The sequence below is a fragment of the Spea bombifrons genome, chromosome 13 (genome assembly GCF_027358695.1).
Source record: "Spea bombifrons isolate aSpeBom1 chromosome 13, aSpeBom1.2.pri, whole genome shotgun sequence".
NCBI classification, from domain to species: Eukaryota; Metazoa; Chordata; class Amphibia; order Anura; family Pelobatidae; genus Spea; species Spea bombifrons.
Genome location: NC_071099.1, coordinates 20,682,499 through 20,789,998, shown reverse-complemented (window position 1 = coordinate 20,789,998; position 107,500 = coordinate 20,682,499). Strand labels below are relative to the sequence as shown.

The window sequence follows — 107,500 nt, the reverse complement described above, 5'->3', positions numbered from 1 at the left end:
GGACTTTAATTCCTCCGTCTCGCTGTTCTTCCGGTCCAGAATCTGAAAGAGACGCAAGGATAATTACCACCTGTGCTGGGAGGCTCCTCACAGCGTCTCACGTAATACATAGGTGGACAGAGCACAACTCCATATATCCCACGTGCCACGAAGCCGACTGCTCGGTACCGGGCAGAGACCCCATCGTCTGCGGAGCCCCCTTACCTTCTGCATATATCCCACGTGCCACGAAGCCGACTGCTCGGTACCGGGCAGAGACCCCATCGTCTGCGGAGCCCCCTTACCTTCTGCATATATCCCACGTGCCACGAAGCCGACTGCTCGGTACCGGGCAGAGACCCCATCGTCTGCGGAGCCCCCTTACCTTCTGCATATATCCCACGTGCCACGAAGCCGACTGCTCGGTACCGGGCAGAGACCCCATCGTCTGCGGAGCCCCCTTACCTTCTGCATATATCCCACGTGCCACGAAGCCGACTGCTCGGTACCGGGCAGAGACCCCATCGTCTGCGGAGCCCCCTTACCTTCTGCATATATCCCACGTGCCACGAAGCCGACTGCTCGGTACCGGGCAGAGACCCCATCGTCTGCGGAGCCCCCTTACCTTCTGCACATCCGCATCGTGCTTCTGCTGCATCCTCAGCTTCTCCTCGTGAAACCCGGCCTCCAACATCTTAATTCTCCTGTCAACCTATACAGAAATAACGGGGACACGAACCGCTCAGCCACGTAACGGGGCACAAACCGCTCAGCCACGTAACGGGGCACAAACCGCTCAGCCACGTAACGGGGACACAAACCGCTCAGCCACGTAACGGGGACACACAGCCACGTAACGGGGACACAAACCGCTCAGCCACGTAACGGGGCACAAACCGCTCAGCCACGTAACGGGGACACACACCCACGTAACGGGGACACAAACCGCTCAGCCACGTAACGGGGCACAAACCGCTCAACCACGTAAGGGGACACAAACCGCTCAGCCACGTAACGGAACACGAACCGCTCAGCCACATAATGGTACACGAACCGCTCAACCACGTAACGGGACACACAGCCACGTAACGGGGACATAAACCGCTCAACCACGTAACGGGGACACAAATCGCTCAGCCACGTAACGGGGCACAAACCGCTCAGCCACGTAACGGGGCACAAACCGCTCAGCCACGTAACGGGGCACAAACCGCTCAGCCACGTAACGGGGACACAAATCACTCAACCACGTAACGGGACACAAACCGCTCAGCCACGTAACGGGGCACAAACCGCTCAGCCACGTAACGGGGGGCACAAATCACTCAGCCACGTAACGGGGCACAAACCACTCAGCCACGTAACGGGGACACAAACCACTCAGCCACGTAACGGGGACACAAACCACTCAGCCACATAACGGGGACACAAATCACTCAGCCACGTAACGGGGACACAAATCACTCAGCCACGTAACGGGGGGGGCAAAAATCACTCAGCCACTTAACGGGGGGCACAAACCACTCAGCCACGTAACGGGGGGGCACAAACCACTCAGCCACGTAACGGGGGGGGCACAAACCACTCAGCCACCTAACGGGGGGGCACAAACCACTCAGCCACGTAACGGGACACAAATCACTCAGCCACGTAAAGGGACACAAACCACTCAGCCACGTAACGGGAACACAAATCACTCAGCCACGTAACGGGACACAAATCACTCAGCCACGTAACGGGGACATAAACCGCTCAGCCACGTAACGGGGACATAAACCGCTCAACCACGTAACGGGGACATAAACCGCTCAGCCACGTTACGGGGACACAAACCGCTCAGCCACGTAACGGGGACACACACAGCCACGTAACGGGACACAAATCACTCAGCCACGTAACGGGGGGGCACAAACCACTCAGCCACATAACGGGGGGGCACAAACCACTCAGCCACATAACGGGGGGGCACAAACCACTCAGCCACGTAATGGGGGGGCACAAACCACTCAGCCACGTAATGGGGGGGCACAAATCACTCAGCCACGTAACGGGGGCACAAATCACTCAGCCACGTAACGGGGGGCACAAATCACTCAGCCACGTAACGGGGCACAAACCACTCAGCCACGTAACGGGGCACAAACCACTCAGCCACGTAACGGGGCACAAACCACTCAGCCACGTAACGGGGCACAAACCACTCAGCCACGTAACGGGGACACAAACCACTCAGCCACGTAACGGGGACACAAACCACTCAGCCACGTAACGGGGGGGCACAAACCACTCAGCCACGTAACGGGGGGGCACAAACCACTCAGCCACGTAACGGGACACAAATCACTCAGCCACGTAACGGGACACAAATCACTCAGCCACGTAACGGGACACAAATCACTCAGCCACGTAACGGGACACAAATCACTCAGCCACGTAACGGGACACAAATCACTCAGCCACGTAACGGGGGCACAAACCGCTCAGCCACGTAACGGGGGCACAAACCGCTCAGCCACGTAACGGGGGCACAAACCGCTCAGCCACGTAACGGGGGCACAAACCGCTCAGCCACGTAACGGGGGCACAAACCGCTCAGCCACGTAACGGGGGGGCACAAACCACTCAGCCACGTAACGGGGGGGCACAAACCACTCAGCCACGTAACGGGGGGGCACAAACCACTCAGCCACGTAACGGGACACAAATCACTCAGCCACGTAACGGGACACAAATCACTCAGCCACGTAACGGGACACAAATCACTCAGCCACGTAACGGGACACAAATCACTCAGCCACGTAACGGGACACAAATCACTCAGCCACGTAAAGGGGACACAAACCACTCAGCCATGTAACGGGGCACAAACCACTCAGCCACGAAACGGGGGCACAAATCGCTCAGCCACGTAACGGTGCACAAATCGCTCAGCCACGTAACGGGACACAAATCGCTCAGCCACGTAACGGGACACAAATCACTCAGCCACGTAACGGGACACAAATCACTCAGCCACGTAGCGGGACACAAATCGCTCAGCCACGTAACGGGGGCACAAACCGCTCAGCCACGTAACGGGGGCACAAACCGCTCAGCCACGTAACGGGGGCACAAACCGCTCAGCCACGTAACGGGGGCACAAACCGCTCAGCCACGTAACGGGGGCACAAACCGCTCAGCCACGTAACGGGGGCACAAACCGCTCAGCCACGTAACGGGGGCACAAACCGCTCAGCCACGTAACGGGGGGGGCACAAACCACTCAGCCACGTAACGGGGGGGCACAAACCACTCAGCCACGTAACGGGACACAAACCACTCAGCCACGTAACGGGACACAAATCACTCAGCCACGTAACGGGACACAAATCACTCAGCCACGTAACGGGACACAAATCACTCAGCCACGTAACGGGACACAAATCACTCAGCCACGTAACGGGGACACAAATCACTCAGCCACGTAACGGGGACACAAACCACTCAGCCACGTAACGGGGGCACAAACCGCTCAGCCACGTAACGGGGACACAAACCGCTCAGCCACGTAACGGGGGGGCACAAACCACTCAGCCACGTAACGGGGGGGCACAAACCACTCAGCCACGTAACGGGGGCACAAACCGCTCAGCCACGTAACGGGGGGGGCACAAACCACTCAGCCACGTAACGGGACACAAATCACTCAGCCACGTAACGGGACACAAATCACTCAGCCACGTAACGGGACACAAATCACTCAGCCACGTAACGGGGACACAAATCACTCAGCCACGTAACGGGGACACAAACCACTCAGCCACGTAACGGGGCACAAACCGCTCAGCCACGTAACGGGGGCACAAACCGCTCAGCCACGTAACGGGGGGGCACAAACCACTCAGCCACGTAACGGGACACAAATCACTCAGCCACGTAACGGGACACAAATCACTCAGCCACGTAACGGGACACAAATCACTCAGCCACGTAAAGGGGACACAAACCACTCAGCCACATAACGGGGCACAAACCACTCAGCCATGTAACGGGGCACAAACCACTCAGCCATGTAACGGGGCACAAATCACTCAGCCACGTAAAGGGGACACAAACCACTCAGCCACGTAACGGGGGCACAAACCACTCAGCCACGTAACGGGGGCACAGCCGCTCAGGACACAAATCACGGGGGCACAAACCGCTCAGCCACGTAACAGGGACACAAATCACTCAGCCACGTAACGGGGCACAAATCACTTAATTAACGTGGGCAGCAAGTGTTTTCACGCTGCATTTAGTTGTAAAAGGTTACGCTCAGCACAGTTAGTGGAACAGTACCTTTAAAATCAGGTTGGCTGAGAACTCATTGAGGGGCCACTACAAACAAAGCGTGTGCCAGGCCTGAGCCCGGGGGCCGGTATCCTGAGCGCCACGGCTGAATGGACGTTCGTGGCATTCTGCCGCGCATAAATAATAATAATTCCTACGGCAGCTTCTTGTTTATGGCAAGCACTTTAGCCGAGTGACCTCGAGCCCGGTGTCGGCTAGTAACAGTATATCAGGTGCATTAAAGGGCCGGAGGCATTCTGTGCCGGTTATATGCACTCTGAGCCCAGAGGATGGCCCGGTACTCAGTGCTGTACGAGAGCGTCGCCCTCATCCCACGAGACATACCTCTTTTTTAAGTAAGAGTGGCAGCGCATGCTCATCGTGGAAACCGTCCATCTTCCCCAATCCAGACTTTGCAGAAAGCTGAAAAACAGGGAAAAACAAAGCTAGATCTAGGCCAGTAACCCCCCACCTCAGCCCCCCCCCCCGGGTGCGAGATGCTGTAACCCATCGAGAGCCGGAGGGCCACAGCTGCATTCAGAATGAAATAGGTTAATTCTTCATTATCAGTCATTTTACAGGCATCGGAAACGCAGCCGTTTCAGTAACGCGACAATGCGGTGAAATCACACAACACAAAAGCGAATGAATGAATGAATGAAAAGTCTGCTGCGTCCAACCCCATGGAGACCCGGTTAACGAGAACGCACCGGAGACCCGGTTAACGAGAACGCACCGGAGACCCGGTTAACGAGAACGCACCGGAGACCCGGTTAACGAGAACGCACCGGAGACCCGGTTAACGAGAACGCACCGGAGACCCGGTTAACGAGAACGCACCGGAGGCCCGGCTAACGAGAACGCACCGGAGACCCGGTTAACGAGAACGCACCGGAGAGCGCGGGATCGGCTTCTCTCGCAAATACCTCGGGCTTTCGATCTGTTAGGAAAGAGATTGGGAGACGTTACCATCGCCGCAGAGCACGGGCAGCCAACGCATGCCGCAGAGCATGGGAACCGGCAGCCGGCGCATGCCGCAGAGCACGAGAACGGGCAGCCAGCGCATGCCGCAGAGCACGGGAACGGGCAGCCGGCGCATGCCGCAGAGCACGGGAGCGGGCAGTTGGTGCATGCCGCGGAGCACGGGGAGTCGGTGCATGCCGCAGAGCACGGGAGCGGGCAGTCGGTGCATGCCGCGGAGCACGGGGAGTCAGTGCATGCCGCAGAGCACGGGAGCGGGCAGTCTGTGCATGCCGCAGAGCACGGGAGCGGGCAGCCGGCGCATGCCGCAGAGGACGGGAGCGGGCAGTCGGTGCATGCCGCGGAGCACGGGGAGTCGGTGCATGCCGCGGAGCACGGGGAGTCGGTGCATGCCGCGGAGCACGGGGAGTCAGTGCATGCCGCAGAGCACGGGAGCGGGCAGTCGGTGCATGCCGCAGAGCACGGGAGCGGGCAGTCGGTGCATGCCGCAGAGCACGGGAGCGGGCAGTCGGTGCATGCCGCAGAGCACGGGAGCGGGCAGTCGGTGCATGCCGCAGAGCACGGGAGCGGGCAGTCGGTGCATGCCGCAGAGCACGGGAGCGGGCAGTCGGTGCATGCCGCAGAGCACGGGGAGTCAGTATGAGACTGGCGAAGCATCTGCAGTCACAGGACACGTTTGGGGCATCGCCAGCTGCGCAGCGCGTTGGGTAGAGGGGCAGATCCTGCTACGGATGTATATCGCGACCTCGTGGTCATTGTGAGTGGCGCGGGGTTTGGGAGCCATAACGTTACGTGGAAACTGGAGTTAAAAATGGTTGAAACATGAATGTCATTTGGGCCCCCGCACAGCAACCTGCAGAAGATTACGTGTATTAAGCGCGTGACCCCCAGAGCCCCCCGCACAGCAACCTGCAGAAGATTACGTGTATTAAGCGCGTGACCCCCAGAGCCCCCCGCACAGCAACCTGCAGAAGATTACGTGTATTAAGCGCGTGACCCCCAGAGCCCCCCGCACAGCAACCTGCAGAAGATTACGTGTATTAAGCGCGTGACCCCCAGAGCCCCCCGCTAACGAGAATTATTCGTTTACATGAAATGCGTTCATACCGCGTTATAATCTATTCCCATACGACGGGCGTTTAGTAAGCTTCGTGGAAACGGCTCTGCGCACAGCATCGTCTCCAGAGCTCTGACCGTATGCCCTTCACAGCGGACGGAGACACAACAAGCAGCGAGAGCGCCAGACAAAGAGAGCGCTGAAAAGACGTCACAGAGACGCCATTCAAAGCCTGAGACCGAAGGGGCCAAACCAAAGCAGCCCACGCCGGACAGAGTCGCTCGCCGGGCGCCATCGCACCGAGCGCCGGCTCAGATGCCCTCTGGCCTTTGTCCCCTTATGGAGACGTCACAAAGACAAGGCCTGTGGTTATCTTAATGCAACTTTTAACCTCATGAATGCCAGAGGATTACTCTCTAAATGGCTGTTTGTGATTGGCTGCAGTTACAGACACAAAAAACAAGAGGAATGGGATTTAAAGGACATAAAGAAACCATAAAAGAAATGCTCGGGTGAGGTGAGGCGTTGGGCAGAGATTGGGGGGCAGCAGCAGATTAAACGGGGGGCTCTCTGCGCATGCCTACAGGATAAATACCCCCAGAACGCTGCTTGGCCGTCGTTATCCTCATTTCTATGGAATTCATCTCCAGCGAGAGAAACATCCGGTGTGGGGGTCCTGGGGAATCTCGTTACGCGTTACGCATACAAAGACTAAAAGTGAACCTAAAGGTTACAATCAGCTGCCACGGCCATTAAAGCGCCTGGAGTGTATCGGCCGTTACGGGGGCTTATAGGGAGCTGTGAATTTAACCCCTTGTGCCGGAGAACATTCAGTACACAGTTACGTACCCCCAAATTCCAGCTGTTCAGACGAGCTTCAAGTTCGCCGTTGTCCAAACTCGCTGTCGGCTTTTTAGGAGGGCTGCCCTAAAAGTGAAAGCCCGAAAATGACAGACACGGCGTGAAAACGAGACGTCTTAAAGACAAAAAGCCCAAGAATGTACGTTTCGGAACATTTTCGTGTGTTTTTACTGAATATATTACACGATATTCTCATTCCGCGACAGACCCCCACGATGAGCGCCCGCAGGGGACGGAGAACCTCCTGGGAAGATCAAAGTCATCTCTCCGTTCTCAGCAGCTTCCTGCTTCTTTTCTGCTTCTCTTTGTGGAGCTTCCGCCTCGTTTAAGGAGTTAACGTCCCCCGTAACCCGAATGACTCCGGAGGGGCAATACTTAACCCTTCACACAGGGTACAAACAAAACACCACACTTGTTATGGAGCTTAAGCCCAACCGGGTTTATTCTCCCGCCGATCCGTTATTCAGACAAACGCCCAACAATGGTTACCGTGTGCCGCGCGGCCGCATTCTCCTCGCCCGGGCATCGTTCTGAGCTCAGCGAGCGCAGCCTCTGCGTGAATCTAGAAAGAAAGGTGAAAGGTCACTGTACAATCCGGCCGCCCGGGGCCGCTATGGACCAATCGTTCATTTTACTGACACGCATTCAACGGCATTTTCAAATCTCCAACCCGCCACATTCTCACAGCGAGAGGATCCGCGCGGGTCAGGCCGCTGTACTGCGCTAGAGAATATGACGGCGCTATAGAACGCAATAACAACACTAACATTCGCAGGAAAGACCAAACCTTTGCCGTACGTTTTCGATTCACAGAACAATGTTTGATCCTGAATTTGGCCCTACGCCCCGGGGCCAGATGGGCCCCTCCCAGGGAGTCTGTTTGGCATCCCTCGGCCCCTCGATCTGCGATTGCGGAAATGCGTGTCATGGAAACATCTACTGTCACGAAGCGTGTTTGCGATTCATGTCATGCCAGGGGGTGAGATAAAGCGTGTGTATCTCCCACGTAAACACGGGGGCACGAGGCGCTTCCTCCAGAGCCGCGTCATTCTATGAGAATTTATCCAACAAACGTGTTTCCAAACGACTATCTCACAGCGATAAAGCGATTGTTTCATTCCTTTATATATAACCTTATTCTGCTATGAGTAGGAGGATGAGTCTAGTTCAGACCTATAAATCCCAGCCAGCCGGCCCAGCGCAGCCATGATCAGCATGGAAACAGGATTAGCATTCCGGGGGTATTTTCGGATAGATTTGTGTCGCAGAATTAATGTAGAATCCTTATCGGCGCTGCGGGCGCGGAGGAGAACGCTTTGAGGTTACACCGCGAACGCCTGCTGTCTGGAAAAGGATGAATGCTCTGCAGGTGAGGAAGATGCAAGACGTTCCTCCTGCCACGAGCGGACGCCCAGAATATGTGGTCAGACATTTACACCAAGCCCTCGCCAATATCAGGAACTAAAGGCCGATCCCCGTCACCAGAGACAGGAACGCATGCATCTAACCGAAAGAGGCCAAGAATAGAGACCAGACCCGGGAACAACGCTTAATCCGCTTCCCCAGCTTCACCTTTATCAAACCCATTGGCAACCAAGAGGGGTCCGGGTTACGGAAGAAGAGTTAGAGTAGTTCTATAGATCCGTAGAGGGGTTTATATAGATAATATGCAGGAGACCCCAGACAGAGGCCCAGCTAACGCCGATCCCCCAGCACGGAGCTGCATCCGCCGGCAGCGAGTACCAGTAACAACCCGCAGACTAACGTCTCCCCCCAGTGGCCAAACCCCACACTGCAAATATTAACCGCAAACTGCCACTTCCAAGCGCCAAGTTGGTACAGAATGTGTGTATATATGTGTATTATATATATGTGTATTATACATAATATAATTCGCTCACAGAAACAATCAGTGCATCTGATTCTAATCTGCCCCTTTTTCCAGCTGCTAGAATTGCTCGGAGTTTAATCAGTCGTTGGTCTCGTCTTAGATTCAGGAGCCGTATGTCAGGAGCTTGAGCCAAATGCAATCAGTGGATCGGGGTGCGACTTGGTCGAGGACCGGCCCTGTGCTCTGCTTTTTAAAGACGAGGTGGAAAGCGCAGCCTTACCTGGATGGAGAAGTTTCAAACACGGCCTCGGTCTTGAGAGGCGACCTCCACGACTCCCCTGACTCCTCTGATCGCCTGTCTTTGCCCTCCAGTTCTCCCAGGACCCAGTCAGGCGGCCCTTCAGAAACAGAGCTCTGAAAACGCGTGGAATTCGGCTCATCAAAATAAATGGACTGCAGAAGAAACAGAAATACCAAGTAATGCATTTATTATTATTATTACTATTATCTTTTATTTATATAGCGCCAACAATTTACGAAACGCTTAATACATGTCTGCTTCTCAGGGGAAACGACTTTACAGAGACCCCCGAAGTTGTATTCGTAACGAATGCCACCAATAAGAGGTTCCTGATATATAAACAGCAGGTCTGGCCACCAAGTGCGCCTGTCCACAGCCCACAATGTCTATCAGCCGCGTGACAGAACGCCTGCATGCATTCCATGACAGAGTGACAGGCAGGGCACTGTGGGCACGCGGAGCCACTCGTCGGCACGGTGGGTTTAACCACGCGCTTTCGCTAAGCTGATGGACGACGGTCCGCAATCCTGCCCTACAATACCAGCTGTACACCCGCCACACAACCGGCAGTCCCGAGACACAGCCGGAAACAGCGGGGTGGAGCGCGGGTATCTATACACCTACCATGTAAGTGGGCAAGGTTTTCAGGGGTCCTCCATCTGGCCTCTGGGTGAACGGCCCCTCCAACACGCCTCGTTTCAGCATGTGAAGCAGCAGCTTGGCGTAAAGGTTGCGATTCTTTCTGCCGGAGATTCCCGTCCCCGATCCTGAAGGATCACACAGCTTTCTGATCCACAAGGCGCATCTCTGTCGCTCTGATCACCGGATAACAGATTACAGGGAATTATTCAGACACGTGCAAAGTGACACGCAAAAAGAAACACACGGAAAAGAGACACGTAAAAACAGACACACAGAGAAACATGCAAAAAGAAACACACGCAAAAGAGACACGTAAAAACAGACACACAGAGAAACATGCAAAAAGAAACACACGCAAAAGAGACAGGCAAAAGGAGCAACTCATCACACGCAGCATCGCATGTATCCCTCTCGCCCGCTCACACGCCGAGCACAACCTCATTAAAAGGCACACGGAATGAGGGCCGGGCTGGCCCCCACGCAACGTGCAAAACGTCTCCCCAAAGCCCTCACCTGGTGTCTGCGGCAGCTTCAGAACGTACGGCTTCATGTCTACGAGGTAATGGTCGAACTCCGTGTCCAGTCTTTCCCAGGTATCTTCCGGAGTATCCATCGCGCTTCACAAGAGATCTACAGAACAACAAGCGTCAAAGAAACCAGGGGCCCCGGAACCGGACAGCTGTGACAGGGGCCCAGGGCCGAACACTCTGGCAGGGAAGGGGTTACAGAAAAGAGTAACGGGATGCAGGGGCTCTGGCAGGGAAGGGGTTACAGGAAAGAGTAACGGGGTGCAGGGGCTCTGGCGGGGAAGGGGTTACAGGAAGGAGCGCAGGGGGGTAAATATCCCGGTCCGTACCCGTTACTAGCAAACTGTGTTCAAACTCCCACCCTAGGAGATGACTCCGTGACGTACTTCCGCCAAACCGCCGGGCGGTTGCCATGGAGATGCATGTGACAGCTCCTGCCAGAGGCGAGCGGTGCGCCTGCGCCCCCTTCGGGTCTCCGGGGGTACTGCGGGTGAGTGTGCCTGCCGTGGCCGACGTCCTCTATTAAAGGGTTAACTTGGTGTCCTGCACCGAGTTTTAGCTGCCCTGGGGGGGCTATCCTTATTCCGGTGCAATAACTGAAAAGTGGTCTCACCACCAGAAAAACAATGGTGCATTCCTGACTGGAACCACTGGTTGCTATGGCAATAAAATCACTTTGTGCGCCAGAATCTCTTTTTACTCAGATTGTGTTCTTTGGACCTCATTTAACCAGAACATATTTCATTTTTATTGGGCCTTCGACCTCTATACATCAGCGACACAGGTGAGGAACGTGTGTTCTAGATAACGTGTTCTAGTGTGTTCCGTGTATATCTTATTAGGTAGAGTCACTGGGTGCTCCGTACCTTAGAACGTTGTCAGACTGAAGCGGTTACCAGAATGTGCAGGGAATGTCTGCTTATACACTCCTAACAAAATGGTGACATCATTCCCAGCTGATGATGTCACGCGATACACACAGACGGGTGGCTGCATAAAGCCGTTTACAGGTGAGGGGATGGGGGGTGGGGTAGCTGACAAATTTTAGGATATAAAATGCCAAATTCACGAATGAGGCGACCTGTGAGCCCGCAGGGTAAGCTTCCCGGTGGGCTCCATGCGGCTGGCTCTCCGGTGGACTCCATGCGGCTGGCTCTCCGGTGGACTCCGGCGCCCTTCTCCCTCACGCCCTCATATATGTATTTAACATGTTGGGCTGCGACGTGTAAAGCAGCCCCGGGTCTCAGGAAGATGATCTTTTCCTCTGATTCGCAGGGTTTTGGTCGCCGACCGACGTCCCGAGCTGTGACTATTAGGAGATCTCCAGAGACCGCCAAGTCCCGTGTGACTCCGCGAGGCTCGTCGTTCAGGTACCTTCAGCTATAAGAATGGATACGGTGTGTCGCTGTATCTCCCGCCGTGCACCTGGCCTCCTCTCCCTCATTGGCTGTATGTTTATTTTGTAACTAGTGCAGGACTCGGCAGCACACACAACACGCAAACAGCACACGCACACAACACGCAGACAAAAAACACTCACACAACACGCACAAACAACTCACACAACACACAGACAAACAGCACACACAATATGCACAAACACAACACACAAAAAACATCCTCTGTGATTCCTGCCTAATCATCGGCGCTCGTAACCCCCCAATACACAGACCCCCTGAGTCAGGGCGTCACCCTGCGCAGCTGAGGGGCACATGGGGGTATCTAACAGGGTTATACACTAGAGAGTGACCCTAAAGAGAACCCTGTCCTGGCAATGCAGTAAAGCCCAACACAGCAGATACCCCTTTACCCCTCAGCCTACAAATCCCCCGGGTCTCCCCTCATGCAGACCTACGCAGGAGCAGGCGGGTCCACTCAGAGTATTGGGAGACAGTCTTAGACAGTCACAGAACCCTTGGACAGTCACAGAACTTTCAGACAGTCACAGAACCCTTGGACAGTCACAGAACTTTCAGACAGTCACAGAACCCTTGGACAGCCAAGTCTTTATTTTACCATAATAACTTGGATTAAAGGTGATGAAGGCTCTCCGGGCTCTTAGCGCTAAGAAGCGCGTGCTTATAGCGGTGGCGTAGCGAGCGTGGCGTTAGCCGTGGCACATGGTGGCAGCTTATGCGGGGCCGTGGAAAAGAAAGAGAATAGTCCGGGATCTGTAGAAAGAAAAAAAGCCCTGAATCAGCTGGAAGGCAGATCCGTTCACCTTCCCTTCCGGGAGCTGTGATAATGGAGCCGCCAAATAATGGCCCATTAGCCGCTACTCGACGCAAACAAAAGTCCCGGCGAGATTTATTATTTATCACGTGGGCTTTATGGTGTCAGCGTCCATTACATAACCATGGAGGAGGGATCTCTACCCCTTTCCTTGCGATTGATCGGAATGAGACCCCTCGGAGCGCTGTGCTCAGGCATGGGGGGTGCTCGACGAGCCCACCTGTTGGGTCTGTGCCCCCACGTATCTACCCCCCACGAGTCCCCGATACATCAGCTTGTAATCCCACCAGCAGCCCTGTAACTGGTGTAAGACTCACAGGACTGTAACTACCCGACAGTAACAAGGGCTCTCTCCATAACCCCTCTATATATAGATTGCAAGCTCACTGTGCCGGTTCTTCTTTATGTTATTTTGTATTTCACTCCCCTCCTACTGTACCACGCTATGGTATCTGCTGGCGCTCTACAAGTAAATGTATGCACACAGAGCCCCCAGCCGCTGCCCACCTTTGTAGCAGGGGGGTACGGTGAAGTGTCCGTCCAGACACATGGAATCCCGCGAGTGGGCGCAATCCCCCTTATCGTCTTTGCAGAAATAGGTAACGATGTCGCCGTGCTGAATTAACTGGTCGGAAATCTTATCCACGCGGGTTTTCCTTCCATTGTACAGGACCGTGGCTTTCTTCGTGGTTACGTGGCAAGGAGCTGTAAGACAAGGATCCCGTTAACGGGCGCCCCTGGGCTGAGGCATCGCTCTGAACACTGATCGGCGGCCCCCCGCAGATCCAGAGCGAGGGGCGCAGCTGCCGGGCTGCCTTTATTTTATGGAAGTCTATGATTAAAGCCATCAGCCCCGGTGCCCAGGCAGCAGTCGCCCCAACACTGGGTCTGTTCTGTGATCTCAGCCCCTAGGAGAGCACATTGGACGGGGCTGGTGGGATCTCGCTGGAATAGGGGGGCAAATGGACCCCTGAATAACCCCCACATGGCTTTCCCGAGCCCTTGGACGGTATTTGACTAATATACCCATTCAGAGCGCCGTCTGCCCCCCGTCACCCGCGGGTTACCTCTGCAGCTCGGCTTTACTGTCCATTCCCCATTTTTATCGCAGAATGAGTTTTTCGGACCGTCCAAGACGTAGGTGGGCTTGCACCCGTAGGTGACGGCCTCCTGATAATCGTACAGCCTGGGAGGGGAGTAGGTCAGGAACCCGTGCTCGATTTCGGTCGGACGCCGGCATTTCACATCTGTGTAATATAACGCCATAATAATAATATTAATGATAATAATAATATTAATAATAGTTACATTACAGGTGTGAGGCAGCAGGCGGTGACATCATACCCCTGGGGGGGGTAAAATATGCGCATGCAGCCGTTTAAACCCCTCGTCCAGCCTTCCCGAGCCCAGTTGGTGGACCCTTCACCAGCGGAAGGTGATGGATTCAGACTGAGGTCTGTGAAGCCCTCCACAGGCCCAGACTTTCCATCAAGCGTGCGGGGCAAATACCCGGTGGGCCGCTGGCCAACAGTGCTCTATACTCAATCTGCCGGCCCCCCGGACAAATGTCCCTGTTTAGTTTGCCCAAAAACCCCAATGCCCCTCTCTCCTTCCCCGGTGCCGCTCTGTTCTAGAACGCGCGGAAGCGCTGCGGAATATGGTGGCGATATATAAAGCAATGATTAATAATAACGGGCTTTCGGCAGCATGTGAAACGCGTCCTGGGAAGCGGCCGGCGCACCCATCGTACCGCGACAGTCCGGCGTGCGGCTCCAGGTCCCGTTGGCCGTGCAGTAAGCGCTGGCGTTCCCAAACATGGCGTATTTGGGCAGGCAGCCATAGGTAACATTATCCAAATACTGCGACGTATTCCCTTCTCGAGGCGTATACAGGACGAGGCGGCCAAAATTAGGGACGGGGGGTGGGGGGCAGGTAATGGCTGCGAGAGAAAAAAACAGTTCAAATAAAGAAATCAAATTTAAAAAACCTCCAAATTCCTATGACAAATAACTAAGAAATCACCGATACCGCAACGCAAAGATTTACAGCCGGATCACCCCAATTACCCCAGCCGGATTACCCCAATTACCCCAGCCGGATTACCCCAATTACCCCAGCCGGATTACCCCAATTACCCCAGCCGGATTACCCCAATTACCCCAGCCGGATTACCCCAATTTCCCCAGCCGGATTACCCCAATTACCCCAGCCGGATTACCCCAATTACCCCAGCCGGATTACCCCAATCACTGCCCGGTAAATGAAATGTAAATCGCCCGCAATGTGAAGAGTCTTTCAAACGGAAAGAAAGTATAAGTAATAGGCGGCTGCACGTTCCGAGGATCTACGCACGTTTACACGCCGGCACCTCGGGGCTCCACGTTCCGCTCTCCGTACACCGGCTCTCATTGGCTCCATGCAGATTATACCTGAAAAAACCCAGGAACCGGCGTGAGACGACACACGGGGACAGGGGGGCCGGTGTCTGGACGGCGCTGCTTTATTTTGTGGCCAAAAGGGGATTTTTAAGGTAAAATGTATCGGATTGCACGATTATTATTGAGACAGAACTGGGCTGCGTTCCCCGGTAATCCGGTTATACGGCAGCGTCTAGGGCGCCAGCCTGGGTCTGCAACTCCCATTGTGCTCAGCCAACCCTGAAGAATCGCTGTTAATACATTCCTGGGATACAGCGAAACATCCACATTTTAATCCCATATTGTACGAAGGTGTTAACTCTTTGGCTGCCATGTGAATAGGGAGAAGCCGGGATGCGCCGCTCACTCACCCTTCATTGCATGCGAAGTGGATGTGGCTGCCGTAGCTCAGCTCTCTGTATCTCACCTGCCCCTTCGGCAGCACGCCGGGGTTCGGGCACTGCTTACCTGCATGGAAACCAAACCAGGTCTGCCATCAGCTTACTGACCAACGCAATCCGCAGGAATAAGCCCCCGGTTTCCATGGTGACTGCTCCACATTCACAACTTTACACCAGAATTGCCCCAGTATGTGTGCAGAAAAGAAGTTGTTACTTACGCTGGCATGTAATTGTTGCGTGTTCCCAGTTCCCGGCCATTAAACAAAGCGCCCTGTCTTTGCCGGAGACCTTTTCATATCCCGGAGAGCACGCGTACGAGACAGAGTCGCGGAATTCATAAAATATTTTCAAAGGTTTATAAACGGCAAAATCCACTTCCCGTGGCCTGGAACAGACTGGGTGCGAGAGGGTTAATCAGTCCGGAATGGATCCTTTTCTACATATTTCACCACACATCCATACACATACACTAAACATTTACACATACACACACACACACACTGACTCTAACACCATACATAAACATACACACACTCTAACACTATACACATACACATACACACTCTAACACTATACACATACACACTCTAACACTATACACATACATATACACACTATAACACTATACATATACACACTCTAACACTATACATATACACACACTCTAACACTATACACATACACATACACACACTCTAACACTATACACATACACACGCTAACACTATACACATACATATACACACTATAACACTATACATACACACACTCTAACACTATACATATACACACACTCTAACACTATACACATACATATACACACTCTAACACTATACACATACATATACACACTATAACACTATACACATACATATACACACTATAACACTATACACATCCATATACACACACTCTAACACTATACACATACATATACACACTATAACACTATACACATACATATACACACTATAACACTATACACATACATATACACACTCTAACACTATACACATACACACTCTAACACTATACACATACACACTCTAACACTATACACATACACACTCTAACACTATACACATACACACTCTAACACTATACACATACATATACCCACACTCTAACACTATACACATACACATACACACTCTAACACTATACACATACATATACACACTATAACACTATACACATACACACTCTAACACTATACACATACACACTCTAACACTATACACATACACATACACACGCTAACACTATACACATACACACTATAACACTATACACATACATATACACACTCTAACACTATACACATACATATACACACTATAACACTATACATATACATACTCTAACACTATACACATACACACGCTAACACTATACACATACACACACTAACACTATACACATACATATACACACACTCTAACACTATACACATACATATACACACTATAACACTATACATATACACACTCTAACACTATACACATACATATACACACACTCTAACACTATACACATACATATACACACTCTAACACTATACACATACACACGCTAACACTATACACATACACACTCTAACACTATACACATACACACTCTAACACTATACACATACATATACACACACTCTAACACTATACACATACACACTCTAACACTACACACATACATATACACACTATCCACATACACACGCTAACACTATACACATACATATACACACACTCTAACACTATACACACACACACTGACTCTAACACTATACACATACATATACACACTATAACACTATACATACACACACTCTAACACTATACATATACACACACTCTAACACTATACACATACACATACACACACTCTAACACTATACACATACATATACACTCTAACACTATACACATACATATACACACTATAACACTATACACATACACACTCTAACACTATACACATACACACTCTAACACTATACACATACATATACACACACTCTAACACTATACACATACACACTCTAACACTATACACATACATATACACACACTCTAACACTATACACATACACACTCTAACACTATACACATACATATACACACTATAACACTATACACATCCATATACACACACTCTAACACTATACACATACATATACACACTCTAACACTATACACATACACACTCTAACACTATACACATACATATACACACTATAACACTATACACATACACACTCTAACACTATACACATACATATACACACTATAACACTATACACATCCATATACACACACTCTAACACTATACACATACACATACACACTATAACACTATACACATACATATACACACTATAACACTATACACATACATATACACACTATAACACTATACACATCCATATACACACACTCTAACACTATACACATACACACTCTAACACTATACACATACATATACACACACTCTAACACTATACACATACACACTCTAACACTATACACATACATATACACACACTCTAACACTATACACATACATATACACACTATAACACTATACACATCCATATACACACACTCTAACACTATACACATACATATACACACACTCTAACACTATACACATACATATACACACTATAACACTATACACATACATATACACACTATAACACTATACATATACACACTCTAACACTATACACATACACACTCTAACACTATACACATACATATACACACACTCTAACACTATACACATACATATACACACTATAACACTATACACATACATATACACACTATAACACTATACATATACACACTCTAACACTATACACATACACACGCTAACACTATACACATACACACTCTAACACTATACACATACATATACACACACTCTAACACTATACACATACATATACACACTATAACACTATACATATACACACTCTAACACTATACACATACACACGCTAACACTATACACATACACACTCTAACACTATACACATACACACTCTAACACTATACACATACATATACACACACTCTAACACTATACACATACACACTCTAACACTACACACATACATATACACACTATCCACATACACACGCTAACACTATACACATACATATACACACACTCTAACACTATACACACACACACTGACTCTAACACTATACACATACATATACACACTATAACACTATACACATACACACTCTAACACTACACACATACATATACACTCTAACACTATACACATACATATACACACTATAACACTATACACATACACACTCTAACACTACACACATACATATACACTCTAACACTATACACATACATATACACACTATAACACTATACACATACACACTCTAACACTATACACATACACACTCTAACACTATACACATACATATACACACACTCTAACACTATACACATACACACTCTAACACTACACACATACATATACACACTATCCACATACACACGCTAACACTATACACATACATATACACACACTCTAACACTATACACATACACACTCTAACACTATACACATACATATACACACACTCTAACACTATACACATACACACTCTAACACTATACACATACATATACACACTATAACACTATACACATCCATATACACACACTCTAACACTATACACATACATATACACACTCTAACACTATACACATACACACTCTAACACTATACACATACATATACACACTATAACACTATACACATACACACTCTAACACTATACACATACATATACACACTATAACACTATACACATCCATATACACACACTCTAACACTATACACATACACATACACACTATAACACTATACACATACATATACACACTATAACACTATACACATACATATACACACTATAACACTATACACATCCATATACACACACTCTAACACTATACACATACACACTCTAACACTATACACATACATATACACACACTCTAACACTATACACATACACACTCTAACACTATACACATACATATACACACACTCTAACACTATACACATACATATACACACTATAACACTATACATATACACACTCTAACACTATACACATACATATACACACTATAACACTATACATATACATATACACACACTCTAACACTATACACATACACACTCTAACACTATACACATACATATACACACACTCTAACACTATACACATACACACTCTAACACTATACACATACATATACACACTATAACACTATACACATCCATATACACACACTCTAACACTATACACATACATATACACACTCTAACACTATACACATACACACTCTAACACTATACACATACATATACACACTATAACACTATACACATCCATATACACACACTCTAACACTATACACATACATATACACACACTCTAACACTATACACATACATATACACACTATAACACTATACATATACATATACACACACTCTAACACTATACACATACACACTCTAACACTATACACATACATATACACACACTCTAACACTATACACATACACACTCTAACACTATACACATACATATACACACTATAACACTATACACATCCATATACACACACACTCTAACACTATACACATACACACTCTAACACTATACACATACACACTCTAACACTATACACATACACACTCTAACACTATACACATACATATACACACACACTCTAACACTATACACATACACACTCTAACACTATACACATACATATACACACACACTCTAACACTATACACATACACACTCTAACACTATACACATACACACGCTAACACTATACACATACACACTCTAACACTACACACATACATATACACACACACTCTAACACTATACACATACACACTCTAACACTATACACATACACACTCTAACACTATACACATACACACGCTAACACTATACACATACATATACACACACACTCTAACACTATACACATACACACTCTAACACTATACACATACACATTCTAAAACCTGGTGGCTGGACAGGTGCATTGTGAATAATAGTAAATATCATATTATTTATTTATACAGCGAGTGAAGTCCGGCTGATATACGACCAGAATTATGTTCCAGGGAACCACAGACATGGGCTGTATCTATGATTGTGAGCTCTTTGGGACAGGTGTTAACGCGAACCTGTCGTTCCTTCCCTGACACTGTGAACACTTGGTTCAGGTAGCTGTGTCTGCCCGGTGCCGTGTCCGGTTTATAAAGGGGAATCTAGGCATCTAGTGAACCTACAGCGTGGACAATGGTGGCTTTAAGTTCATCTTCTGGACACCAACATATTCTCCACCTTATGTACAAATGTGGCCACGGGGGACGGCTGTTTATAAGGGACTTTCATACCCTTTCATACCCTCATACCTGTCACTGATGCATAACGGCCAAGGGGCACAAATATTGAATTTGGGGTGAGATGAATAATCAGTGTTGGAGGGTCTCAGACACTTACGTTTTTGTCCCGTAACACTGTTTAGCAGACACAGGCCACAGAGTAATCTGAGCAGCATCTTCCCGGGTATGCAGGACGGTGGCTGCGGCTTCTCCTTTATAACGTTTCATTTAAATATTAACCAACTGTCCTGATTGAGAGATTACATGGTGCCCGATGACCCTACACAGGGTGTCTGTGTTTGTGTAACACGGGTTACTGTTTAATGAGTTATTTAATTATTAATGTCAAACCGAAAAGGCAGACGAGAGATACCCCAGCCAAAGGGGCGACGCTAAAGGTTGGGGCTTTAATATTTGGGTGCAAATAAAGCATATTTAGGGAACTGAACCCGTCAGAAACCAATAATTAGAGGACGGATTTGTAAGATCTCAGAATCACTCACAGAAACCTAGAATTTGTCAGCAGAGAAAAGGTGTTTTCCGTCCCATCGTCACGGCTCCCGTTCGGTGAGATTTGTGACATCATCCCAAACACATGATGCGGTGAATTTGCGGTTCTGTAGGTACAGATGATGGTGATGATGTCACAGAATGTGGGGGCCGTCCGGGTGTCACACATCCCACTCAATTATATTCAGTTAGTGGCCCCCCTTTACACAGAAACAGGGCAGGCTGTCCGGCCGAATACTAACCGGATGAGCTATTAGTCCAAAACACTCTGTGAACTCCGACCACAAAGCAAATCGCTCCTCTGTGTTTGTGATTTAACCCTGTGAGGGCATTTAAACATGCGCAGGACAGACGTAGGGCACCTGGACCGGACAGACAGATGGGCCGGATGGGTCTCATCTGCTGTTAAATTCGGTGTTTGCGATCACGAAATGCTCCAGCCGTTTAATCCTTTCTGCCCCCCTCGGGGATACCTTTCTCTTCCTTTACCTCTTGTAGCCTGCCCCACCTGCCTGTTAGCCCCTGAGCTGAGAGCTTGACGTGCGGCACATAAATCCCCCCCTTGCGTGTGTTTCCCAGGCTTTCAGTGACTCATCTCCCGGGAAGCGAAGGGGTAATTAGCAGACCGCGGCCGGCCTTCCTTCCAGCTAATGCATTATTATTTATTGTTCTATACATTATAGACAGGCTCACCCCCCACCTCCAGCGGGACCCCAGAACACATACAGAGACCCCCTGAAAGGCTGCCACCCACAGGGTTTAACATAAGAGGGAGTGTGGAGGGCTCAGTAATGGCACCGGACCACGAACAGGGGCAAAAACAGCCTTTTCCATTTGCTCCTTTGTTTCGTCACTTCTGTCCCTTTATTATCTTTTCATTACGCGCCTCTTTTCCCATTTTATTTTTCATCTAGACAACCTCTTTGAGGGGTGATAGGGGCAGGATCTTGGGGCCACCGGTAGGGACTGGGCCCCTAAGCCCCTGTTTGTCTGGTGTTTACGCACAGGGTGCCTCAGGGTGTAAATATCGGGGGTACATTGATCTAAGGGGTATGGGGTTCCATGTTTGGATTTGGGGGCCCTTTCGGTCTGAGTGGTAAGAGGAAGGAAGCTCCTTTTGGTTTCTGTAAATAATATATTGCTGACGCACAAATCAGCGCTTGGCGGCCGCTTGCTTATACATTGTTTCCTTCGCTGCAAAACCTGCCGATTCTCTTACACCAGAATCAGGGTGCAGAGCTATGGGGAAGGTTTTGTATCCCGGATTTAAATTAAAAATGAAGAATGACTCTGCCGGGAGTTCCCAGAGGACATCTTCTCTTACTTGTTGTGTAAAGAAAATTACTTTAATAAATCATGCTCAGATATTTAGAGGAACAAGGGGATCTGCTTTATTACAGAGACACAGAACAGGAATCAGCATCCACCAGATGCATCACACTGTACGCCAGTAAACGTGGCACATTATGGGCTGCATAGAAACGATTGCAAGCTCCTGGGGCAAGGTCTGCCACGAAATAACTAGAACGCCTCATGTACACTCTGTGGACTTGCCCCCGGTGCTGGAAGAGTGTTACATATTAGCAAATTTTTATACCCTCCGCTAGGATAAATGGATGCTGCAGTGCCGCTCTCCGCCGCCAGATGTCGCCCCTCTCTATCGCTATATCTCTTCGCTAGGGCTGCACTGCCTCTGCCTGCCGCCAGGGACAGCCGCATCTCTATCGCTGGGTTGGCGCGCTGCAGTACCGCTCCCTGCCGCCAAGTGTCAGACCGCACCTTTTCGTTCTCTGGTGGCTGCAGTGCCGCTCTCTGCCGCCAGGGGCCACTCCCCGTCCCCGCGCAGAGGGCGGGTGTGGTGACGTCACGGGCGGAGTAGGGCAAGAGGCCGGGGCTCGGAGCTGTCAGTGAGTGTAGGGAGACCCGGGAGCCCAGGACCCGAGGAGCTGCCCCGATGGACCGGGACATGGCCGACGTCTTCCAGCACAACGACTCCACTTCGTCTCATGACGTGGCCAACCGCTTCGCCCGCAAAGGGGCTCTGAGGCAGAAGAACGTCCACGAGGTGAAGAACCACAAATTCATCGCCAGGTTCTTCAAGCAGCCGACATTCTGCAGCCACTGCACCGACTTCATCTGGTGAGAGGGGCAGGAGGACGCGGGCAACAGGTGCCGGTCCGCAAGATGCCCGAGTGTCTGCCACTGCGTGCAGCCCCCGTAATGTCACCATTTCCACCCCCCATGTCACCATTTCCACCCACCCCTAATGTCACCACTTCAACCCCCCTGTCTGCAACTTCGTTGCCGGTACCCCCTGCTTGGCACCCCACGGGGCACCGTAATGTCAGGCCCTGCGTACCCCCCCATCCTGTCAGGCCCTGCGTACCCCCCCATTCCTGTCAGGCCCTGCGTAGCCCCCCATTCCTGTCAGGCCCTGCGTAGCCCCCCATTCCTGTCAGGCCCTGCGTACCCCCCCATTCCTGTCAGGCCCTGTGTACCCCCCATATTCCTGTCAGACCGTGCGCGCACACCCCCATATTCCTGTCAGACCGTGCGCGCACCCCCCATATTCCTGTCAGACCGTGCGCGCACACCCCCATATTCCTGTCAGACCCTGCGCGCACCCCCCATATTCCTGTCAGACCGTGCGTGCACCCCCCATATTCCTGTCAGACCCTGCGCGCACCCCCCATATTCCTGTCAGACCCTGTGCGCACCCCCCATATTCCTGTCAGACCCTGCGCGCACCCCCCCCTATTCCTGTCAGACCCTGCGCGCACCCCCCCTATTCCTGTCAGACCCTGCGCGCACCCCCCATATTCCTGTCAGACCCTGCGTGCACCCCCCATATACCTGTCAGACCCTGCGTGCACCCCCCCATATTCCTGTCAGACCCTGCGTGCACCCCCCCAAATACCTGTCAGACCCTGTGCGCACCCCCCCATATTCCTGTCAGACCCTGCGCCCACCCACCGGCTGTCTTACCCGCACCCCCCCCGCTCCATGTAGCGTGTTCTGCCGGCACTGACACGGGTAGTGCTGTCACCGCCATACATCTCGGATTTTCCTGCAGTGGTAGGCGTGCTATCCCCTCCATGTACAGCAAATAGCATGTGAAATTCTGCTCACATGCATCCTTTACATGTATGTACCGTAAGCATAAGTACGGATCTTGTATGTTCCATTCTTAGTAGATATCCCTCGTGAGTCCTGACTGTATAATCTTGTTGTGTGAGCATGCGTGTACTTTGTGTGTGCAGGGGTTACTTGACCACCTCTTGGTATGTTGTGTGTCACGGGCATGCCCTGCCCTTTAGCTCTCTTGGTTTATAGGACACGGTTGTGTGTAATAATACTACCGGTACTACGCCTTTCCGTGTGTGGCTGAGGGTGCTGAGCCCCTGCAGTCGGCTGGGTTGCCCCCGGAGGGGGTAGTTTTTGCGGGTCAGCGCCCCCGTGCTTGCTCTGTCCCCTGGTGTATGAGGGAGATTCCCCGGGTTACCCGTGTGCCCGCGGCTCATTATCTCCACGTGTATTCCCTGTGTGTGTGTCACGCTGCGCTGTCATCGTGTGCTGTGGGACAGCGGACGGAGTGCAAGCTCTGCTGGTGAGGTTTGTACGCTGGGGCCTGAGCCAACGGGTGATGTACCTGCTGCGGGGTAACCCAGGGGGTTGGAGCCGGCAGGCGTCTGGGCCCCTCCGTCCAGACTGAGCAGGGGCCCGCGTTCCAGGGTGCTTTACACCCGTGAGTAGGTGAGCAGGAGCTCCTGTGAGGATGCTGTAATTCCCGCGGTGACTGCACGCAGAGCGTCACTGTTTCTATTCATTTGTGGAAATGGGTGGCCCGGGGCGGCTTTGTTAGGGGGAAAGTGGCGTATATTTTAACCACGGCAGTGAAGGGGTTAAACACAGTGGAGTTTTAGACCAGTGTTTTTTGAGCTGCACGCTTTATCCTGAAAGGAGGCTCTGCTCAGGTGGGTGCGCGGCGGGGGGCACGCGAAACGCGCTTCCAGATGGTAGAGAGGTCAGCGTTTCAGTAACTCGTACGGCGGGTGACACGGGAGCGGCTCGGCAGGCCTGGCAGGGAACGCGGCGGAATGCTTTTATGTGTGCTGTTTGGAGAGAGAAATGCTGGATGTTTGCATTTCATTTATAACAGAGCAGGAGGAGAGCCGGAGGGAGAGAGGAGAGCAGGGGTGAGAGCTGGAGAGCAGGGCGGGCGAGAGGAGACGGGCGTGGGATCCGTTTACTTCCTGCTCCTGGGAATCGAGTACACGCGGTGAGGCTGTTCCGTGGAATATCACTCTGTGTACTCTGAGGTGTCTCCCGACGCGTTCCCCGCACCCGTTCTCTACGTGGGAATAAACATTTCTGTCGTCCCGTGGCTTGGGTCTCGGTGGCGTCTCTGATTAGAACTGATTGCTCCACCTGTGCACATGTGAGGAGATCCTGACAGCCTGCACAGCTGGGGGCTAATGGATGAGTGGACATACCCACAGGGTAAATGGCCAAAGGATTACCCCAAGGACACCAACACTGCCCGGGGGGGGGGGTTACAAACACATCCTTTGCCACATGACGTGACAATAATGGGTTAGATTGTCCTCCCGTGTAACGTGTGGAATAACCGGTAATATTCCGTGTCCTTCCATTATCTCAGTGGTTGTAACCTGGAGCGCTGCCATGCTGTGGAGTGGACTCCTAGATTCCCTTTTGGGCGTGGGGAGGGGTAATAACGAGGTAAGCTGTGTTTTTGGGACCCCTCAACCCAGCTCTGGGGTCAGAGTTCGTGTGCAGGAGGAGCGTGTCCGTCTGTCGTGTGACACGTGAAGCAGGCGCCAGCCTTGACCAATCACACGTGGACGCCTGCTGGAACGGGCTTGTGATAGGAGTCAGGAAAGCCCCTGAAAGGTCGCTTGTGAAGGGCCACGCCGTGTCACATGTTTGCAGCGCAGCGATAGTGTCCCCTAATCGCCCACCTGTTATCAGCAGACGTCACTCATGATGTCATATTCGGCCACAACGGGTTTTTCCTTTTTTCGCTGTTTTTTTTTAATCACTTTGCTGTAAATGTGTCGTATTTTGTGTATTAACCCTTTCTTGTCTCTCTTGTCTGCAGGGGTTTCGGGAAGCAGGGATTCCAGTGCCAAGGTAAGACGATTTTACGTCTCAGTAACTGTCCTGCTGCCGGGGGTAGTATCTCTCTCACTCACCCCTGGACACCCCCTGTTCACCCCCTGGACACGCTCTTCTCCCATGCTGCACGTGTCCTGGGGCATTAATGGGGTTGACTGCTGCTGGTTTACCCTTTCACTACCAGCGGAGACTTTGCTCGTACACCCCTCGGCGTTGAAAGGGTTGGAGGGGACCTCTATCTGTAGCCCGTCTTCCCTCTGGCCGCAGGGCAGGTATCTGTTCAGCGCCACGGTGAATGAGCCGGTAGATGTGATTGGTGCGGCCGGGGGGTCTTCTACACATTGTTTTTCTTTCTGAGTTCGTATTCCCTCGTTTATTTGTAGCACGGGGGTCTTGCCTCTCGTGGGCGGGTGGAGATCGCTTTATATTCACAGGGATTTGGCTTTGGTGCTCCTGGCATTGAGATCCGTGAACCAGGAGATTAATCCTTAGGGCTGTTAAATCCTTTGACGTTGCGTTGCCCCCCCGCAGCCGCGGCGTGCTCGGCCCGTAGCGAGTGCCGTGTTGCCGACAGTTTAGCGTCGGTGAGCCCGGCAGGCGTCCTGCGGATGTAACCGGCGAGGAAGCTGGCGGAGGAGGACGAGGAGACGCAGCCGGGAGGGAGACGTTTTCTCCGGCTCTGGAAACGCTTAATCATGAGTAGGAGGATTGAAACCGGCTGCAGGTTTCCTCCAGACTGGAGACTCCGAAGCGCTGACTCAGGCAGAATCAGAAATACCCCAGCCTGCCCGCCGCGTTCCACCCAAACACCCTTGTGGGTTAAACCTGGGCACGGGCTTAAACAACCCGCGTAATGCGCCGGTATTCACTGTCAGCGAATATTACAACATAAACCAGGAAGACTGACAGGAAACGATACAACTAAACCGAGACCAAGTACACTGTGTGTGTTCCGCAGACCCCCAGGCAGTGGCTTTTGGTGGCTTGTGGGCTCTCGGTTGGTGTGTGTTGCTCTAACTCTCTTACTGGGTGACAGCTCCAGGCATCTACAACCCCAGATGCTTGAGAATTAAGGGTTTGCAAATGCATGTATAACCTTTAGAAGTGTGTGTGTATATATATATATATATATATATATATATATATAATCTGTATATACCCGTTGTACATCGCTGCAGAATGTAATGGTGCGACGTAAAGCATTAAATAATAATGTATGTAATTAGAAAGCGGCGGCTCGTTAGAATGAATAAGCGTATCGTACTCCCCGCAGCTGATCGATTAAAAAGCCGATTTTTGTGACGGGAGGCGCGTGAACCGCGTGGGGGGTGGGGTGAGCGGTTAGGGGACTTGGCGCTTTATGGGTTACAGAGACCGGACAGCGAAGCGCGGTTTTTCCGTCCCCTCACCCTGGAGCTTTTATTTAGGAATAATCTGTCGCTTTATAAATCCTGAGCAATTTAGCGAATGAATAATCGCCGGATAATGATGGCATTAATCATTCCTGGATGTCTGAGGTTACCGTGGTAACGAGGCACTCTCTTTGAAGATTTCTCTGGTATAGAGAATCTCATGGAGACGCGAAATCTCCTTACCCCTGCGTTGTATCGCCTGTCCCTCCACAAATACATAACGCCTGGAAACGTGCAGGTCTCTGCGGACGAGACCGCTGTATTCACGGTGTGTCTCATTGTACTGCACGGACGCTCTTCCTTTGCTCCGTCTGGTTTCATGGTGTCGTCCGGGCTTCGGATGATGAGTTTGTTGAAGCGGAGGGTTTAGCGGACGGAGCCCGTGCGTTCTCGGCGATCGCGCATGTTTGTGGTTGTCTGTGTTGAGCATGCGATGTGCTCTCGTTTTGCGTGTTGATAGAAAGTCTCCATCACTCAGCGCTGTCACATGCAATAAAAAGAACTTGCGCCTTTAAATGCCCTCGCCTCCGGTGCATGAACTTTGTCATACCGCAGCTTTAAATAGCTTGTGTGAGGCTGCCTGTTCCGTGTGTCGCACACGTGGCGTGTTCAGCGTGTTACGGCCGGCAGCCGCCTCTTTAGCGTGTTTGTGGCGACCTCCCCCTGTTTCAGCAGTGGCCGCATGGTCTGGCCGGGCAGGTAGAGGAGGAGAGCTGGTTTAACGTTTAACATGTATGTTGACGGGAGCCGGGATTCCGCTTGGCGTGGCTCCCATGGCAAGCGTCAGGCGAAGAGACGAGCTTCTGTTAACGAGACGGCTTTTTATTTAGTTTTTAATTAACAGGATACCCGCGTTTGTTTCCTCCGCTGTGTTTGACTCAAACAGTTCATTTTTATTTGTACTTACATTTTTAATTTTTTTTAGGAAGTTGAGACATTCCTGTGCGTGTTCTTTTGCGTGTTCTTTTGCGTGTTCTTTTGCGTGTTCCAATATGAAGAGGAACCTGAATAATTATTTTCTTTCTCCACGCCGCGCTGGTCGCCTGCGCTGCGCTCGTTGCGGATGGATAAAAAGGTCCACGGTGATGCGGCTCTGTCCGTTTAGCGGGTGGCCTGAGCACCGCCCCTCTGTCTGACCTCAGCTGCCACTCACAGCTGCCCTGCCCCTCTTTTTTAGTTTATATAGATGTATAGTTTAGCAGATCAGGGACCCCGTGTGGTGTACGCCGCCCGCCGCTCCTCTCATGTCGCGAGGCCAAAGGTTTCCCTTTCAACTTCCACCCATCAGCGGAACGATTCCATGAGAGTCTAAACGTGTGTGTGTGTGTGCGCGTGTGTGTGTACGTGTGTGATGAACACGTACCTTTTCAGGTAATATTTTACACGCGACTTGTTCATATAACTGGAGCTTGCTTTAGTATTTAGTGTGGCAGCTGTGGGGCTGTATTGGAACTGCTCAGAAAGCCGTGGCGTTGAGAAGCAGGGCTGTTGTTGAGTTTGCGTTGGTTCCCACTGGACGGGAAGTTTCACTTCTTGGCAGCGGCGCAAAATTCTGTGAATTCTGACCTTTCACGACTGTTTGGCTTTTATTTTCCGAGTCATGCGTCTCCGAGAGCAACAATGTTTCCACGTTAAACGTTCTTTTACTGAAGAGAACCTGATCCTGTGCATTACTGGGGGGTCCTGGAGACGCTGCCTGCGTAACCTCATCCAGGAACCGCTCATACTTCATGCCGAGGACGCAAAGGTCCGTCACGCGCTACCTACCTGTACCCGCCGAGGACGCAAAGGTCCGTCACGCGCTACCTACCTGTACCCGCCGAGGACGCAAAGGTCCGTCACGCGCTACCTACCTGTACCCGCCGAGGACGCAAAGGTCCGTCACGTGCTACCTACCTGTACCCGCCGAGGACGCAAAGGTCCGTCACGCGCTACCTACCTGTACCCGCCGAGGACGCAAAGGTCCGTCACGCGCTACCTACCTGTACCCGCCGAGGATGCAAAGGTCCGTCACGCGCTACCTACCTGTACCCGCCGAGGACCCCGAAGGTCCGTCACGCGCTACCTACCTGTACCCGCCGAGGACCCCGAAGTTCCGTCACGCGCTACCTACCTGTACCCGCCGAGGACCCCGAAGGTCCGTCACGCGCTACCTACCTGTACCCGCCGAGGACCCCGAAGGTCCGTCACGCGCTACCTACCTGTACCCGCCGAGGACGCAAAGGTCCGTCACGCGCTACCTACCTGTACCCGCCGAGGATGCAAAGGTCCGTCACGCGCTACCTACCTGTACCCGCCGAGGACCCCGAAGGTCCGTCACGCGCTACCTACCTGTACCCGCCGAGGACGCAAAGGTCCGTCACGCGCTACCTACCTGTACCCGCCGAGGACCCCGAAGGTCCGTCACGCGCTACCTACCTGTACCCGCCGAGGACGCAAAGGTCCGTCATGCGCTACCTACCTGTACCCGCCGAGGACCCCGAAGGTCCTGTACCTACCGAGGGCCCTGAAGGTCCATCACAAAAAATCCACTTTAACGTCACAAGCTGCGGGTTTCCTGCATTTCCGGTTGCGCAGGATCCACCGCGGGGCCCGCAGAGCAAGGAGCTCCAGATGTTATCATTTTTAGTTACGCTGGGAACACAATATTATGTTTTCTTCCCATGTTTTAAAACTATCCAGTTTCCCCTCCGGCTGGTAACCAGTGGAAGGAAGGGCCGAGTTATTTTTGGCAGATGGATGGAGAGATGTTAGCGCTTCCTGCGCCGTTTGATCGTTTTCCCTTTGGATTTAGATCATGTTTGATTTTTTTGTAACCCTTTACCGGGTGGCAGCAGTAACGGCGCTCGGTTGGATATGGCTGTTGCCCCGGTCCTGCCGTATCTGCCTGAAGCCCCCTCCACCTACCAGATGAGGACCCCTAGGCGGTTCTGACACGGAGGGCGCCCAACCTGTACCCAGCAGGTTCTAGCGCAGGAAGCGCATGCACCGAATAGAGTCTGCGCTTAGTGTGTCGAGAGCTGCCGGCCATGTTTTTGGGCTGTTTGGCTGCAATGTCTGTGAACTTGAAATACCCCAACAAGCAGCTTCTGGGCTGCTGGATTTGGGGATAAACCCGATACGTTGCGGCAGGGGCTCCCATCCGTGCTTGGCTAGGTTTGTGTTTCTGGATGATCTGTTGATGCGCGTAATTAGCTTACATTGTTCCCGCGGTCCGGTTCGGCTGGGCCCCGGCTCGCCCCGGTGCCTTATGGGATTGTAACGGGCGGTTGGGATGGACAGCGGCCTTTGTTTGGTTTCGGCTGCTGTGTGCGCAGCGGTTGCCTGCTGTTTGCCGGGATGACTCATTGCAGAGGGTTCGATGGGGTTTTGCATTCGTCGGAGGCCATCAGGAGAGTCTCTGGTGAGAAAAAGTTTAAGCTCACGCGACGCCAAGAAATTCCTTATCCAATCAAACGCAGTCGGTGACCGGGAATCTGTCACCATCGCACCGGCGATCGCATTTAATAAATCTCAGCCGCCAATATAGAAAGTGACGGCAGATAAGAACCGTTCGGCCCGTCCGGTCTGCCCGAGAAAACATGAGTGCGCCCGGCGGGTGACCGCAAAGCAGCCACAGGAACCCGACACGCAGTTTTTTATTAGGTGGTTTTAGCCCCACGAGCAGGTACCAGGACACGGCCCAGACAGGTCACGTGTCCCAGGTCCGAGAGCAAGCGTTCCGGCCTCTCCACGTCTCCTGGGAGCCGATCAATTAACCACGCTCTTTAACCCTTTCTTATCTGGGAGGGGCAGCACGGCTCCAATCGGGATACAAATGTGTAAAAGGAAGTTGCTGGGGCCGGCGTGGGCCGGTACCACGTGTGATAAGTTTGTTACGAGAGGCCACCCTCCTGTTTATCCGTAAATAAGCCCTTTCGCCCTGTTGGGTGTTTCTTCACTTTTAGGGTGTGGGGTTTGTTGGTTGGGGCGCCTGCTTCCGTGTCGCCTTCACGTGGAACATGTATGTTTTATATAACTTCACCCCTCCCGGGTTGTACCAATCCACAGCTAGTCCGCCCCAGAATCCCGCACGTTCTGTGCTTCTTGCCTCGTTAAGTGGGGCGTCCGCCTCGTTCCCCCTCCGTTTGTGAATAATCCTCTCCTTGTTGCTGGAGAATAGGCTGCTTTGTGCGGCCGTGGCGGGCGGCTCCGGATTCTCACTGCTTTTTCAGCAAAAAGTGGAATAAATGGCTTTTCTGTATACTTGTAAACAGAGGCAGGCGACAAAACTCTGCAAGAAAAGCAACGGCGGAAACAAAGAAGTATTGTGAGAACCCATCGGGGCGGCGCGGGTCTCGCTGGAACAAATCGCACCTATTCCTTCGCACCCTGTTCGATTCTTATTTTTCGATCAGATTCTTTTGTGGGACACCCGCCATGTTGGGGATCACTGCGTCGCACATGTACGAAAGTAACGCTCCATGGCTGATCTCTGCTTCGCAGTTTAGGACCCCGTTTAGGATCTATCACAAACCAGTTTGGTTTACTGCAGCTGGAGAGGGACAGTGCAGAGGGATTTATCATCAGGGCCAGAGTTTCCATACAACGGAGAATTCAAACACAGAAACTGTGTGAGGGGTGACTGACATGAGCCGTGGCGTGAAGGGTTAATGGAGCAAACCTGAGAATAAACCAGGCGATCTCTCCCTCCCTAATCTTTGAGGTGGGCAGAAGGGATTAAAGGTTGCCCCCGTTATCTCGTTCGGCATCTTCTCCGATACCCGCCTGACACCAAGTAGCCGTTTGTGGCGGTTACAGGAGAGATTAGGATTGGACTTGGATCCGGAGGCCAAATTCCTTCCTATGTTTATTGCTTTTAGCAGAGAAAAGTAAACGTGTCGCTGGGTTCCCGTCGAGCTGGTGGAACCGGTCTGAGTCACCCCGACGGTTTACGGGACGATGTGGGAAACGCCGCAATAAACGCGTGCCTTTTAATATGGGGAGACACGGATATATGGACGGGGAGACACGGAGATATATGGCCGGGGAGACGGGGGAATATACAGACGGGGAGACGGGGATATATACGGCCGGGGAGACGGGGATATATATATGGACGGGGAGAGGGGGGATATATATATGGACGGGGAGACGGGGATTTATACGGTGGGGAAAGGGGGGATATATATGGTCGGGGAGACGGGGATTATACGGACGGGGAGACGGGGATATATACGGCCGGGGAGACGGGGATATATACGGACGGGGAGAGGGGGGATATATTCGGACGGGGAGAGGGGGGATATATACGGACGGGGAGAGGGGGGATAGATACGGACGGGGAGAGGGGGATAGATACGGACGGGGAGAGGGGGGATATATATACGGACGGGGAGAGGGGGGATATATACGGACGGGGAGAGGGGGGATATATACGGCCGGGGAGAGGGGGGATATATACGGCCGGGGAGAGGGGGGATATATACGGCCGGGGAGAGGGGGGATATATACGGCCGGGGAGAGGGGGGATATATACGGACGGGGAGAGGGGGGATATATACGGATGGGGAGAGGGGGATATATACGGACGGGGAGAGGGGGATATATACGGACGGGGAGAGGGGGATAGATACGGACGGGGAGAGGGGGGATATATACGGACGGGGAGAGGGGGGATATATACGGACGGGGAGAGGGGGGATATATATACGGACGGGGAGAGGGGGATATATATACGGACGGGGAGAGGGGGGATATATGGATATATACGGACGGGGAGAGGGGGGATATATACGGACGGGGAGAGGGGGGATATATACGGACGGGGAGAGGGGGATATATACGGACGGGGAGAGGGGGGATATATGGACGGGGAGAGGGGGATATATACGGCTGGGGAGAGGGGGATATATACGGCTGGGGAGAGGGGGATATATACGGCTGGGGAGAGGGGGATATATACGGACGGGGAGAGGGGGATATATACGGCCAGGGAGAGGGGGGATATATACGGCCGGGGAGAGGGGGGATATATACGGCCGGGGAGAGGGGGGATATATACGGCCGGGGAGAGGGGGGATATATATACGGCCGGGGAGAGGGGGGATATATACGGACGGGGAGAGGGGGATATATACGGACGGGGAGGGGGGGATATATACGGACGGGGAGAGGGGGATATATACGGACGGGGAGAGGGGGATATATATGGCCGGGGAGAGGGGGGATATATACGGCCGGGGAGAGGGGGGATATATACGGCCGGGGAGAGGGGGGATATATACGGCCGGGGAGAGGGGGGATATATACGGCCGGGGAGAGGGGGGATATATACGGCCGGGGAGAGGGGGGATATATACGGACGGGGAGAGGGGGGATATACGGACGGGGAGAGGGGGATATATACGGACGGGGAGAGGGGGATATATACGGACGGGGAGAGGGGGGATATATACGGACGGGGAGAGGGGGATATATACGGACGGGGAGAGGGGGGATATATACGGACGGGGAGAGGGGGGATATATACGGACGGGGAGAGGGGGATAGATACGGACGGGGAGAGGGGGGATATATGGACGGGGAGAGGGGGATATATACGGCTGGGGAGAGGGGGATATATACGGCTGGGGAGAGGGGGATAGATACGGACGGGGAGAGGGGGATAGATACGGACGGGGAGAGGGGGATAGATACGGACGGGGAGAGGGGGATATATACGGACGGGGAGAGGGGGGATATATGGACGGGGAGAGGGGGATATATACGGCTGGGGAGAGGGGTATATATACGGCTGGGGAGAGGGGGATATATACGGACGGGGAGAGGGGATATATACGGACGGGGAGAGGGGGGATATATACGGACGGGGAGAGGGGGGATATATACGGACGGGGAGAGGGGGATATACGGACGGGGAGAGGGGGATATATACGGACGGGGAGAGGGGGATATATACGGACGGGGAGAGGGGGATATATACGGCCGGGGAGAGGGGGGATATATACGGCCGGGGAGAGGGGGGATATATACGGCCGGGGAGAGGGGGGATATATACGGCCGGGGAGAGGGGGGATATATACGGCCGGGGAGAGGGGGATATATACGGACGGGGAGAGGGGGATATATACGGACGGGAAGGGGGGGATATATACGGACGGGGAGGGGGGGATATATATACGGCCGGGGAGAGGGGGGATATATATACGGACGGGGAGAGGGGGGATATATACGGACGGGGAGAGGGGGATATATACGGACGGGGAGAGGGGGATATATACGGACGGGGAGGGGGGGATATATACGGACGGGGAGGGGGGGATATATACGGACGGGGAGGGGGGGATATATACGGACGGGGAGGGGGGGATATATACGGACGGGGAGAGGGGGATATATACGGACGGGGAGAGGGGGGATATATACGGCCGGGGAGAGGGGGATATACGGACGGGGAGGGGGGGATATATACGGACGGGGATGGTGAAAGGGGCAGATCAGCAGAAAGGGCCTGCTTTATGTTAAATGCAGTCGATCTTTGGGAAGTATTATAAGGTTTAACCCTTTAGGGAAGACGTGGAAATAAATCAGTCTCTGTTATTCTCGCCGCGTTGGGTTTGCGTGGACACCGGAGACGCCATTAATCTGCCGAGGGATTAGCACAAGCCGTTTGTCCTTTTTGTTTGTTCCCCTCCGGAGCCGTGGCTGTTAATGATGCCCTTTCTTATTTAATGAAGTTACTCGGCTCATTTAGCTCCATGCATCCTTGTCGTGTCCCCGCAGGACGCAGCCGCGAGGGTTTGTGGCATCTGGCGGGACTTGCCGGTCCTGCCGTGACATCCAGATGCTTTCGGGGGCCACGTGATTTGGTTGTACGGCTGACTTTCCGGCGGGTATAATCAGCGGATAAACAGAGGTCTGCGTTCTTAGTGGATAAAGTTTGCTTTGGAGCCGGGAGCGGAACTTGTTAGTGGGGAAGCCGCGGGGGTCTCGTACACAAACCCGAGAGCGCCCCCTGTCGTCTGTAACGGAGACGTTTCCGAGGATTTAGTGTGACGAGAAACGCTGAATATTCCGTATTTACTGTAAAGCAGCCGATGGGGGGGGGGCTGAAAGGACGCCACGGATGGTGGGGCTCGCTATAAGGTGAGAGGGTAAGTGTGAGACCCCCCTGCTTGGCACGCGTTTCTGGCACTGGGAAGGGTACGTTTTGGCGGCACCGATGCTGTAACGTGTTATATGATCCTGCTCCGGGTTCCTCTGCCGCTTTCTGTTCTCGCCGGAGTGATGGGAGAATGTCATCCGAGGTAATGGAGAGTTTAGTGGGATGATGTCATTCAGCCGCTCCCTGCCCCCTCCCGAGCCCTGCGCATGGGGCCGCTCGGACACAGCCCGATTTTATGGCACCGGATCAGATATGGAAGAGATCTGGATTTTAGAACCTACAGTGAAGGGCTTCAGTCTGGTGCCCGACGACAACGGCCACCGGTCTATCCATAAAGTGACCGACTCTGGCGCGTGCGGTTTGGGTCTGACGCCCCGAGGAGGTGGTCCCGATCGGCAGATAATGTAGAGTTTCATGTGCTCCCCGTGACGTGGCTCCGGTAAACAGTCATCCAGGAGCGACCTAAGATAAAAAAAAATAAAAAGTGCGCCTGACGCCTGTTTCTTCGCGGTGGTTATTAGGGCGCCCGTGACGTTTCTACCTCCTTTGTGCTGGTTTCAGGGCTGAGCGTTGGCGGTGTACGCGGCACTAATTATCGCCTATTCCTGGCACATCCAATGGCGGCCTGAATTCATTAAGATTTCGCCATTGTAGGGCTGGCTGTCCCACCCAACCGCCCCGGGCTTCATTTTTAGTCTCTCGGACTCGCCAACTCGCCCCGCAAATCACCGGCAGCGGCGAGCCGTGTTTTCACGCGATCCTGATGGTTTGGAAGTGTTTGCACGACACTACATACGTGATGATATATAGTGGGGAGGAGAGAACCCCCTCCATGGGGCTGCAGCTGCCCTTGGCATGTACCCTGCCGAGTCCTGGGGCCCCATGTGGAGCCCTTGGCTGTCCTGCGCATGTATTCTCCCTGGGTAGGAATTAATGTATCTGATCCCGTGTGTGCCAAGCGTATAACGGCATTAATGATATTAAGGATCGCTTTGCGGTGATTAAACGGATGCATAAAGCAAGCTATTAATCACGGAGATTGAAGACCATCTGTAGCGGCCGCCGGTGGGTTTGGCCAGAGCCGCGTCTGCCGGGGCCGATGTCTTTTTAGTAACACAGAACCGTTTGATCCCGGGCTGGACCTTCTATCATGTCCAAAAGTGGGCAAATAACTTGGCCACCGAACTGTCCCCGGCGGGGTTTGCTTACATTCAGAGGCTTTTAGAATGCAGGAAAGAAATAATTAATAATTCAGGTTGGCATTTGTGTACCTTCAGTAAAATGTAAACAGCGGTCCATGCGCGGGGTCTGGAGAGGATATTATAGCTTCTTCCAAACAGGGGCGTGCGGTCCAAACGATCGCGCTAAATCATACGTGTTCGGCCCCCATATCCAGCGTGTCGGCGGTCTGCGCGCTCCTTGTATCCGCTGTCAGCCCCCCAGCTGAGAATGGCCATAAGGGTCTTACCTGAGCCACGTGCTCTATCCGGTAGAAACCCGGCTCCGTGTGAATGAGCCGCAGGCCGCTCGTTGACTTCCGTATAAAACATGAGATCTGAGCGTCTCGTGTCGCCTCGCTTTACAGCAGTGACGGCTCGCTTTACAGCAGTGACGGCGCCTAAACACCCCCTTTAAATAGTTTCTTTTACAAAGGGCTTGGAAGTCCCTCCCGTGGCGGCTGACGAGTGCCACTTGGCCTCCTGGGTCGCTGCCGGTGCCGATCCTGCCACGATGGACCCAACAGCTGGAGTATTTGTGTGTTATTTTTTAATTTTTTCTCCCCTATACAGTTGGTGGGGCAGGAGGGCGCGGGGATTGCCCGAAAAACATTTGTTTTGGGGTTCGGTGATGCCTGCGCCCTGCGGCAGAGGGAGGCCAGCGGAATCCAATCTCACCCTGTTTATTGGGAAGGGAACGCCCGGCATTGGAGTAACGCGGGTAACGATGTATCAGAGGGGTTCTGGCCGTTCTTCGTTTACAAGAATCTCAGGAAACATTAAAACGATTAAAACGAGAGCAGTCCCGCCATCTGCACCGTGACCGCTGAAGGGTGACGAGAGAGCGCCGCTGTCGGATTCGGCTACGTTTTATATTGTGGGGGTGTGCGCGCAGGTGCGTGTGTCGTGTTATACAGCAGCAAGAGCCAAGAGTGTATCTGAAGAGAGCCTGCGCAGCTACATGTGGATACTCTGTATCGCTGTGCGCGGCTTCACAGGATAATTTACTCATGGCCGGGATCCAAAGAGCTCTGAATAATTCAGCGAACGCCGTGTGAAACATCATGTAAGTTCGGGAAATCATCCAGCCGCTCTCAGCCTGGGTCTGGCGCCAGCAGACACCTGAGCCGATGATCCCTTCGTGGAGAGGTCTCGCCGCTCGCTCCATCGCGGAGACGCGGGCGATGCTTACGCTACAGGGGCCGGCTCGCCCCATCGCGGAGACGCAGGCGATGCTTACGCTACAGGGGCCGGCTCGCTCCATCGCGGAGACGCAGGCGATGCTTACGCTACAGGGGCCGGCTCGCTCCATCGCGGAGACGCAGGCGATGCTTACGCTACAGGGGCCGGCTCGCCCCATCGCGGAGACGCAGGCGATGCTTACGCTACAGGGGCCGGCTCGCCCCATCGCGGAGACGCAGGCGATGCTTACGCTACAGCGGCCGGCTCGCTCCATCGCGGAGACGCAGGCGATGCTTACGCTACAGCGGCCGGCTTGCTCCATCGCGGAGACGCAGGCGATGCTTACGCTACAGGGGCCGGCTCGCCCCATCGCGGAGACGCAGGCGATGCTTACGCTACAGGGGCCGGCTCGCTCCATCGCGGAGACGCGGGCGATGCTTACGCTACAGGGGCCGGCTCGCTCCATCGCGGAGATGCAGGCGACGCTAACAATACATGGGCCGGATCGCTCCATCGCGGAGACGCGGGCGATGCTTACGCTACAGGGGCCGGCTCGCCCCATCGCGGAGATGCAGGCGACGCTTACAATACAGGGGCCGGCTCGCTCCATCGCGGAGATGCAGGCGACGCTTACAATACAGGGGCCGGCTCGCCCCATCGCAGAGACGCAGGCGATGCTTACCCTACAGGGGCCGGCTCGCTCCATCGCGGAGACGCAGGCGATGCTTACGCTACAGGGGCCGGCTCGCTCCATCGCGGAGACGCGGGCGATGCTTACCCTACAGGGGCCGGCTCGCTCCATCGCGGAGACGCGGGCGGCGCTTACGCTACAGGGGTCGGCTCGCTCCATCGCGGAGACGCAGGCGATGCTTACGCTACAGGGGCCGGCTCGCTCCATCGCGGAGACGCGGGCGATGCTTACGCTACAGGGGCCGGCTCGCTCCATCGCGGAGACGCGGGCGATGCTTACCCTACAGGGGCCGGCTCGCTCCATCGCGGAGACGCGGGCAGCGCTTGCATCACGTCGCGGAGACGCAGGCGATGCTTCCTCCGCTCCGTGGTATATGTCGGCGAGTGTAATGTGCTTATTAGTGTCAGTCACACGCCTGTCATACGGTTGTGGCTGGAGCGTGGCAGGTGCGCCCTTTTTCTCTCAGCAGGTGTGGGACAGACACTCGGTGGAGTGCGAGTGGAACCAGTCCGGCCTGTTTTCTGCTATTTCAGACACTCGCGCCTTCCTCGTATTCACGCTGCGACGTGTCGCTCGCCAGGGCTGCGTGGTGACTCGCTGCACTCGCTGCACTCGCTGTTGGGGTGCCGGGGCAGATGTATTGCTAGAAGAGGCATTTGATTTGCCCATCTGGTGATCCTTATCGTTAATCTCCGCGCTCCGTGATCGGCCGTTCTCTGCATTGCATAAAATCCCAGATTTTACTCATTTCTCATGTGGTGCGGGGGGGGGTCTCCCCCCCATACCTGAAAGTTAGCATTTTTTGTTATGAATGAACTTCCTCTTCGGGGCTGTTAATGGGAACGGCTCTTCTGGTAAACGTTCCGTATCCCGGAGAGAACAGAGTGATTTCTCGGCATGTGATTAGACGGTAAAGTGTTTGTTTCGGGGAGCGAAACGCGCTCAGGTTGGGGTCCGTTGGCAGCCTGGGGGGTATTTATTGATCTGTGCTGAGTTGCGGCCCCGTGGCCCCCCCTCCGTCCAGGAACCTTTTAAAACAATGTTTCCTGAAGTCTTTGTCGGGGAATTTCGCCGAATGACAAACGGTATCTGCTGATCACTGCGAGGAGATCCGTATCACGCTACTGATCCTCTTATTACATTAGCGTATCGATAAGGCACGGGTTTCATGTAAAGGCGATTATCCCGTCTGCCGTTCCGGCAGCTCGCCTACCATCGCCAAGGCAGTTATACCTCCTCCATGCAGGGGGGCATCTGGGGTTCAACAAGCCGGAGACTCGCGAGGTTGGGATCCGAGCGAGAGATCCTCGGCCGTAAATCACAGGTTTGGTTGAGAAAGGATTGTTGTGGTGGAGAAAATAAATCGTACCATTAATTCCTGACGTATCATTAGTGTCCGAAGCCCGGCCCGATTTCAGATCTTAATTATTGCTTCCCGCGGTCCGCCTGCAGCGAAAGCGCCTGAGCGCCACGCTCGCTCCCCCGGCTGGGACGCTCCGTCACGCTGCCGGCAGCACGAGGGGCGCGCAGCACGAGGGGCCGGGGAGCGCAGCACGAGGGGCACGTAGCGCGAGGGGCGCGCAGCACGAGGGGTGCGCAGCACGAGGGGCACGCAGCGCGAGGGGCCGGGGCGCGCAGCACGAGGGGCACGTAGCACGAGGGGCGCGCAGCGCGAGGGGCCGGGGAGCGCAGCACGAGGGGAGCGCAGCACGAGGGGCACGTAGCACGAGGGGCACGCAGCGCGAGGGGCCGGGTCGCGCTCATTTCTTACAGTTGGTGGTCGGTTGTCAAAAAAAAGAAAAAAATTGCAAACCTTTTTAGTTTTGTAAATAAAAAAAAAAAACCGTAAAAACAATCCCCTGGTTTTGGTTGGGGGTTGGAATGGCTAGAAAGGGCCTGTTTTGGGGTAAATAAGGCGTCCTGAGCCTCGGCCTGCCGGGGATTTCGTGGCTGGATGCCCGTGGTGGGGCTTAAGGATTAGAGGAGCGATTAAGGCGATTCTTTGCAGCTGAACCAAATGACGCTGGGATCCATTTAATTGATTATTTCCCGTTAATTAATTACAACTGAATCATTTAAGCCTTTAATGTGTTTTTCTGATCGTTAGATGTTTACAGAAAGATGACGGAACTGGTTTCTCCGCCGCCGCCGCCACCGCCGCCAAAGAGCTTGGAACGTTCTGTGTTCAGAAGTTTAACTGTTTGTGGGAAGAACAGCTACCGTTTCTTGGGCGGGTAAAAGCCCCCAGGCAATCAGCTGCTTGTTTCCTTCCTTTTTAGCGCAGATCTGTGGAGTGCAAGCTCACCTGGCACACTGCCTTCTGGTCCCTCCTGCCCTCGTACCCCCCCACTCTACCTGCTATTGTCTGGCATCTGCCCCTCTCTCTACTCCCATTGTCTTTCTTGTCTCCTGCTTTACCCACATTGGCTACCTTTTTGCCCCTCCTTTACCCGCCACTGTCGGCCCTCCGGCCCCTGGTTTGGTCTGTTCTCTGCATTTCCAAATAATGAGATTGTTGGTAATAAAAGCTTTTTCTGGCTTTAGAAAGATTAAATTTCCTGTCTTTCGTAACAATAGCAGAAAATGTGCAATAATAGCTTAAAACCCCTGTGCGTTGTGCCCCGTGCGGCTTTAAAGTGCTCCCCCGATTACCACCGTGAGTGCAGGAAGCTTTTCCGTGCATTAGTGCCACGGGCCTGCCTCACTAAGTGGTGTTTGCGCTCGTCGGTGTGATCAGGTCCCCGTGCAGGGAATCTGTTTGCTTTCTAGAGGGTTAAATATGCGTAACGCGCCCGAGGCACTGGCCCGGAACCGCTAAGCAGCGCTATCACGCGGTCCTGAGTCTTTGGATCAGCAGCCACCCGTGAAAGTGCGTGGCGGGGAAACTGCCGGCTGTGAGTACTGGGATTTGCTAACGTGGGCTGCCTGAGATGTTTGGGTTCTTGTGCCCGGCGGCGAGGACTGGGGCAGGACTGGCGCAGGGAGCGGCGGGTTCAATTTCCCGTCGCAGATGCTGCCAACCATTAACCGGCTGTACAGATCGGCTCATTGTTCCCGAGAAAAATCAATCGGTCAAACATTGCCTCTGCCTGGCTGCTGAAATATTTCTGTGTCAATAGAGAGTGCGTGGCCCCCAGGGTGGCCCCGTGGAATTTCACCGGTGACAAAATATCCACGCCTTATATTCTTACCCTTACATTCATTGTCACGCTGTACCCCTTACTGCCCCCTCTGCCCGCGTCTTGGGGTATTGCGTGCACTCGGCCCCTCGCTGCGTGTCCAGCCACCGCCTGGAACACAGAAGCAGGAAATGCGTGTCCTGTCGCTGGCGTGTCCTATCGCTGGCGTGTCGATAATCCCAGCACCCGGCCTAATTGGTCAATATTAGCTTTCTGACGGGATTCCAGGGAATAATAACGAGCCGCTGCGTCTGGCGGTTAGAGGTTCGGTGCAGACCGGGGGGCGCTCGGCTATTCTTATGTAACGGGAGCCCCCCCGATACGTTTCACTTTATTCATATCCTACAGGTTCTACCCGTTCACTAATAGTGTTTATGTAATAAAGGGCCATTCTGGGGCATTCCATTGGCGGGGGGCACACATTTCTGCCGCTTTATTTATTAATCGTGGGGGTTCTTCTTGCTCCTTATGGGAGGAAAATGGCCCTGGGGCCGGGTCACGGGGGAGGCTATGCCAGACACAGCGGTCGGCCGCCAGCCCCAGAGCGGACATATTGCTGAGCGAGCCTCTCTTCCGGAGAGCGTGGGCTGCGCGTTCCGGTAATGGAGCCTGCGCAGCTTCCTGTATTGATTTTCCCAATGCATGGATCGGGGAGATTGAAGCCGATTACGCTGATAATCTTTACGCCCCCCCTCCCCCCACAAGTTTAAATACAGCGGCCCGGCTCAGCGCGAATGTCACAGGGAGCAGTCTAATCGCATGTCTCTTTATACTGCATTCTTCTATTTCTGCGGCTGTCTCTGCTGAAAACTGCACGTTTTGGAGAGTAAAGGGTGTTAAAGGGACAATAAATGTTCAGCTGTCCGGCCCCCGGCCCCACGAGCCGATTGGGTTTTAAAGAGAGTTTTTTAAAGCTGGAGTTTTATCCTCTCCCTGGTGAGGCTAGAAAGTCTTTCCGAGGTAGCTGCTGGCGTTCGGTCTGTGCCGTGGGGTGCGGGAATTACCCCCGCAAAGAGGAATAAAACGCAGGGCAGGCCTTTCTCTACTCCCACCAGACGCCTCCAAGCATACTCAGCTTACTGCCCTGTCCCAAGGAGCTTACAGTCTAGTTGGGTAATGGGAGACCCTGTCCCAAGGAGCTTACAGTCTAGTTGGGTAATGGGAGACCCTGTCCCAAGGAGCTTACAGTCTAGTTGGGTAATGGGAGACCCTGTCCCAAGGAGCTTACAGTCTAGTTGGGTAATGGGAGACCCTGTCCCAAGGAGCTTGCAGTCTAGTTGGGTAATGGGAGACCCTGTCCCAAGGAGCTTACAGTCTAGTTGGGTAATGGGAGACCCTGTCCCAAGGAGCTTGCAGTCTAGTTGGGTAATGGGAGACCCTGTCCCAAGGAGCTTGCAGTCTAGTTGGGTAATGGGAGACCCTGTCCCAAGGAGCTTACAGTCTAGTTGGGTAATGGGAGACCCTGTCCCAAGGAGCTTGCAGTCTAGTTGGGTAATGGGAGACCCTGTCCCAAGGAGCTTACAGTCTAGTTGGGTAATGGGAGACCCTGTCCCCAGGAGCTTACAGTCTAGTTGGGTAATGGGAGACCCCGTCATTGGAAATGTAAAGAATGTTGCTGATGAGAAACATGAATCTGCATGGAGAGCTGGAGCTCCGAGGGCGCAGGCTGAGGAATTGGCAAAAGAGGGGGGATTAACTGCTTCTTGCCCAAGGAATTAGTGAGCGAGGGCTGCTCAGTGGCTCCTCCAGTTCTCCCAGTCCCAGTTTATCCCAGTCCCAGTTTATCCCAGTCCCAGCTGCCCTCACCTGTTTATCTGGTTTCTCCTGTAAGAAAAGTTGCCTCTGCTGTGAGGCGGCCCCGGGTGGCTTTCGGTGGCTCTGGGGTGCGATGTTCTGCAGCAGCCGAGGCCGTGTTAGTTGGGTCGGTCTCTGCGAGGCGATTTACGGTCATTTATGAATGAAATGTTTTTGGATTAACCCGGGCTGCCGATAATTGCTGTGAATGTTTAAATTCAGCGCTCTTCTACCTGGAGACGGCAGCGTTCGGGATCCATTAGCTCCTCCGCGTTTCACGGCTCAGGATCGCGGTGCGGGGGTCCGCAGGGTCACACGGTTTATTGGGCTCCAGGTCTGGGGGTTTATTTCCGTCACATCTTGTGAGTCGTCTGTTCCTGGCGTTTGATTAAGAGCTTCAGAAATGCCGATAAAAGGAACGCGGTCTGAATCGCCTTCGCCCCTCGCTTTTAAATGGAAATGATTCGCTTAGGAATCCCGTTAATGAACCTGCGCGGCTGACGGGGAGATGCGCGGCTGACGGGGAGACGCGCCGCATGGGGCAGCACTTTTGGGGTTTGGTTATGATAATGTGAGGACCTCCCCCCCGTTTTCAGCAGTAATTTTAATCTTTCGTCACCTGTTCGGCCCCGGCTGCCCTAATCCTGCGCGGTACAAACGAAGTGTCTCGCTGGGTACTTTGTATCTCATAAAGGAGCCCCGCAGGCCGGGTGTGATGGGGGATACAATTTGGGGAGGTTTCCAGTTATTTAACAGATTTTACATCCTGCTGACTGTTCCCAGTTGATTCGCTGCCATCGTGCTGCTCGATACCAATAAGTATGCGTGACGGGCAGAGAGCCCACGCGCCACCGCATGAACACGGCCCGGGGGTCATTTCCCCCCCGCCTCCCGCGTCTTCCGCTGTCTATTGATCGCCGCCGATCGTTTGTCACCATTTAACATCCATTATTCCCAGCAAACTGTATGCAAAGAGCCAGAGGAACGGAACGTATTCAAATCGCGCCCCGCACATCAGTCTCCTGCTCAAACACTAACCTGTCCAAACCGTGATTTGCATGGCTGTAAACACGTACCTGATAAATCGGATAAAAGCCTCGGCTGCTTCTCTGGAGCTTTGGATTAAGACATAAAGTGTGGCCCGGCCCGGTATTGGGGCATTATAAAGATAGGTTCTCCACAAAAGTGGGCCGTGAGTCTGTGGCCTTGGGGTAAGAGAGGATATGAAGTTTTATGTGCATACTACATACATACTACATACATACTACATACATACTACATCCATCAGTGGAATATTTGTCTATCGCCATGAGCACCGCTCCAAGGCTGAACAGGAAGTGAAGGGTGCGCCGTGAAACGGCTTCCCCCAGCCACCTGCTCAGGGTTATGAAGAAAGAGCATTTTGGTTTGGTCTTGTTACCATCACAACCATTGGAACACTCCTGTTGATTGCACCATGTCATTTGTTGCTATGGTAATAAGACCGCTTATCAAACCCAGTGCAGGATTTGGTCTTTATAAATAACCCTCCGCAGCTCACCCCAGGGCACTTCTGATGTTTTATTCAGCCTGATCATCAGAAATATAATTGGTGCGAATAATCTGCATCTGTTTCTGGGGCATTTCAGAGCGTTTTGTGTTTTGTTCGTATTCAGGAAGATTCTGCCGACAAAGAAACAATCCGTGCAGCTGCGGAGGAGACGAGCGCCGCTCCGAAAAGCCATTCGCCCCGACATTCCCTCCCTGCCCCTATTTACAAAAAGGCTAACCCTTTCAATGCTGGCAGTACGCTCAGCATAAGCCCAACCAATGAGGGCTCGCCATTGGGCAGTGTGTGTGGGGGGTCACAGGCACAGATCGGGGGTTTGGAGACCCCCACGCTCGGATTTCCCCCTCTTCCCGCTGCGTGACGGAGGTTCTCTGGCATCTGCCTCCCCAGGGCCGGCGCCTGCGTGTGTTGCTGCCGTTTGAATGCACTAATTACGGTGGCGGAGGCTTCCCTGCGCTCACAGAGAGGAGTACCGCGGCGGTAATCAGGATTATTTTTAATTATGGCCTCGCTAAACACAGGAAGACCTCATTAAGCTGCTCTTTGCAGTGATTACATTTCCCAAATTATCTGGGAAGCTATAGCTGCAGTGTATGCGTGTGCGTGTGCGTGCATGCGTGTGTATGTGCGTGTGTATGTATGTTACGATTGTTCCCTCTTGTGTGTTATCTGCCAGCATTTTTAGACACATGGTTATACATGGCTGCTGCGTGTGATGTCACTGTGATGTCACTGCGTGCGACATTCCCTGTAATCACTGCTCGCCGGTGATACTTTGTGTCCTCTTTGTATGAACGCTGATGGTCTTGTATGTAGAATCCGTGTGATTTGTGTTATTAGGCCTCCACATCCCGTGTCTGCGGCTTTTAGATATCGCTGTAGAGGGGGAGGAATAACGTCCTCGGTGAGACATTTTCTCGGTGTCTTTGCTGAGCCCACTAGTTACGCTAACTGTTTAAAGAGGTGAGCGGCGTCTCCATGACGCCGGGTGCCGCTGGGTACCGCCTGGTGCCGCCGGGTGCCGCCTGGTGCCGCCGGGTGCCCCACGCATCTCTGTGACGCTTCCAGCAGGCGCCGCATGCGCTTTACCATGGAAGTTTTTACACGCTTTTTACTAGGTTTCTGGGAGCACCGGCAGAATTACCAACGACTGCGTGCCGGAAATACCTGTCCGGCTGTTACGTTTTACACCACGCGGTATAAAGCGCCGTGGCCGCCGTCTCCCCCACGTCCGTTACACGTGGAAACGCTGGAAGCTGCGCCGCTTTTATGAATTCGAGTTCCTGGCTCTAAACTCCCGGAAGATGATGATTCACGACTGAATAGCGGCTTTACGCTGGTAGCATCTGTCACATATTGTAAGATGATGAATCCCGCGATACGGCGCGTGCGCTGCTTGGGGTTATTAGAAAGGGTAAATACTAATTATTGGGGTTATTTCTGGGTCCTTGGATTTGCTTTTTAACCCTTTTCAGCTGTGGCACGGTGGGTTACCTGAAGCATTGAGAGACGAGGCTATTAGCGGCGCGGCCCCTGCTTTCGGGGACGTTTGACGTTAATTCTCATTTTTTATTGGAATTACGTGAACTTTTTAAACGGTGCGGCTGCTGAATTAAAACTCGTCCTTGAAAGAGTTAATATTGTGTGGCTGCGCCGGTGCAGGTTCCGGGTCTGATTGGTCATTTTCCACAAACTCAGAAAAGAAAATCAGATTGCCGTGACCGCCAGCTGCCCCCGTCTGTGTGACTGCTGCCCCCCCATATATGAACATCAGCTGTGCCCCCCCCTATATGAACGTCAGCTGTGCCCCCCCCCCATACATGAACGTCAGCTGTGCCCCCCCTTATGAATGCCGGCTGCCCCCCTGTGTGTGATGCCCCCGTGGCCCTGCCTTTCTTCTGACGTCCTCTCGCTTTTCTCTTTGCAGTTTGCTGCTTCGTGGTTCACAAGAGGTGCCATGAATTTGTCACTTTCACCTGCCCCGGGGCAGACAAAGGGCCGGATACGGACGTAAGTAAAGAGTGTTACTGTGTGTTTGGGGTGTGGGGTACCAGCTCGGTGACGCCGTTGGGGTGGCTCGTGGCGCAGGGATGATTTGGTTCCCCCTCTGCCACTGATGAGACGATGAAGGAATCCCAAGCGTGGAGCAGCCCACGGCCGGCCGTATAGATTGAAGTGAAGGACACGGCCGTGCTGCGTGTGCGGTGTGAAAAGCGCGTGCCGCTGCCCGGGTCGTGTTAACGTGTTATCACGTGACTCGTGGCGCGACCACCGGTTGGTACGTTGAAAGCCGCGTCACTGAACTGATGTAACCAATGTGACGAGTGACACGTGTAGAGTGATTAGTGCCAGCAGAGAGCGCAAATCCACGAGGGAAGCCACGGGGTTAATGGCGATGCTTACAAAGAGATGCAATTATAAAACCTGCTGTTACGCGCTGCCTGTCTGTCTGTCTGCCGCCCGCCGTCTGTCTGTCTGCCGCCCGCCTGCCCGCCGTCTGTCTGTCTGCCGCCCGCCTGCCCGCCGTCTGTCTGCCGCCCGCCCGCCGTCTGTCTGTCTGCCGCCCGCCCGCTGTCTGTCTGTCTGCCGCCCGCCCGCTGTCTGTCTGTCTGCCGCCCGCCCGCTGTCTGTCTGTCTGCCGCCCGCCCGCTGTCTGTCTGTCTCGGGTATTGGGGTACCGCTGCGTGGTTTGGGGCTTGAAGGATTCTACTCCACGTTCTTTAACCCCTGGTTGGCCCTTTGGAGCGTGGCTCTGTTTTCTCCCGTGTTTTTTGCCGCTGCAGGAGATTGCGCTTTAGGGGGCCGCGCACGTTTTCTTAGTTAGACGCGAATCGGCTTTCTGAATATTTATTTAGTGATTTTGTTGGACGCAGCATTTTCCGGCCGTGTCTAGCGAGCATCGCCATGGAGACCGGCAGATAAGTGGATGAAGCTGCCAGCGATGTGCGTATTGCGAGCCGAGCGGTGGCTGCTTTATGATTGCGTTCGCAGAACCTGAATACGTGGATTGTGTTTAGTTTTTTGCGCGGTATTCCGGTATCCGCCGTGCGTGTCGGATATCTTGGTGCCCGCAGAATGCCCCTCGGCGCCCGGACTCCTGCCCTGGGGTCCCGTGCGCGGCGCCCTCTGCCATTGCATCGGACGAAGCGTTGTAAGTATGCGGAAGCTGATAGTGGCTCGCGTGCCTTTAGCGGCTTCCCGTGGGGTTATAGTGCTGCTGAGTATATTTAATTATCCCTGATGACAGAGACCCGGCCCTATCACCCCTTCCGCTGCGTCGGGGCAGTTTATCTAAAGTACCCCCCCCATGTATGTACTGAGGCGAGTAATAAACTTATGCGTGCAATCATTTCATGATCTCTGGCAGCAGCCGCTTCTCAGAGAGATTATTCTTTCTGATTCCCCCAAATTTGCCGGCTTTTTGTCTACACTCACCAGGTGCCCCCCCCCCGCACAGTGCGGGGAGGAATAAAATAATAAAACATGTAACCCTGTGATTGCTGCCCGGGGCTATCGGCGGCTCTCATTGCATTATAGAAATAAATTATTTATTTCCCATTGGCTGCGGAGATTCGTGGCTGCGTGTCCTGCCCGTGTCCTGCGCGTGTCCTGCGCGTGGGTTCCAAATAATCCAATTCAATGAATTATGAGAGTCGCCAAAAGCAAGATGCGATGGAGAAAAAGCAGACGTCTCCGCTGTTCCTGCGCTCCGTGCCCCCTGTTACTGGCACACGATTGGAGGGTCCAGGGGCCCCTGAGAGTAACACCGCTTAGCTGATGTACCCCAAGCAGGGAATGTGACCGCGTGGACATCGATGGCTCGCTGGCAGGAGGCGGCATTTCCTGGCTGACCGCGCCGGGATCAGGTAAACGGCCCGGCTTTAACGGCTGGCGTCTGCGTCGAAGGCTTCGGCAAGCTTCTCGCCTCTCGCCAAGTCTCTGCCTTCCTTTTTCTGGCCAGCATTGTAAGTGTTAATGGCTCCGGGATTTACCTCCTCGCTGGGCCATGAGATCGCTTACAGGAGGATTTGGGCTAATGACAGATAATCGGTGGGACGGGCCGCTCCGGGGCCTGCGGTCGTGTATAGCGGCGGCTTTATGGATGGTGAAAATCCCCCCGCAGGACACTAACTGGGTCACTCTCTCTGATGTCACACTTTCTGATCTTTCTCTCTGATGTCACACTCGGATGTCACACTTTCTGATCTTTCTCTCTGATGTCACACCCGGATGTCACGCTTTTTGATCTTTCTCTCTGATGTCACACCCGGATGTCACGCTTTTTGATCTTTCTCTCTGATGTCACACCCGGATGTCACGCTTTTTGATCTTTCTCTCTGATGTCACACTCGGATGTCACGCTTTCTGATCTCTCTCTCTGATGTCACACTTTCTCTGTGTGACGCTCTGTTGTCTCTCCCGCTCTCTCTATGTATCGCTCTCCTAGGACCCTCCGTCGTAGGTGACGATGTGTTTATTCTGTCACTCGCAGGGTTAACATGTCCTGCTCCCTGCGTCAGGCGCAGAATGAAGCAAATCTGATTAAATTCCATCTGTAAAGCGTCTTGCGTGGGACGCCACGGGCCGTGGTCAGAGCGGAGCCTGCGGCGCGGGGAACCTGTCTATTTTACAGGCTCCATACAACAAAAATGCCGGTCCTGTATAAAGCATCCCCCTGGCACCCTGCGGTTGCCATGGTAACCTCGTTCCACGGCCTCTCTCCCTCCACTGCTTGATCGAGAGCAAGACCCCCCGTCCCCCCCCCGTCCATCCTGGAAAATATAAACGTGAAAGCTGATTGTGCTGTCAGGATCTCCTGTGGCCACCGGAGCGTTGTTTTTAGTGACGGGGGGGGTCCTGTCTCTACGCGCAGGTTGAGTGGCCGGGGCGTTGCGTGGCGCTGGCCACGTCGGTTCGCGTGAATCCCGGTCGTTTCCTCGTTGTCCTATTCTGACCACAAACTGTTATGAAACGACCCCGGGGTGGCGGGGGAGATCGTGGAGCGAGAGAGCACTTATCCTAATGATATAAAAGGCATGGGGGGGAATAAGCTCCTGGAGAGCGCGATACCACGTGTGTCGTAATCCTCGTGGTGCCCAGTTAACCCTGCAGGGGCTGGTACGCTGTTCTCGCATGACTCGTTGAGTGAAGTGTGCAGGATTTTTCATGACACGAAGCCTTAGGCCGCTGCCCCCCCCTTACTGCCTCTTTTCCTCACTCATTGGACGGGCAGGAAGGCTTCCCCTCCTGATATAGGGGCGAGATGCGGGCGTAGCGACCGGTGGCGAGATGCGGGCGTAGCGACCGGTGGCGAGATGCGGGGAGTAGTGACCGCGCCGACGCTCTAATAACGTCTCGTGGACAGTGGCACTCGCTGCTCGGGCTATAAATAACAAGCTGCCCTCATCCCGTCATTAAAGGGGCAGCACCCGGCTGAATTGGTGATACGCAGGGCGCCCCCTGTCTGTGGCCGGAGCCAGTGTCTGACCAAACAGTGGCATGTGGCCCTTGGAGGGTCCCAGACACGAGTCGGGTGACGGTCCTGGTGAAGCGCGGCGTCAGGAGGAACTCCGGCCCTGCGCCAAAGAGCTCACAGTCTAGTGATATCGCGTGAGACTCTGCCCCGAGGGTCCTGTAATAAGTTATTACTTTCAATGCAACACGTGGCTGGGCGGAGGTGACCCCTGGTCGCGCCGTGCCCCTGCCGTGTGGCATAACGTGACGCCACGCCAGACACAGCAGCTGCCGCCAGCCGCGCACGCTGCCCGAGTCCTCACGCGCCTAGCGCTTCGCTTGAGTCGCCGGCCAGAGAGGTTTATGCTTGACTGGGCCGCGTTGGGTGCAGCCGGCGGCGTATATGTGGCATCATCCCGTGGCACTTCGTGTGGCCGGAGGCTGTTTGCGAAGCTCATCCTGGCAGCAGAGAGAGAGCAGCTGCTGCGTTAGAGACTTTCAGCCAATAATTGTCCCAAACAGCATTTTTTCAGCCCAAAGGAATGTGGGATGCGAGTCCCGCTGCGCTGCGGAGCTGCCGGGGGGGGGGGGATCCGTGGCTTCTCGCTGCGTTGGGAGCAGATGGAAGTCGTTATCCTCTGACTGTAACCTCCATAAATGCACCAGGAACACGGAGCGAGGCCACGGAAGCCGCCGTGTTTGCCTTATGGGAGGCGATGGCTTCGTGTACCCAAACAATCCTCATTCTCTGGTAATCCCGTGACCCGGGTCTTAATGATCCCAGAACGTTCCTTAGAACAAAGCATGTAATAGGTTCACGTTCTAGAGCAGCAGCCGGTACAGAGAAGCCACAGCCGCTGGCGCTCTAGGTTTGGGGCAGGGCAGTCGGCGCAGGACGAGAGCCTCCGTGGGCCCGCTCCGTGGCCGCAGCAGCCTGGGTCGGGGCCGTATAACTGTTTGCCGGCACTTGCGCTGTGTGTCAAGGATCCGACAGGTGCCGTGGCGCTGTACACTGCATTCAGAAGCGAAAGGTGCTTGCTGTGAAGTTGCCGATCTCGGAGCCATTAATTGCCCCATCTGTGTTTTACTGCCCCGGTTACCCTGCGTTATGTAACGGCTTTGGGTATGTTGGGTTGTGAAATAGTTTCCTGCAGCCACGCCGCTTCCTGGGGCCACGGGGCGGATTAAACTCTGTGTGGACTTCTCGTTATCGCCCCTTGAGGTTATTGACCAGTCCTGATGCTAACCCTTTCTCTCCCTGCTGCAGTGCCATGCCTTCCTGTACTGTGGGATGTAAAGGGTTAACCGTCCCAAGAGAGATGAAATGTGTCTCTGGGGCAGCTTCCCTGACCCCGCTAATTACCCCAATCGGGAGGAATCTTATCAAATGACATCACTGCGAGACGCTGGTGACACGGGCATCACGGGACACGTTACACGGGCCACGCGGGGGTTATTATTCATAGATTGCTTATAGCGCCATCGTCTTCTGTAGCGCTGTTCGGTGGGTAAAGAACAAACAGCTCATCGCAAAACCATTAGGACGGGAGGGGGAGCTCCTGGCCCCTCTGGCTGTGAAAGGGTTAACACCCCAGTGATATAAGGCACCAGCCCGTTTGGCGCAGTGAATACAGGGTCCGGGGCCGGCGCGTTACATCATAGCTAGGGTAAAAATAATTCCGTTATCCTCTGGCAGACATGGGGTTAAGACGTGGTGACCTTTTGGGAAGGGAGCGAGGGTCCGTCCGAGACCTGGACTCTTCCAGTGACACCCGTGTTTATTCTAAAGTCCTGACCTTTTTCCATTCTATTTTGAGACGGCGGGTGAGGGGCACAGCGCGAAACCCTTTATCTGCTGGTCTTGGGCCCTGGGGGTTTGGCGGGTCTGTCCACTGGCCACTGTCCACTTTGCGTGCGGATGTGTCTGTCCACGTGTCTGTCTGTCTTTGGGCAGTCACGCTGTGCGCCGACGTGGGGTCCCGACACTGGCCTCAGGGGCCGGGCCGCCGATAATGTTTATCGGTGCTGCAATTCCTTATGGTGTCTATTTAGAGCTGGCGTGTCTACTCCGGAGAGCGAGGCTGGTCTCCACTACCCACTCAACAAATACTGATAATGACAGATGGGGCAGTTTGGGCGGAAAGCTGCAGCTCTGCAGCTGCCGCCGTTATCTGACTGTCAGCCCTTTGGACCGGATGGCCCGTATGGCCAGTGGTAGCCATGTTACACCGAGTGTCTGGGAGGCGAAGGGTTATCGGCAGAAAGTATGTGTAAATGTTATTGTATGTTCTCGTGTGTTTGCTGCTCTGAAGGTGCGAGTCCAAATAAGACAAGATTTTGACTTTATAAGGAATCCCTCGGACGGCGGGGATTAAAAAGAGATAAATCTGCCACGTGCCGCGCAGCCACGTAACAAAAAGTCACAGATTTCAGGGATTTTTAACCTCTGCAGGGTCGGTGTGATTCCCGGGGGGCTCGACAGGTGAAAATCCCAAAATGTGTTTGGGGGTCCATAGATAAGATCTTTAGGACCCCGCGCCGTCCGCCCCAGCCACGGAAGGATTTAGGCCAATTAGCCCTGTTTCTGAGGTTTTCAGCCAAGTTTCCTGCGGTTCTGGGCTTTTCAAGCGTCTTCCTCTGTCTAAATCCCTCTAAAGTAAATAACCCGCTAGCAGGAGGTCTCTCTCTTAACCCCCGCCCCGCCCCGCAGGCCTCTGCCCCCCTGTACCCCCCCCTCCCGGTCCGCGCAGGTCTCTAAACCCCCCGCCCCGCAGGTACTGGACCCCCTCCTGGGCGGCCTGCGCGGATACCGGTCCCTCACAGGCGTGTGAATCTAGAACCCTTTGCAGGGGCCCGGTGTGGTGTGAGCTGTGGGAGCAGACGGGCCGGCGGTTCTAAGCCGATGTATGTTCTGTGCGTTCCGTGTTTCTTGTGTTTCCCATGTAAACTGACTGCCTCTCTTTCTGTGTTCTAGGATCCGAGGAGTAAACACAAATTTAAAATCCACACGTATGGCAGCCCCACGTTCTGTGACCACTGCGGGTCGCTGCTCTACGGGCTGATCCACCAGGGCATGAAGTGTGAAAGTGAGTAGCACACATTTCTGCTGAGAGCTTTTAATTCCGCTAGTGGTGGGGTCCGTGGCGAGATCTGTGGGGGGGCGTGGATTTAGTAGACGTTGGGTATGGGTGGGTCATGGCTTTATCTGGGGCCCGTTGGGCTCATGTACTAACGCTCGTCTCTCTGCCCCGCAGCATGCGACATGAACGTCCACAAGGTTTGCGTGGTGAACGTGCCGAGCCTGTGTGGCATGGATCACACAGAGAAGAGGGGGAGAATTTTACTGAAAGCCGAAGTCGATGAAGACAAGTTAAACGTCACAGGTGAGCCGGGGAGGGGGACACTGCGGCCACGGACGGTCCTCGAGAGTCCGGGGTAAATGTGCTAAAGACGTTCTGGGGCCTCGGCTTTGTGCAGTCACAGGGGGGGCCTGCCACAATCTGCCCCGCGGGCACAGAGAACAGCAGGCGGCACACGGGTCCTGACAAGTCACGACACCAGTAACCGTATAGATTTGCTGTTTGCGCACCACTGGCCGTGTGATGTGGCACACGTGGTAATCGCAGGCTGGTGGGAATGACTTCCTGTAAAGGCCACGGGATTACTGGACAGGGATCGCTGGCACGTGGACTCATCCAATCTGGGGATCTGAGCCTCATTTCCTTGTGAGACCTAGAACCAGCCTTCTGGTTTCCCTTCTGTCCGGCACGGCGTGGTGCGTCGATCTGATTTACCGGTAAGCGGGGGGTGTCGGGGGCAGGAAGAGGGGGTGGAGCCCCCGGGCTCACAGGTGTCGGGGGCAGGAAGAGGGGGTGGAGCCCCCGGGATCACCAAGCTACCTTTAGCGGTAATCCAGCCGTTACTGAGCCCGCGGCTGCACATGTGTATGGATACATTTGATTAACATGCTGATTCCCCCGGGGTGGGTTTCCCTCTGGGGTGGGTGTTTCTCGGGGGGTCGGTTTCGGCCGGGGGGGTGGCTCAGGGTGGGTTCTCCAGCTTTGGCAGATTGGTGTTTCCCGGTTGGGTCGGCACAGAGGCCGCCTGCTTCTGGGAGCATTAACCGTTAAGATAACCGTTAAGGTAACGGAAGAATAGGAGAGATAGAGCAGCAGCCGTCGGTAGGCTCTCACGGCCCCGCCACCGCTGTGAGTAAACCTTTTTAACCCTTTGCGGGTAGTGGGATGGGCAGTGTCTGCTGTGGCACCGGCAGGCGTGGGTAATGCGTGGTGTCAGAGCTCCCCCTGCTGGTAAATCTGTATGATGCGGGCACAGGGGCCCCACGCCGCGTTTCATTGTTGGTTTGTTGGGTTTTGGGCAGAATTTGTTCCAAAACACACAAATCCGGCTCTTTCCTGTGGCCGCGCACTCTGTGGCCGCGCACTCTGTGGCCGCGCACTCTGTCGCCGTGGTTATCTGCAGCAAATTGAAATGCGGCTTCGGTGGGACTTGCGAGCCGGTTCCACAGAGGATGTGCAGCCGGCACTTATAAGTGACAATGTATTTAACCATTTGAGTGCAAGCCGGGGCTGCCAGAGGAGGAATTATCCACAGTGATGGCGAAATGCGCCAGGTTCGGCTTTCTGCACGAATCCCATTTCAGTGATTGAAGAGCCAGTCGCGTTCTGCTGGCCGAGGCCCCGGCCGCGTAATAAACAGCATTGGTTAGAACGCGTTACTGGAGGCGCGTGGCCCGCTGATTTTGTTTGGCCCCCATTGGGTGGTAAAGTAGGCAGATGATGGGGGGTGAGGGGCGATGGCTGGGTGGAGCAGATGGCCCCTCTGTGTGTCCATCTATTGGTTAATGTAAGTGTCTGTCATTTCTAGTTCGGGAGGCGAGGAACCTCATCCCTATGGACCCCAATGGCCTGTCGGACCCTTACGTGAAGCTCAAACTTATTCCCGACCCCAAGAATGAAAGCAAGAAAAAAACCAAAACTATCCGCTCCTCCCTGAACCCCCACTGGAACGAGACCTTCACCTTGTGAGTAGCTCCAGGGTCATGTGACGGGGCAGTTTGGTTTCACTCATATAGACCCCCCCCCCCCCATTGCACATACATTCTGCTCCAAGGAGACTTGAAATTGGGGACCTATTCCCCCCCCTTCTCTGTGTCTCCTGGACCCACCCCGGGAGGACATTTCGTCACCCGCTCCCTTCTCTTGTTGCAGCAAATTGAAGCCGTCGGATAAAGACCGTCGGCTCTCCATAGAGATCTGGGACTGGGACCGGACGACCAGAAACGATTTCATGGGCTCCTTCTCGTTTGGGGTGTCCGAGCTGATGAAAATGCCAGCGTGTGGGTGGTGAGTATCTCGCTGGTGTCACTCGGTACCCGGGGGCCCGGCCCTTAAACATGTCGCTGTCTCTCAGTACCCGGGGGCCCCTAAACATGTCGATGTCACTCAGTACCCGGGGGCCCGGCTCTTAAACATGTCGCTGTCACTAAGTACCCGGGGGCCCTTAAACATGTCGCTCTCACTCAGTACCCGGGGGCCCTTAAACATGTCGCTGTCACTCAGTACCCGGGGCCCTAGGAGGGACCAGCCCTTAAGTATGTCGCTGACACTCAGTACCCGGGGCCCTAGGAGGGACCGGCCCTTAAACATGTCGCTGTCACTTGGTACCCGGGGCCCTAGGAGGGACCGGCCCTTAAACATGTCGCTGTCACTTGGTACCCGGGGCCCTAGGAGGGACCAGCCCTTAAACATGTCTCTGACACTCAGTACCCGGGGCCCTTAAACATGTCGCTGTCACTCAGTACCCGGGGCCCTTAAACATGTCGCTGTCACTCAGTACCCGGGGCCCTAGGAGGGACCAGCCCTTAAGTATGTCGCTGACACTCAGTACCCGGGGCCCTAGGAGGGACCGGCCCTTAAACATGTCGCTGTCACTTGGTACCCGGGGCCCTAGGAGGGACCGGCCCTTAAACATGTTGCTGTCACTCGGTACCTGGGGCCCTAGGAGGGACCGGCCCTTAAACATGTCGCTGTCACTCAGTACCCGGGGCCCTAGGAGGGACCAGCCCTTAAACATGTCGCTGACACTCAGTACCCGGGGCCCTAGGAGGGACCGGCCCTTAAACATGTTGCTGTCACTTGGTACCCGGGGCCCTAGGAGGGACCAGCCCTTAAACATGTCGCTGACACTCAGTACCCGGGGCCCTAGGAGGGACCGGCCCTTAAACATGTTGCTGTCACTTGGTACCCGGGGCCCTAGGAGGGACTGGCCCTTAAACATGTCATTAGTACCTGGGGGCCACAGATGATGAGAAAGTTCTGTAAATTCAGTTGCAAGGATGACTCCCAGAGATTAATAAAAACACATTTCATGCACATATACGTTACATAGACTTATCGGTGAGCTATACATGGTGCAGGGTGTACATTGGTTTCCATGGTGATTACTCCACTTTGCACGAGACTTGCTATTTATGCTTTGGGGGGGCCGGGCGCTCCCCAGTTCTTGTAATTTTTGATTGCAGGAAGCCCTGATCTCTCGCATTTTGTCTCAAGGTACAAATTACTGAATCAGGAGGAGGGCGAGTATTACAACGTCCCGATCCCGGAGGCCGACGACGACGGCAACGTGGAACTGCGGCAAAAATTTGAGGTGAGAATAAAGCCGGGGGGCTCCGGGACCAGCTCAGGTAATTCTTATCACGCTAATTCTTATCACGTAAACTGTTGGCGCTATATAAATAAAAGATAATGATGATAAATAATAATAATACAGTATCGGTGGCAGCTGATAACATGTGGGGGGGGGGGGCAGCGGGCTCTGACATCACAGATCTGTCCCTGCGGTTTCAGGATAAACGGCCGAGCCGAGATCAGGTGCGTCTGTAACCCGACGAAGTAAGACGTCTGCATGTCCTGCGATAACACGCGTGCTAAAGAGTGCGCATGCTAAGAGCGTGTGCTTCCTCATTGGTCGTGTTGGTTGTGCTGGGAGCGTGCGCTCTGTGATTGGTTGTGTCGGGGTGCGGTGCTGTGTATGCTGGGAGCGTGCACTCTGTGATTGGTTGTGTCGAGGTGCGGTGTATGCTGGGAGCGTGCGCTCTGTGATTGGTTGTGCTGGGAGCGTGCGCTCTGTGATTGGTTGTGCTGGGAGCGTGCGCTCTGTGATTGGTTGTGTCGGGGTGCGGTGCTGTGTATGCTGGGAGCGTGCACTCTGTGATTGGTTGTGTTGGGGTGCGGTGTATGCTGGGAACGTGAGCTCTGTGATTGGTTGTGTTGGGGTGCAGTGTATGCTGGGAGCGTGCGCTCTGTGATTGGTTGTGTTGGGGTGCGGTGTATGCTGGGAGCGTGCGCTCTGTGATTGGTTGTGCTGGGAGCGTGCGCTCTGTGATTGGTTGTGTCGGGGTGCGGTGCTGTGTATGCTGGGAGCGTGCACTCTGTGATTGGTTGTGTTGGGGTGCGGTGTATGCTGGGAACGTGAGCTCTGTGATTGGTTGTGTTGGGGTGCAGTGTATGCTGGGAGCGTGCGCTCTGTGATTGGTTGTGTTGGGGTGCGGTGTATGCTGGGAGCGTGCGCTCTGTGATTGGTTGTGCTGGGAGCGTGCGCTCTGTGATTGGTTGTGTCGGGGTGCGGTGCTGTGTATGCTGGGAGCGTGCACTCTGTGATTGGTTGTGTTGGGGTGCGGTGTATGCTGGGAACGTGAGCTCTGTGATTGGTTGTGTTGGGGTGCAGTGTATGCTGGGAGCGTGCGCTCTGTGATTGGTTGTGTTGGGGTGCGGTGTATGCTGGGAGCGTGCGCTCTGTGATGGGGTGTGGTGCTGTGTACGCTGGGAGCGTGCGCTGTGATTGGTTGTGTCGGGGTGCGGTGCTGTGTATGCTGGGAGCGTGCGCTCTGTGATTGGTTGTGTCGGGGTGCGGTGCTGTGTACGCAGGGAACGTGAGCTCTGTGATTGGTTGTGTCGGGGTGCGGTGCTGTGTATGCTGGGAGCGTGCGCTCTGTGATTGGTTGTGTTGGGGTGCGGTGCTGCGCATGCTGGGAGCGTGCGCAGTGATTGGTTGTGTTGAGGTGCGGTGCTGCGCATGCTGGGAGCGTGCGCCGTGATTGGTTGTGTCGGGGGGCGGTGCTGGGAGCGTGCGCTCTGTGATTGGTTGTGCTGGGAGCGTGCGCTCTGTGATTGGTTGTGTCGGGGTGCGGTGTATGCTGGGAACGTGAGCTCTGTGATTGGTAGTGCTGGGAGCGTGCGCTCTGTGATTGGTTGTGTCGCAGTGCGGTGTATGCTGGGAACGTGAGCTCTGTGATTGGTTGTGCTGGGAGCGTGCGCTCTGATTGGTTGTGTCGGGGTGCTGTGTATACTGGGAGCGTGCGCTCTGTGATTGGTTGTGTCGGGGTGCGGTGTATGCTGGGAGCGTGCGCTCTGTGATTGGTTGTGCTGGGAGCGTGCGCTCTGTGATTGGTTGTGTCGGGGTGCGGTGCTGTGTATGCTGGGAGCGTGCGCTCTGTGATTGGTTGTGTCGGGGTGCTGTGTATGCTGGGAGCGTGCGCTCTGTGATTGGTTGTGTCGGGGTGCTGTGTATGCTGGGAGCGTGCGCTCTGTGATTGGTTGTGTCGGGGTACGGTGCTGCGCATGCTGGGAGCGTGCGCTGTGATTGGTTGTGTTGGAATGCAATGTTGCGCTTTGTGACTATTATAACAATAAGCTTGTATTTATTGCACAGAATAACAAGATCCGCCGGTTGCCCCGAGTTACTGCCGGATTCAGGCCCAGTGGGGAAGGCGTGATGAGGGTTGAGGGCAGAAAGAGCTGCCGGCGCAGCCGCAGAGGGCCCGAAATGTGGAGCATCTGCTGGCTGCTATAATATATGCGGGGCGCTGATTGCTGCGGCTGCGCATGCCATTTGGCTCGCGGGATTCCTGTAATTATTTCTCCGTGAGGCGGCGCTCCGGCGATAAGTAACACTCGGTCCGGCGCGTCGCATCTTCTCAGCCTTTGTCTCATTTGCAAAAATAAGGTGTTGCCATGGCAATCCGCTTCATCGCTTATTAACTCCTCTCCCCATCCGGGGCCCCTGGATGAGGGCAACCGGGGCCCGCATAACTCTTGCATACGCTGGCGGTTCCCTGCGATATCGCGGCTGCATTACCCACCTGACAAGACCGCCGATTAACTCCTTATGCTGGAGCCTTTAGAGGTCTGTCAATTATTGCTGGAAGAAGTTAATGTGTTTTTGGGGCGACGCATGAACCTGACCCTGTTTTCACAATGCATGATGGGTAACAAATGTACAGGTGGGGGGGCCAAACATGGGAGATGCACAGGTTCCGGGGAGGGATAAGTTGACGCCGTCAGCGGGGAGGCCTGACCCGTTCACTCGTTGCAGAAAGCCAAACTGGGGCCGGCCGGCAACAAAGTGATCGGCCCGACGGACAAGCGCAGGTCCTACGTCCCGTCCAACAACATCGACAGCGTCAAGCTCACCGACTTCATCTTCCTCATGGTGCTGGGGAAAGGCAGCTTCGGGAAGGTGGGTGACATGCTTCGGGGGGGCTAAAGGACGCGGCGGGCCGCGCAGGCAGGGGTGTGACGCTGTTGATTGACAGGTGATGTTGGCGGAGAGGAAGGGGTCGGACGAGCTTTACGCCATCAAGATCCTGAAGAAGGACGTCGTTATCCAGGATGATGATGTGGAATGCACTATGGTGGAGAAGCGAGTGTTAGCTCTTCAGGAGAAGCCACCCTTCCTGACCCAGCTGCATTCCTGCTTCCAGACCGTGGTGAGTGACACAGATCAACCCCTGAGGATCCCACTGCCCCCTCCCCCAATTCCAGGGGCCGACACGGACCTGGGGGCCGCGTCTCATTCTTGCTGTCTTGTGGCAGGACCGGCTGTACTTCGTCATGGAATACGTGAACGGGGGAGACCTCATGTACCACATTCAGCACGTGGGGAAGTTCAAGGAGCCGCAGGCAGTGTAAGTGCCCCACCCCGGCATCTGTACACGTAACATGCGGTATACGACCTGTGCGCAGAAGCTTGCAATCTAATAAACATGCGCCGACACGCTCGTAATGTCTCCTCCGTCCCCTGCAGGTTTTACGCGGCAGAGATATCAGTCGGACTCTTTTTTCTGCACAAGAAAGGAATCGTTTACAGGTCAGTGTGTGGCGGCCCCTGGGCCGGCCCCGCTCAGCCAGAGAATGAGGCGGGTAGTTGGGGTGAGCGGCTCAGTGGGGGGGCCGAGGTTTCTGTCAGGGGTCCGCGTGCTCTTCTCATACAATGAGCCGGCTGTTCCTCTCCTGTGTGTTAATCTAGCGTGTACTGTTACCCAGCTGCCGCATGCACACACGCGTGTGCCGGAGTGTCGCATGGAGTGTTTTGTTAAGGGGTACATACAGTAAAGCGCGATTCTCGTCACCAACATGCGCGGCTTTCCTCCCACAGAGACCTGAAGCTGGACAATGTGATGCTGGACTCCGAGGGTCACATTAAGATCGCAGATTTCGGGATGTGTAAAGAGCACATGGTGGACGGGGTCACCACTCGCACGTTCTGCGGGACCCCCGACTACATCGCTCCAGAGGTGAGTGGCCGTGAGCCGGTTGCTGATTGGCCGGCGCTTATTCGATAGGAAAGAATGAATCAGACGAAGCCGCATGTAGTCGGCGTTTGCTCCAGTTATGTCAGCTTCTCGCTCCCAGCGGGTTCTGGGGAAGCGCTCGCCGCGTGTGCTCGCACCTGGGAGGGGTTTATACATCCAGCTCTCCATATGGCTAAATAAAGCCCCCAACCCCCCCCTTATCTGAGATAATTTGCCATTTACGGGCAGCCCGGGCAGTGGGTATAATGGGGGCGCGGCGGGTGCGACGTTTGGGGTGTGGAAAGTGAAATCAGCATTTACCGGGTCCGTTGCCGAGCAAAAGCCGAAAGCATAATCCTCTGCCGCTCGTATCTCCTCCCTCAGATCATCGCCTATCAGCCGTACGGGAAGTCAGTGGACTGGTGGGCCTACGGCGTGCTGCTCTACGAGATGCTGGCCGGACAGGTAAGATGTTAGAACATAATAACTAGAACTGCTGGCACCTAAATGGACCAATCAGGAGGGGCGTGGGACCACCCAACAGGTGCTCCGAACATTGACAAAAGCCACGTTTTTGGCTAAAGCCATGGACTCGCCTGCGGGGGAGTAAAAAACATTGATCACAGGAAGTGATCCGGGGGAAGCCGTTTCTCTGCGCACGCTTCACTTCCTGAAATATATTTATATTCTATGTCTATTTCGCGGGGGGCGTCTGGGTGAGAGGGGCAGTTAGTCTGCAGATGTGGCGCTAGTCAATAAACCCGTTACCCGCTGTGCTGCGCGCATGGCGGACCCCATTGGCCAATCGGCAGCTGCCAGTCATCTTGTACCATGTTCTTCCTCCTGCAGCCACCATTCGATGGAGAGGATGAAGATGAGCTCTTCCAGTCCATAATGGAGCACAATGTCTCGTACCCCAAATCTATGTCAAAGGAAGCCGTGTCCATCTGTAAAGGGGTGAGTGCGGAGCGGGGGGCAGCAGCGCAGTATCCCCCCATAAATAATGCGTCATCCCCTTCGACGACCGATGCACTTTCTCAGGGTCCCGCAGGGAGGGAAGGGATGGATTGTGAGCTTCACAGGGTGTTGCGGGAGCGTCCGGCGGGTTCTTTGCATGCGGCGTATTGATGATGTCATCAGGAAGCCTTTAGTGATGCGGCTTCGCTGTTAAGCTGTCCCCGCGTCCCCTCTAATCTGCGCTTCGCTTCCTGGTTTCTAGTTGATGACCAAGCATCCCGTCAAGCGCCTGGGCTGCGGGCCGGAGGGCGAGCGCGACATTCGAGAACATGCCTTCTTCAGGAGGATCGACTGGGAGAAGCTGGAGAACCGAGAGATCCAGCCGCCATTTAAACCAAAAGTGGTGAGTGCGCAAAAGGCTTGCAGACTGGGATGCGGATTCTCGCGCAGGCTTCCGGTCCGCACCGAGAACGACCTGCTCTGCGGGTTCGGGGGGAGCTCTGCAGGTTACCGGGTTGGGGGGGCGCTCTGCGGGCGAAGCTTCAGCCTCGAAACTTTTCTTCTCTCCCCTTCACAAGGATCGTTAATAGTCGGATTTCTCTGTAAATGAACCGGCTGCAGGGAGAGTGTAGTCATTGGGGGGCGCAGATCCTCGTCACAGGGGGTCATGGGAAGGTTTCCCATGGGGTTGTTACTTTCCTACTGAATGAAATTCATTCACACACCTGCTCCCGGCACGTCCTCCCCGATAATTACCGAGTGGACGTGTAAGTGAACGGAGGCAGCAGACGGGCGCAGCATGCGCAGCTCTGCGTTTCTCAGCTCCGTTTTCAGCCCCCGCAGTCCCGGAGATCAGCCTCTCGCCTTCCCCAACGTGTTACCGCACCTCGGCTTTATATAGTGCGCCAGATCTCAGCTTCCCCCAAACGCGGCAGGAAGCCGAGTCACGCGAGACGCGCTGACAGGAGGGCTTTATTTGTGCCGGGGCGTTCCTCACGCTTACCACCGGCAGCATTACGCTGACGAGAGACCTCAGACACACGTTACGTTTGGGGGGTTTGTTGAGCGACTCTCGGGAAGGACAGAGTGACTCGGCTCTCCGTTAATCAGCTAGTTGCTCGGTGTTATTAAAGGCGCGCGCGGCGGGTGTCCGGCCGGGAGCCGCGCATGCTGCATTTCAAATACTCCTATGAATACGGTAAAAGATTGTGTCGGAAAGAAGCCGGCACATACTCGGTTAATCACTTCCCCCCTCCCCCGATTAGCGCAGCGTTTCACCTAAACGTATATTCTCACATCGCGTGATCCTTGGTGATCGGTAATTGTTAACCCATAATTCCCTGCGGCGTGGATTGTTCGAAATCTCTTTGCTTTGAATAATAAAGCTTAGATAGAGGACCCGTGTGAGCCGGGCGCATGCCGCGCTCGTGCCGGCAGAGGACCCGTGTGAGCCGGGCGCATGCCGCGCTCGTGCCGGCAGAGGACCTGTGTGAGCCGGGCGCATGCCGCGCTCGTTCCGGCAGAGGACCCGTGTGAGCCGGGCGCAGGCCGCGCTCGTGCCGGCAGAGGACCCGTGTGACCCGGGCGCAGGCCGCGCTCGTGCCGGCAGAGGACCCGTGTGAGCCGGGCGCATGCATACATAGTTCACGGTCTGCTTCTCTCCGCAGTGTGGGAAAGGCGCAGAAAACTTCGACAAGTTCTTCACCAGAGGCCAACCCGTCCTAACACCGCCCGACCAGCTCGTCATCTCCAACATCGACCAGGCGGACTTCGAAGGTTTCTCCTACATCAACCAGCAGTTTGTTCACCCCAGCCTACAGAGCGTGCCGTGAGCGCGGACACCGGGGGATTTGCCAATAACCCTACAATTTTAAGGTCGCGACCTCCAGATAACCAGGGCCTGAAAATTCTAGGGTTACATAAATTTATAAATCTAATCAAATAAAAACTCGATTGTGTTACTGAAAGAACGTGTTGCGCGGGGACCATCATCCGGCCGTGGGCAGCGTCTGCCGCCGCCGATTCTCTCCGTGGAGAAACCACGTGCCACGGCAGGGAGAGGCAGCACAAGCCCTTCATAGATAGAGGACCCTTAAAGTGAAGGTTGAGAGACCCCCCCGCGCAGCGGCCGCTTTCTCCCCGTCTTCCTACGATTCCCGAGTACACTTTGGCCGCCCTTGCGTTGCCAGAACGGGTTACGGTATCGGTACTGAGTCTCGGCGCATGCTACGGGCGTCCACACACCGGCGGGTAGAGGTACTTGGTCCCTGGACGGTCCGCTTAGCGCTGTAGATACAGACGTTGGCGGGCGGGGGCTGTGGTCCCGCCGCGGTGGAATATTATATACGGATAGGGTGGTTCTACGTGCGCACGAAGGTACTATATATATATATGTATCCGGTGGGGGGGGGAGCATGATTGTCCCGCGATGCCTTTCTAGGATGAGCACAAAACGCTCATCTTATTTTTCTTTATTATTAACGGAACTTCGTTTTAAAAAATCGCTTTGCGACTTAAACCGAAGATTTCCGCCAAACATCGCCATTTCTCGGCAGTATAATTACCGTTTTGCATGTTTATCTACTGATTCTGTAATAATATGATTTGCCTCCATTAAGAGTATTACGGGGTGGGGGTCCCGCGGACCCCGGTGGGATGGGATATGTGGTGGGGGAGGGGGGACGCTCCGGGGCCGCGTTCCTGAATGTACGGATTTCTATTCTTTCACGCCGAGATCTGCTCTGGTTTCCTTTTTTTGCCGCGTTTCATGTTATTTAGTTAATGTCCCTCTTGCATGCGGAAGGCTGGTGCATGCCGTGAATGTCGCATGCGGCGCAGGCTGCGGCTTATCGTGCATGGTTACGGTTTCATGGAAACGCCGGATTATTTGCCATAAATACTAAACTGAAACCCCGAGTGTTTCCTGAAACATAAGAAGGCGCCGGCGAAGTTTGTGCCAAACATTTTTTTATGAAGCAGACGCGGCGTGGCCCCCGGTGACTGTCGTAAAGCTGGAATTGTGGGATGAGAGGGGCCGCGGTGCCAGTTATGCTGTAGGCTCCTGGCACACCAAGAGTTAAAGCACAAAAGATGTTCCCTCAGACCCCGCCAAACACTTAGAGAACGCAGTATTTACCCTGAAAGTGCCTATTTACCGCCAGAGCACATCGCCACGACGACCACGTGTATATTACCAAGAAATATGTATATATAGGGTTTGCTTAGCTGCATTCTTATCCGGGTTTAATGCCAGGCAGGAGAGGGTTAATGATGGCACAATTAACCTGTTCAGCACCAATTCTTGCGATTGGAGATACAGCAGGCGCACCTCTTACCAGTAATTCCTCCCCAAAATCCACAAACTATCCCATGTTAAACTTTCTGAATCCGGCATAGGCGCCGGTAGCGCAGCGTCCGCCGAGCTGCGTACAGAAAATGGAATACAGAGAGAACCTAGAACAATCCGCCAATCTGTCCCACGGACTCTAGAACCCGCGTACAGATGAATGGCCTAGATCACTATTCCTTATCAAAGCTTTGGCAGTTTAGCAGATAGGCGCAGCGGCCCCCGTATTGCGCATCCCGTGCAAGCCAACAGATGCTGCGTGTAACGTGACACGGGCCGCTAGTTGCCATGTCTGTATTTTTGTTAGGCGGTACGAGGCTCCGGTCGCTGTTAGACGGGCTGGTCCAGCGAAACGCAGAAAAACTTACCCTTAGCAACTGGCACCAAGAAATTCCCGGACAAGCCCCCCCATTGGCACACCTCCTATACCCCCCCCAATCACCCACAATTGGCATGCCTCCCCCTAACCCCCCCCATTGGCATGCCACTGCTGTAAATATTCAGCAAAGATTTGCCCAAAACACCTCCCTGCTCAATAAAGAATCCGGCGCGGACCCCCGGTCTGAGCCGTAACGTTACCCCTTAGAACTAAGGTTTCAGCCAAGACCAGTCCGTCCCGACAGCGAGCGGCTCCGATCCTCCATGGAAAGCGTGGAATTATTTACCTCCGCTCGCTCGCCGTCGCGTTCTGCGTCCAATACATTTATGTACCCAAGCGATGTCTTTTCAATAAATGTTTTTCTTGTTTAATGTGTAAAAGTCTTGGATTTGTCGCCGTGGGGGGGGGGGTGCCGCGCGGTAACAGTCTACGTGGAGGGAAGGGGGTCACAATCGGCGTCCGAGGGAGCGCTTCCCCCAACAGATCACCGACGCGCTCGCTGTATTCAGGAACAATTATTGGGAATCTGAGACGGAACAACGCAGGAGATCCTGAGGACTCCATGACTTGGCCCGCAATCCTTAAACCCGGAACCTGCCGGCAGGTCGGCCCCCGTCGGCCCGTCCTGCCTTTTCTCCTGCTGTAAAGACTGAAACCTTAATCAGGTCTCGTTTTAGATTCAGGAGCCGTATGTCTATCCCATGCATGTTTAATCCCCTCACTGTATTACCCTCTACCACCTCTGCTGGGAGACTGTTCCACTTATCTACCACAATACGAATGCCCCGGCCATCCCTCTTAATCATGGCCCCAGTTCCGAAAACCAACAAAATAGACCCGGAGTAAACGCGTCGGACCCCCGGGACACTCAGTCAAGAGCATTGGGGAGGCGCTGAGAGGCAGGGGCTGGGACAGGCGGTAGCTCGCCTCGCGGCGGACCGCCAGCTCGATCCCAAGATCCAACTACGAGCTTTTTAACTGCAGCAACCTTAATATACGCTATTGGAGCTGGAATTACCGCGGCCCCCCAAGCACCGGACTCGCTCTCCAAAGAATTGAAAGTTTACTCATTCCAATTACAGGGCCTGAAAGAGAGGAACTGAAATAATACCCCGCGAAGCCGCACCGAAGACCCCAACATACGGGGTGGGGGGAGACGCTCCCGGTGGGACACACCAAGGGGCAAGCGATCTAACCAAACTAGAGGGATGGGGGAGAGCGGCAGCCGCAGGTTAATGTTGATAAATATAAAATAACACATTTGGGATGTAAAGATCATCTGGCGGTGACAACGGAAGGGAGGATCGGGGGTAATTATTTCTGAGGGGAATGCCGGGGGCCGACCTGCCGGCATGTTCTGGATTTCTGTATAAATTCTGGGGTTTGGACATGTGGTGGTCCGCGGCAGGTAAAGGGTCCGTCTTGCAGACAAAACACGCCGGGCTCACACTGTGTCGCCTGCTGGAGCTGAAAATGAAACAGCCAGTATTTTAAGGGGCAGAAGATAAAGATTGGGGGGGCTGCTTTGTGGTTGCTATGGTAACAAAAAATCCTCTAGACAGAAACACAATGGATGTATCATCCCCTACCTGGTTTGAATCTGCCTCAGTGTGGAGGGCAAGTGCAGGTGAAAAGACCCCCTTTATCACACACAGGAGCCGGGGGCCCATAGGCTTAACTCTTCCAGTACCAAGCAGATGCACCCACAATACAGTCTACAGGGTTTATTCACCAACCCCGGATAATGTATAGGTCGTTAGTATTCACAGAATAATCTCCATGAGCACCGGCCCGGAGACCGTGAAGTGATGAAGCTCCCGGAAATCTCGCGCTCTGCAATCACTTGATTATGTTGTGACGATGGTGACAATGTCACCGATTTAACTCTTTCTCTACAGACAATGCTAAGTGGAACCACTTAATCCCAGGACCACCAGCAGCACATGGGGGGGCGGTGTATATAGGCAGTTAAAGGGGACGCTGTGGTATATCGTTGTGTAATAATATACTGGGGGGGTATGTTGGGGTACATGGGGGATAGGGTAGTATATTGGGGTGGATAGAATGGCTGACTCATTATCAGATGGTATTTGGGAGGAATTATGAAAACAAGTTGACTGTAGGGGTGGAGGCAGCTCCGGCACAGTGCGTGATGGGAGTGGAGGCAGCTCCGGCACAGTGTGTGATGGGAGTGGAGGCAGCTCCGGCACAGTGCGTGATGGGAGTGGAGGCAGCTCCGGCACAGTGCGTGATGGGAGTGGAGGCAGCTCCGGCACAGTGTGTGATGGGAGTGGAGGCAGCTCCGGCACAGTGTGTGATGGGAGTGGAGGCAGCTCCGGCACAGTGTGTGATGGGAGTGGAGGCAGCTCCGGCACAGTGTGTGATGGGAGTGGAGGCAGCTCCGGCACAGTGCGTGATGGGAGTGGAGGCAGCTCCGGCACAGTGCGTGATGGGAGTGGAGGCAGCTCCGGCACAGTGCGTGATGGGAGTGGAGGCAGCTCAGGCACAGTGCGTGATGGGAGTGGAGGCAGCTCAGGCACAGTGCGTGATGGGAGTGGAGGCAGCTCCGGCACAGTGCGTGATGGGAGTGGAGGCAGCTCCGGCACAGTGCGTGATGGGAGTGGAGGCAGCTCCGGCACAGTGCGTGATGGGAGTGGAGGCAGCTCAGGCACAGTGCGTGATGGGAGTGGAGGCAGCTCCGGCACAGTGCGTGATGGGAGTGGAGGCAGCTCAGGCACAGTGTGTGATGGGAGTGGAGGCAGCTCAGGCGCAGTGTGTGATGGGAGTGGAGGCAGCTCAGGCACAGTGCGTGATGGGAGTGGAGGCAGCTCCGGCACAGTGCGTGATGGGAGTGGAGGCAGCTCCGGCACAGTGCGTGATGGGAGTGGAGGCAGCTCAGGCACAGTGTGTGATGGGAGTGGAGGCAGCTCAGGCACAGTGTGTGATGGGAGTGGAGGCAGCTCAGGCGCAGTGTGTGATGGGAGTGGAGGCAGCTCCGGCACAGTGCGTGATGGGAGTGGAGGCAGCTCAGGCACAGTGCGTGATGGGAGTGGAGGCAGCTCCGGCACAGTGCGTGATGGGAGTGGAGGCAGCTCAGGCACAGTGTGTGATGGGAGTGGAGGCAGCTCAGGCACAGTGTGTGATGGGAGTGGAGGCAGCTCAGGCGCAGTGTGTGATGGGAGTGGAGGCAGCTCCGGCACAGTGCGTGATGGGAGTGGAGGCAGCTCAGGCACAGTGCGTGATGGGAGTGGAGGCAGCTCAGGCACAGTGCGTGATGGGAGTGGAGGCAGCTCAGGCACAGTGTGTGATGGGAGTGGAGGCAGATCTGGAGCAGAGTATCCAAATGCTAAAGAGGGAGTAGGGGGAATCAGATGATAGCATGATGAGTGTCAGCTCTTGTAACCAGATCCTTGCCAATTCCGCATAGTGTCTAAGCTGGGACTGCCACCCTTAAGTCCTCTTGAAAAAGGTTTATAAGTTCCTGGCACATACACCGCTGGGCACAGGGGGTACACTGTTTATTGTAAATGCCCTGAGCGGGGCTGTTCTGCGTGCAGCTCCAGCCCTCAGTGTGGGGTCTCTCGGCAGGCGGGGGAGGAGCTCGCTCTGTGTAATGTGCAGAGCTGGGAAGCCACACAGACCGCGCGCGAGAGAGAGAGCAGGACAGTCTCATGCCATAAGGATACGGCCCCCGACAGGACACAGCCAGGACCCTGCTCTTCCAGCTGCCCACCCTCCCATGCGCTGCTGCCGCCTGCTACTTCGGGGCAGTTGGTTCCTGGCAGAAAGAAAATCCAGGAAGTTTATCCAGAATATAACCCGGGAGACCTGCCTGTCCCACCTCACCCAGGTAAGCCCTTGTGTGCGGTCAATGCGCTCAGTCTGTATGAGGGGGTAAACGGCAAGCTCAGAGCGTATGAAGGGGTACACCACGCGTTCAGACCGTATGAGGGGGTACACCGCGCGCTCAATCTGTATGAGGGGGTACACCGCGCGTTCAGACCGTATGAGGGGGTACACCGCGTGCTCAGTCTGTATGAGGGGGGTACACAGGGCGCTCAGTCCGTATGAGGGGGTACACAGCGTGCTCAGTCTGTATGAGGGGGTACACCACGCGTTCAGACCGTATGAGGGGGTACACCGGGCGCTCAGTCTGTATGGGGGGGTACACCGCGCGCTCAATCTGTATGAGGGGGTACACCGCGCGTTCAGACCGTATGAGGGGGTACACCGCATGCTCAGTCTGTATGAGGGGGGTACACAGGACGCTCAGTCCGTATGAGGGGGTACACCGCACGCTCAGTCCGTATGAGGGGGTACACAGCGCGCTCAGTCCGTATGACGGGGTACACCGCACGCTCAGTCTGTATGAGGGGGTACACTGCGCGCTCAGTCTGTATGAGGGGGTACACCGCGCGCTCAGTCCGTATAAGGGGGTACACCGCGCGCTCAGTCTGTATGAGGGGGTACACAGCGCGCTCAGTCTGTATGAGGGGGTACACAGCGCGCTCAGTCTGTATGAGGGGGTACACCGCGCGCTCAGTCTGTATGAGGGGGTACACCGCGCGCTCAGTCTGTATGAGGGGGTACACCGCGCGCTCAGTCTGTATGAGGGGGTACACAGACTTTGCTGCAGGCAGTGTCACTTTAAATCCTATTCCCTAGTCACTCATTTCTCCTGCTCAAACCTTAATCAGTCGTTGGTCTCGTCTTAGATTCAGGAGCCGTATGTCTATCCCATGCATGTTTAATCCCCTCACTGTATTACCCTCTACCACTTCTGCTGGGAGGCTGTTCCACTTATCTACCACCCTCTCAGTTTTGTTAGCAAGACCGTGTAGCATATTCTGTAAATTATTTTTCTGAATTCATGGTCTCCGGTACCGGACTATAAGTGAAGGATTCTAAGTGAGGTCACCCAGATGATGTTAAAAGTGACATTAGTGCGTCTGCTTGGGCTCTCCTATAAGTCACTGGAGACGATGGAGCCTCCCGGGGCCTTTTCACGCGATGCGATTGCCAGAGCCGCACATTCTGCCTTCGCAGTTCTTTGTCCCAAACTCGTTATTTTCTCTGCACGCAGGTTCCTTACATCAGCGGTACCCGACTTCAAATATCAAGGGGGGAAACTTTCATTCAATGCCCAGAGCGGGTCCCACCATAATGTAATCCGCTAGGGGGGAGGGGAGAATGGAGAGGGGGAGAGATGGAGAGGGGGAGAGATGGAGAGGAGGAGAGATGGAGAGGGGCTTAAATCCTACAATCATAATGTTGCATTAATGCGAAGCACAGAAGATTATTGAGAATTAGAAACCTGCGCAGCTCTTCTATACAGATTACAGGGGCTGGCAGCGTGCGCAGATCTTCTATACAGATTACAGGGGCTGGCAGCGTGCGCAGCTCTTCTATACAGATTACAGGGGCTGGCAGCGTGCGCAGCTCTTCTATACAGATTACAGGGGCTGGGAGCGTGCGCAGCTCTTCTATACAGATTACAGGGGCTGGCAGCGTGCGCAGCTCTTCTATACAGATTACAGGGGCTGGCAGTGTGCGCAGCACTGCGTACCGTTTCTCTTTTCCCTGCTGAACAGTCCCCTTTGGTCACATGAACCCATTTCTGGCGAACGCCCAAAAGATCTTCATTTACGTAAAACTTGCTGCGGATCAATAACTGTAAAGCGGACAGGAATTGAACGTATCGGCGAGTCGCGCAGGACTACGCTGAGCAGGGACTGCACACCAAGTGCAGAGAGACAAAAACAGGAATTTAAATAGACACATGGCTGAATATAGAGAGGGGAACAGCCTCCCAGCAGAAGTGGTAGAGACTAATACCGAGTGGACGGGCCGAATGGGCCGGTTTTTCAGAAACATTTCCTTTGGATTTTAATAAAATGATGTCACCCGCTGAGCTCACAGCGATGCGTAGTAACGTAGTAGTCCATTATTTGCCTGGGGTTTTGTTTCCCCTGCCTGACCCCATCGTGCTCCCAGTTTACCCAGCACCGCGCCGCTGCCAATACGTGACGGTATTCCGTGTACTGCCCGTGATCACTGCTCCCCGACGCGTCTGAGACATGCAATGAAGTTTATTGAAGCATCACCCAACCTCTCTGCCATATGAACCGCGAAGACAGCGGACCTGAAAGCAGAACATATATGTTGGGAGAGCTGTGCGTGATCTTCCCGTGTCTCAGTCCGTGGGAATTCACAGATTTAGTCAGTGTACAGCGCTATATAAAACAATAAATAATAATAATCTCACAGCAGGCCGCTGATTCCCCATAAACTCGCCGGTCTGGGCCAGTCCTAACCATAACCGCGTGGGAACACCGGTAACTTCTGGCATCCGGCTCCACCAGCCCATAGAATCTGTCCGATGGGGCCGCTCCACGCCGTGCTATCAGTATCATTAAGCAATACCCGTCAGTCTACGTGCAACACAAACAAAATACACGATGCATGGAGATAATCCCGGCAGTAACGTGGACAGTAAACGTGTCTGACCAACAATAACGTGGCCGGTAGACATGGCTGACCAACAGTAACGTGGACATGCATCTGAACAACCCCCATTACACGTGGACCTCCCTGCGGACATTGCTTTGAGCGTGGGATGCTCTTTGTGGTCCAGGTCGCGTTGATGTAATAAGCCGGTATAGTCAATACCTGTCGGTTGCCTGCAGTTGCTGTGCGGTCTCATTTATTATAAGCACCAAATGTTCACCGTAACAGAGCAGAAGAAGCGGTGGCTCCACTTATCCCGGGATTTGGGGAGGGAAAGGACCTCGCTGTCTAATCGAACACACTTTTTGAGTACGTGAGCGGATTCGGGTGCCGCTCGCCGTCAGTAATCGCGCCCAGCCACCGACTGCAATCAGAGTTTGCAATCAGCCGTCGGGAGAGCCTCCTTCCTGCCGCAAGCACTTCACATTCAGACAGGCTTTTAAAACGCTTGGCTAACGTCGCGGGTCAGCGAGGACGCTACAGCGCTATTGACATTCAAAGGCGGCTCTAACACATCCGGTCTACATCCTCACAGAGGGTGCCCTGGATGCCCAAATGCATCTAAACCCTTTAAATCCAAGAAGGATGTGAAACCCACCGACTCTCTTAAAACATTGGGCTCTTCCCATAACAGTTGTGGCTCGGTCAGTATCACTTCCAGCCAATGAGAGGTGAGCTGCGATGGGGCCACTGGACCCTCATTCCTCCTGATCTTTGTTGTGTTGTGGGCACGTTTAACCCTCTAAACACCAGAGAGGCGCTCCGGCAGCTAGCTTCCCTCAGGGGTTTTTGCACAGTGCGGATGGATGGATGGAAGCCTATAATTTGCCCCTCTCTCCGGCACGGCGCTGTGTGTGGGAAAGGAGCTGTAATGTTACTCTTTGTCTGAATCCATTCCCTCCATTTCCCACCGATTATGGTGCATCCGCTAATAACTGGATCAATGTCTTTGAGTAGTATTAATGAGGGTATGTAATATGACGTGATATTAATGGGGGATGTGATTTTAGATGGTGTAATATTAATGAGGAGGACATAATATGAGAGGATGTAATAATAAGAGGGTGATGTATTATGGGATGGTGTAATATTACACCATCTATTATTATATCCCCTCATTAATATTAATGATGGGATGTAATATGGGATGGTGTAAGATTAATGGGGGGTGTAGTATGGGATGGTGTAAGATTAACGGGAAAATAATATTAAATGGTGTAATCGTAACAGGGACATAATAGATGGTGTAATATTAAGAGGAGGACGTAATATAAGATGGTGTAATATTAACAAGAAGGATGTAATATGGGATGGTGTAATATTAATGGGGGGTGCAATATTAGATGGTGTTATAGTAATGAGGATATAATATCCAATATTACATCCCCCATTAATATTACATACTTCATTAATATTATACCATCTGTTTTTATAACCCCTCATTATATTGCAATATTAGATGGTGTAATATTAATAAGGGGATGTAATATGAGATGGTGTATTATTAATGAGGGGATGTAATATTAGATGGTGTATTATTAATGAAGGGATGTGCTATTAAATGGTAAAATATTAATGGGGATGTAATATAAGATGGTGTATTATTAATGAGGGAATGTAATATGAGATGGTGTAATATTAATGGGGACGATGTAATATGGGATGGTGTATTAATGAGGGGATGTACTATTTGATAGTGTAATATTAATGAGGGGATGTAATATGGGATGGTATATTCTTAATGAGGGGATGTAATATGGGATGGTGTATTATTAATGAGGGGATGTAATATGAGATGGTGTATTAATGAGGGGGTGTAATATGAGATGGTGTATTAATGAGGGGATGTACTATTTGATAGTGTAATATTAATGAGGGGATGTAATATGGGATGGTATATTCTTTATGAGGGGATGTAATATGGAATAGTATATTATTAATGAGGGGATGTAATATGAGATGGCGTATTATTAATGAGGTGATGTAATATGAGATGGTATATTATTAATGAGAGGATGTAATATGAGATGGCGTATTATTAATGAGGTGATGTAATATGAGATGGTATATTATTAATGAGAGGATGTAATATGAGATGGCGTATTATTAATGAGGAGGTAATATGAGAGGATGTCATAATAATGGGATGTGATATTAGATGGTGTAATATTAATGAGGGAATGTAATATGAGATGGTGTATTATTAATGAGGGGATGTAATATGAGATGGTGTATTAATGAGGGGATGTACTATTTGATAGTGTAATATTAATGAGGGGATGTAATATGGGATGTTCTAATTTACGCGAATAAAGCGGCAAAGCTTTACCCGTCCAGCGCGGCATTACGGTGATATATTTGCGGTTCCCGTTAAGGATTTTTCCTGCTGAATTGAGCTTCGTGTCTCCCAGTAAGTTGTGACGCTTTTAGGTGATTTTATCGCAGCCGAGCTCTGTCTTGTGCCCCCTCAGGTCTTCTCCTGCTCCATCTCGGATCTGATGCTCTGCGGGATGGGGGCCTGCAGCAGACGAGCCCTGACCCTCCTCAGCAGCGTGTTTGCCGTGTGCAGCCTGGGGCTGCTGGGCATTGCAGTCAGCACAGACTACTGGCTGTACCTGGAAGAGGGCAACATCCTCCCCCAAAACCAGACCATGGACGTCACCATGTCCCTGCACTCCGGCCTGTGGAGAGTCTGCTTCCTGGCAGGTAACAGAGACGGGAGGGAAGCCGGTGATATTGGGTCTTATGCCATAGCAGCGCTACAGCAAGGGACCGTGGGTAACTGTATGCCGATAGAGGGGTTTATAGTACCGCTACAGCAAAGGACTCTGGGTAATACGTTTCTTTACTGTGGGGATTCGATCTATATAACAGACACGGCGAGATTACGTCGATCTATATAACAGACACGGCGAGATTACGTCGATCTATATAACAGACACGGCGAGATTACGTCGATCTATATAACAGACACGGCGAGATTACGTCGATCTATATAACAGACACGGCGAGATTACGTCGATCTATATAACAGACACGGCGAGATTACGTCGATCTATATAACAGACACGGCGAGATTACGTCGATCTGTATAACAGACACGGCGAGATTACGTCGATCTGTATAATAGACACGGCGAGATTACGTCGATCTATATAACAGACACGGCGAGATTACGTCGATCTATATAACAGACACGGCGAGATTACGTCGATCTGTATAATAGACACGGCGAGATTACGTCGATCTGTATAATAGACACGGCGAGATTACGTCGATCTGTATAATAGACACGGCGAGATTATGTCGATCTATACAACAGACACGGCGAGATTACGTCGATCTATATAACAGACACGGCGAGATTACGTCGATCTATATAACAGACACGGCGAGATTACGTCGATCTATATAACAGACACGGCGAGATTACGTCGATCTGTATAACAGACACGGCGAGATTACGTCGATCTGTATAACAGACACGGCGAGATTACGTCGATCTATATAACAGACACGGCGAGATTACGTCGATCTATTTAACAGACACGGCGAGATTACGTCGATCTATATAACAGACACGGCGAGATTACGTCGATCTATTTAACAGACACGGCGAGATTACGTCGATCTATATAACAGACACGGCGAGATTACGTCGATCTATATAACAGACACGGCGAGATTACGTCGATCTGTATAACAGACACGGCGAGATTACGTCGATCTGTATAACAGACACGGCGAGATTACGTCGATCTATATAACAGACACGGCGAGATTACGTCGATCTGTATAACAGACACGGCGAGATTACGTCGATCTATATAACAGACACGGCGAGATTACGTCGATCTGTATAACAGACACGGAGAGATTACGTCGATCTGTATAATAGACACGGCGAGATTACGTCGATCTGTATAACAGACACGGAGAGATTACGTCGATCTGTATAATAGACACGGCGAGATTACGTCGATCTGTATAATAGACACGGCGAGATTACGTCGATCTATATAACAGACACGGCGAGATTACGTCGATCTATATAACAGACATGGCGAGATTACGTCGATCTATATAATAATAGCAGATATGGCCGGAGGGGCCCTCCTTTCTTGCTCTCTTTCACCTGCTGCCTTATTTCAGATCAAACACGAAAAGCCCCTTTTATAATTTATAAACGGTGGGGCGGCTCGTGGGCCCCGGGGAATGGCTGAATTTCACACACCTCATTATCTATTTACACCCAGCTGGGCAGGAGGCAAGCGGCTTGTAGTAGTGGGAGTCAGTGATGGAAATCTGTTTGCAGGGGAGGAGCGAGGCCGCTGTTTCACTATCGAGTACGTTATGCCCATGAATGTCCAGATGACGTCGGAGTCCACGGTCAGCGTGTTAAGTAAGTTGGTGCAACGTAGAAGCAGGAGAGAATTTGGGATGGGGGTTTGCTGGAGCCGATTCCCCCCCAGTAAATATCCACCCCCAAGTGTGCTTCGTAGGGTCAGACCTACAGACAAAAGCCCGTAATCACGCAAACTGCTCCAGATGCTGCAAGTGTGCATCCTATTGTCAGGGTACATAACACCCGCCCTTTATCCAGGGCCACCGGCACCCTCACCCGCCCGTTATCCAGGGCCACCGGCACCCTCACCCGCCCGTTAACCAGGGCCACTGGCAGCCGCCCCGTTATCCAGGGCCACCCTCACCCACCCGTTATCCAGGGCCACCCTCACCCACCCGTTATCCAGGGCTACCCTCACCCACCCGTTCTCCAGGGCCATCCTCACCGTCAGCCGCCCGTTGACCAGGGCCACTGGCAGCCGCCCCGTTATCCAGGGCCACCCACCCGTTATCCAGGGCTACCCTCACCCACCCGTTCTCCAGGGCCATCCTCACCGTCAGCCAGGGCCACCTCACCAGCACCTGTCCGTTATCCAGGGTCACTAATTCACTTTCCATTGTTTTTCTTTAGAAATGATCCGCTCGGCCACCCCGTTCCCGCTGGTCAGCCTGTTCTTCATGTTCATCGGCTTTATACTGAATAACGTCGGGCACATTCGGCCCCATCGGACCATTCTGGCTTTCGTGTCGGGGATTTTCTTCATTCTCTCTGGTTTGTACACCGCATCGTATTATTTTTATGCGTCTCCCCCTTGAGATAAACCCGAAGTTCCGCACTTCAGTAAGAATTCTGTATTTAATGGAATCGATTGCCTCTGCTGGGGGCTCTGTGGCCAGAGTGGCGGGGCATTATCTGGGGGTGGTCCACCTCCCCCTCAGCCACTTATTTATATCTTCATCTGCCGTAAGTAAGCGTGTTCTGGAGTAAGCGTGTTCTGTGCTGTAGAAAGCGTGGATTTAAATGAAAATGGAAGGCTCAGTCCTGCCCCGGGGCCCGCGGGGGCCAATGGAAGGGAATCCCATTCCGAGGCTCGTTATATAGAGGGATGTGTGGGACGTGACTGTAACGTTATTGGTTATACGGTGGTTTGGGGGACAATGTGGAATTCTCTGTTCCTTTTGCAGGTTTGTCTCTGGTCGTGGGCCTCGTCCTCTACATATCGAGCATTAACGACGAGATCCTTAACAGGACCAAAGACTCGGAGACGTATTTTAGCTACAAATACGGCTGGTCTTTCGCCTTTGCGGCCATATCATTTCTGCTGACCGAGGTAATTGGGGTCGTGTCCCTCACCCAACGCATCGATGTAGGGGCGCTGAACGCACCCGTCGGCCTCCAGTCCGACGCTCTAACGGCTTCTCTTCTCTCCTGCAGAGCGCCGGCGTGATGTCCGTCTACCTATTCATGAAACGGTACACGGCCGAGGACGCCTACAGGCCTCACCCAGGGTTTTACCGGCCACGCCTGAGTAACTGCTCTGATTATTCCGGGCAGTTCCTGCACCCCGAGGCCTGGGTACGAGGCCGCAGTCCGTCCGATATCTCCAGCGAGGCTTCTCTGCAGATGAACTCCAACTACCCGGCGTTGCTCAAGTGTCCAGACTATGACCAAATGTCCTCATCGCCTTGCTGATAGTGTGGGGCCCGCCACCTCCAGAAGACTTATCGGTCCCCTGCTGGACATTGTGCGGACACCCGAAGTAGCCCCTTCCCTCTATATGTGTAACGCCCGATCACTGATATTAGGCCTTTGTCAGATAACATTGGTAGCCATGTGCATTCCTGGCTACGGTAACAGCGTGGTGGCCCCACGCTAGACTAGTTAAACCATCCCTGTAAGCCAAGTGTTCTTTTAATGACTTGTAAATGGACCAGGAGAAGTCACGTGTCCGGCAACATCCATCTCAGCTCGCGTGTCCGGCCGGCAACGTCCATCTCAGCCACCATGTGTCGGGTGTCAAACTCTTCCACATCCAGATGATGTCATTCATGGGTAGAACCGTTGGAAAGTACGTGGTCAGCTGCTACCTTCCTGCCCCTTACAGGGACTTCAGAGGTTTGGTGAGAAGCCACTCGTGTGAACCCAGCGAGCCATCGCTCTGCTGCTCTTATCGATGTAGATACAGATGGGGGGGTAGTGATAACTAGATCTGTTCTTAATGTTTAGTGCTCGCTCGCTCCAAGCATTCGGCACGAGGCGTGGGATGTTATATTGTGTCTGATGCTTTCTGCGGGTGCCTCACAGATCGCCGTTACTTTACCGGGCGACATGGCGACTGGATATTAGGGATAAGAAGCGCGCCGGCCAGTGACCCTGTGCTCCTTCGTACTCCCAAAGTCTACGCTTTTATCTGGATTTCAGAACATAGAATAGGATCTCTGTAATGTTTGCACAGTATCTGCGACAGCCATCCGCCGAGTCTCATCTCAAACAGAATATACGGATAACGGAGGGAATTCCGCGGCGCGATGTGACATATATAGATATATATGTGACGTATAGATTCTGTACATTGTAAATGTTTCAAATAAACCTTCAGCAATAAAAATAACAAAAACCGCAAATTGCTGTAAATATTTCAGTAAATAAACAGACCGGCGTTTCCTGACATCAGGGACATTGTTCACTGATCGCTTCCTATCCTTCGCTCTCCTTCCCTCAGTCTCTCGCTCTCCTTCCCTCAGTCTCTCTCCTTCCCTCAGTCTCTCGCTCTCCTTCCCTCAGTCTCTCTCCTTCCCTCAGTCTCTCGCTCTCCTTCCCTCAGTCTCTCGCTCTCCTTCCCTCAGTCTCTCGCTCTCCTTCCCATAGTCTCTCGCTCTCCTTCCCATAGTCTCTCGATCTCCTTCCCATAGTCTCTCGCTCTCCTTCCCATAGTCTCTCGCTCTCCTTCCCATAGTCTCTCGCTCTCCTTCCCATAGTCTCTCGCTCTCCTTCCCATAGTCTCTCGATCTCCTTCCCATAGTCTCTCGCTCTCCTTCCCATAGTCTCTCGCTCTCCTTCCCATAGTATCTCGCTCTCCTTCCCATAGTCTCTCGCTCTCCTTCCCATAGTCTCTCGCTCTCCTTCCCATAGTCTCTCGCTCTCCTTCCCATAGTCTTTCGCTCTCGCTCTCCCTCAGTCTCCTTCTCTACATAAAATAATACTCCTGAATACAAAGTCCGCAGGCTGGAAGCCTTTCTACAAACCTACGGAACGAGCAAAATAAGACTGCTGAATACGAAGCCGTTTTCTACCCTTTCATGGGTTGGGAGGTTTAATCCGTTTCTCTCGGCCCGCGTGCCACATTCCCAATAAAACCCCTTTAATGGGCTCTCTGCACGCCATGGCGCCGCTCCTTGGAGGCTGTTAGAGAAACATGCTCCCTTACCCAGTTCTAGAGCGCAGGTGCCTACATAGAACCACCCGGAACCTTCGCCTCTCTTAATTCGTAAGAGAGCCTTACGCGCTTCCCGAGCTGTGTTGACGCCATTTTTTGGCCACATCACCCAGCGACATCGAGCCGAGACATTGACTGAATCGCTAACCCGTGTGAGAATACGTTACCGCGAGGCCCGAGTCACGCTGATTTACTGCGAGAAGGCATGTCCTCCCAGCACACGCTACAGATGGTAACATGAAAGATGCCCCCATGAAATTTACATGACGAGGGGACTGGGAGCGGAGGAAGTCTTAAGGTTGGGTTTTATTAAGCAGAAGTAGGTCACGTTTCAGACTCTGCGCATGGCGGAGATGAAAGCGCGGGCGCCTGGGTACACGGTTAGCTAATCTAGGTCACGGTCTGCGCTCTAATCTCGCTGCGCTATGGATTTAATACTTCCAAAGGCAGTCACTTAACTCTTTCACACAGAAACGCATCAGAGCCCAGGGTGATTCCGCCGCGCTTTATAAGATCCAGAGAGGGAACGTGTCGTGTACCAGCGGGATAAATGTTCTTGCAAACGTTACACACATATATATATGCATGTATATATGTGAGTGTGTATGTATATATGTGAGTGTGTATGTATGTATGTGCCTGTATATATGTGCGTGTGTCTATGCATATGTGCGTGTGTATGTATGTATGTATGTATGTATGTATGTGTGTGTGTGTGTTTGTATATGTGTAGATATAGAATCTGCCCCTGGGGGGGGTTCCTGCACGCTTCACATAATACAGTTTAATAATAATACTTACACTGCCCAGAACTTCCGCGCACCTGAACCCCCCCCGAGCGCCTGAACCCGAACCCCCTGAGCGCCTGAACCCGAACCCCCCGAGCACCTGAACCCGAAACCCCCGAGCGCCTGAACCCGAACCCCCCGAGCACCTGAACCCCCCCGAGTGCCTGAACCCGAACCCCCCGAGCACCTGAACCCGAAACCCCCGAGCGCCTGAACCTGAACCCCCCGAGCACCCGAACCCCCCGAGCACCTGAACCCGAAACCCCCGAGCGCCTGAACCCGAAACCCCCGAGCGCCTGAACCCGAACCCCCCGAGCACCTGAACCCCCCCGAGTGCCTGAACCCGAACCCCCCGAGCACCTGAACCCGAAACCCCCGAGCGCCTGAACCCCCCGAGCACCCGAACCCCCCGAGCGCCTGAACCCGAAACCCCCGAGCGCCTGAACCCGAAACCCCCGAGCACCTGAACCCCCCCCGAGCGCCTGAACCCCCCGAGCACCTGAACCTCCCTCCCCGAGCACCTGAACCCCCCCGAGCGCCTGAACCCAAACCCCCCGAGCGCCTGAACCCGAAACCCCCGAGTGCCTGAACCCGAAACCCCCGAGCACCTGAACCCGAACCCCCCGAGCAACTGAACCCCCCCCGAGCGCCTGAACCTGAACCCCCCGAGCAACTGAACCCCCCCGAGCGCCTGAACCCCCCGAGCACCTGAACCCGAAACCCCCGAGCGCCTGAACCCGAAACCCCCGAGCGCCTGAACCCGAACCCCCCGAGCACCTGAACCCCCCTCCCCGAGCGCCTGAACCTGAACCCCCCGAGCACCTGAACCCTCCCCCGAGCGCCTGAACCCGAACCCCCCGAGCACCTGAACCCCCCCCTCGAGCGCCTGAACATCAGATTTTTTCATTTCTTTTCTCTCTGCCATCATTAATAACGGGGGAAGAGGAAGCGGAGAAATGTGGAGGGTGCAGCGTCTCCGATATGGCAGAGGAGGGCAGCAGAGACCGAATTATACCCTCACAGGCCGCGGCGAGACAAGAAAATAAAGGGATCCCGTTACACAGACTCATAAATACTGAAAAATGAGACTCTATTTCCCCGCTACGGCTACCCCCCCCAAGCTGAGGACGGGCGCTACGGCTCCCCCAGCTGAGGACAGGCGCTACGGCTCCCCCAGCTGAGGAGGGGCGCTACGGCCCCCCCAGCTGAGGACGGGCGCTACGGCTACCCCCCCCAGCTGAGGACGGGCGCTACGGCTCCCCCCCCAGCTGAGGACGGGCGCTACGGCTCCCCCCAGGATTCGGTGTGATATTAGTTGAAGGTACAGAGTGTTACAGAGTGTTACAGCGGCCCCCAAGGAGCCTTCATTCTCAGGCACAAAAAAGCCAGATCACAGGGTCTCTGGGTCGCATTCAAACGAGCAGGATGGAGATTGCAAGTGATGCGTCCAGCGCATGTTTCCAGGGAAATCATCTCATCGCCTCCCAGTTATTACCAAAAACGTCATTTCAAACGGAGCCGATTGCTGGCAGAGACGCATCCGGCGGTCATCTGACACAATCGCCACGTGGCTGCGGGAACGGAATGCGCGGCTTATTTGTACATTGTCATCCTGCAAAGTGCGGCCGGCAGGGAGAGGGACAGGCTAGGGGTGGCAGTGGCTGGGAGTGGGACTGGCTGGCCGGCAGGTAGTGGGACTGACTGGGGGTGCGGCCCGGCAGGGAGTGGGACCGGCTGGCCGGTAGGTATTGGGACCGGCTGGTGGTGTGGCCCGGCAGGGAGTGGGACTGGCTGGCCGGCTGGGAGTGGGACCGGCTGGGGGTGCGGCCCGGTAGGTAGTGGGACCAGCTGGTGGTGTGGCCCGGCAGGGAGTGGGACCAGCTGGTGGTGTGGCCCGGCAGGGAGTGGGACCGGCTGGCCGGTAGGTAGTGGGACGGGCTGGTGGTGTGGCCCGGTAGGTAGTGGGACCGGCTGGTGGTGCGGCCCGGCAGGGAGTGGGACCAGCTGGTGGTGTGGCCCGGCAGGGAGTGGGACCGGCTGGCCGGTAGGTAGTGGGACGGGCTGGTGGTGTGGCCCGGTAGGTAGTGGGACCGGCTGGTGGTGCGGCCCGGCAGGGTGGTAGTGGTGCGGCCCGGTAGTGCGGCCCGGCAGGGTGGTAGTGGTGCGGTGGTAGTGGTGCGGCCCGGCAGGGAGTGGGACCGGCTGGCCGGTAGGTAGTGGGACGGGCTGGTGGTGTGGCCAGGTAGGTAGTGGGACCAGCTGGTGGTGTGGCCCGGCAGGGAGTGGGACCAGCTGGTGGTGTGGCCCGGCAGGGAGTGGGACCGGCTGGCCGGTAGGTAGTGGGACGGGCTGGTGGTGTGGCCCGGTAGGTAGTGGGACCGGCTGGTGGTGTAGCCCGGCAGGGAGTGGGACCGGCTGGGGGTGCAGCCGAGGCTTCTTCCTTTATGGTGATTTTTACCAAAACTGACAAGATGCCGTCTCCCCCGGTGATCAGCAACATAAAAAACAGGCTTATGGTAGCAGAAAGTGGCTCCGCCAGGGCAATAATTATGTCTTTGAAACGTCCATCTCGTGTTCTAGATTATTCCTCCAAATGTCCCAATTCAGGAATGGCAGTCCCTCTATGGAACTAAATCCATCCTAAACGGAGACCTCCTGCCAGGAGCCGCCATGGCAAAGACATGCGAAGCCGAAGAGATGATGGAGAACGGAAGGTTCCAGAGACAGTTTGTAACGCATACAAAAAGATCCCCGGATTAAAAGATTCTTTATCACGACTATTACTCTGAATTAAAAGCAGTAATAGGAACCATTATTAGTAACCGGTACCTCCGGGGGCTTCTTCCTGACGGCGGCTCTTGGAGGAGACGCCCGTGGCTTCAGCGTCCCATCACCATGATAGATACTGAAGGCTTCTCCAGTTCCCTGGTGTCCGCGGGTTCCCGGTAAGTGTGATTTATAGCCGTTAATAAAGCCGGGACTTTGATTGGTGTTGAGTCTCCACGAAACCGTCTGCCGGGGCCACCAGGAGAGGCAAAGTGGGGAGCCAGAGATAACGCGGATACCTCTCACCCGGCAGACTAACGGCACATTCCCACTAATGAACCCCTGGACTGCATCCACAGAAGACGACGGCCATCGCTACTGGTTATACTGGACAGATGGTGTACTAGTTAGACTGGGCCTTCCTGCCCTTTCACGACTATCTTTGCCCACCACGTCTATCGCTAGCACTCCAAAATTCATGGAGTAACCGTTGGAGCGACCCTGTATTTAATATGACACCAAAGCAGTATCTCAACGATCCTCCTCTCAGCCGACACCGACGGAGCTGAACAATAGGAGCTGTATTTTGCCGGCCGCTCGTATCGTTGATGGATGGCCGGGTTTGGCCTGGAATGCGGATTGCACCTGGGCCCACAGCTCCCCGCTCACAATGTGGCCCCTGGAAGCCCCCATGTTATCACCATAAACAAAACGACATAGAAGCGGCAGATCTGCAGGACGAAGACCTCGCCACGGACCACGGCAGCCTCCAAAACGCGCTAATTAGAGAGATCGCCGGAGAGGTCGGAGGCAGCGGCAGGAATTTAAAGGTCACTACTGTCAGAGATGTTTACCATCTACCCCGAGACAGCCACGTGACGAGACCGCCGAAAACAGCGCGCGATAGAGGTGGAAGAGGAAAGCAGCGGGCGACAGAGCGGAGAAGAGGAAAGCAGCGGGCGATAGAGCGGGGAAGAGGAAAGCAGGGGGCGATAGAGCCGGGAAGAGGAAAGCAGCGGGCGATAGAGCGGAGAAGAGGAAAGCAGCGGGCGATAGAGCGGGGAAGAGGAAAGCAGGGGGCGATAGAGCGGGGAAGAGGAAAGCAGCGGGCGATAGAGCGGGGAAGAGGAAAGCAGGGGGCGATAGAGCGGGGAAGAGGAAAGCAGCGGGCGACAGAGCGGGGAAGAGGAAAGCAGGGGGCGATAGAGCCGGGAAGAGGAAAGCAGCGGGCGACAGAGCGGGGAAGAGGAAAGCAGGGGGCGACAGAGCGGGGAAGAGGAAAGCAGGGGGCGACAGAGCGGGGAAGAGGAAAGCAGCGGGCGACAGAGCGGGGAAGAGGAAAGCAGGGGGCGACAGAGCGGGGAAGAGGAAAGCAGGGGGCGACAGAGCGGGGAAGAGGAAAATAGCATGCAGGCCGCAGGTCAAAATCTGCAACATATATGTATTAGAAACCCCCTCCAACACGCATGTACCACAGGAGCAGCAGGATTATTCCTCCTCACTTACTTATCTCTCCCCATTTGTTAAGTCACTGGTTGAAGCCGATTTTGTAAGGGGAGGGGAAAACTGATAACGCTGGCTCTGCCACAGGCTGCCCCCGGTCTCAGCTTCCACGAGGCGGAATAATCCCACACGTAACATTATTGTTATTGAAAGAAGTTTTAAGGAGCTCTTCCTCTGCTGACAGCCGAGGTCGTGGATACTCGGTATCGCTCTATAGTCGCATTACCACAGACGAACCAGATTAAAGTGCGTGAGACGGGAAGCTGAGGGCAGAATAACCAGACGGGGAGGAAAAACGGATTCCGGAAGACTCATGAACACATTGTGAGAAAGCAACAAGCATCCGCTCCTGCCTCCCAATATCACTGCAGAGGGCTGTTACTATAGCAACTCGAGACAGGCTTTGATGCATTGTATATAATAAAGTAGATATTACACACCGAGGTGCAATTTATTACAAATGGGGGGGGGGGTGAGTGACCCGATCGCCTTAGCGGCTCCGTGCGGTGACATCAGGAATATTACAAAAAATAAAACATAAATGTGACGTGTAACGCTTTTTTCCTCCCCAATTTCCTTGCTGCCTCACAACGAGAATATTGGGACAGGGATCGCAAATAGTATGAGGCAGGACATCTGGGCATATGTGAGATTGTAAGCTCTGTGGGCCGTGCGTGAGATGGTAAGCTCTGTGGGCCGTGCGTGAGATTGTAAGCTCTGTGGGCCGTGCGTGAGATGGTAAGCTCTGTGGGCCGTATGTGAGATGGTAAGCTCTGTGGGCCGTGCGTGAGATGGTAAGCTCTGTGGGCCGTATGTGAGATTGTAAGCTCTGTGGGCCGTGCGTGAGATGGTAAGTTCTGTGGGCCGTGCGTGAGATGGTAAGCTCTGTGGGCCGTGCGTGAGATTGTAAGCTCTGTGGGCCGTGCGTGAGATTGTAAACTCTGTGGGCCGTGCGTGAGATGGTAAACTCTGTGGGCCGTGCGTGAGATGGTAAGCTCTGTGGGCTGTGCGTGAGATGGTAAGCTCTGTGGGCTGTGCGTGAGATTGTAAACTCTGTGGGCCGTGTGTGAGATGGTAAACTCTGTGGGCCGTGCGTGAGATGGTAAGCTCTGTGGGCCGTGCGTGAGATTGTAAACTCTGTGGGCCGTGTGTGAGATGGTAAGCTCTGTGGGGCGTGCGTGAGATTGTAAGCTCTGTGGGCTGTGCGTGAGATGGTAAGCTCTGTGGGCTGTGCGTGAGATTGTAAGCTCTGTGGGCCGTGCGTGAGATGGTAAGCTCTGTGGGCCGTGCGTGAGATGGTAAGCTCTGTGGGCTGTGCGTGAGATGGTAAGCTCTGTGGGCTGTGCGTGAGATTGTAAACTCTGTGGGCTGTGCGTGAGATTGTAAGCTCTGTGGGCCGTGCGTGAGATGGTAAACTCTGTGGGCCGTGCGTGAGATGGTAAGCTCTGTGGGCTGTGCGTGAGATGGTAAGCTCTGTGGGCTGTGCGTGAGATTGTAAGCTCTGTGGGCCGTGCGTGAGATGGTAAGCTCTGTGGGTCGTGCGTGAGATGGTAAGTTCTGTGGGCCGTGCGTGAGATTGTAAGCTCTGTGGGCCGTGCGTGAGATTGTAAGCTCTGTGGGCCGTGCGTGAGATGGTAAGCTCTGTGGGCCGTGCGTGAGATGGTAAGCTCTGTGGGCCGTGCGTGAGATGGTAAGTTCTGTGGGCCGTGCGTGAGATTGTAAACTCTGTGGGCCGTGCGTGAGATTGTAAGCTCTGTGGGCCGTGCGTGAGATTGTAAGCTCTGTGGGCCGTGCGTGAGATGGTAAGCTCTGTGGGCCGTGCGTGAGATTGTAAGCTCTGTGGGCCGTGCGTGAGATTGTAAACTCTGTGGGCCGTGCGTGAGATTGTAAGCTCTGTGGGCCGTGCGTGAGATGGTAAACTCTGTGGGCCGTGCGTGAGATTGTAAACTCTGTGGGCCGTGCGTGAGATTGTAAGCTCTGTGGGCCGTGCGTGAGATGGTAAGCTCTGTGGGCCGTATGTGAGATGGTAAGCTCTGTGGGCCGTGCGTGAGATGGTAAGCTCTGTGGGCCGTGCGTGAGATGGTAAGCTCTGTGGGCCGTGCGTGAGATGGTAAGCTCTGTGGGCCGTGCGTGAGATGGTAAGCTCTGTGGGCCGTGCGTGAGATGGTAAGCTCTGTGGGCTGTGCGTGAGATTGTAAGCTCTGTGGGCCGTGCGTGAGATTGTAAACTCTGTGGGCCGTGCGTGAGATTGTAAGCTCTGTGGGCCGTGCGTGAGATGGTAAGCTCTGTGGGTCGTGCGTGAGATGGTAAGCTCTGTGGGCCGTGCGTGAGATGGTAAGCTCTGTGGGCCGTGCGTGAGATGGTAAGCTCTGTGGGCCGTGCGTGAGATGGTAAGCTCTGTGGGCCGTGCGTGAGATTGTAAGCTCTGTGGGGCAGTGATGTGTTTGTGCCGCGCGCCCGGCCGCCTCCTCGGGAGGCACAGATGTTCTCGCAGCCTCACAATCCTCTAGTGTCAGGCGAGGAATTCTCAGCCTGCGTGTGAGGAGCAGCTGAGCCGCCGGGGGGCAGAAAGCAGAGCGCATTCAGCACGAGAGCCGGGAAATAATGCAGAGAGCCCGGGGCCACAGTGCTTGCATTCCTCCCAAGTGCCCCTGTTTACTTCAGCCAGTCCCTCTTTAGAACTGTGTAAATAAAACCCATCAGCCTTCCCAAAGCCGAGAAGGAAGGGTCTATAACCTGAGACAACTGGCCTCCAATCACTAACAGTTCTACACGCATCCCCACCTCCTCTGGTAGGCTGCACTGTGCCTGTACTACCTTCGCAGGAAAGCTTTCTGACATTTAGCTGACAGAGAAAGGTAGCGGCTTCCAGGTGTAATTCACGTCTGACCAGGGGAAGGAGGTCCAGCCTTTAACACAGACGATGGGGCAAATACACATTACCGGCGCCATTCAGAATATCTTTACCTTCTGACAGGTCACGGTTTCCATAATGATCGTTATTAGAGCTGTGTGGGGGGCTAATAAAGGGTTAATATTTTGGGGGTCTCAGGTGCATCGCAGACCCTATAACACTTGTTGGCGACCTCGTTTACACACATCAGACGTTAACATTTCCAGATTAAGAGATCCACAGAAACACAAATCCTGCTCATTAACCCACTGTATGCCGTGGGGTGTCTGCAGTCAGGGCATGGCCATACCCCTGGTAGCCCGAGGGTTAAGTCAGTTTTTAGATAACGCGCGCATGAAAGCTTTACTTTATTATAATTTCCACAAAATGTGTTATTTTAACAAAAAACCCTGTTCTACGCGCTTCACATTCAGGCGAGGAAGTGGAATAAACGTGGCATGAAACACAGATCCCAGAACACGGTGTCATACATAGTGACTCCTTACCTTGATTCAGAGAGCGTGCGTCCCTCAGACCGGGATGTCCCCCCCCCCGGACACCGGGCTGCCCCCCGGGACACACCGGGGGTCCTCCACCTGCAGAGAGAGAAGAATATATTTAGTGAAACGGCACACGACCCTGCGGAGATCGCTACAGGACTAAATGATTTTATGTACGGCTACGAGGCTCACACTGAATTCACAAGGGAAACGGCAAGCTACCACACGGGGTCACGTAAGGGCATTTGAGGGCCATATGAGGACAGCCCTGCCCCAGAGTTAGGAGTCCTGTCAAGTAATCCCCCCTCTCGCCTCTACATACAGCCCACCGGCCAATTAACGCTTCAGGGTTTCAGTGGCGTGTTCCACTCTACAAGTGAGGATCGCAAAGGACTGAACACTCATAGCTACACGCCTGTGACGTGGGACTGTCATGTGTGCAAAGTCCCTACAGCAAGAGAATGGAACCAAGGATCCAGTCAGGATGGCGGCCTCCAGTATACTACGAGAAGCCGGCCTCGCTTACTACGCCAGCCTCCGATATACTACGAGAAGCCGGCCTCGCTTACTACGCCAGCCTCCGATATACTACGAGAAGCCGGCCTCGCTTACTACGCCAACCTCCGATATACTACGAGAAGCCGGCCTCGCTTACTACGCCAGCCTCCGATATACTACGAGAAGCCGGCCTCGCTTACTACGCCAGCCTCCGATATACTACGAGAAGCCGGCCTCGCTTACTACGCCAGCCTCCGATATACTACGAGAAGCCGGCCTCGCTTACTACGCCAGCCTCCGATATACTACGAGAAGCCGGCCTCGCTTACTACGCCAGCCTCCGATATACTACGAGAAGCCGGCCTCGCTTACTACGCCAGCCTCCGATATACTACGAGAAGCTGGCATCGCTTACTACGCCAGCCTCCGATATACTACGAGAAGCCGGCCTCGCTTACTACGCCAGCCTCCGATATACTACGAGAAGCCGGCATCGCTTACTACGCCAGCCTCCGATATACTACGAGAAGCCGGCCTCGCTTACTACGCCAGCCTCCGATATACTACGAGAAGCCGGCCTCGCTTACTACGCCAGCCTCCGATATACTACGAGAAGCCGGCCTCGCTTACTACGCCAGCCTCCGATATACTACGAGAAGCCGGCCTCGCTTACTACGCCAGCCTCCGATATACTACGAGAAGCCGGCCTCGCTTACTACGCCAGCCTCCGATATACTACCAGAAGCCGGCCTCGCTTACTACGCCAGCCTCCGATATACTACAAGAAGCCGGCCTCGCTTACTACGCCAGCCTCCGATATACTACAAGAAGCCAGCCTCGCTTACTACGCCAGCCTCCGATATACTACGAGAAGCCGGCCTCGCTTACTACCCCAGCCTCCGATATACTACGAGAAGCCGGCCTCGCTTACTACGCCAGCCTCCAGTATACTACGAGAAGCCGGCCTCGCTTACTACGCCAGCCTCCGATATACTACGAGAAGCCGGCCTCGCTTACTACGCCAGCCTCCGATATACTACGAGAAGCCGGCCTCGCTTACTACGCCAGCCTCCGATATACTACGAGAAGCCGGCATCGCTTACTACGCCAGCCTCCGATATACTACGAGAAGCCGGCCTCGCTTACTACGCCAGCCTCCGATATACTACGAGAAGCCGGCCTCGCTTACTACGCCAGCCTCCGATATACTACGAGAAGCCGGCCTCGCTTACTACGCCAGCCTCCAGTATACCACGAGAAGCCGGCCTCGCTTACTACTCCAGCCTCCGATATACTACGAGAAGCCGGCCTCGCTTACTACTCCAGCCTCCGGTATACTACGAGAAGCCGGCCTCGCTTACTACGCCAGCCTCCGATATACTACGAGAAGCCGGCCTCGCTTACTACGCCAGCCTCCGATATACTACGAGAAGCCGGCCTCGCTTACTACGCCAGCCTCCGATATACTAGAAGAAGCCGACCTCGCTTACTACGCCAGCCTCCGATATACTACGAGAAGCCGGCCTCGCTTACTACGCCAGCCTCCGATATACTACGAGAAGCCGGCCTCGCTTACTACGCCAGCCTCCGATATACTACGAGAAGCCGGCCTCGCTTACTACGCCAGCCTCCAGTATACTACGAGAAGCCGGCCTCGCTTACTACGCCAGCCTCCAGTATACCACGAGAAGCCGGCCTCGCTTACTACGCCAGCCTCCGATATACTACGAGAAGCCGGCCTCGCTTACTACGCCAGCCTCCGATATACTACAAGAAGCCGGCCTCGCTTACTACGCCAGCCTCCGATATACTACGAGAAGCCGGCCTCGCTTACTACGCCAGCCTCCGATATACTACGAGAAGCCGGCCTCGCTTACTACGCCAGCCTCCGTTATACTACGAGAAGCCGGCCTCGCTTACTACGCCAGCCTCCAGTATACTACGAGAAGCCGGCCTCGCTTACTACTCCAGCCTCCAGTATACTACGAGAAGGCGGCCTCGCTTACTACGAGCGTAGATACCGGCCTCCCATTCGGGCCTCGGCTGAGCGGATATAGGATTAGGCAGCTCTTACTCCGTGACTTCACTGGCATTAAACACACGGCATGAGGCTCATTAGTCATAACCCAAACCCAGAACGCCCCCGCCGCTGGCCAGCTAACACTGTAACAAAGTAACACAAACCTGACGGGATCGCAGAGAACGGATACATTGTTATTATCAGGCGCTGATTATTCTCAATGCCGCCATCCTTGACCACTTCAAGCAGCTGGGAGACGGCGGCCCCTATCGCTGACCTGTTACCAGAATACCAAGAATGGGGGGGATCTCCCCTAGAGTATTGTGATCAGGTCTAAAGAGCAGATCCCAGGAGGACACAGAGAGCTGGTGATCCCACTTTATAGATCCCTGGGAGATCTCCCGTAGAGTATTGTGTTCAGGTCTAAAGAGCAGATCCCAGGAGGACCCAGAGAGATGGTGATCCCACTTTATAGATCCCTGGGAGATCTCCCGTAGAGTATTGTGATCAGGTCTAAAGAGCAGATCCCAGGAGGACGCAGAGAGCTGGTGATCCCACTTTATAGATCCCCAAGATCTCTAAATGTCAAAAGGCCAGATGTCCAGGGGCAGAATAACCAAAGGATTCGTTTCTAGATTAAAATTATTACTCAAAGTGAGCAGGACCTGCAATAATCAGCTATGACAGAAATGTGGCCTTCGTGGCTTACGGATTCTCTGTAGCTTCAGGGTATCCTTCATTTTGCGGCGTTGTCACATCGGCAGCGGCTCGGAGCGGGAAGCTCGCGGAAGCCGGGAGAGCTTAAGAAGACTTGACAGTTTAAGGCTCAGATGACGGCCTCTCGGACTACATGAAAACAATGCAGGGATCCAGCTGCGCAGTCCACGTGAAGCCTGAGCGGTTTAACCCGTTCTTTGCCAGGGTTTTGGCTCCCAAACAATTACATGCAATAAATATTTTTGGTATTTTGGGATCATTAAAACACATTTCAAGCCAAAAGCCTAAACACCCCCCAGATGACCCCAGATTGTGGGGTAATTCACTGGGGTCTCTTCTCTTTATAGACATTTAGCTTCCATATGGTGGTTCCTTGATGTGGACCTTCTTACAGGACAGGTTTTCAGGATCTCCCGACACGTAGATGGACGGTTGTATTGTATTTGGACGGTTGTATTTGAGGATCAGTCCTGAAATATTTCGGGGACCTCCCCACCCAACCATGGGCACAAGGCGCTCCTCAAACTAGATCTCTAGATTCTTCCTCAGGAGAGGCCACCAGACGTTCTCTGAAAGCTTCTGGCACAAGCAGGGAAAATGAAGATGAATCCCAGGAGCTTCCAGACGTTTCAGGCTCGTCTTCTTGTCATTCAAACGTCTTATTCTGATAAAAGCCAAAGATGAAGCTCTGCACAGAGAAGATTGTTTAGATGTCCTCCGGGGGGTCCGTCTCTCTGTCTTCCCGCTCCCTAAGGTAAAAGTTCTTGGCATCTGCGTCTGCAATATTGTTTCTTAATTGATAAGAGAAGAGAAATACCCTACAGTTTTAAAATGTCACTAGCTCAACAGTCACAGGGAAGAAAAACCCTCTTCCTCCCCAGCCGGTACACCGAGCGAGACGCGGAAGCAGCTTGGATTTGACTTTTAATGGAATCCGGAGTTTTAAGTTTCCCAGGTTATTGGTTTTTCACCTGCCGTACCGTAACCTGTTATTTGGGTTCAGTTTGGTTAAAGATTTATCCCATTAATATAACTCATGGCACGGCCACATTTTACGACTGCTGTAAAAAAGCCACCAGGGCCCAGGACTCTGTACATTATACACCTTGACAGGTCTGCACGGGACTCTGTATTATAGGCACAGTCTGTGGACACAACACGATAAAACCACCTGCGCAGCGACTGATCCACGGAGTCCCATCAAACCCAAAGCCCTTCCTCACTCCACCAACAGTCATAAGGAACTCCACCTAGTCCCTACTCTAACCTGAGGGGGGGGGGGCAGTTAAATGGCCCCTGTCACCTAACCAGTATCAACAGGACTAATACAACAGAGGATACATTCACCCACATACGATGTCATGTGATGATGTCATATGCAAGATTTGCAGCTATTGATTATATACTGACATATACAGAGTCACACAAATCTGCCATGGACTGAGCACCACGGTACCTGATGCAGTCCAGCAGTGAAAGAGTTAAGATGGGGGGTGTAGATAGAAAGGAGAGAGAGAGAGAGAGAGAGAGAGAGAGAGAGAGAAAGGGAGAGATGTTGAGAGTGACAGAACTGTAACAAGAGTGGGGGGGCAGAATGGATGGAAGGAGAGATTATTGTAGATGGAGAGAATGAGAGGGAGTAAAAAAAGAGAAAAAAGAAAGTGAGAAAAAGTGATAGAGAGAGAGAGAAAAAGGGGGAGGAGTGAGAGAAAAAAAGAGAAAGGAGAGATAAAGATAGAGGAAGAGATGGAGAGAGATAGAGAGAGGGAGACAGATGTAAAGTGGAAAGAAAGACAATAAGAGAGAGAAAGAGAGATAGATAGATAGATAGATAGATAGATAGATAGTGATAGATAGTGATAGATAGTGATAGACGGAAGATGCAAGTTACTTTCACAGTAAGACCCGGCACACCCCTCCGGTAACGCCCCCCCCCCCCGGATCAGCCCCTGCCCCCTCCACTCTCCTGCTCGGGGATGTCTTGTTTTCTTGTGTCTTGCCCTCCCTGGGGGTCTCCAGCAGCCAGCCAGACCCCCACATGCTTATTAGCATAGCCGCTGTGGTTGGCTGAGAGGGGCAGGGGCGTGGTGTGAGTGCTCCTCAAGCCCCCAGCCGCTGCTTCTCGCTGCCACTTGTCAAAGTGCTGCCCGGAGAGGGGCAGATCCTGTGCCTGAGCTCCCGGGGGCCCCGGCTCCTGCCCCACGCAGGTTCATGGGCTGGTGTCAGCGTGGGGTACAGATGCTGCTCACCACCGTGGGCGCGTTCGCCGCCTTCAGCCTCATGACCATCGCGATCGGTACGGACTACTGGCTCTACTCCCGGGCTCACGTCTGCAACGGGACCAACATCACCCAGGACGAGAGCCAGAGCCAGACCACAAAGAGCAAGGGCGACCTCACCCACTCGGGACTGTGGAGGATCTGCTGCCTGGAAGGTAACACGAGCTGCCCCAGCATCTGTCCCGGCAGGTTCATAGACATCTCGGGGTATCTAGTGGGGGCATTTAGTGGGCGACCCTGCTGATATCACTGAGCACCCCAATACTATAAGGGGTCAGATAAAGACCAATTATGCCCCCGCAACAGAGAGGGGAGGCAGCGAAGGGTAAACAAAGGGAGTATTGTCCTGTGTTACAGGCTGCGGAGGGGGGGTATTAAAGGCACGATATTGGGGTATCACAAGCAGGGTAGAGGGGGGTATCACAAGCAGGGTAGAGGGCGGTATCACAGGCGGGGTAGAGGGCGGTATCACAGGCAGGGTATCACAGACTAGTGCTGGGTCGCTCTCCAGGGTGCGTGGTGCTGAATCCAGCTCAGGAGGTCCCTTTGTACAGAGGAACCGAGTACCGCGGTACACAGGGGGTCGCATGCTCCAAGCCCCCCGCCCCCCTCGGTACCCGGGAGGGGGGGTCGCATGTTCCAAGCCCCCCCCCCAGTAACTCCCTCAGACAGTTACCTGCAGGTTCTAATGATCTGAATCAGTTTTGTGAGGTTGGGTGGTCACATGCATGTTTACAGCACATGTATGTGCATCTGAGCGGCCAGAATGTGTTATACAGATTATAGTGAATGCAGGGGTGTGTGAGACACGCGTGTTATATGTATAGGGACACATTATTCCCATCTCTGATTGCCCCTGGGGCATTAACTTGTATGCAGGTTTATTTGCATGTATGTAGTAATAGAGAACACCAATGGATGGAAGCTTGAAATCCATTATCAGTAAGCGGTTTCTGGTATCATTTCCATAGATCACACGGACCCTTCCCTCCCCAAGCAGACAAGGATTCCATAACTTGCCCCCCGCCTGGTTGGTTTTGCCTGGCAGAGGGGTATGTCTGCGCAGCTGGTTTACTCGGCTCTTTTTGGGGGGACTCATATATAGGATTATGTTTCTATATACATGTAGTAAGCGTCTGGGGGTGATTACGCTAACATTAGATGTGGGGTTGTATTATTTTGGCCCCCCTCCCGAGAATAATTCTTGCTACAGAGATCCCTCTCCCTCCGTTTTACTCTCTGATCTGCGGATGGTTTTCCTGAGCAGGAAGTGGTTGTAAAATGCAGCAGGAAGTTATGAGTGCATCTGAAAACAGCTTCCCCCTGAAACACAGCAATATTTTACCTGCCGCAGGCGTCAGTATAGCGTAAAGCTGCGCTTCAGCCCTTCCTCCGAGTCCCGAGGCAGATTACCCGCAGATATTGAAAGATACAAAGACGATTCTCAGGAGCTTAGAGACAGTTTCTTAAGAGTGTCAGCTCACGCTATCAGTACAAACCTCCTGTCTGTATTAACAGACTGTACCCGGCAGCAAAAGCCTATGGCTAGCCAGGGACCACACAGGCAACTATTACGGTTTGATCGGAATGGACACAGAACGGGCCACGGTCATACCACTGCCAGCGAGGGGACACTGTGCCCCAATTTTCCTGCTCGGGTAGGAGAAGTCTAAAGTCAGGGGATAAAAACCATGCACAGGACAGACATATGGCTGTCCTGAATTTAGAGAGGGTGGAAGATAAGAGGAGCAGCTTCCCGGCAGACGTGGTAGCTGTTAATACAGCGAGGGGATATAGTGTGAGGGGGGGTCCGTTAGAGGACCCCAGCAATGAGGTGCGCTGGTCGGATGAACAAAGCCCTTGACGTAGCAGGCGAAACGTTGAGTAACGCAGTCACAGAGCACGTTGTAGAACGATACCCGGCGCCCGTTATAAGGTAATATGAAAACGTCGCTCCGATCCCTCTTCCCACCGTAGCCGCTCTGCAGTCTGACCCCGTGCGCTGCGATTAGTTATATAACGCGGGCAGAAAAATTGTGAAGAAAATCCCAGGTGACGGCGAAGCGTTTAGCGGACTCCGTCTGCTTACACGTTGCCATGACGCCAGTCTCAGAGCCGCAGTTACAAGCTAATTGAATCAACAGATACACAAAGCCGAATTAACGAGGAGAGGTACGGCGATCGCGCCGCTCAGATCCTTATCCAAAATAAAACTTGGCTTCAGGCCTCTGTCGGGAGCGGCGGAATATCGATTGGGGTTTAATCTGGTGACGCGCAACGATGGGACACTCGGCGCATATTTACAGATCCACGGCACAAAAATATTTAAAATAAACTGCAAAGATTTAGAAATGAAAAAGTGCGTTTTAATGATTTGCTTTTATAAAGGAAAAATATATGTCAGTTGGAAATCGCTTGCCCCGTCATAGGATCGACGACCCCATGAAATATTTGGGCAAGAAACTAAGAAATAAAGACTGTTGAGTTGTCCAGAAATCTTCCGATACCAGCTCCCTTTTCAGTGCATAGGGAGTGGGGAGTGAACAGGGTGGAGAGAGGCATGACTGTGTGTGAAGAGCACACACATGTAAATAGAGTTTAAAGGGACACAGTTGGGTTCAGCTGGCCCAGCTCGGGTCACCCTGGCTTTTCTGGAGGAGTCTTGTCACTTTATCTCGAAGTTGGGAGAGCAGCACCAGGGGGGCTTCTCAGAAATGTCTTCTTTACGGCTCATCTGCCATCGCTTTCCTGCGTTGTCTAATCCGCTTCTTCTAACCGACGGGTGTTTTCAGCAAAAGAGCAGATTCAGATTTTGCATTAACTGATTGTGAAAGATTTTTTAGTTACTTAAGAGATTCTCTACCGAGGCAACTAGAAAAAAAGCCGAAAAGTGTCTTCTTTGAAAGGCATAGATGGATTTAAATAGAGGTTTTTATGATTAATATCAGCACACCCAGCGATGCGAGATACCAGACAGAAATTAGCGCCACCATAAACAAGTGGATGTATTGTGGATGTGGAGGGGCAGGCGACTGGGCACAGGGAGGAGCTTCTTATACTACAAGTTCCTCGAGGGTGGGACCAAGATGAGTGAGCTCTGCCTGGAGCCTCAAAAAAAACTACATTTATCATCACTTTGTACTCAATTACAGTATAGGAAGGCCTTTAGACATCCTGGACTATTACTATAGCCTTACCCCAGCACAACAAATGCACCAATGGGCCCCAACCAGGACGGAAGATGATATTTAGGTCTGTGATCTCCTAGAGGTTTGGGATTTTCAGTGGTCCCTGTCTGCCTTCAGAAATACCTACAGCAGGAACTGCATGGAAATCTGAGGAACACAGAAAGGAGGCAGTACAGTGACGATGCGGCAGCAGAGCCCTCGGGCATTATGAGAATGTCATAGGCTGGCTGCCGATCCGAGCACCTGAGGGTTTAAGGGGCCGTGTCTTTTGATGACATCTTCCTCGACTAACTAGCCAAGGAAGATGTCATCAAAAGACACGGCCCCTTAAACCCTCAGGTTTAAGGCGAGCCATGTGTAACATTTATCCAAACCATGGAGCCTACCGTTACCATGGACACTCCCCTCTATCATGCGTTATGGGCCCTAATGACGTCTAGGGGTCCTAAGCATCACCCTAGAATTGGGACACGGCTACCAGTCACCAGAGCTTTTCTGCATTAATTTAATTAATGTATTACAGAAAACCAATGACATCACAATCACTTCATTAATCTCCCTTCCTTGTCAGGGTTTTGTGACTATGAGGTCATTACTGACTCAATTGGCATTTTGCCTGCGATGAGGATTCACCCTTAGGGATGAGATGACATCACTCACGGGATCGGCTGTTAATTTTCAGTACAAGTAAAAAGTGCAGGAATAGAGAGAGTCTGTGCATTCTACACGAGAGCGACAAACACAGCTCTAGGTTTGTTTTTTGACTACCAATCCCATTATCCTCAGCCTCTACAGGTTACAAGAGCCCCCCTCCCCCCACAGAGTTCAGCCTCTGGGCACAGGGGAGCTATATACGATAAGTCGATCATGATTTCGAGGCAGGGTGGGGGCTTCATGCACTCAATGGAAACAGCCCGACGCGAGTCGAAGATTATATATTGAAGTGAAACTACAAGGAGAAGAAAGGTTCGGCGGCTTCACAAGCCAGACGCGTTCTCCTCGGAACGACGGGTTATGCGCATGCAGAGTCCCCGTCTGCACGACTTTTATGCCGGAGATTTCTCGCCGGCTCTGGAAACATCACAAGCTTCACATCTTGTGTCACCAAAATGCTGTGTGACATCTCTGAGCGCGAGCCACGGGGGGCCGACAGGAATAAAGATCGCTTTATATCAACGAGGCCTTTTCATAAACGTGATACAAAGTGAATTTAACGTCTCCAGCCACGAGCCACAAAATCTGCCACACAAACACACACACATATATACTCTAATACACACATATCTCTATATATTCTGTAACACACAAAATATATATATATATATAATACATACTGTAACACACGCATGATATCTCTATATATTCTGTAACACACAAATTATATATATATATATATAATATATACTGTAACACACGCATGATATCTCTATATATTCTGTAACACACAAATTATATATATATATATATAATATATACTGTAACACACGCATGATATCTATATATATCCTGTAACACAAATTATATATATATATATATAATATATACTGTAACACACGCATGATATCTCTATATATTCTGTAACACACAAATTATATATATATATATATAATATATACTGTAACACACGCATGATATCTATATATATCCTGTAACACAAATTATATATATATATATATAATATATACTGTAACACACGCATGATATCTCTATATATTCTGTAACACACAAATTATATATATATATAATATATACTGTAACACACGCATGATATCTCTATATATTCTGTAACACACAAATTATATATATATATATATATATATGATATATTCTGTAATACACGCATGATATCTATATATATTTATTTTGTAATACACGGATGATATCTATATATTCTATATTACACGCATTATATTGATATATTACATGTATTATGGATTATATCAATATATTCTATATTACGCCTCTCTATCATATATTCTGTAATACACGCGTTACGCCTCTCTATCATATATTCTGTAATACACGCGTTACACCTCTCTATCATATATTCTGTAATACACGCGTTATACCTCTATCATATATTCTGTAATACACGCGTTACACCTCTCTATCATATATTCTGTAATACACGCGTTACACCTCTCTATCATATATTCTGTAATACACGCGTTACACCTCTCTATCATATATTCTGTAATACACGCGTTACACCTCTCTATCATATATTCTGTAATACACGCGTTACACCTCTCTATCATATATTCTGTAATACACGCGTTACACCTCTCTATCATATATTCTGTAATACACGCGTTACACCTCTCTATCATATATTCTGTAATACACGCGTTACGCCTCTCTATCATATATTCTGTAATACACGCGTTACACCTCTCTATCATATATTCTGTAATACACGCGTTACACCTCTCTATCATATATTCTGTAATACGCGCGTTACACCTCTCTATCATATATTCTGTAATACACGCGTTACACCTCTCTATCATATATTCTGTAATACACGCGTTACGCCTCTCTATCATATATTCTGTAATACACGCGTTACACCTCTCTATCATATATTCTGTAATACACGCGTTACACCTCTCTATCATATTTCTGTAATACACGCGTTACACCCTCTCTATCATATATTCTGTAATACACGCGTTACACCTCTCTATCATATATTCTGTAATACGCGCGTTATACCTCTATCATATATTCTGTAATACGCGCGTTACACCTCTCTATCATATATTCTGTAATACACGCGTTACACCTCTCTATCATATATTCTGTAATACACGCGTTACGCCTCTCTATCATATATTCTGTAATACACGCGTTACACCTCTCTATCATATATTCTGTTAATACACGCGTTACACCTCTCTATCATATATTCTGTAATACGCGCGTTACACCTCTCTATCATATATTCTGTAATACACGCGTTACACCTCTCTATCATATATTCTGTAATACACGCGTTACGCCTCTCTATCATATATTCTGTAATACAGCGCGTTACACCTCTCTATCATATATTCTGTAATACACGCGTTACACCTCTCTATCATATATTCTGTAATACACGCGTTACACCTCTCTATCATATATTCTGTAATACACGCGTTACACCTCTCTATCATATATTCTGTAATACACGCGTTACGCCTCTCTATCATATATTCTGTAATACACGCGTTACACCTCTCTATCGTATATTCTGTAATACGCGCGTTACGCCTCTCTATCGTATATTCTGTAATACACGCGTTACACCTCTCTATCATATATTCTGTAATACGCGCGTTACACCTCTCTATCATATATTCTGTAATACACGCGTTACACCTCTCTATCATATATTCTGTAATACACGCGTTACACCTCTCTATCATATATTCTGTAAATACACGCGTTACGCCTCTCTATCATATATTCTGTAATACACGCGTTACACCTCTCTATCATATATTCTGTAATACACGCGTTACACCTCTCTATCATATATTCTGTAATACACGCGTTACACCTCTCTATCATATATTCTGTAAATACACGCGTTACGCCTCTCTATCATATATTCTGTAATACACGCGTTACACCTCTCTATCATATATTCTGTAATACACGCGTTACACCTCTCTATCATATATTCTGTAATACACGCGTTACACCTCTCTATCATATATTCTGTAATACACGCGTTACACCTCTCTATCATATATTCTGTAATACACGCGTTACACCTCTCTATCATATATTCTGTAATACACGCGTTACACCTCTCTATCATATATTCTGTAATACGCGCGTTACACCTCTCTATCATATATTCTGTAATACACGCGTTACACCTCTCTATCATATATTCTGTAATACACGCGTTACACCTCTCTATCATATATTCTGTAATACACACGTTACACCTCTCTATCATATATTCTGTAATACACGCGTTACACCTCTCTATCATATATTCAGTAATACGCGCGTTACACCTCTATCATATATTCTGTAATACACGCGTTACACCTCCTATCATATATTCTGTAATACACGCGTTACACCTCTCTATCATATATCTGTAATACACGCGTTACACCTCTCTATCATATATTCTGTAATACACGCGTTATACCTCTATCATATATTCTGTAATACGCGCGTTACACCTCTCTATCATATATTCTGTAATACACGCGTTACACCTCTCTATCATATATTCTGTAATACACGCGTTACACCTCTCTATCATATATTCTGTAATACGCGCGTTACACCTCTCTATCATATATTCTGTAATACACGCGTTACACCTCTCTATCATATATTCTGTAATACACGCGTTACACCTCTCTATCATATATTCTGTAATACACGCGTTACAGCCTCTCTATCATATATTCTGTAATACGCGCGTTACACCTCTCTATCATATATTCTGTAATACACGCGTTACACCTCTCTATCATATATTCTGTAATACACGCGTTACACCTCTCTATCATATATTCTGTAATACACACGTTACACCTCTCTATCATATATTCTGTAATACACGCGTTACACTCTATCATATATTCTGTAATACGCGCGTTACACCTCTCTATCATATATTCTGTAATACACGCGTTACACCTCTCTATCATATATTCTGTAATACACGCGTTACACCTCTCTATCATATATTCTGTAATACGCGCGTTACACCTCTCTATCATATATTCTGTAATACACGCGTTACACCTCTCTATCATATATTCTGTAATACACGCGTTACACCTCTCTATCATATATTCTGTAATACACGTGTTACACCTCTCTATCATATATTCTGTAATACACGCGTTACACCTCTCTATCATATATTCTGTAATACACGCGTTACACCTCTCTATCATATATTCTGTAATACACGCGTTACACCTCTCTATCATATATTCTGTAATACACGCGTTACACCTCTCTATCATATATTCTGTAATACACGCGTTACACCTCTCTATCATATATTCTGTAATACACGCGTTACACCTCTCTATCATATATTCTGTAATACACGCGTTACACCTCTCTATCGTATACGCGGTCCCTCTCTATCATATATTCTGTAATACGCGCGTTACACCTCTCTATCATATATTCTGTAATACACCGCGTTACACCTCTATAATATTCTGTAATACGCGCGTTACACCTCTCTATCATATATTCTGTAATACGCGCGTTACACCTCTCTATCATATATTCTGTAATACACGCGTTACACCTCTCTATCATATATTCTGTAATACACGCGTTACACCTCTCTATCATATATTCTGTAATACACGCGTTACACCTCTCTATCATATATTCTGTAATACACGCGTTACACCTCTCTATCATATATTCTGTAATACACGCGTTACCCTCTCTATCATATATTCTGTAATACACGCGTTACACCTCTCTATCATATATTCTGTAATACACGCGTTACACCTCTCTATCATATATTCTGTAATACCGCGTTACACCTCTCTATCATATATTCTGTAATACACGCGTTACACCTCTCTATCATATATTCTGTAATACACGCGTTACACCTCTCTATCATATATTCTGTAATACACGCGTTACACCTCTCTATCATATATTCTGTAATACACGCGTTACACCTCTCTATCATATATTCTGTAATACACGCGTTACGCCTCTCTATCATATATTCTGTAATACACGCGTTACGCCTCTCTATCATATATTCTGTAATACGCGCGTTACGCCTCTCTATCATATATTCTGTAATACACGCGTTACACCTCTATCATATATTCTGTAATACACGCGTTACACCTCTCTATCATATATTCTGTAATACACGCGTTACACCTCTCTATCATATATTCTGTAATACACGCGTTACACCTCTCTATCATATATTCTGTAATACACGCGTTACACCTCTCTATCATATATTCTGTAATACACGCGTTACACCTCTCTATCATATATTCTGTAATACACGCGTTACGCCTCTCTATCATATATTCTGTAATACACGCGTTACACTCTCTATCATATATTCTGTAATACACGCGTTACACCTCTCTATCATATATTCTGTAATACACGCGTTACACCTCTCTATCATATATTCTGTAATACACGCGTTACACCTCTCTATCATATATTCTGTAATACACGCGTTACACCTCTCTATCATATATTCTGTAATACACGCGTTACACCTCTCTATCATATATTCTGTAATACACGCGTTACACCTCTCTATCATATATTCTGTAATACACTCGTTACACCTCTCTATCATATATTCTGTAATACACGCGTTACACCTCTCTATCATATATTCTGTAATACACGCGTTACACCTCTCTATCATATATTCTGTAATACTCGCGTTACACCTCTCTATCATATATTCTGTAATACACGCGTTACACCTCTCTATCATATATTCTGTAATACACCGTTACACCTCTCTATCATATATTCTGTAATACACGCGTTACACCTCTCTATCATATATTCTGTAATACGCGCGTTACACCTCTATCATATATTCTGTAATACACGCGTTACGCCTCTATCATATATTCTGTAATACACGCGTTACGCCTCTCTATCATATATTCTGTAATACACGCGTTACACCTCTCTATCATATATTCTGTAATACACGCGTTACACCTCTCTATCATATATTCTGTAATACGCGCGTTACACCTCTCTATCATATATTCTGTAATACACGCGTTACACCTCTCTATCATATATTCTGTAATACACGCGTTACACCTCTCTATCATATATTCTGTAATACAGCGCGTTACACCTCTCTATCATATATTCTGTAATACACGCGTTACACCTCTCTATCATATATTCTGTAATACACTCGTTACGCCTCTCTATCATATATTCTGTAATACACGCGTTACACCTCTCTATCGTATATTCTGTAATACCGCGTTACACCTCTCTATCATATATTCTGTAATACACGCGTTACACCTCTCTATCATATATTCTGTAATACACGCGTTACGCCTCTCTATCATATATTCTGTAATACACGCGTTACACCTCTCTATCATATATTCTGTAATACACGCGTTACACCTCTCTATCATATATTCTGTAATACACGCGTTACACCTATCATATATTCTGTAATACACGCGTTACACCTCTATCATATATTCTTGTAATACACACGTTACACCTCTCTATCATATATTCTGTAATACACGCGTTACACCTCTCTATCATATATTCTGTAATACCGCGTTACACCTCTCTATCATATATTCTGTAATACACGCGTTACACCTCTCTATCATATATTCTGTAATACACGCGTTACACCTCTCTATCATATATTCTGTAATACACGCGTTACACCTCTCTATCATATATTCTGTAATACACGCGTTATCACCTCTCTATCATATATTCTGTAATACGCGCGTTACACCTCTCTATCATATATTCTGTAATACACACGTTACGCCTCTCTATCATATATTCTGTAATACACGCGTTACGCCTCTCTATCATATATTCTGTAATACACGCGTTACACCTCTCTATCATATATTCTGTAATACACGCGTTACACCTCTCTATCATATATTCTGTAATACACGCGTTACACCTCTCTATCATATATTCTGTAATACACGCGTTACACCTCTCTATCATATATTCTGTAATACACGCGTTACACCTCTCTATCATATATTCTGTAATACACGCGTTACAGCCTCTCTATCATATATTCTGTAATACACGCGTTACCCTCTCTATCATATATTCTGTAATACACGCGTTACACCTCTCTATCATATATTCTGTAATACGCGCGTTACACCTCTCTATCATATATTCTGTAATACACGCGTTACGCCTCTCTATCATATATTCTGTAATACACGCGTTACACCTCTCTATCATATATTCTGTAATACACGCGTTACACTCTCTATCATATATTCTGTAATACACGCGTTACACCTCTCTATCATATATTCTGTAATACACGCGTTACACCTCTCTATCATATATTCTGTAATACACGCGTTACACCTCTCTATCATATATTCTGTAATACACGCGTTACACTCTATCATATATTCTGTAATACACGCGTTACACCTCTCTATCATATATTCTGTAATACACGCGTTACACCTCTCTATCATATATTCTGTAATACACGCGTTACGCCTCTCTATCATATATTCTGTAATACACGCGTTACACCTCTCTATCATATATTCTGTAATACACGCGTTACACCTCTCTATCATATATTCTGTAATACACGCGTTACACCTCTCTATCATATATTCTGTAATACACGCGTTACACCTCTCTATCATATATTCTGTAATACACGCGTTACACCTCTCTATCATATATTCTGTAATACACGCGTTACACCTCTCTATCATATATTCTGTAATACACGCGTTACACCTCTCTATCATATATTCTGTAATACACGCGTTACACCTCTCTATCATATATTCTGTAATACACGCGTTACACCTCTCTATCATATATTCTGTAATACACGCGTTACACCTCTCTATCATATATTCTGTAATACACGCGTTACACCTCTCTATCATATATTCTGTAATACACGCGTTACACCTCTCTATCATATATTCTGTAATACACGCGTTACACCTCTCTATCATATATTCTGTAATACACGCGTTACACCTCTCTATCATATATTCTGTAATACACGCGTTACACCTCTCTATCATATATTCTGTAATACACGCGTTACACCTCTCTATCATATATTCTGTAATACACGCGTTACACCTCTCTATCATATATTCTGTAATACACGCGTTACACCTCTCTATCATATAATTCTGTAATACACGCGTTACACTCTCTATCATATAATCTGTAATACACGCGTTACACCTCTCTATCATATATTCTGTAATACACGCGTTACACCTCTCTAATCATATATTCTGTAATACACGCGTTACACCTCTCTATCATATATTCTGTATACACGCGTTACACCTCTCTATCATATATTCTGTAATACACGCGTTACACCTCTCTATCATATATTCTGTAATACACGCGTTACGCCTCTCTATCATATATTCTGTAATACACGCGTTACACCTCTCTATCATATATTCTGTAATACAACGCGTTACACCTCTCTATCATATATTCTGTAATACACGCGTTACGCCTCTCTATCATATATTCTGTAATACACGCGTTACACCTCTCTATCATATATTCTGTAATACACGCGTTACACCTCTCTATCATATATTCTGTAATACACGCGTTTACACCTCTCTATCATATATTCTGTAATACACGCGTTACACCTCTCTATCATATATTCTGTAATACACGCGGTTACACCTCTCTATCATATATTCTGTAATACACGCGTTACACCTCTCTATCATATATTCTGTAATACAC

General features: G+C 52.1%; 5 protein-coding genes across 6 annotated transcripts in view; 3 read left to right on the top strand and 2 right to left on the bottom strand.

Moving 5' to 3' along the window:
• Window positions 1-10,883, bottom strand: part of CEP112 (centrosomal protein 112) — a 42,525-nt gene extending 31,642 nt beyond the window's left edge. Inside the window, exons 1-10 of the mRNA XM_053453532.1 lie at window positions 10,820-10,883; window positions 10,477-10,593; window positions 9,946-10,136; window positions 9,301-9,473; window positions 7,679-7,751; window positions 7,178-7,255; window positions 5,183-5,230; window positions 4,636-4,713; window positions 605-691; window positions 1-42 (exon numbers count right to left, since the gene is read on the bottom strand). The exon at window positions 1-42 is cut by the window's left edge and continues 58 nt beyond it. Of these exons, the coding sequence (XP_053309507.1) occupies window positions 1-42; window positions 605-691; window positions 4,636-4,713; window positions 5,183-5,230; window positions 7,178-7,255; window positions 7,679-7,751; window positions 9,301-9,473; window positions 9,946-10,136; window positions 10,477-10,576 (870 nt within the window). The 5' untranslated portion in view covers window positions 10,577-10,593; window positions 10,820-10,883. The remainder of the gene's footprint in view (window positions 43-604; window positions 692-4,635; window positions 4,714-5,182; window positions 5,231-7,177; window positions 7,256-7,678; window positions 7,752-9,300; window positions 9,474-9,945; window positions 10,137-10,476; window positions 10,594-10,819) is intronic.
• Window positions 10,884-12,469: 1,586 nt separating this feature from the next.
• Window positions 12,470-21,202, bottom strand: APOH (apolipoprotein H). Its single transcript, XM_053453542.1, has 8 exons — window positions 21,123-21,202; window positions 15,759-15,935; window positions 15,511-15,607; window positions 15,075-15,151; window positions 14,473-14,661; window positions 13,790-13,969; window positions 13,230-13,427; window positions 12,470-12,661 (listed from the first exon to the last, which is right to left on the bottom strand). The coding sequence occupies exons 1-8, from the start codon at window positions 21,178-21,180 to the stop codon at window positions 12,570-12,572; spliced, it is 1,068 nt and encodes a 355-aa protein (XP_053309517.1). The 5' UTR covers window positions 21,181-21,202; the 3' UTR covers window positions 12,470-12,569.
• Window positions 21,203-23,406: 2,204 nt separating this feature from the next.
• PRKCA (protein kinase C alpha) lies at window positions 23,407-64,798 on the top strand. Of its 2 annotated transcripts, XM_053453533.1 has the most exons (18): window positions 23,407-23,653; window positions 26,634-26,665; window positions 47,748-47,830; window positions 54,249-54,360; window positions 54,529-54,657; window positions 56,162-56,318; window positions 56,506-56,640; window positions 57,850-57,946; window positions 58,147-58,170; window positions 60,674-60,817; window positions 60,894-61,067; window positions 61,174-61,265; window positions 61,385-61,447; window positions 61,736-61,874; window positions 62,256-62,336; window positions 62,721-62,828; window positions 63,091-63,231; window positions 64,496-64,798. In XM_053453533.1, the coding sequence occupies exons 1-18, from the start codon at window positions 23,469-23,471 to the stop codon at window positions 64,658-64,660; spliced, it is 2,061 nt and encodes a 686-aa protein (XP_053309508.1). In that variant the 5' UTR covers window positions 23,407-23,468; the 3' UTR covers window positions 64,661-64,798. The 2 variants fall into 2 exon arrangements, with proteins under 2 accessions (XP_053309508.1, XP_053309509.1); XM_053453534.1 differs by lacking the exon at window positions 58,147-58,170.
• A 10,747-nt stretch (window positions 64,799-75,545) lies between these two features.
• On the top strand, window positions 75,546-79,341 carry CACNG5 (calcium voltage-gated channel auxiliary subunit gamma 5). Its single transcript, XM_053453544.1, has 5 exons — window positions 75,546-75,766; window positions 77,376-77,462; window positions 78,036-78,176; window positions 78,590-78,735; window positions 78,840-79,341. Exons 1-5 carry the CDS (start codon window positions 75,559-75,561, stop codon window positions 79,095-79,097), a joined length of 840 nt encoding a protein of 279 aa, XP_053309519.1. The 5' UTR covers window positions 75,546-75,558; the 3' UTR covers window positions 79,098-79,341.
• A 15,396-nt stretch (window positions 79,342-94,737) lies between these two features.
• The window catches only part of CACNG4 (calcium voltage-gated channel auxiliary subunit gamma 4), a 35,019-nt gene continuing 22,256 nt past the window's right edge, over window positions 94,738-107,500 (top strand). The window contains exon 1 of the mRNA XM_053453543.1: window positions 94,738-94,960. Coding sequence (XP_053309518.1) covers window positions 94,738-94,960 — 223 coding nt within the window. The remainder of the gene's footprint in view (window positions 94,961-107,500) is intronic.

Coding starts and splice junctions, on each gene's coding strand:
- APOH (XM_053453542.1), bottom strand. CDS start 21,180: ATGCTGCTCAGATTACTCTGTGGCCTGTGTCTGCTAAACAGTGTTACG. Junction 15,936..21,122: donor CAGTGTTACGGGACAAAAAC/GTAAGTGTCTGA, acceptor TCTCGCACCCAG/TCTGTTCCAGGCCACGGGAA. Junction 12,662..13,229: donor CGTACCCCCCTGCTACAAAG/GTGGGCAGCGGC, acceptor TTCTTTCTACAG/ATCCCGGACTATTCTCTTTC.
- CACNG5 (XM_053453544.1), top strand. CDS start 75,559: ATGCTCTGCGGGATGGGGGCCTGCAGCAGACGAGCCCTGACCCTCCTC. Junction 75,767..77,375: donor GAGAGTCTGCTTCCTGGCAG/GTAACAGAGACG, acceptor ATCTGTTTGCAG/GGGAGGAGCGAGGCCGCTGT. Junction 77,463..78,035: donor GTCCACGGTCAGCGTGTTAA/GTAAGTTGGTGC, acceptor GTTTTTCTTTAG/AAATGATCCGCTCGGCCACC.
- PRKCA (XM_053453533.1), top strand. CDS start 23,469: ATGGACCGGGACATGGCCGACGTCTTCCAGCACAACGACTCCACTTCG. Junction 23,654..26,633: donor CACTGCACCGACTTCATCTG/GTGAGAGGGGCA, acceptor TCTTGTCTGCAG/GGGTTTCGGGAAGCAGGGAT. Junction 61,875..62,255: donor CCGACTACATCGCTCCAGAG/GTGAGTGGCCGT, acceptor CTCCTCCCTCAG/ATCATCGCCTATCAGCCGTA.